At 36.9% G+C, this 144,179-nt stretch overlaps 6 protein-coding genes and 1 long non-coding RNA gene across 10 annotated transcripts; 4 read left to right on the top strand and 3 right to left on the bottom strand.

Annotated features, from left to right (window-relative positions):
- Positions 1 to 27,408: 27,408 nt before the first annotated feature.
- Positions 27,409 to 28,587, bottom strand: LOC101741251 (39S ribosomal protein L27, mitochondrial). The gene is given in 3 exon segments (NM_001309613.1): positions 27,409 to 27,760; positions 28,214 to 28,377; positions 28,447 to 28,587. Coding segments are annotated over 3 exon segments (420 nt in total). The 5' UTR covers positions 28,499 to 28,587; the 3' UTR covers positions 27,409 to 27,556.
- Positions 28,588 to 29,364: 777 nt separating this feature from the next.
- LOC101741391 (transcriptional adapter 1) lies at positions 29,365 to 33,077 on the top strand. The gene is made up of 3 exons (XM_004927890.5): positions 29,365 to 30,256; positions 30,771 to 31,135; positions 31,715 to 33,077. Exons 1-3 carry the CDS (start codon positions 29,861 to 29,863, stop codon positions 31,863 to 31,865), a joined length of 912 nt encoding a protein of 303 aa, XP_004927947.1. The 5' UTR covers positions 29,365 to 29,860; the 3' UTR covers positions 31,866 to 33,077.
- A 1,417-nt stretch (positions 33,078 to 34,494) lies between these two features.
- LOC105841917 (uncharacterized) lies at positions 34,495 to 40,005 on the bottom strand. Of its 2 annotated transcripts, XM_012691747.4 has the most exons (5): positions 39,595 to 40,005; positions 39,377 to 39,518; positions 37,807 to 38,109; positions 36,746 to 36,912; positions 34,495 to 35,178 (listed from the first exon to the last, which is right to left on the bottom strand). In XM_012691747.4, exons 1-5 carry the CDS (start codon positions 39,662 to 39,664, stop codon positions 34,934 to 34,936), a joined length of 927 nt encoding a protein of 308 aa, XP_012547201.1. In that variant the 5' UTR covers positions 39,665 to 40,005; the 3' UTR covers positions 34,495 to 34,933. The 2 variants fall into 2 exon arrangements, with proteins under 2 accessions (XP_012547201.1, XP_012547202.1); XM_012691748.4 differs by lacking the exon at positions 39,595 to 40,005 and having other exon boundaries at positions 37,807 to 38,101; positions 39,377 to 39,521.
- A 2,429-nt stretch (positions 40,006 to 42,434) lies between these two features.
- On the bottom strand, positions 42,435 to 60,193 carry LOC101741772 (ATP-dependent RNA helicase SUV3 homolog, mitochondrial). The gene is made up of 15 exons (XM_038014783.2): positions 59,625 to 60,193; positions 56,087 to 56,207; positions 55,075 to 55,243; positions 54,323 to 54,512; positions 54,079 to 54,156; positions 53,651 to 53,742; positions 53,426 to 53,565; positions 51,327 to 51,461; positions 50,224 to 50,330; positions 48,484 to 48,677; positions 47,352 to 47,531; positions 45,865 to 46,013; positions 44,901 to 44,999; positions 43,471 to 43,615; positions 42,435 to 42,605 (listed from the first exon to the last, which is right to left on the bottom strand). The coding sequence occupies exons 1-15, from the start codon at positions 60,043 to 60,045 to the stop codon at positions 42,507 to 42,509; spliced, it is 2,319 nt and encodes a 772-aa protein (XP_037870711.1). The 5' UTR covers positions 60,046 to 60,193; the 3' UTR covers positions 42,435 to 42,506.
- LOC134199943 (uncharacterized) lies at positions 47,054 to 47,677 on the top strand. Its single transcript, XR_009974637.1, has 2 exons — positions 47,054 to 47,153; positions 47,358 to 47,677. It is a non-coding gene; the product is annotated as an uncharacterized LOC134199943 (long non-coding RNA).
- An 8,449-nt stretch (positions 60,194 to 68,642) lies between the features above and the next one.
- LOC101741532 (eukaryotic translation initiation factor 5B) lies at positions 68,643 to 96,397 on the top strand. Its single transcript, XM_004927891.5, has 18 exons — positions 68,643 to 68,889; positions 68,975 to 69,034; positions 69,269 to 69,426; positions 70,797 to 71,947; positions 72,189 to 72,356; positions 73,049 to 73,186; positions 74,056 to 74,274; positions 75,259 to 75,372; positions 75,922 to 76,149; positions 77,654 to 77,836; positions 78,330 to 78,491; positions 80,151 to 80,281; positions 81,606 to 81,738; positions 82,458 to 82,565; positions 83,130 to 83,294; positions 84,527 to 84,634; positions 84,806 to 84,967; positions 95,187 to 96,397. The coding sequence occupies exons 1-18, from the start codon at positions 68,843 to 68,845 to the stop codon at positions 95,292 to 95,294; spliced, it is 3,543 nt and encodes a 1,180-aa protein (XP_004927948.2). The 5' UTR covers positions 68,643 to 68,842; the 3' UTR covers positions 95,295 to 96,397.
- Positions 96,398 to 100,734: 4,337 nt separating this feature from the next.
- Positions 100,735 to 142,376, top strand: LOC101741873 (protein sprouty). Of its 3 annotated transcripts, none has more exons than XM_004927895.5 (2): positions 100,735 to 101,571; positions 141,206 to 142,376. In XM_004927895.5, the coding sequence occupies exon 2, from the start codon at positions 141,263 to 141,265 to the stop codon at positions 141,902 to 141,904; it is 642 nt and encodes a 213-aa protein (XP_004927952.1). In that variant the 5' UTR covers positions 100,735 to 101,571; positions 141,206 to 141,262; the 3' UTR covers positions 141,905 to 142,376.
- The last annotated feature ends 1,803 nt before the right edge of the window (positions 142,377 to 144,179 follow it).

Genomic DNA, 144,179 nt, shown 5'->3' with positions numbered 1-144,179 from the left:
TTGCGAATTTCGTTTTACGAAGCATTCATTTTAAAATACCTTTTAATTTCATGAGGTTACCAATGATGATGAATGTTTTTAACTAAAATCCTACTATCTATCATTAAATGTAAAGCCACGAATGATTACTGAAACACGTTACGAAACATCCTCTGTTGATTCTACCAGTATCTACATTAGGCTGATTCAAAAAAAATGATTAATTTTTTTTTTCGAAATCCTCATGGAAAAACTTTCGAAAAGGTGTCAAAAAACGCCTGTAAAAATTAGAGCTCTTAATATTAATATTAAGGGGGGTGCGCATCGCAGATTTTTATTGCCCATTTAAATAACAAGGAAAAAAAAATTTTGAATTTCAGAATTTTGTAACTCTTAAACCGCTTTATGAACTGCCAAACCAAAAAGTACTTTTATAGGAAATTTGACGCTCTACAAAAAAGGTCTCCACAACGTTTTCGATAATCCTACCCATTTCGAAGTTATTCGTGGTCAAAGTTATATTTACAAAAAAATTACAGGTTTTTTTTTTTTTTGATAATATTATTAATCTTTTATTCAAAATTTTGCCTTTTAGTGGTCATCTCTTTCAATAATTACTTCAATAAATAGTTTAGTTACATATATAAGATTACGTTAAATTAACTTGATGAGAAAATTAATAGCTAAATAACTCCAATTCGATTAGATTACAATATCCGAAGAAATGTGAAGATAAAGGCTTAAAACAATGAAATACAGTGTGAAGTAAAATCATAACATGTGACTTATTGGTTATGTCGGTAAAAAAGTGCACTTCTCGCACATCATTTGTAAATAGGCTACAGTTGGTTATTTTTTTTTTTATGAAAAGTAATGTCAGTTGATTGTTACGATAAAAAGCGCTTAAACTAAAGTTTTCTGACACAATTACTCATAAAAAAGACATAAAACACTCTTCTAATTGTTAAATCACACTATGAAATAACAAAATTTTGGAAAAAAGATCAATAATATTATCAAAAAAAAAACCTGTAATTTTTTTGTAAATATAACTTTGACCACGAATAACTTCGAAATGGGTAGGATTATCGAAAACGTTGTGGAGACCTTTTTTGTAGAGCGTCAAATTTCCTATAAAAGTATTTATTGGTTTGGCAGTTCATAAAGCGGTTTAAGAGTTACAAAATTCCGAAATTCAAAATTTTTTTTTTCCGTGTTATTTAAATAGGAAATAGAAATCTGCGATGCGCGACCTCTTACTTAATATTAATATTAAGAGCTCTAATTTTTACAGGCGTTTTTTGACACCTTTTCGAAAGTTTTTCCATGAGGATTTCGAAAAAAAATAATTAATCATTTTTTTTGAATCAGCCTAATCTACATCCTCCACCTATATGGTAAAAAAAAATATGTATCTGGATAATAATGCATTATAGAATGCTTAACGACGAAAGGATCTCCCACCGAGCGGGTGGTATTGTTCGGTAGATCGACGGTCCGAATGTTGTTGTTCGGAATTTGTATATAAGCTTATCTTGAAAATGTCGTAAGCGAAATTCAGGCATCTGCAAAAATATCTTGTGTTCCATCCATCTCTATATATAAAAATGAATTGCTGTTCGTTAGTCTCGCTAAAACTCGAGAACGGCTGAACCGATTTGGCTAATTTTGGTCTAGAATTATTTGTGGAAGTTTAGAGAAGGTTTAAAAGGTAGAAAAATATGAAAATGCTCGGAATTAAATAAAAATAACAATTTTGTTTTCCCTTTAATGTGTCCGCCGTCGGACGCATTCCTTTTGTTTGTTTTAAGTTTATTTTATACAAAAGTTTAGGTCTTTTATTTATCAATTGAGGCACTACGAAGTCTGCCGGGTCAGCTAGTACACAATAATTTGGATGCAATGATTAGTCGTGGATTAATATAAACTTAACCTGGCATGTCTGTTTTATTCCTATCCTCACATCTACGATACTCGTGTCATCTCATTTTATCCATCGCGCCGCCTGCCATCAGAGTTCATCCACGCTACCTAGAACCGCGACATTATTGTTCGTTTCTTTTTGTCACGTACCATCCAAATATGGAACTTCCCTCCATATTTCCTAAGCGCTATAAGATATCTCCTTTTTCGAACGTCATTAGGCAGCGGCTCAACTGTCCCTAATATTGTTTGTTTATCCGTTTAAGGTCCTAAGGCCCCCAGGTGTGGAAGAGGGCTTCAACAGTATTGCGCCATCGCCGATAGCCTGATTGTCTTGATGTCCATCCTTGCCATTACTGACGTTCATAATCAACGTTGAGCACTCGCCATCAGGTGGGCCGAGTTCTCAAGGCAATAAAAAACAATACTTTTCTTAACTCGGGAAGCTAGATAACAAACCGATTGTTAATGCTACAAAAGAAGCTCTTTTCCTTCACTCACGATCGAAGTCCATTAAGCAAATTATCAATTTACAAGCAAAATATGAACAATGAACTTCGTAAATCTTAGTTCAGAAACTCAAAGAGCTAGAGCATCCCTCCCTTTTTATTATTTAACACTTAAACATTCGAAGTACAAGCATAATCGTCTTTGTGCTGACTTACGGCCGCGCTGAAAGCTTTTTACAATCTTTTCAGACCGCACTTTTAATATAAAAGCGCAACATTCGAATTATTTATTGTTTCCGTTCGTTTTTTTTTTTTTCGCAATTTTGTTATTGGCCACTAGAAGTTTTACGATGTAGTAGCACCGAGACGTTTTTGATTTTTGAGGCAGAGATAATTTTCGATTCGATATTTAAATTCAAGCGGGAAATATTGCTCCTTCTTTAGATAGGTACATCTTTGCTATTATCGACATAAGGTTTTTATTTGACGGTAATAATGACTGATCAAATAAATTGAACCCTGCAAATTACATGGTTCAAAGATACGAATCGAATGCGAGACCATTGCTTTTGCTGGCAACATTTTATTTAGTCAAGTTCGGCAACAAGCTTGCCATATATCAAGCAGCTAAGAGCGCATAGACAACAAATATTGAAATCTACTGTCCAACGTCAAATGTGTGAATTACGTCACAACGTAGTAGTTAGTTAATGAATCTCGTGGATACATAAAGTCGTAGAAATATTGAGATTCGCGCAATCACCGGTACGTCATAGGTTGGGGAAAAAGTCTTTTCGCATTATAGTCTGTATGAACTTGTAATAAAATCTCTTTGGCTATACTATTTGTATCTGGCTGATTATTTAAATATGTCGCGAACAAGCTGTCGTGAAGATTGGTAAACACTTCAACTACTACAAAAAAACTGAAACATGTTATTAAGCATTCGGCAGCTTTGATCGAAAGTGAAGACACTATAAATACTACATATACCTAGGCGGCACTGAAAATTTCGGAAATTAACGAAGTGACACAACATTACTATTTAAAAATGTAGGTATTTATTGCTTTTCGAAGTATTCTCCGCGAAATTTGACACATTTTTCCGTACGATGGAAGCAATCATTGAAGCAACCATTCCATTCGGAAGTTGGGGTCTCCAAAATGGCCGTTTTGTAGGCGTCCACAGCTTCTTCAGGTGATGAAAATCTCTGTCCACGCAATTTATTCTTTATTTTAGGGAAAGTATAGAAATCATTAGGGCTTAGGTCGGGGCTGTACGGCGGATGGTCTAATAATTCTATGTTTTTTTGCTCTAAAAACTCTTTTGTTCTGTGCGCGGTGTGAGAACTCGCAACAAACAGAAAACAACTTTTTTACACCTAATTGTTCATGCAAGATTATTTGTATTTGACTCATGCCAATGTCTAAAGTTGCCTGAATTTCGCGGTATGTCACATGTCGATCTTCCTCAATCAGCTTACGCACAGCAACACCGTTTTCTTGGGTGACTGCAGTTTTGGACGACCTTGACGGGGATCATCACTGAGCTTGACACGTCCACGTTGAAACTCAGCAAACCAGCGATAAATTGTGGTTTTGGATGGGGCTTCATCACCAAATGCAGAAATCATCCGGTCAACACACTGTTTTTGTGTTAAACCACTTCGAAAGTCATAATAAATCATCGCTCTTGAATTTTCTCGAGTCAATTCCATTTTCTCAACGACTAAACAAGTTTGACAAAACCTCGTGACAAGACCGAGAATCTTTTTTTAAATAAATAAATGGTATTCGATTTTTAAAACCAAGGAGTTTTCAATTAAAAAGATTTTAATATGACAGGAACAGTGGAAATATTCCATTCCCGATACTTTTAGTGCAGCCCTCGTAAGTACAGTCGTCTTTGACCAGGAAATCAGTAATAACCTAATTAAAAAAATAGTTTTAAGACTGTTATTTACTGAAAGATGCGCTCATCACTATTAGATTACAAGTACGTACCTTAAGATAAAAATAAACTATTATGTCGCGTTGCTCAAATTCTTCTGACAGACTGTAGGTACATGCCTCAGCTCCTGATAGAACATCGCTATCCGGAACCAATTTAACGCCACGTCGTGAGGCCGTTTTCACGTAATTCTTTACAGCAAATAAGCCTAACGTGACAATCGAAATTTTATACCTTGCTCCGAGCGGTCATAAAATTAAAAATATCTACCCTCAGCGATCATTTTGAATAAGATTATTTGTTACTATCGTTGTACTAAAATTTATTCAAATCAAATCAAATCAAATCAAAAAATTATTAATACGCTTTTATTAGCTTCAAACGTATGTATGTTAGTATGTAACGGAATCTTTGAACATGATTTTGATCCCCTTCAAAACGTCGGATTAATTCCAAATTTGGTATACAGAGTCTTTTTAATAAACTGGTGGTAGGACCTCTTGTGAACCCGCACAGGTAGGTACCACCACCCTGCCTATTTCTGCCGTAAAACAGTAATGCGTTTCGGTTTGAAGGGTGGGGCAGCCGTTGTAACTATACTGAGACCTTAGAACTTATATCTCAAGGTGGGTGGCGCATTTACGTTGTAGATGTCTATGGGCTCCAATAACCACTTAAAACCAGGTGGGCTGTGAGCTCGTTCACCCGTCTAAGCAATAAATAAATAAAACTTGAAACGAGAATAGCATCACTAAATGTTTATGCACGGATATTGACTTAACTGTTATATGTTGCAGAAATATATTTTTTTACAATTCCCACTAATACTATTATATTATAACAGATGTAGAACATAAACCGAGATAAGGTGCAACCCAACATCGTTAAGCTAACACTAGAGCTGTCCGTAAACTTAAAACTGCCGACAATCTAGTTGCGCGTAGCCGTTTAGCGCTAAAAACATAAAATTTAACAGTTCCACTCCACGTTGCGGTACTCTAAGTCAAATAGATACTTCATTAAAAATACCTTTACGACTTAATCCAGTTTACTTTATTAATTGAATCCTCGAGAACGTTTTAATCAAGTCAGAGACTATCAGATACCACAGGAATAATAAAGTATACTCGTAAGCAGGTTTTGCGATGACACGGATAAGTACCAAAATCGGGCTTATTTCTGCTACGAAGCATCAAGCTCATTTGAAAGGTGAGATAGCCTTTACAATTGAGAATTTGATCTCATGTGTCAAGCTGAATATCACCTTGCGATGATAAACAAAAACTGATAAAATCATTATGTATATGCTTATTGTGCTGGTAATCAGATGGGCAGATTTGAATGGGAGGACATTCGTTGCTACTGTGGACCGCAACTGTCTATAGGCTTCAAAATAAACAACGGTGAAGTAATCTAGGCGTTTCTAAAAAATTGCAATCAATTTATAACAGAGCAGATAGCATAAGGTGCTATTTTGGACTAATATTATTTGTTTTTTGCTATTTTATAGCCTTAACTTATTAGCGCATTAAGTAGGTCCCTTCCGGTTCAGGGCATCTCGAGTTTTCCCGGAAGGAATGGGAAAGTAAGTTCCTACGCTACCGGCTGTAGTTTGTTTATGATTCCAAGACTAACTATTCCCTCGAGTAGCCTTAACTATATCTTCCAAAGCCTTTTCGTGTTAGTCGCCGCTGTTAAGCACACGAATCACAGCTAGTAAGCGGTGAGCCAAGAAAATCCTTCAATAAAATTAGGAATACTGTCATGTGTACACTGAAGGGCTGGGACAAGGTGGAAATAAAGAGACCACGCAGCCGATCACATAGCCGCTGGTGTGACCAAATAACCACGCTGACTGGGCTGCCAATCGCAAACGCCCTACGAGAAGCTGAGGACTGGGCGAGGTCGAAACAGCTCACGAGGTAGGCCACGGTCAAGTTTCAGGGACACGACCTTCAGTAATGAAGAAAGCGACGAAGAAGAAAGAGTAGGTACAATGAAGTGTAAATGAATAATTGTAATAATATCTTTGATTAGAAAATGCGACACCGCCAATCTCCAGCTACAACCTTTTGTTACTTCCACATTTTCCGTCAACTCTTTTTTTTCTTCACCTTATATTTTAATTAGCCAATCCGAGGCCTAACGTGTCTAAGTTCATCGTCCCACTTGTTCGGTTAGTGGCCAAAATGTTGAAGAAACATATCAATATTAGATACGTTATTACAAAACGTATTAAAGTAAAACATTCTATTAATACGCAATTAGCTTACTTTTCCGCTCACGGTACAAGCGTCTCATAAATTAGTCTTGTTAATTTTAGTACTGGAATTTAATCCTCATATTTCGTCTGCCTGAACACGGAGTATCTTTTCAAGTCTGGAATAAATTGCATATGAGTTAGACGCCACAGTGATTTCAACTTTATGCTCGCTCGTTTTGTTTGATTTTTGTACGGCAATCTCTACGAATGTTCTATCGACGATCCGTCCTGTAAAATCTCGTAGTATTTTGAATGCTAACAATGAGAAAATAAGGTCGAAATTTATTGTAGCACATAGATCTTAATGCAGAAGTTAGCCTATACTTAATGGTACTCATTACGTTCTGAATGAAATTAGATTAGGAGACGCATCCAAACTTTGAATACGTATGAAGCTTAAACTTTTATGGCTGTTCATTTAAATTAAATAATGTTCTTGCTATATGATAATGTAATACGGCTGTGAAGTAAGTTTTTTATTGCCGTTTTAGGGGTACTTATTCGGTTGACCACATGGTCAGTAATCACCGTGAGCAATTTACTGACAGACATATTTTGAATGGCAATAGCCATTATCAGTCGACCATTAGATTGTCTTATAAATAGGTTTATTACAAATAACCTATATATAATTCATTTTTATCAACTCGCTTTCACGCATGTCTGTACGAGTGCAATTATATAATGTAATTATTATTTTTCAGATCACAAATTCTTATGAAGCAGTTACTTGACCAAAACTCAGAATTGAACGAAAGTGGTATAAGATGCTAATAAAAAAATGTTTTGCACTTATGGAATGAATTTAAAAAAATCAGTTTATTGAAAAAGCATATCAATACTAACTATAAGGCTCTAACATACAGTTGAAAGAATATTGTAAAAGCCACCAAAATAAAAATTAAAACGATAATTTGTATTAATTCGAAACACTTAAACAATATATTACATATAAGATAAACAAATAAACGATATGTATCTAAAACGCCAACTGTTCCGTAAAATATAATATTTCCTCGATCATTTTACGCCTCACTCGGTATAAACCTTATAATCGCGTCACGTCTATCAAAGGAAAATCCGAGAGCATTCATTTTATTTTATTAAAAATTATTAAACATTGTTTCATTGTTGTTTACGTTATTAACATGTAAGGCCGGAGCTTACAAACAGTATAACGTGAAATAGACGCTTAAAAACAGCGGAGCGTCAGTTCCTCTACCCAAATTGCGATTAAATAAAAACCTCATTAAAAATTATCGAAAGTACTTAAAACAGGGTAGCTTTCAAATATTAGCCTATATTAAGTGTATTGACATACATAAATGAATTAATAAGTGAAGCCAAAAGTTTGTACCCGATTTTACAAAAATTGCGCGGACGCAGGCGTATGAAATTTCACACACTTATAGAGAATATAGAGACGGAGTGCCGAATGCTATTTTTTTTTTTGAATTATGCAGAAAAAATACATTAAATGAATAATAAAACATTACACACACTATCATGTATTTTTAACACACACGTATTTATGCTCTTTTGTTTAATAAAGTCTGCGGTCAAGTTGAGAATAGATTAATAATGTTTGTCTTTAATATTATTTGTCTATAACGTAGCCTTGGCGAAATTTGTGATTATAGAACAATTATTATTATAAAAATTATGATTATAGAAATGTGACAATAGAACCAAAATAAAACTTGTATAAGTTTATAATATATATTTAATTTTGGTCAAATTTCGACCGCTGGGCGACCACTAGTATAAATAATAGACCCTTAATTGAAAACTTCCCCTTTTTTATTTGTTAATAACGCAAAGCATTATATTATTATATATTTATTTTAGAAACAACCGTTAATATAGATGTAAAGCCTAAATAAAGCCTCTTTTGTGCTGTAGTCGTAATTTTCTCGACGACGAGTCCCGCTACAATCCCGACTTATCTTTGTTCCTTGACAACACTTTCCCTTGGGCCTGTACACGTACAATCACCGTAAAGCACTCATCGAATCCCATATTCTCAGTGTTTAAAGCTCAATATCGTACGTTTTTATTAATACCGGTAAATTGGCCGGAACATGCCTAGATTTATAGAGGAACTACAACTTTTGAAGTCGCTCTCATTTCGTCCGTCAGTTGTTAATGTCTGGCACGTAATTGCTAAATTATATTGCACTTACAAACATGAAAGTAAATGGAAATTTCTGTTGTCTACATTACTACAGTTTGATAATATCTTTCTTATTTAGAATTCCAGGAAAGAAACTAATAAAACCAACAATAACCATAGTTAATAAATAAATAGTGTTGTAACAGTGTTATTTTCCTATTGCAACACACAAATAAACTTTCCTGTTATTACAACGAAATGAATCACGAGATACAAACATTAAGCGATAGTAAACTTTATATGGCTTGGTGGGTTTACGGTATTTTTATCTAAGCTCTCCCCGCAACTTCGATTGTCTAATCTATAAATTTAGAGGGCGAATCGCCGGGAAAGTGGTCACGGAATATCTACTAGTGCGCAGCGATAACTTTGTTTTCTAAACCGCTTCACCATGTTGCGATCTGATTATAACTTCAAATACGCTTTTACTCGGCGCTATTGAATTTGTAATCTTATAATAGGTTCAAACCAAATTAAAATCGATTTCGATAAGGAGATTCTTGAGGCGAACGACTTTTAGAAATAGAAAAGAGATTTATTAACAAAACCATATTATACGTTTGTAATCTTTATTTAAATTCACTCAAAAATAATTTTCAACTCTTCATTGGCCACGTAACTGTATTGACGATTGTTATTTCGCTTAAAAAATGTACATTAGTTGAAAATGTAAAAATGCGAATCATCATCAGCCTGTCTCTCCACTGCTGGATGTAGGCCTCTCCTATAGTTAGCCACAATGAACGATCCTCCGCGTTCCGCATCCAATCTTTCCCAGCATATCGCCGCAAGTCATCGGTCCAACGGGCAGGGGGACGCCCAACGCTGCGCTTACCGGTACGCGGTCTCCAGTCCAGAACACGTCTGCTTCATCGGCCATCGGTTCTATGACACGTATGTCCGGCCCATTGCCATTTCAGCTTGCTAATCTTTAGGGCTATGTCGGTTACTTCTTTCTTCAGTTGCTTCTTTGACGGATTTCCTCATTTCTAACTGGATGCATCAAAGAAACTCCGAGCATACACCTTTCCATAGCACGCTGAGCGACTTTAAACTTACAATGTCAAAATGCGAATATAAACCGTAAAAGTAATTTATTTATCTCTGAAACTGTATTATTTTATGTAGCTAAAATGCTGCAATTTATATGTCAAGTTGATACACACTCGTTATCGCGAATCACGGTAATTACACGTTCAATCGTAAACAAAAACCAACACGCTAAGTTTTTCAAACTTAATATAATTCAAAAGGCTTTGAAATCGTGAGTTCCATAAAACTAAAAGACTTAAAAATTAACCAATAACTATTATTACTAATATATATGAATTTATGGAAATTGCCTGTTGATTTGTTCTTTCACGTTACTATGGAAAAAGAGCGTGTTATTTTCATGACGTCGATCTAAACTCAAATATTATTTGTTTGATGAGACTATTTTTAAAAACCGAGAGAATGTGTCCAGAAGCCAATTGAACGAAAAACTTATAGGCTATATGCAATTTGCAAAGGACAGAGGATTCATATCAATAATAAATTCTTTAGATTTCTTTGTAATGCGAACTCTTTAAGCAGATTCAGATTATTTGGACATTGTAAATTAGTACCATTTCAGGGTAGTCGGTTATCGCGGTTCCTCTAATGCCCGTAATGTATGGGCACCCGCTGCAGGAGACGCATAAATTGCATACGAACGTACCTACGTGAGCATTCAGAGCATATCATTGAATCGAAATTGTCAGGAAACGTAGCAACCATAACTAAGAGGATTATTCTTAGGTATTCGACATCTCAATTTACTTGGTATTGAAAGGGTTTATATGATGTTTCGACCAAGCTAAAACTATCAGCTTCTTGTTGGACCTAAATGAGATAAGTTTCCTTAAATCGCGTTAATAGACGTAAACAGAAGGATGAATTCTACCATCCCCTTTGATCCCAAATGGGTAGATACTTAACGATTGAAATATATAATTAATTATATATATTTTTATTGGTGTTAAGTGGTTACTGGAGCCCATAGACATCTACAACGTAAATGCGCCACCCACCTCAAGATATAAGTTCTAAGGTCTCAGTATAGTTACAACAGCTGCCCCTTCAAACCGAAACGCATTACTGCTTCACGGCGGAAATAGGCAAGACCTACCCGTGCGAACTCACAAGAGGTCCTACCGCCAGTAATTACGCAAATTATAATTTTGCGGGTTTGATTTTTATTACACGATGTTATTCCTTCACCGTGGAAGTCAATCGTAAGCACTTGTTAAGTACGTATTTCATTAGAAAAATTGGTACCCGCCCGCGGGATTCGAACACCGTTACATCGCTACATACGAATGCACCGGACGTCTTATCCTTTAGGCCACGACCACGACGGCTTTGCCTGTACCAACTGCTGGGGACTCACAACAGATCCTACTACACCAGTTCTCAAAATAAAAAACAAGAAGCAGGAGAATCTTAGTAAAAAAACTGGTGAAGGCACTAGAAAAGATCGGAGATGGGCACAGCTAACTCGAAGATGCCAACGCGAGTTACTTAACGTCTGAATGATAGTCAATCGAGGCATTAAAGATGTAAGTAAAATCTTTCTTAGTTTCACAGATCTCTCGAAATGTCAACGACGAATGAAAAATGATAAATTTACCACTATCTACACACTACGATAAACAGTTCCAATCTAAGGACGTAACGAGTCTCATAAATCACAGTCTGGCATCATCCCGACTCTGAAACAAAGACATCACGTGCCAAAAGATGATAAAATAAATTTTGAACATCCCCCCATTACGAGGCTAATGGGCCGCATCTCGAAAGCTACGGAATAAAAGATCCGTCGATTAGAAACTTTATGTTTGCAATTTTAGTCAAGACCCCCCCTAAAGCCTTGTTGAGATCGTTCTCTCTACGAGCATATTTAGGAAATATGTTGTCAACTGTCGTCGTTGCGGATTAAACTCAAACTGCAGTATAGGAAGCACTTATTTATTCCACACGCACCTTAAAATCGTATACATTAACAATCAATTGGTTTTTATCCTTTGAACCTTTTAAAAACGTAAAACACAAATTTTTATCTCATGACATTTTTCCCTCAATGTGACAGCCTGTCTTTCTTTTTTTCCGGACGTCTCCCGTTGTTAATCTGTTTGTGAAAAACCATTCACCACACCACACCCCCACGGAGAAAGATACGCCAGTTGAGAGCCCTTAATCAAAATTGTCACTATACTCTTAATATTACGCATAATTAGGTATACGTGCGAATGTATTACAAGAATAATTGTATAAAACGAAGAATTATAAGTGAAAATTACAGGTAACAAGTAACAAGTACAAGGTAACGATAGGTAACAACAGGTAACAAGATACAAGTAGTTCTTATAAATCAGTAATTTTTTTAAATCTGACACGTCTGCCTGAGCGTGTGGTATAAGGCTCTTTTGTTTTCTCACCTTGAATTTTTATTGGAATTGACAGCGGCCTTGTTAGCAGCGGCAACAGCGGCGGATTTTCCAGATCCATTGGTCGTAAGGCTTGATTTTGCTGACAAGACAAAGGCTCGGCTTGCTTCCGTTCATCATCGATGTGATCTATGAAAGCCGGCTTAAGTCTGTCTACACTCACGACAACTTTGTTATTTTTTATGGACAGTGTGAACGTTTTCCCATCCGGGGAGCGTTCTAATACTCTATATGGACCTGTATATGGCGGCTGCAATGCCCTGCGGATGGTATCGTCTCTCAGGAAAACATGAGAAGCGCTTTCCAATTCCTTGAATATAAATGGAGAGTTTTTACAATGTCGAGAAGCAGGCACTGGGCGTATAGATGACATTTTGTTACACAATTGTACCACAAAGTCGGTGGCATCCTCAATTTTTTCTATTGACGAGGAAGTTATTAACAGCTCTCCAGGGAGTCTTAAAGGTTCACCGTACACCGTTTCTGCGACTGTGGCTTCCAAATCTTCTTTAAAGGCTGACCGCATTCCCAGCAAAACCATGGGAAGGGATCTTACCCATGAATCTTGATGGCATATTAATGCCGCCTTGAGCTGTCTATGGACACGTTCAATCATTCCGTTTGCGCAGGGATGATATGAGGTAGTCCTTATACGCTTGGTGGCGAATCGAAGCAGCAGCCGGTTAAACAAATCGGATTCAAATTGGGATCCTTGGTCTGTTGTGATTATTGACGGTACTCCAAAACGGGAAATCCACTCCCTGGTAAAAGTTTCCACCACTTCCTCTGCCGTGATGGTGCGCATAGGCCACACCTCTGGCCACCTGGAAACCCTATCAATTGCCGTCAAACAATATCGGTATTCGTTGCAAACCGGCATGTCTATATGCACGTGCATGAAGCGACCGGATGGTGTGTTAAAGTTTCCAGTAGGAGCTGAGTTGTGTCTTGAAACTTTGCTACGTTGACATGCGTCACAGCTTCGAGACCAAATACGGCAGTCCCTTTTCATCGATGGCCAAACGAAACGTTCTGACACGAGGCGTGTGGTAGCACGGATACCAGGATGACTCAAGTTGTGCAGTTGGTTGAACGCGGTTCTTCGAAAGGAAGGGGTCAAATACGGACGTGGCTTACCTGTAGAAACGTCACAATAAATTGCCGATTTCGCTTCTGGAGGGCTGATTTTAGTTAGGCTCAGGCTAGAGCCATTTTGTAACAGATTTTTCAATTCAGAATCTGTAGCCTGAGACTTCGCGAGTGCATCGTGATCTTGATCCAGCGCGATGGCGTTGATATCGATGCGTGACATTGTGTCAGCAACGATATTGTCCTCGCCCTTAATATACTGTATGTCAGTCGTGAATTGGCTTATAAAAAACAACTGGTTTAACTGAGGAGGTGGCAGCTTCTCGCGTCTCTGTAAGAAAGCATATAAGAGTGGTTTGTGGTCGGTAAAAATTGTGGCATGCTGGACTTCTAAAATATATCGAAAATGTTGAACACTTTCGTATACCGCTAATAATTCTCTGTAGTAAGTCGGCCACTGTCTTTGCTGGGGTGTGAGTTTCTTACTAAAAAAAAATAGCGGAAACCACTTACCATTTACCTTTTGCTGAAGGCAAGACCCAATATGAACACTGGAGGCATCCGTGAACAGACCTAAACTAGAATTACTCACAGGATGTTGTAATAGCGTCGCCGAGGACAAGCTTTGCTTGCAGGCTTCAAATTGCTGAAGTAGCTCTGGGGACCAAGGAAATGGCCTGGCACCCTTGCTCTTTGTTGCTACGAGAGCCTCAATTAGCGGTGCCTGAAACTGAGCAGCATGTGGAACAAAACGCCGATAGTAGTTCAGCATACCGAGAAATCGGCGCATACCTTGTACCGTCTTAGGAGGTGGAAAGTCCAATAAGACTTGGATGCGAGCCTGAGGAGGGCGTGTCCCTTCACTGTTTATGTGATAGCCCAAGAAGTTAACTTCATCTACTCCCAGAGTACATTTGGAGGGGTTAATTACAACTCCGTATTCTTGTAGACGTTCGAAGAGGGTTCGAAGGTGCTTCAGATGAAGATTCTCATCAGCTGAATGAACGAGGATGTCATCAACGTAGGGAAAGCAGAAATCAAGACCCCGTGTGACCTCATCAATAAATCGCTGGAATGTCTGTCCCGCGTTTCGAAGCCCAAAAGTCATGAATGGGAATTCGAAGAGGCCAAACGGTGTAACAATTGCTGTCTTCGGCACGTCCTCCTCAGCGATCGGTATCTGGTGATAAGCTTTTACTAAATCGATGGTGCTGAAAACTTTTGAACCAGAGAGGTTATGAGCAAAATCGTGAATATGGCGCACGGGGTACCTATCTGGAACTGTTCTGGCGTTTAGGGCCCGGTAATCGCCGCATGGACGCCAGGTGTCGTCTTTTTTAATTGTCATATGCAGTGGTGATGACCAGGCACTTTTGGATGGTCGAGCTGTACCAGATTGCACCATATCTTCGAACTCTTTCTTAGCTGCAACTAGTTTCTGAGGGGCTAAGCGGCGGGGACGGCAGGCAATCGGAGGCCCATCCGTTGTTTTGATGAAATGGACCGTATGGTGCTTAACGACTCGAGGCAGCCCTGGTGGTCGTGTAATGTCTGGAAATTCTGCTAATAATTCAGTAAAAATGACCTTTCCAGATGCAACTGCTCGAACACTTGGTTGATCAATATCAGTGGTTGAGGCAATTGATGATAGTCCTGTGGTCCCATCAACTATCCTTTCATTTCTGCAATCCGGTAAAAGATTGTAAAACGCTAAAAAATCAGATCGGATAATTGCAGAGTTAACGTCGGCTATGACAAATTTCCAGACAAAGTTACGGCGTAGCCCGAAGTTTAGATTTAAATTAATTGTGCCGAAAGTCCGAATGCAACTACCATTGGCAGCGCTTAAGTCGTATTTGGTAGCCTTTCGCTTTACTGGTAACCAGTGATGGGGGAAACAACATAGGTCTGATCCAGTGTCGATTAAAAAACGGTGCTTGGTCACTTGGTCAATGACAAACAGGCGGCGGCCAATACTATGGCAATCAGTTGCCGCCATTACTGACTGCTGTTTGGGTTTTCCGCCTTCCAGGTGCAAGGAGTTACACATTTAGTTGCATTATTGCCCCACCTCCGATGATACCAACAAATTTTAGGGCCGCGAGATGATGATCTGTCACGATAAGGGCGGCTCTGTCGCCTAGATAGGGCAGCAACTTGGCTACTGATCTCTTCTAGTTGTTTGGCTAATGAACCAAGGGTTAAACCGTTCGAAGATGTTGCGGTCGAACATACCATAGGAGGAGTTTGGGCCAACTCAAGAATTTTGTCGGCTAGTTCTGACAATTTGTCAAGGCCAAGGTCAGCCTGTGCTGCCAGTATAGCTTGACCCTGATGAGGCAAGCGGCGTAACCAAAGTTGGCGTATAATATTGTCGTCTGTGAGTGTGCTTCCTGCAAGAGAGCGTAGGTGTCGGAGGAACTGTGATGGTTTTCTATCCCCAAGTTCTTCATCACTCAGAAGTTGTCGAACTCTTTTTTCTTGTGATACAGAAAGGCGCTGAATAAGTATGCTTTTTAATTTTTCATATTTTTCTTCAGATGGTGGGTTTGTTATTATGTCTTCAACCTCTCCAGCTATTCTTTGGTCAAGGTGACCTACAACATAATTATATTTAGTAGTATCTGTCACAATATTGGCAATTTGGAATTGAGCTTCAATTTGAGCAAACCAAACAGCTGGTTTGTCAGCCCAAAATGTAGGCAATTTGACTGTAACTCTACAAACTTTTGTTTCTCTCTCATTTCCTTCAAGTTGTTTTTGTAGCGCTGCATTTGCAGCCAAGAGTTGTTGCAGTTGTTCCTGTATTTCTTGACTGGCCATTGTTAAGAAGAAAAATATAAACTTAGTTTAATAATATAAAACTGTATAAATAATGTTAACTATACCACACGCTCAGCAGGAATTATACATATAACCAATTATAGTATTATATTACAATACAAAATGGTACTAAAATTTTTTTTTAACTAAAATTAATATTTGTTAATACATTCACAGAAAAATAAAAAATACAAGGAAATAAATAACATTAAGGTTTTTAATACGAAATTCAATTTTTTATTAGAGTCCCTAATATATAGACTGCAGCACTGATGGTGTTCGTATTAGACGTCACTAATACTTGCGAAATTGATAATTAAATTGTCGAAAAAATGTTCAGGCGTAATAAGGAAATGAACATTTGCGATTAATTTCTGTGGTTCTCCGTGGATTTATTGAAAGCAGGCTTCTATATTGCGTTACTACATCCGTTATTACGTCCGCGGCTTCAACGGGACATCTCAATTTCTCGTGTCGGGGTCACCATTTTAGGAAATATGTTGTCAACTGTCGTCGTTGCGGATTAAACTCAAACTGCAGTATAGGAAGCACTTATTTATTCCACACGCACCTTAAAATCGTATACATTAACAATCAATTGGTTTTTATCCTTTGAACCTTTTAAAAACGTAAAACACAAATTTTTATCTCATGACATTTTTCCCTCAATGTGACAGCCTGTCTTTCTTTTTTTCCGGACGTCTCCCGTTGTTAATCTGTGTGTGAAAAACCATTCACCACACATAATCTAAAATATGTTTATTTACAAACTTTTTAGACATCAATAGGTTCATGTTTTTGAATTCCACTGAGCTCTGATTCTTTGTGAAATACGCCGTTTATAACAGTAGGTATGCAATTAATGACATCCCGGTAATTGTTTAACAAATACGCGGTTACATACAGTTTTTGGAAGGAAGTTATCATACGTATTCACTAACAATATGTAAAGAAAGTGAACTTCCTTTAATGTTAACTTTTTCCACGGTTACGCTGTTTGAAAATCAGTGCGAATTAATGCGGAATGTCAATAAAATAGCGGTGACAGAGATGAAAATCTAAGAAATGATAAAATTCATTTTTATGTTGAATTGTGAACAAATTTACTATTATATAAAATAGACTTTAAATATTGTTCCTTTCTTTTTACGCAACAACCTATTGACGTCTTATTTAAAATTATTACAATCAGTACAATTAGAAGTTTTTAGATCTTGTAAATAAACGAATACGAATAATGTAAAAAAATTACAATTTCAATTACAATTACAAAATCTAAATACGCGCATTCACCTGTGGGTACAGGTAACCACTAAACACTAAGTCGGCCATAAACTAGGCGGCACATTTAATGCATTTGCAAATTTGCAATGCAAAAATCATCAATAAGTCCTGAACTAATACTAAGAATCTTGAACGAAGAGTTCGTTATTTTGCCCAATCATCGACGGAAGCATTAAACATCAAGTTTGTTGCCTAATTAGAGATGTGCACTGCGCTCAGTCAAAGCCATTCAGTGAAACCATTCATTCGTAGATCAAAGGAGCCATTCCACTTGACTTGAGATTATTGCTTGGCGTTTGAACAATACCTCAGTTAATGTAATTGACGGATATCAAGATTAAGGAAACAAGTTTCAATATTGTTGAACCATGTTAATTTTTAATTTTAATCGCGCGTAATGTAATATAATCGCGACAGTTACCAATTAAAGAACCATTACCGAAATTATTTTTGGGCACTGCCCTAAATTCAGATTTCATTCACTATTCCTTGAAGCGTGACAGAGAGAAATAATTAACAGTTGACCTGCTATAGAAAAACGCGGCGTCAATTAATCACAATGAACGCTGAAAACTTTTGTGTGAGATAAAAAAAGAATAAAATTAAAACGACTGCGTTTTTCGGAAGCAGCGTACCGCTCAAATTAAAAATCGTGAAAATTGACGTCGCTCTGAAAACATATAAATCTGAAGGCTAGCGGAAAATTAAAAAGGTCCCCGGGGCCAACGCGGGCCCGTGCCGCTTCGCAACAACATCGACCAGGAATATCATCAAATAACTTATTACTTGAATCGAATGAAACTCATTTTATAAAATGGACTTATTGGGTTATCGATGGTAGGGGCGTATTCTTCGTTTAAAAATTCTAAACAGACTAGAATAGAACCTTAACTGAACGTCATGTCTAATGGTATCCGACTTTTGATCCAATTTTACACTATTTTTTTATGGTTAAATATCACATTACTCTGTTAGATATTGAAAGAATTCGAATGTTATAGTATTATATGTTATAGTTTTAAGCTAATTATCAATTGTCACATTTATTATACAAAAAAGCCGATTTAAGAATCGCTCAACTGCTCGATTATGGTTTTTGATTAGGTTATGTTGTTACACCATGTTAGGAAACAAAACGACCACTTCCATTTCTTTATTATTACTTAATTATATTTGATTTTCTTTACGTTCTACCACATCGAGTATGATTGTTTCTGTTAATGATGCAGTAATGCGTTTGCAGTGTTGCCATTACTGCGTGGAGTGGTTTTCTGAATGGCTCATTAGCTACCCGGGCATGCTTACTCGTACATGTAATTTATCTCGATATTGTTATTTGGCTGTAAGCTTTTGTAACACAAAAGCTGTAAGGCTTTTTTTAGCACGCTAAAATCTCAGGTTGTGTAGATAGTTTCCTTATTTTTTATATCTTTAATATAAATTTTCGTCGATTAATTGTCTGAAAGGTAAATGGATTTACCAATATTTAAACTTAACTAGTGGATTAAAAAAATAACGTAACAGTTCACAAAAAACCCGAATCCACTATAGGCGTATAGATAGATAAATATCTACTAGAATAGGGCAGTTAGGATTCCAGAATATATTTGAGCGTGTTCTAAATTTAATATCATTGAATATTTATTGAAAGCTACTCAAATATCCGATCGAGTCGTCAAATAAATGCCAAGTTTCTATCAAATACAAAATGAAATATCTCTATAATTCGCGAAAGGCCTGTCATTGATCAATTGGCTGATCCCCGGTCGCAATCCGGGAGGAAGGATTATTAGATTTCGCGCAACACTTTAAATTTTGCCGGATATCCCTCGTTGATTCTCGTCTGTCTCTCTCGTGACGCTAATCTCATTTATTTAAAATATTACATATACAATATTTGAGGTTAAGTACAGATTTTGTATCTACTGGTATCTATTAATTATTGAATCTCGAAAACTACTCCCGACACACTTAAAAGGACTTATTCATTTAGTAACAGATTTGCAAACCGATGGTTTATAGATGCTGAATGACAGACACAGCTTTTTACACAATATTACGTTCCACAAATACCGGTCTCGTATTGGGATTTGCTTATGCAATATGGCTGCCGAATACATTCACATACAGAGACAGATAATAATTCGTCCAAAATAAATAAATAAAAAACGTACTAACTACGAGCCGGTATCGAACCCGAACTGAGACGTGAGTAGTCTGGATTATATCAATATTACTAACCATTAGACAATCCAGATGGAGACCGACGAGGAAATTCCATCTATAGTCTTATAAACTTTTTTATTGCCTTTGTAGGCAGACGGGCATACGGCCCGCCTGATGGTCTGTTGTTACTGTCGCCCATGGACTTCAGCAATGCCAGGGGCAGAGCCAAGCTGCTGCCTACCATTAAGAAATCTCCACAAGCCTCGTTTAAAGAAGGACATGTCATAGGTCTTTGGGAAACACCGTGGAGGGGAGCTCATTCCAAAGCCGGATGGTACGTGGTAAAAAAGATCTCTGGAAACGTACTGCGGATGAACGCAGTGGCTCCAGGTAGTATGGATAAACTCTACTCCAGTGTTTCGCGGTGCGATAGTAAAAACGGGATGATGGGTTCATCTCAAACAATTCCTCAGAGCGGGTAGTGCGAGAATTGCTTAGATGGGTGGACGAGCTCACAGCCCACCTGGTGTTAAGTGGTTACTGGAGCCCATAGACATCTACAACGTAAATGCGCCACCCAAAAAATCTCAGTATACTCGTAGTTACAACGGCTGCCCTACCCTTCAGACCGAAACGCATTACTGCTTCACGGCAGAAATAGGCCGAGTGGTGGTACCTACCCGCGCGGACTCACAAGAGTTCCTACCACCAGTAAAAACGTTGTAACTACGTTGACCGATTGTTACTACTAAGAGATTCATGAACACTGAATGTGTACGAAAATTGCTTATTACCAACACAATATGTCAACGTAAGACATAAACGAAGAAATATCAACCTTAAGTCTATAGTTTCATGTTTTTCCTTCATTACGCGTTACCCGAGACAGGAGAGTAATCTTCAGTGGCACAGAATGTCTCGGGAATGAAATTATGTCTCCTTATGAATATTGTACTAGATGTTGCTGTTATTTTGCGTTGTTCCCAACCGTTTTTTCCTTAATATCGCTTTTGAACGTCTCTGGAAACGCGCTTGGATTCATTGCCATAAGTATCAAAACGATTTCACATTGTGGTAAGTAACTATGGTCTTAGGTTAAGCTAGTTTTCTTACTACAGCAGACGAGACCTGCCCAGTTACCGCAGCCGATAAAAACAGCGGATCAGTATCAATAAGGTATGGTAGTAAAATCTGAGTAATTACTAGTGATAGGGCGCGTTAGAAAGCCTGCCATTCGAATTGTCATGTCTACTAGCTCCAGCTACGGGTTAGTACCAGGTGGATTATAAGCACCAATCGCTATATCGATCTAGTGAATTAAAAAAGAGGTCGACATCAACTGTCCTACAAAAGAGGTTTTCTTAATCATTAAACCGAAACATATACGGATATATCCTACTTAAAATATTATTAAAATTTATTTAAATAATATTTAGAATCCCGAATGTTTAACATTTAGTTATGACGAGTCTTAAACGTAATTACAACCTTTTCCTACCAATTCGCTGGTAGCCTAAGAGACTATTCCAACTTCGCCCGGACGGGTGGATGAGCTCAACCTGAGAAAATTTGCTAACACTAGCCCTAGCAAAAGCAGTACTTCGCTGAATCTACCACCGGATCGGAATTGCGACCCACTGAGAAGATCCGGCGAGAAACTCAGTGGGCTGTGTCTCTGGGTTAGTTAATCGTAATCGGCGAATTCGACGGGGACGGTGACTGGTGCTTGAGCGGCCTAAAAGCACCTAGAGTGAACCCGGGGGATCCAACAAGATATCCGGATAAGATGCTTGACCACGAAAACCTAAAGTATTCGTAACCGTCGGTAATATTGTAAAGACAATACCAAAATTCTGTGGACTACATCTTACGTACAAAAGAGAAGCATTCATAAAAAAAACCTAACAAACCTAGTCCTTCAAATAACATCAATAACGGTGAAAGACCAATAATGAAGGTAGCGCATTCGTTAATGCGTACAACGTTTTCAGAGGGCCCGATTCAGTAGTTTTTTATCGTAGAGCCGAGATAAATGTCCGGTTAGCGGGGGTCCAACGTTGATTTATACTGTGCGTCCGTCAGCCAAGGAATTACAGAGGCCTCGATGTAAATCACGTGGCCGCCCTGGATCAATACAGGCTAATGCTTTCTCAATAAATAAAACTGCTCTATTCTTATTAACTACTAGCCGTAGGTACTCGCCCGCTTCGCTGGACATTTAAAATTAACATTATTATTTATTTTCATTATTATTAGGGACTCCAACACTTATATAAATATTAGCCTATTTATTAAGTACATGTATTTTCTACATGGATACCAAGTTTCAAGTCAATCGAATGCATGGTTCAGTAATTATAACGGAACATCCGCAAAAACCCCTGTAGATTTATATATTAGTATAGACGAGTATGTCGCGTTATAAAAAGAATTGTACTTTTTTTTTAATCACTAATAATAATTTATCTTCGACCATTTATAAAAAGAGCACACAAAGTAATATACATTATTGATAAATACATACGAAGTATCTGACTAGCGACCTTCATTTTCGAATTAGCTTGCTCGTAAAACACTATATAGTACTCTTGTAAATACACGACATATTAACATGCATTAGTAACCAGTAATGGAAGTTATTGTACATTAATAACACAAGCCAAATTCAATCGAATTAAAACATAACGAAACAAATGTATATGCGACAAATAGCAAAACCTAATTTAGGTCAAGACCACACTGTAAGCACACCCATAAACGTTGTAAATAGCGTTCCACGAAATACCACGCTTAGTAAATTACATCAGAGCCTAATTAAAAATTTCCCGGTAAACCCGAGCACCTTAATAATTAGAACGAGAGCTTAAAAGATTAAAACAATAAGTGAGTACATAAAAAACAACAAGTGAAAAGGTACATCGTTATAATAACAGTGATGTTTATTACTGGGGACGTTGAAAGTTTTTATATGAAAAAGTTGACAATCTCAAAACACGTGCAGATGGATTAAAAAGGGTGAGTCCTATAGCGGTTCTAGGCTGTGACCCTTGTTTGTGTCAAATTATACAGATTAATCCCGAATAAATATAATTAAAGTTGTGACATTTCATTCTGTTTAATTCATTTTTTTTTTTTTAAGCGTGACCTAGCGCTTGGCAAGCTTTACGAGAACCACATAAATATACGGCTCATTTTACAGTAAAGGAGAAAACAAAGCAGGATTCTGATACTAACCCGTACTGGTCCACAAGACGTACTTGTACAGAAATTGGGAGAAAAATAATTGCCGTCTATTGTTACAATTATACCTATCTGATGTTTTTAATGTTGTGTTTTGGTGATGAAAGTATACTTTATGAATCTTCCAGGGAGTTCTGAGTAATAGTTGAAATGTATGCATAATTACAGACTTTTTTTCTTTTTTTTCGTGTAACATCAAATTAGACCCTGAACTTATAAGAAATATACACCATAAATATACAGTTAAGGTCCCACAAAACGTAATAATTTCGCCGAAACAAAACCAATCCATAAAAGCCGTTCGCACATGACAAGTTTTTCAAGCAAAAAGTTTAATTTAGCCCTTGAGTTATAACCAACAGCGGGTGTTGGGAGTTATTGGGCGAACACTGCAATATGGCTGACGAAAAATTACAAGTGGGAAATCTCGAGCGCCCTGCGTGCGGTGCGACCTTTATAGGGGACTACTATGTGAAAGAAAATCGAAATTAAATTCTATTTTTACATATTATTATGTAAGTAAGCCTGACAGCCATGACATAATTATCCATTATGCCGACATAAAATCGAAGATATTACGGTACCTTTTGAAATGGAATGAAAAGGAATGTTTGAATATGGAATTTGTATTTAATCATCGTCCATGTTTCATCTACGTACAATATCAATAGAATAGGATTAGATAGTAATATTACTAATCATAATAGAGTCAAATTTACAACTGTCGCAACACTTGCAACACTACTGTTATATGTTACCTTTCGCCTATTTTTACTTTCCGTTTACCTATTTTTAAATTAGAAATCTTAAAAGGTACGTTTTACGTATAAACATTTTTCGGTAATAGACCCCAGCGTCTCTCCCACCGCGGCCATCATATCTCCTAATATAAAAAGCGTCGGCAAGAATATTTTTATTCTTTACGGAGCCTGCCGAACGACGGTTGTAAAAATTTCGTTTTTAACACATTTTGAATAAAATTAGGGGCTTTTAAACATTTTAGCTGTATACAATCATGACATGATTTTTTTTAAATAGGTAATTGGGCATGCAAGGGCATCATGGGCCTTGTGGAATATTTATAAATAAATTTTTACGGGAGCCCTCATTTTAAAACTCTTAATATTATCTACGACGGCGACGCGTGCGTCAAAACAAGTTACACCAATTGTGTTGAATCTTTACATGGATTCGGATACAGCAAATACCCGGTGGGCCAAGATCTTGTCTCTCCCCATCAATGGCAATAAAATACATTTACTTTTATAGATATATTAATATAAATCACGAGCATACTACATGTGTACATAAGGTAAAATGGAGGCTAGAATTATTTCGGTCACGTTCTTTTTTTTTTTTTAAATCCTACCTAAGCTGGTAAACTAAGGGGTTATGCCACCGTAACCGGGCGAGTAGGTGAGCTCACGGGGCTCACGATTTAAACTCACTTCCGGGGCACAATACCTTTTTACCGCCGCCCCTTTTTTAATATAATTATTATTCTGGCACTAAATTTAAAATATATTTTCCAGAAATCAATTAAAAAAAAAATATCCAGCATTTTTTTGTTTTGTGGACCATTTGGCGCCTCTTTGTGAGTAGTGCCCGGGATATGATGCCCCCTTGCCGCCCCCGCGCTACGCTACTGAACCTGACGATCGGTCACGTCAACTGTTAGGTCGCTTCTTAGAAACTTACATAACGGTTAAATGTAAAACAATGAACGGTTGTCAGAAAGCATTAACTTTACAATATAACTGCTGTCACCCACCTTAAAACATAAGGTCGAACACTCAATTAAATTGAAGATTTATCTACTCTACCTATGGTATCGTAGCTTGTTCAGAACTAGAATTTCAAATGCTATACAACAAATATTCTTACTGGTGGTAGGACCTCTTGTGAATCCGCCTGCCACCACCCTGCCTATTTCTGCCGTGAAGCAGTAATGCGTTTCGATTTGAAAGGTGGGACAGCCGTTGTAACTATACTTGAGGCCATAGAACTTATATCTCAAGGTGGGTGGCGCATTTACGTTGTAGATGTCTATGAGCTCCAATAACCAATTAACACCAGGCGGGCTGTGAGCTCGTCCACACATTTAAGCAATAAAAAAAAAATAAGTTTCAATACTCAGAAATAAAAGGAAGTAGTTAGGTACTTCAATTATCGAAGTTCATGTCTTGATATAACGATCGGTTGTTTGGTTAAATATAAGTATGTAGTCTAAAAAACGTGTTCTGAATTCAGGATTTTTATTCTTTCGGTTCCCTGGCGTGATTCTGTGAAGTACGACTACCTGCAGCGGTCAACATCCGGACCGGCCGGACGTCATTTCAGAAACGGAAAATCGCCAATCTCCTCTCCCCTGGGACTTTTTATTTTACACGTCCGTGCTACTGACATATGGCGCTAGATTAAACCCAGGCATTTCTTTCGTACTGGTAACAAAATTGTATCTAGTACTTCGATGTATTTTATATGTAAATAAAAAAGTTTGTGAGGGAGGATGAACTGTTTGTTACTCTTTCCCGCTGAAACTACTGGATGAATTTTGATGAAACTTTGCAATGTAATGGATTTTATAACACAATAGCTTAAAGGCAGTAGTTATAATAGCCAGTAGCAAACTTTTTTCATGTATTATTTCGGCCATAGATATTGAACACCTAACCATATCTTTCACTAGTGTTTTTAAAATAATAGAAAAGTAATAAGCAAAAGGATTCTGATTACACATATATGAAACGTATATGAAATATTATTTACATTTTGAAAATACCTCCATAATCTTCTGATACCAATTTTTTATCATCTAAATACGTTGAACTATTTGTGTTTGTTTTATTAATTTTTTACATACATTCTTTTCATACTTTTCAAAACAAAATTTTGTTGATTTAACGAATATAGACTACCAACAAAACAAAAAAAACTAACACAAAAACCCGATTCGCGACATTACTCAAGCTAAACCGAATATTTTCCATTTAAAATCCGACGCTTGCATCGCAGTCGGCAATATGCATGATTTATCACCGTGATATATTTATTAGTCCAATAAAATTTGTCCTTAGCTGGCTGGTTCCCACTTTCTTCATATTTCATTTGGGCTGCTTCACCTGGCACAAGAGTGTAAATTGCATAATATTGTACGCGAGCGTAATATATGGGACATTATAGCCCAGTACTTCGCTCGAATATTAAGTTCGTAACGTGCATACGCTTATTCAACGCTGTTATTTTTCCTTTCCAACTTACATTGAGAGATGAGCAGGCCACTGATATTGTCAATATTCGTACTGTGGATGTTCTCTTTTCTTAAAGTCGGGTATCCAAATTATTAACTATTTTAATGTTCTATAATTTATGCAATAAAGTACCTAATCGTGCGTAGATTTTATTTCCACCTTGAGAATTGAAATCGAAGTCTCAATTGTTTTTGACGTGACAACGTCTTATAATTCGATGGAGCCGGCTGCACGCACGAAAAAACATGACTCGTGCGGCGTTACCTCGCTCTGAGGCGTTCCATTTAAGGCTTGAAGTGCAAGCGAGAGGGCGCAACGAGAGACAAAGAGGCACAATCGGCCTCCGCGTTCGGCAGCGTTGGACATCTGTCTCTCTCCTACTTGAGTGAGCGATGCATCCGCGTGGACAGCTGCTATACAATAATACAGTTTTCGTCAAGTATGAAGTTCAGTGAAAAGTGAGTGTGGTGTCAATTGTTTATAGCAACGATAATTGCGATAATTGAAAAATGAAACCATTCCATCAGTATTTTCTTATGACTTTGTCACGTTCAACTATCGTCAGTAAACCGACTTTACAGACAACCGATTTTTTTTTAATTGCTTGACGATATAATAGAACGGCCGCTCGACCCTTCAAATCTTATGCGCGACAGCTTCGCGACAGAAATACGCCAGACGATGTCACGTCCGTGCGAAACTGGAATAGCCCCATCGAAACCAGCGAAAAGGTAGGGAAAAAGTAAAATAAAAATCAATGCCTCTTTTTTTTAGATGTTCAAATCTAATTTCCATCCATATAAATTCATGACTTCTAGTATCATGTATTTCTTGTATCTATTATATGTACTGTCAATCAGTCTCAATAATTTGTTTCAAATCTATTTTGTTATTTTATTTTTATTGTTTAGCTTATTATTATTACATTGCTTACCTAACTTACTAGCAGCTACCTCTGTACGTAGCCCATAATCTACTCTGTAGGTAACCTATACTCTACCTTTATAGGTAGCGTGTGCTCGACCACTATAGGGAGTCATTACTCTAGGTCTGTAGGTAGACAAAATACCACCACATATACCACGACGAAGTACCAAATCTTAAAATATGCAAATTATTAAATTTTGAAATGTTTTTGTATTATTATACATAATATGTGGTTGCATTGGAAAAATACTGATAAATCCAAAATTTTTAAATAATTATGAATTAAATATTACTACTCATTCAAAATTTATGCTAAATGGTTTTAATTTTACTATGAATTTCACTTAAACGTTATTGAATTATTAACTTATTTTCAAACTTTACAGATTTGACATTGAAAAAGTAAATTTTTTCTACCAAAAATTTACTTTTTAGTCCTACTACTACTACTTTTACTCAATAGCTCCAGACATAAATTGCGACTTAACCATTGTACTATGACACATTTTCCTATAAAAACTACCAACAAACTATAACTCTTAATAACAAGTCTATCTTTATTCAGAACTATTTACACTTCATCAATAAGTTTAAATCTCTGATGTTGGGGCTCTGGTATAACATTGTAATATTTTTTATAGATGGTCTGGTCATAGCGCCCTTTGTACATCCTCTGGACCCAAGTGTGATCCCAGTTTGGATCAAACTTTTCACATGTGACAACTACTTTTCCAGCCTCCATTGCAAACAAAGTACCATTAACACCAAAACCAACCTGAAAGAAACATAGTTTAAGCAAGTCAAACAAAAAAAATTATTAACACAATTTTTACAGTAATTAAAATATAAAAAAAAAAGAAGAAGATACAGTAAATACAGGTCAAGCTAATAAAATAGCGTTAAAAATAAAATTTATTTTTAAAGGCAGTTTTGGAAGAATTTTATCCTAAGCTGTGTATCTTTGTAATATTAAAAGAGAGACAAAATTGGGATATATTTTTTATCTGTGTCTGCATATAAAGTAAATTTACAAGATAGATTTGCGACTTCTAGTTGCAGGTACTTTTCATAAGGGTGGTAAAACTTATTATAACGTAAAATACATTTTTATTGCTTATTACTGTTCCTAGAAAACTAAAAAAATGAACAATTTTAATCCACATCAAATTGAAGTTTAAAGCATGTCATTAAAAAGCTTCATCAGTTAATTACTTGCAAACCAACTCACATTCAATCCTGGATGAAACCGAGTGGTTCTTTGCGTAGCTAACATATGTCCCGCTTGAACAAAATGCCCATCTTGTACTTTCCACCCTCTGTGCTTTGGTTTTACTTTACAATTAGTATTCTGCGTACTACCTCCGGTTTTTTTACTGGCATTCCGGACAAGCTCTACAAGAATAATGTGTTTCAGTTTCGTTCTAAACATAACCTAAAACGTTGGGCCTATCTGATACACACCTTTTAGAAAAATACCTCTTTCTGATGTTTTGAGTAAAATGTTAAATGACATTTTTAATCGGTATATGTTTACTATTATGCAATTATTTATGTATTTATGGTTTATTGAATCTTTTAAATTTATTGGATTAAGGTTTTTGACATTGACATTTTTTATTTGTTTGATTCGTCCATTGAATGTGAATAGGCAAACGAAATATAGTCCATTCTCATATTATAATGGTCTGTCTTTTCTGTAAAAATGTATTTGGAACCACTGGCATCTACCCTAGAACTGTCAAATGTCTTTAGAAACACACTCGGACAGTTGTGAAACAAATTCTACCTCTTCTAGCTGAGCACGCGCTCGCCCAATCACCCTGGCAAAATCAACTTCACTAAACCAAACTTAGAAATAGTTTAGCTAACGAAGCTGTCAATGGAACATTACTGGCAAAGAAAATGTAAGAGCCACTGTAAGCTGCGCCGATTTTAAACCAATTAAGATGATCAAACTTATGAATATGGAAAATTGATACAAAAAAAAAGTGACTTACTATAATATAATATTTACGTACGTACTATCTTCATAGTATTTTTTATTATGAATTTTCTAATAAAAGTGAATAAAATGATGAATAATATTTAAGTGCGAATAATACTTTTTTTGTGCTGTGGTACGATTGCAGCATCTTTTCACCTGGCAGCACTGCATTCAAAGTGTATTTTGAACATGGATATTGCTTTTGATTAATTTCAGAAATTATATAGAACAGAGAAGGCTATATGGGCATAGGTCCCCTTGCCTTTACTAATAAGGAAAAATTGTACCAAAAAAAATGCTTTTGATGATTTACCTAACACATAATTACACTTATTGTTACTTTTTATTAAGTGTATAATCTATGACTTTTATTATGTTTACAGCGCATAAGACTTTTTGGCGGGAACGCGAGGAGTGAAGTTGTGTGATTTGTTTTATTTTGTCTATTTAGTGTTTCTTCAGGTTTAAATGTGTAATAATGGTGGTTTATTAACCGTTTAATATCTGTGAAAGTGCACAAATGTGGGAAAATGAAACAAAGCTGCTGGACGTAACTTCTCGGGTTCCTCCAAAAAGTCCACTGAAAAAATCTCAGTAAATGACCACCATTTTACTGCGATTATATTTCATCCCATATCATTTCATTTCATTAAATTTCATCCCAGTTGATTAATGTCTCAAATTAATCATCTTCATTTCATTTCACTCCATATTATCATTTTTCATAAAATTAAGAATTTAAAGTAAAATAAGACATGACTTAAAGGTCTTAGTTACCAGGTCATAAAATCTCTTAAAAAAAAAAAATACAGCGCTTAATACATATACAAATTTTCTTTGTGAATGAATTTTTAACAACGAAAAGTGAGTGAAATTAAAAACAAACAAAAAATGGCTTCCGATACATTAAATATAGCACGGCGAAAATTAAATGAAGTACTCGGTGAAAAGTCAACAAAGTATTTCAATCAAATGAAATTGTGGTTCCGTATGAAACTGACTAAGGAAGAATTCGACGGAGAAGCAAGGAAACTATTAAGTAACGACCAAGTACATTTCCATAACGAGTTTTTGTTAGCATTATTGAACAAAGTTGAAGGCTTAGCAGAAACTTCGATTACAATAGCCCAAGAGAAAGCTAATTCACACAACAGAAACAGTCGGAGACATAAGAGAAGCTCTAGAACCTCTGAGAAGAGTAACTTTGAACCAGTTGATATACTTGAGTATCTGCCGCCTAATTCACCACCTGGAGCTGGCAGTGACGGTGTCAAATATGCAACACAAGTAATTATTGCTTTTCCCTACCTGTTCTGGTTTAGTGCCTTTTTGTCATACTTCTACTTCATTCAAATTTCATTATCTTATTACTTGAACTGTATGAAATAAAACTGGTGGTAGGACCTCTTGTGAGTCCGCACGGGTAGGTACCACCACCCCACCTATTTCTGCCGTGAAGCAGTAATGCGTTTCGGTTTGAAGGGTGGGGCAGCTGTTGTAACTATACTGAGACCTTAGAACTTATCTCAAGGTGGGTGGCACATTTACGTTATAGATGTCTATGGGCTCCAGTAACCACTTAACACCAGGTGGGCTGTGAGCTCGTCTAAGCATCGAAGCAATAAAAAGATATAATAATAATAATAATAAAGTAATCAACAACTGGTATTGATCAAAACTAATTAGTGTTGAAAGTTGATTCAAATAAAGGGTTCGGAAGCTACTATTATGTAAAATGAAAATGTTATTTTTAATCAATAATAACTTAATGCTGGTAAATAAGTTTTTCAAATAATTCCAGGAAATATTTCTACCTGATCATGCTCTAGTTGTGGGCAGATTCATGTTGGCCGCCTGGGAACTTGGCTTAGAAGGAGCGGATGACGATGCTGCTGACATTGTAGTGGTAGCTGTACAGAATTTCCTCAAAAATGTAATAAGTGCTGTTTTAGCACAAAGGAAAGGCTACAAAACTCATGGGAAGTACTTCATGTACGATATTGGTGGTGACATGCCGAATATGTGGCTGAGAAACTCAGCCAAACTATACGATCCTCAGAGTTGGGGAAGGGTAAATGTAGATGATGGAGTGGATTCCCTCGGTCCCAGATGTCCTCCTACAATTGATGAAATGGAACATTCAGCTGTTTTTGAAATTGCCTGCAGGTAAAAACTTTATATTATAGTTTAAAATAATTATCGAGTGATATTATTAGTATACAAAACAAATCAATACCATACCACTTCTAAAAAAGATATCACATGTATAAACAAAAAAAAATTTGTATGGAGTTAGAATGTTTGGAAAGAGCTCTCTTCCAACTGCATCAAAATTAGAATTAAAAACTACCAAGAATGGAGAATGTTAAAAATCTCACTAAGCACACAGCTCACTATATCCCACTGGAAATTTTCAGGACTATTTAAAATTTAATGTTAATAGCATTGCACTATTGCAGTACTACAGATGTGATGAACTACAATTATTATCTAGAGATTTAGATTGATTTTATTATTTTATATTAAATTAGAATGTAATTAGCACAAATTTTAAATATCAATGAACAACAAGTTAACAGTCTACACCTATGACAACTAAATTATTTGAGCGTCAGAAATAATAATAAGCAAATAAACATTTTTCTTCTTTAATTTAGAGAACATTAATCATTCTAGTTTCTAAAAGTTTTCTTTTACGTCTACTGATAAAAAAATTCTAATTGAGTTCAATTTTCCTTTTTTCAGTGCCCCAAATCCAGAACCAAATGAAGACAGACTAACAATAGATGAATTCTACAATACCTTATTGACACACAGAAATATAATTGCATGTCATTCAATCTATGCAATCAATATGGAGAGGTTATCGGTCATGTTAAATCATCCTAGTTATTAGCAAAAATATATGTAGTAACTTAATGGATGTTGCATAATACTTAAGTTTAATAACACATTTTTATTAGCTTGACACACAGAATGGTCGAAGACAACTTTTTTTTTTCTACCTATGCTGATAGCCTTGAGAGGCTATTTCAGCTTCACCCTAACGTATGGGTGAGCTCACGGGGCTCAGAACGGGAGTGTTGCTAACACTGGCCCTAGCAAGAGCAGTGCTTTGTACTGGTGGTAGGACCTCTTGGGAGTCCGCACGGGTAGGTACCACCACCCCCCCGCCTATTTCCGCCGTGAAGCAGTAATGCGTTTCGGTTCGAAGGGTGGGGTAGCCGTTGTAACTATACTGAGATCTTAGAACTTATATCTCAAGGTGGGTGGCGCATTTACGTTGTAGATGTCTATGGGCTCCAGTAACCACTTAACACTAGGTGGGCTGTGAGCTCGTCCACCCATCTAAGCAATAAAAAATAAAAAAAATCTACCACCGGATCGGAAACGCAACCCACTGAGTAGATCCGGCGAAAAACTCAGTGGGCTGTGTCAATGGGTTAATTCATTCGTCGAGCCCTTCGTCGCAAGCGACGGGTTCGACGAAGACGGTGACCGGTGCTTGTGGTGCCTAAAAGCACTGTTAATGGATCGGGAGGATCTGTAATGACGTGTTTAGGGCGACGTCGGCTGTTTACATTCGGTCCACAGGATCGGGTATGTAATTACCGGCGGCCACGACAAGAGAGTTTTCATGTCGCCTTTTCGAAGTGGCGCAATGATGCCGACTGTATACAACCTTCTCACTGGTGCATGTGTATTATTGATATTGTCTCTCTAGTGTACACTTTACTAGTTTAAATAATATCAAAAATTCATTCAAATTTCAAGCGGAAGAGATCTCATAAAGATGTTGAGACTTAAGACTTTAATTGCACCACTTGTAAGGTTGTTTTATTTAACAAAGATCGAATGTGTTAAATTTTAACTTTTTTCATTACTCTTATTTGGTAGATAGTACTAAATGTTGTTGGATGGTTACCTGAGACCATTACAACATTAATATCGCTACCAAGATTGAGAAAACAGGTCTCAATTATGGAGTATACACATGAAAATATGCTATATCTGTGCATGTACCAGTTATATCTGTAATTTTAAGGGAGTCATTATGTAGACTATGATTACATGTCATATGGTAATAAAATCTTTTATTATTATAGCATCTAGTTGTCTTTATTATCAGCCTAATATATTGCTAAAGTCACGACATGCAACTTAATGTAACTAAAAGATGTATTGGTAGGTCGGTTAGTTCTTTCGTCGTCTATTTTATGTACATACTAGCGACCCGCCCTCGCTTCGCTTCGGAAACACTAAATTTTATTATTGATAGCTGAGTCCCGCGATGTTACGTGCTGTTATTCTCGTACCGGTGAAGCCGCGGGGCGAAGCTAGTCTAAAAAAGTAGCCTAAGTTACTACTTACATCATCAGCTACCTATCAGTGAAAGTCTCGCCAAAATCGGTCCAACCGTTACAGAGATAGGCGGAACAAACTTACAGACAGACAAAAATTGTAAAAAATTCTATTTTGGTGTGTGTACCGTATATATATTCATATGCATGCAATAAAAAGCGATTATTTCAATATTACAAACATACACTCCAATTTTATTTATATGTATAGATGAGAACGGTCAATTCGTTCCTTTGTCGTCTGGTTCGTGTACGTCTTTTGTCGTGGAAGTCAAAAAAGTGCCACCTACCGGTAGTTACGTCCGCCCCACTGAAGTATAGATCATAGATTATACACTTAATATGGTATAGATAGATGGTCTGCCCTCGTTCCATTTTTCTCTCTATTTTCGAATTCTTGTCAAGGTCTGTCTTAGTCTGTGTGTCTAGTCGTTATAAGTCTTATGTCCTGTCAAAGAGGTTGCACGCCACGACATGTATGTTTTCAATTTCTTTATTAAAACGTTAACAACAACAAACAGTATTAAATATTTATTTAAGAAAAAACAAAATGTGTGCAATTCACACGTAGTAGAAGTGAAACCTTCCAAAATTAAAATACAATTATCCTAAACGTCTTATGTATATGTAAAATTTTGTCATTAGTAAATAATTGTAAGGTAGCGCCCTCTGTGAATTGATATTTTAATTTCACGTATAATCCTAAATTAAAATTCACTACAAGAACTTTCATACACACGTTAGTATTAAAAAATCTCACAGATGGCGCTGTATTAAATAGTATGTATATTTCTGTCTCATTCTTTGCTGGCTTCATCCTACACATTTTTGTATTTGTGTCTCTTACCTGTCGTTTTTTCCGTTGCATCCGGTTTGAAATCACAACGATTCTAAAGAAGTTTTCATTTCAAAAAGAAAATCCAAACAACAAAGCTAATAACAACAAAGCAAGCAAAAGTACAATTTTATGAACAAATAATATATTTATGGCATTTAATTGTGAATTAATATAATGTCAACTGTATTAACTTACTACAAATTAAATAAAAAAATATATTGATAACTGTCCTCAAATAAAGTGCCAAGGCTCAAATTAGCTTATTTTAGCTCATTAATTTAAAATCTATGTTGTGGGGGTTTTTTGATTGCTTAGTAAAAGAATAATTAATAAGTACCATTTTTATTTATTTCAATAATGTATAATTTATTTAAAGTACATACATGCAAAACATTGTTCAATCTAATTAATAATATCGCATTTTCATAACCTATTGGATTTAAATTCAGATTAACACTTATGAACGATCTTAACAGTAAACTATAACTAAAATTGTTTTACTCTTCCGCACACCTGCATCAGAATCTATCGCCGACATTTTCTATATGGTTTCAAAAATCTAAGACGTCGTGAAGCGTTACGAAACTATATTAGGTTTTCGTGACAATACGATAATGACTAGTTTTTACTTTTTGTTTTTTTTTTTTTTATTTAGTTATGTGTACTCTTTGATAATCCTTATAGTAGGTGTGGGAGAATTCATATTCCGCCTTGATCTTTTTTTATTGCATTATCTCGATGCACGGCTACATATTCGAGAAACTACTACGTTGACTGTGAAGAACTTGCTTCAGACGGAGGTACGACTCTGACTTCGGGAACATCAACATCGCCTCTCCTCGCCGAGTGGCCCTGTAGGGGTTCCAACTCGTGGGCCGGCTCGGGCGTCGGTCTCGGCGTGCTGCCCAAAAACTCGCGTCTCTTCCAGGCGAGAAATCCGATTAATGCGATTATCACTATGCACACTATCGTGATACCAGCTGCGGCTGCGAACGACATGGTGTAAATTCCTGTGTCAAAGAATAAACGAATAATATTATACTCACTTTTCTAAAAATCCATAAACACGAAAGTGCTTGTAATGAATAATCTGATATTAGTTACATTCTTGATCTGACTAAACTCGCCCGGAAACACTACGAGATAAGTTCAAGTATGCCGAGACTTTAAAAATGGCTGACTCCGATCTGAAATCGAACCTGGATTCCGGGGGGGAAAAGTCAGGATCACTAAGCACTCGACCAACGCCTCATAATGCAAAATAATCAGGTAGGTAGATGCGTTTCGGTTTGAAGGGTGGGGCAGCCGTTGTGACTATACTGAGACCTTAGAACTATATCTCAAGGTGTGTGGCGCATTTACGTTGTAGATGTCTATGGGCTCCAGTAACCACTTAACACCAGGTGGGCTGTGAGCTCGTCCACACATCTAAGCAATAATTGAACAGTGAAACAATTTATTTATTATTTCCCTATCTATTCACTGGTATCCTACGCTCGGACGGATAGATGAGTTCACGGGCTCAACCCGAGAGAACTTGCTAACACTAGTCCTAGCAATAGCAGATCCGGCGAGAAACTCAGTGGGCAAAAAACAATTATACTAGCAGTTGTACGTAACAACAGCTTTCTTCATAGTGATTACTTTTAAAACCACTTACAAATAATAATATGATATTAAGTTTTCATTTATTTTATTGTTTATATATGAAAGTTTTTCAAGTTCATAGTAGTAGGTACAATATGTAACTCCAGCGGGCAGTTTGTGGGGTATCCCTTCAAACTTCAGACTTTAAACAGAGATATCCTATACGCAATGTTTAGTCCGAGGGTAAATCCTGATCACGCAGGAGCCAGTCACCGTCGACGTCCTAGACACGTCCTTACGGATTCATCAGATCCAATAACCTTTGCAGCAGACTCCTTTAGCTCTAACACTAAGAGTAGGGATTCCGGTAACCATACTCTTCGAACTCGACAAAGAGGTCGACGTAACCTAAACATCAGCCCGCTGAGTTTCTCGCCGGATCTTCTCAGCGGGTCGCGATTCCGATCTGGTAGTAGATTCATTCACGAAGCAGCTGCCCTTGAGTTGTTAGGTCTCCTTCGGAGGCGCTCGGGCAGCTGTTAGCAAATCCCATCCCTTCTGGCTGAACCTTTGTTCGCCCACCGGTTCTGGCCACTGGAGAGGCCTCCGGGCCACCAGTTATATCTCAAACATAAATAAATAATAGTTATTATAAATTTACTTTCTATTTTTTAGTTGGATTTTCTATAAAAGCGTATTTTGTTAGTTTTTTTAAACTATTATTTATTTTTCATTTTGTAGTTGAATTTCAATTTTGTCAATTTTTTGTTTTCAATTAATTTTTTTTAATATTGAATTGTCATCAGTCCTTAATAAGTATATCAAATTTCAAGTTAATCCGACGTTTTGAAGGGGGTCAAAATCATGTTCAAAGATTCCGTTACATACTAACATACATACGTCTGAAACTAATAAAAGCGTATTAAAAAGGGTAACGCGGCCAATTAGCATTACTACTTGAAGATAAAAATCATTAAGATTATTTTTTACCTTTTACTTTTACATTTATAGTATCAGTGTGTTCGTTTCCATCGTCGAGTCCTGCACCGCACGTCCACGTGCCGTAATCGTCGTATTTCACATTGTTTATAGTTACGGCACAGTCTCCGCGATCCAAACTCATGTTCGTTGGAAAGTAGAATCTACCTAAGATGGCGCTGAAAGAATTGCAGTTTTTAATTTTTAAGTTCGGTAGTTAGAGAAATTAATTAATGTTACTCTGTGCGCTGTGATGGGTAGGCATGATCACGGCCCTCCTGATATTAAGTAGTGATATTAAGTAGGTACCCGAGTCTACACTGAGACACACTAGCCTATGGGCTAAATTATAACCATTACTGAGACCTTAGAACTCATATCTCAAGGTAGGTGGTGGAATTTACGTTGTAGATGTCTATGGGCTCCGGTAACCACTTAACACCAGGTGGGCCGTGAGCTCATCCGTTTTACTGGTGGTAGGACCTCTTGTGAGTCCGCACGGGCATAACCACCACCCCGCCTATTTCTGCCGTGAAGCAGTACTGCGTTTTGGTTTGAAGGGTGGGGTAGCCATTGTAAATATAATGAGCCCTTAGAATTCAAATCTCAAGGTAGGTGGCGCATTTACGTTGTAGATGTCTATAGACTCCGGTAACCACTTAACCCCAGGTGGGCTGTAAGCTCGTCCATTCAATTAAGCAATAAAAAAAGGATAATTTGTAACAAAAAGAAATATCCAACAAAAATACAAAATATGCTATTTTCAAAGCTAATGATGATCATTCGAACAAAATGATCGAGGACCTAGGAAATTTTTAACTGCATAGTTAAAAAAAAATACGCCAATATTTTCGCAAAAACGCTAGTTGTTTTTTTGAGCTATTGAGGGTACAAGTAGAAGAAGCTAGAACAGACTGCCCAAGACCGATGTAAATAGAAGGATTTGATTCGAGCCCTACACCCCAGCAGAGGGTAATAGGAAAGAATGATGATGAAGGTTCAAGTTGCTTTAACGATCACTGAAGTTCAGTATGTGGAACTTTAATAACAAAAAGAACAGAGTCGTTACTCACTTATCGGGCGTCACGTCTTCGGCTATGTTGAACGGTCTCCCCTTGGGAGGTTCGAAGCGACAGTAGCTGAGCGGCGTCAGTCGTTTTGTAGTTAGACAAACCAACGAGACAGATTTCGCGTGAAGAACCGTAACGTTTTTCCATAAAGCGGTCACTTCGTTGACGACCCTTAATTCGATTGTTTTTATTATTTCGACGCCGGTTTCGTGACCGCCGCTGTGACAGCGCCATTCTCCGTCGTCTTCTGGTGTCACTGTGATGTTTTTGAAGCAGTGACCGGCGCTTAGCGTTGTTCCTGAAAATCTTTTATTTCATTTAGACTTATTTTAAACTAGCTGACCCGGCAAACGTTGTTTTGCCATATATAAAATTTCCAGGGAATTTATAGTGTAGAAAAAAAAAACTAAGTTATTGTAAGTATGTAAGGATGTGATAAATGAGTGAAAGAGGCATGTAGCGCTGTGAACGATGAGGGAATATAAAAATAACAAAACCTTATTCAATCATGCCTCGTTATAACAAAAAAAAAATTGTCCAAAAAATAAAAAATAAATGTTAGGAGTGGACAACCCTTATCATTTAGGGGTATGAAAAATAGATAGTAGCCGATTCTCAGACCTACTGAACATACATATAAATTATCACCAAAAATCGTTCAAACCGTTTCAGAGGAGTATGGTAATTAACATTGTGACACGAGAATTTTATATATTAGATAACGCGCATGGGAAAATATTGAGTAGTAAAATAATAAGGTTTACATAATTAAGGTCATTTTAAGGTGGACAGACCAGCTCAAAAACCACTTGGTTTAATGGTTAGCAGTAATCATATAATTTATAACATGACATGCCATTCAACCAACTTTAGCATCGAAATTGAAGTCTTCATTTAGGTGGAACAGTGAAATCTCATTAATCGAGATTAAAACACTAATCTAATCTAATAGCGGTAGGCAGCGGCTTCGCTCTGCCCCTGGAATTACTGAAGTCCATGGGCGACGGTAACCACTCACCATCAGGTGGGCCGTATCCTCGTCTGCCTACAAGAGCAATAACAAAAAAAATAATCTAATCAATGTTTCATCGCACTGTCTACTCTTAAGTCCCCTCCACGATATTTCCTAACCGCCATCACATATCCTTCCAACAAGTTTGAAACTCAGTGGTGGGTAGCAGCTTTGCTGTGTCACTAGTTTTGCTCATGTTCATTATCTAACCCTCAGGTGGGCCGTATGTTCGACCAATATACATGCAAAAATAACAACATTATTTATTAAAATAATATATGATGTCCTTTTTTTATTGCTTAGATGGGCGGACGAGCTCACAAGCCACCAGGTGTGTTTAATGGTTACTGGTGCCCATGGACATCTACAACGTAAATGCCGCCCACCCACCTTGAGATATGAGTTCTAAGGCCTCACTTTATATTGATGCTTCCATTTTATTTTTGAATCGTGCATTACATGCGTTATAAATAATATTTGTAATCACAAAATGACAAATTTAAATTAATTTGCAATATTTTGCTGGATTTGTTTTGTAGATAATATTGGTCTACTACATACGAGTATCGTTTCCCAGATGGGTGCACGAATCCACAATACGCCATCGGCACATCCGTCTTGCATTCTATGTTAACATTTTCATTTTCAGTCGCAAATATTGTCTCGACACCGTCGGTTTCCAAGTCTATAAAATGTCTGTAGCCTGCAGAAATTCAACATCATATACCTCTTTGTTTATTTAAAAAAGAACTAATTAGAATTAATCGATCGATACATACCTTGAATTGACGCTGGAAAATTAAATAATATAAAGAAACTCAGCAGCACTATACAAATCGGTTTACTCATTTTCAAACAGAAATTAACGAGTGAACCAGCCCGTTACTAAAATTTGACTAACTACCCTCTTACAATTCATCTCATTGATAAATAAGTCAAAGGGTCGTTTTTTTGTTTGTTTGAACTATCGATATCAATAATTTTAGAATTCTTACAAAACTTATTTGTGTTTTACTAAGCACCTTTTATCATTAACAACTTCTAATTTATTACTTTTTGTTATCTTTAATACACAATTCTATTTCGTGTCATGTGTTCAGTCGCACTTATGTACATATTTACATTATTATTGTAATGACTGGTAATGTGTGAAGGTTATGGTATAATGTAGCTATAACAATTGTAATTACCTACTTATATCGGCACACGAGCTCTGGTGCTTATCGATTATAAAACCCTAAGGCATGAAATCGTTGTTTATTCTACCCTATAATTGCAGCAGTCGTCGTGGCCTAAAGGATAAGACATCCAGTGCATTCGTGTTGAGCGATACACTGGTGTTCGAATCCCGCACGCGGGTACCTACCAATTTTTCTAATGAAATACGTACTTAACAAATGTTCACGATTGACTTCCACGGTGAAGAAATAACATCGTGTAATAGAAATCAAACCCGCAAAATTATAATTTGCGTAATTAGGTACTGGTGGTAGGACCTCTTGTGAGTCCGCACGGGTAGGTACCACCACCCTGCCTATATCTATCGTTAAGCAGTAATGCGTTTCGGTTTGAAGGGCGGGGTAGCCGTTGTAACTATACTGAGAACTTAGAACTTATATCTCAAGGTGGGTGGCGCATTAACGTTGTAGATGTCTATGGGCTCCAGTAACCACTTAACACCAGGTGGGTTGTGAGCTCGTCCAAACATATAAGCAATAAATAAAAAATAGCTATTCTAGCAGACCAAAGTATTGTTTCGAAATAGGCAGGTTGTTAAAATCAGCGGGAAGTAGTAAGTAGGTTAGTATCCAATTGAGAGAGGCGAAATCGCATACCCAAAATCCCATAATACCTTTAAACAAAACAATATTCGTTTTCAGCACAAGCGGTCGCGTTTTGAAACAAATTTCCTAGTTCTGTCAACCGGAAACACTCATGAATTAAATGCAAAAAATTTTTTTGCGTTTATATTGAATTTCAGCACATCTAAACTAAAGTGTAGTTTCTGAATAATTGAGTGATTTGATACGGTAAGTCTATGAACTCGCTAATTGAACACGTTATTTCTAATAGCTTACACCTCTCGGTTAAGCAGATAAGCGCGTAGCTCAGAAAATTGTTAGTATGCATTTATAATTTGAACAGTACTTTTTAAAATGAACGCAAGTAAAATTTTCTGGTCGGAAATTACTGGTCTGGCACTACCAGCCTCTCTTCCGCAAAGCAGTCGTGCGTTCCTATTTAGAAAACGGGATAGCCGCTCAGTTTCTCGTCGGATCTTCTCAGTGGGTCGCGATTCCGATCCGATGGTAGATTTTACGAAGCAGCCCTCTTGCTAGGGGTAGTGTTAGCAAATCAATCAATCAAATCAAAAAAAATTTATTCAACATAAATGAGAGTACATATTTGTTGAACGTCAAAAGAACTACCGCCAATTCACAAGAACTAGCCTCCGTCCTGAGAAGAATTGGCAAGAAACTCAGCGGGCATGTCTTTTTTTTTTTTTTAAATATGAAATTATTAATTATTTATTTTTTAATATTAGATTATTATTATTTTTTTTTCTCTCAGGTTGAGTCCGTGAGCTCACCTACCTGTCCAGGCGTTGCTGGAATAGTCTCGTAAGCTACCAGCGAATAGGTAGGAAAAGAAAAAAATGGGATAACCATTATGCATACAGTTCACACATACAATGTCTCTGATACCGACTTAAAACACCGAGGGCGCAAGCTCGTTCGCTTGAATGAAAGAAGCGTTCTACGTCATATACATATGTGGGAATGGTAAATAGTTTCTACTACAATGGAAGGTTTTCCGTGCCCACCTTGAAAAGGCACTTGAACCTGAATTTTGAATTCTTTTAAGTCGTTTCATAGTCAAAAATTATATTTTGTTTCGAGAATCACATGGGCAACCATCAGTATAATCAACAAAACAATTTGAGTTTATTTTTGTTATTTAAAAGGTATTTCAAAACCTCTGATTGATGGACGAACTCATGGCCTACCTGATTTTAAATGGTTACTGGAGACGTCAACTACGTAAATACCTTCACACATCTAGACATATATTTTAATAATTTTGCGGATTTGATTTTTATTACACGAAGTTATTCCTTCACCGTTAAAGTCAATCGTGAATATTTGTCAAATAAGTATTCCATTAGTAAAATTGGTACCCGCCTGCAGGATTCGAACACCGGTGCATCGCTAGATACGAATGCACCGGACGTCTTATCCTTTGGGCCACGACGACTTAACGTGTAAGCGATTTCATATAAATAGATTTAAAACTGATTCCTTTGCAGCTATAATAAAAAAACATATGTAGTATCAAAACATGGGTAACAACACTACATAGTATAAAACAAAATCGATTTCTCTGTCCCTATGTATGCTTAAATCTTTAAAACTACGCAACGGATTTTGATGCGGTTTCTTTTAATAGATAGAGTGATTGAAGAGGAAGGTTTATGTGTATAATAACATCCATTAAATAGCGGAGAAATACTGTTATTTTTGAGGTTTCTAATGTGATGTCGTAAATAATCAATAATAAAATTTCATGTTTCCGAAGCGAAGCGAGGGCGGGTCGCCAGTAAATAATAAAATAGCCAATATTTCGTAAAACGTTTTAATCGCACATTCATTCAACAACATAATTAAAATTATTTACAACGCTATGCCACAATTTATTTCCTTCTGTTCCTATTCTTTTTCGTTCTGTCTATCTTCTTGTCCGTGGAGAGTTCTTGCTGAAGTTTCTTCAGCATCTGCGGCGTTATGAGTCCCTGAGTGAACGAATGATCATGTTTATACGGAGAATTTTATGGCCAGAGAATACCATGTGAAGTTTATGAAATCAGAAAAAAACGGGTCAACGACCTCACGATGTCAATATGACGATCCGTTCCGCTCTGAATAGTTTAGCGCTACCCACAGTTCTTATCTTAAATATTGGTAATGAGAAATGTAAATGGATTTAGTTCATTTTCTTATTTACTTTGAATTTTAAATTTACTTTAACAAACGAAAGAGGTCAACGGATAAGAAAAAAAAACCACAGCGGGAAAATATGAACGAATCAACAAGACTGCAGTGGGTTTTTTTTTAAGTTTTTTTTATATGCATCAGGTAATTAAAAAATGAAAAGTCTTTTATTGGATTTATAGACAGACGTGTATACGTCGTGATCACTAGCACAGACTAGCACTGCTATTTTTATTTTTCATTGAAATGATACGGTTTCGTATACGGAGTATTTTTAATAGACTTATGGTAGGCACTCTTGTGAGTCCGCACGGGTAGGTACCACCGCCCTGCCTATTTCTGCCGTGAAGCAGTAATGCGTTTCGGTTTGAAGGGTGGGGCAGCCGTGGTAGCTATACTTGAGACCTTAGAACTTGTATCTCAAGGTGGGTGGCGGCATTTACGTTGTAGATGTCTCTGGGCTCCAGTAACCACTTAACACCAAGTGGGCTGTGAGCTCGTCCATCCAACTAAGCAATAAAAAAAATCCTTTTGTAAACTTTAAGTTTTACGGAGAAAATCGATGAACTTTTCCTCCCCAAAAAACCATATAAATCGCTTATATCGCATATAATTCGCTTAACAACAAACACCACTTATTGTTTTGGATAGTTAACTTTTATTTACCCTGGCAACTAGTAATTCCGACAATTTTCCCTTCTCCTCGCCCATTGATTGTCCGGCCAGCATCTTATTGACCCTCTTGCTGCCGTGGCCGATCGCAAAGCCGCTGTCCTCATCGCGGATCATCTGTTCAGAATTTCTTAGTAACCTGTAACAAATATTGTCATTTGCGATTGTTAAAGTGAAACTTTTATTCCATCGTCTCAAACTTTTTCGTCTGTGTGTTGCATGTCGCGTGACGGTCGGCCGCGGAGTAGGGATAAAATGAAAGGCGCTCGTCAGAGCAGCCAAGGCCAATATGGCGGCGCCTATAGTTCGCAGCAACTGACCGTGTAGTGTATAGACTATTACTCATTTGTGCCAGTGCTCCACGCTATTTTGTTTTTGTTTTTGTCAATATTTAATGTAAATGTTCTTTGTCAGCATGAAATGTGAAAAAAAGTTTCACTTTTACCGTGGTTTCATAAAACCACACAATCCTTTTTTTTTTACACTTTACTTAGCTTGACCTCTATGTTAATATGTAACGGTATCTTTAAACGTAACTTTCGCCAACTTTAAGATATCCGATTAAGTTTAAAAGTTGGAGACGTAGCTTAAATTACTGTAGTGGTAGCTACCATACAACATAAGATATTTGACTCTCGCTTACGACAATATCAAGATAACGAAGTCTACCGAGAAATTACATTCACTCTGTGGAAGATCTTCCCTTTGTCGTTAACCTTCAAAATACTAACATAACAAGTCATTGGAGAAGTGGATACTTTAATTTTTAGCTCGGTTGATTATGAACGCAAGCTTTTATTTAACAGACTACACGCATTCTTTTTTTTTAAGGGATTTTATGACCTGGTAACTAAGACCTTTAGGTAAAGTCTTATTTTAATTTATATTCTTCATTTTATAAAAAAGTATAATATGGAGTGAAATTAAATGAAATGAGATGAGATTTTATGGGATGAAATATAATCTCAGTAAAATGGTGGTCATTTACTGAGACTTTTTCAGTGGATTTGTTGGAGGACCCCGAGAAGTTACGTCCAGCGGCTTTGTTTCATTTTCCCTGACTTGTGCACTTTCACAGATATTAAACAGTTAATAAACCACCTTAATTACACATTTAAACCTGAAAAAACACTAAATAGACAAAATGAAACAAATCACACTACTTTACTCTTCGCGTTCCCGCCAAAAAGTCCACACGCATCCTTATAATTTGTTCATAACGACTCTGTTATCTATTAAATATATTTTTTAATACTTTATCAAGAAACTTATTTTACTTAATTTTAACTTCTTTTTGTCTTGTGTTTGAAAGCATTTTTCTCAGAAAATAGTAATAAGTACCAATATCTACAATGGCCAAACATGTACCATACATACATCTTCAAGGAATAATAAAATTTCAGCAGTAAGTATTTAAAGCTCACCTAGTTATTTGGAAAATTCCTTGTTGAATGATAGCATCTAATTCAGTCTCCATGTCACGAACTAATTTCACGTCCGGAAACATGTCCGGAAATCGATAGCTGGCAACAAAAGCGTAATGACAATTATGAGCACTATCACAATGTGTTATGACTAATCTAAGTTGGACGCTTCACCAAATAGTTTATTCAATATTGTCCTTTTATTTGCTATAGATGAGTCAAGTATACGTTGCAGAACCGCCTTGGAACATGAGTAACTGCTTCGCGGCAGAAATGGACGGGCTCGTGGTACCCAGACGGGCAGGATACGATGTGCTTTATCTATGCACTAGTGCGACTTTCTTAAAAAACTTATGACATATGGCGCGCGTGTAGTTTTAGCAAATAGGCTTTGTTCTCGCATTTAGTGACAGTGACATATCATCTTTTCGCATTAAAAGTGTAAAATTTCCAAAAATATGAATAAATAAATAAATGTTCCAAAGATGATTAATATTAAAAATATCATATATTATGTTAAACCATTAAAATACTCTCCTACAAAATTTTGTAAGTTTTGAGATTATACAGTTTTAATGCGAGAAGAGGATATGTTCCAGGGTCTCGAGTATAGTTACAACGGCTGCCTCTCCCTTCAAACCGAAACGCATTACTGCTTCACGGCAGAAATAGGCAGGGCGGTGGTACCTACCCGCGCGGACTCACAAGAGGTCTTACCACCAGTAATTACGCAAATTATAATATTGCGGGTTCGATTTTGATTACACGATGTTATTCCTTCACCGTGGAAATCAATCGTGAATATTTGTCGAGTACGTATTTCATTAGAAAAATAGGTACCCCCGCCTGGGATTCGAACACCGGTGCATCGCTCAACACGAATGCACTGGACGTCTTACCCTTTAGGCCACGACGACTTCAAACATGTGTAGAATCGTAGCATAGTTTCAAAATATAAAATTACCTTAACCACAAGTAAAGCTCTAGGACGTCAAAGACAGATTCCAAGTGCACGAGGTCCAGTATGGTCCTAGGAGAGGGCAGCGGCCACTCCACTGTGCCGCTCAGCCAGTTCCGGGTGATGGGCTCGTTGCGACTGTACTGTCTCACCATCTGGAACGACGCGGCGGTTGTAGCGAGCAGCTCCAGGCACTACGTGCGGCTGGCCGCGTGCCACAGACTATACTATACATTGACTCATTCATTATATCAAACAATTGCAAACATATCCGGACACTAAGCCCAGCCAGCCGCGTGACGCGTGCCACAGAATACACTATACATTCACTCGTTCATTATATCAATCAATTGCATGCCAATTGCAAAGATGTCCGGACAAAATGCCCAGTCGGCCGCGTGACGAGTGCCACAGACTACACTATACATTCACTCATGTCAATTGCAAAGACATGCGCGTTTCGGCATATAGAGTTAAAATTTATAGTATTAAAATTGAATTGTAATTTGTTCTGTCGATAGAAACAGATGTATGTATTGGTAACACTAAAAATATCAATTAGATTTATTTATTTATTACAAATTTGATTGCTATAATGAATTCTAGCACTAACTAGCGACCCGCCCTCGCTTCGCTTCGGAAACATTAAATTTTATTATTGATAGCTGAGTCCCGCGATGTTACCCGTGGTTATTGTCGTACCGCGGGTGAAGCCGCGGGGCGAAGCTAGTCTAAAAAAAGTAGCCTAAGTTACTCCTTATATCATCAGCTACCTATCAGTGAAAGTCTCGTTAAAATGGGTATAGCCGTTCCAGAGATTAGCTGGAACAGACAGACAGACGCTATGAGCTATCGCGTTGTATGAGGTCTCGCGTTGTATGAGGTCCCGCGTTGTATGAGGTCTCGCATTGTATGAGGTCCCGCTTTGTATGAGGTCTCGCGTTGTAAGAGGTCTCGCGTTGTATGATGTCACGCGTTGTATGAGGTCTCGCGTTGTATGAGGTCTCGCGTTGTATGAGGTCAATTTTATTATTGTTTTAATATTCAATTATTATGGTCCAATTATAATTGCATAAGTTGATAAAAAAATGCTATGCAATATCTTTACCGCGACACAGCTTTTCCCCGAGGGCGACACATGTTTTTATTTATCTTATATCTTATCTTATCTTATCTTTTATATATATAAAAATTAATTGCTGTTCGTTAGTCTCGCTAAAACTCGAGAACGGCTGGACCGATTTGGCTAATTTTAGTCTTGAATTATTCGTGAAAGTCCAAGGAAGGTTTAAAAGGTGAGAAAATATAAAAAGCTCGGAATTATATAAAAACAAACAATTTTGTTTTTCCTTTGATGTGTACCTTGTCGGACATATTGTTTGCTTTAAGTTTATTTTCTACAAAAGTTTAGGTATTTTATTTATCGATTGAGGCACTACGAAGTCTACGGGGTCAGCTAGTTTTTTAAATATATTGAACTTGAACATACTCACTTTCAGGAAGGTAGCACAAACGAACGGTAGCTTGTTATTGATGGGCGCGCAACAGAACACGTAGCGCGCCCGCAGCGGCAACGGAACGTGCTGTATCATCTCCGCTAAGAACTTGAACCCCTCCGTGTTGCACATGAAGTAAAGCGAATCGTCGACCGTGCACAAGTGAACGAATATGTCCTGAAACATTCAGAGGTATCGGTAATCGTGTCGGGCATTGTCAATCGCATATTTATGTGAAAACTGAACGAATTCAAATTCTGTTCTAGAATGATTATGTCACACCCTGTATATTAATAATAATAATAATAATAGTAAAGTTGTGTGATTTGTTTATTTTGTCTATTTAGTGTTTCTTCAGGTTTAAATGTGTGATAACGGTGGTTTATTAACTGTTTAATATCTGCGAAAGTGTACAAGTGTGGGAAAATGAAATAAGTCCACTGAAAAAATCTCCGTAAATCACCACCATTTTACTGAGATTATATTTCATCTTATTTCATTTAATTTCATCCCAGTTGATAAATGTTTCAAATTAATCATCTTCATTTCATTTCACTCCATACTATCATTTTTCATAAAAATAAGAATATAAATTACTAGGTCATAAAATCCCTTAAAAAATATTAAATATTGTTTGTCTTTATTAATATTTGTCTAAAGTGTAGTCTTAACGAAATCTGTTATTATACAAATAATCAACAATTCGTTGACAATAGAATCATAATAGTATACAAACTTATAATTTCAATTAATTATAGTCGAATTTCGACAACCGGGGGACCACTAGTTATAGTAACAAAAATGTGGTATGCGCGTTTTAATAAGTTTTTTTTTATTGCTTAGATGAGTGGAGTGGGAGGAGCTTACAGTGCACCTGGTGTTAAGTGGTTACTGGAGCCCAAAGACATCTACAACGTAAATGCGCCACCCACCTTGAGATATAAGTTCTAAGGTCTTGGTATAGTTACAACGGCTGCTCCACTCTTCAAACCTAAACGCATTAATGTTTCACGGCAGAAATAGGCAGGGTGGTGGCACCTACCCGTGCGAACTCACAAGAGGTCCTACCACCAGTAAAATTTTAAGTAAGTTTAATGTAACTTTAATATTGATAGAAAAAAGCATTCACCATGAGACTGCTGAGAGTGGCGTGGGGCAGATGGTAGGCGTACAGCTCCATCTGCTCGGAGGTGGGGTGCAGGCCGGCCTGCGTGACCGGCTCGGGCGGCTGGGACAGCAGCGTCTTCAGCGTCGCGAGGTCTTCGGGCCGGTACGAGGTCACGTGGCCGGTCTCCCACGCGCTGCCGTAACGACCGGCCCGACCTGCCGAACAACAACACGTGAACTCCAATCTATCTATACTAATATTATAAAGAAGAAAGTTTTGTTTGTTTGTATTGAATAGACTCCGAAACTACTCAACCGATTTAAAAAATTCTTTCACTGTTTGAAAGCTACACTATTCCCGAGTGACATAGGCTATAATCTTTTTTGAAAAAAATTAGGGATCCTTACTAAAACTCCAATAATGTAACCCAAGGTGTAAAAAAATTACCTAAAATACTATTTACATCGCGTGCCGTGCGAAAACTATTGATGATAGAATAAAATAATGTACTACTATTTTGTAGAACACATTATTAAGTACAAAAAGTGTCGCGACAGCATAATATGTCTAACTATTATAGTTATGCTGCAATAAGTGTTCTTTTATTTAAAAAAATAAAATAACGTCAAGTATGGTTGAAATTTTTGATAAAGACCCGAGCGGAGCCGGAGTGGGCCGCTAGTACTAATATATAAATCTACAGTGGTTTTTACGGATGTTCCGTTATAACTACTGAGCCGTGCATCCGATTGACTTGAAACTTGGTATCCATGTAGAAAATACATGTACTTAATGGATAGGCTAATATTTATATGAGTGTTGGACTCCCTACACCAGTTGCAGGGGCGTTAATGATGAGAATCTTTGTGGGGTGAGAAATAATAATGTAAATTTTAAATGCCCAGCGAAGCGGACGGGTACAGCTAGTAGCGTATATATTTACTTATTTATATACGGTCCTAAGCACGTCATTACGGATCCTCCCGATCCATTATCGGTGATTTTAGGTACCTCAGGCATTGTCCTCGCCGAACCCATCGCTTGCGACGAAGGGCTTGACGAGTAAATTAACCCATAGACACAGCCCACTGAGTTTCTCGCCGGATGTTCTCAGGGGGTCGCGTTACCGATCCGGTGGTAGATTTTTTTTTATTGCTTAGATGGGTGGACGATCTCACAGCCCACCTGGTGTTTAGTGGTTACTGAAGCCCATACACATCTACAATGTAAATCCGCCACCCACCTTGAGATATAAGTTCTAAGGTCTCAGTATAGTTACAACGGCTACCCCGCCCTTCAAACCGAAACGCATTACTGCAGAAATAGGCAGGGTGGTGGTACCTACCCGTGCGGACTCACAAGAGGTCCTACCACCAGTGCGGATTCTGCGAAGCACTGCTCTTGCTAGGGCCAGTGTTAACAACACTCTGGTTTGAGCCCCGTGAGCTTACATACACGTCAAGAAGCTGAAATAGCCTCTCAAGGCTATCAGCATAGGTAGGAAAATAATAATTATATACGTGATTTTGTATTCCTATCTGTTTGTACAGTGCAGCAAATACATGTTCGGAACGAGAAACTTCATTGAATACGACAAAATTATAAAATGAATTTTAGAAAATCACATCAACCGCATTGAAATTGTTATTGTTATATTTTATAACAGTTTTAACAGGTTTAAAACGAAGATAACATAACAATTGGGTCAAACCGAAAATTAAATAAGCAGATTCCATAATATTTCTTGGCAGTACTACTCACCTGCAATCTGCAACGCTTGTGATATACTAATAACGTCCATCTCTTTCTCACCGTCTTCATTAATTACCGGTTTGATTAATGAGTAAAAGATTATCCGCCGGATGCTCCTGTAAAATAAAGATGTTTACACAATAATATACATATACATATGTATATTTAAAGAAAATGTTTGTTATTCAAAATCTACACATTCTTCTTTTGTTTCTTTCATTTCAGTCACGAATACGATTGCAAAATCATAATGATGATGATGATGATTATATATGCGTCACTACATTTAAAACGGGCGCGGTGAGAGAGAGAAAGATACCACGGTGTTCCTACACAATAGCTACTATGATATAAGATACTGTATATTTAGCCCACTGAGTTTTTTTATTGACCTTGTAGGCAGACGAGAGGCCCACCTGATGATGAGTGGTTACCGTCGCCCATGGACTTCAGCAATGCCAGGGGCAGAGCCAAGCCGCTCTCTACCGTTAAGTACTCTCCACAAGCCTCGTTTGAAGAAGGATATGTCATGGCGCTCGGGAAACACCGTGGAGGGGAGCTCATTCCAAAGCCGGATGGTACGTGACAAAAAAGATCTCTGGAAACGCACTGTGGATGAACCCAGTGGCTCCAGCTAGTACGGTTGAACTCTACTGCGGTGGCGGGCGGTTCTAGCCGGATCTTCTCAGTGGGTCGCGATTCCGATCCGGTGGTAGATTCTGCGAAGCACTGCTCTTGCTAGGGCTAGTGTTAGCAAATTCTCTCAGGTTAAGCCCGTGAGCTTATCTACCCTTCCGAGGGTAGCTGGAAAAGCCTCTTAAGCTACCAGCGAATAGGTAGGGAAAAAAATAATGCTGTTTACTGCATTCAAATAGTGATTTAAGAAGACCAATGTGTTTCATTAAGCCTTTTTATTGTTTGAAACTTGAAAATCTTATAAAAACAGACAGTAAATAAACTTGACTTCAAATTCGAATAACAAATGTCTTAAATTTGCATAGCTTTATTCACTTCGCTAACATTAACGCTCCTGTTTATGTACGTTTACATACAAATTTATGCAAATACTTACAAATTTATACATGTACTAACAAATTTACAAAAATACTCACAAATTTATACCGAGTCCAATGGCGTCTGTCGCAACCATAACTTTACACGAACTCTCCGGATCGTTGAACTTGTTTGCCTGAGCTAGCTTAGTACCAGGTGGTAAACTGCCATAGATAACTGCTACCTCATGTCCTCTGAAATATATCTTTCAATCAAGTCTTTTTTTTTACTTTATCCAACCTTCATTAACTTCTATATTTTCAATATATTACTTGAGTCTTTTGAAATGAATATTCTAATGGCTATTTGACCAAAAGGAAATTTTATTATGGAAGGGAGATTCATTTTGAATATAATTTGCTTTGTTTTAAGAAATTTTCGACTTATACTGAATAAAACCTAATGCAGCTTTATAAATATTGTACATAAGTAATAAATTCATTTCACATAGATGAAGAATTAACAGAGATGAAGGAAAATAAATTGAGATATATTAACACAGACACACACAAATATGGAAGTGCTTCTAAACAGATCACAATTTCATTTCAGTCTACACAGAATGGTACAAAAGAAATTACAAGTGGCTTTCATTCCTATTTGTGTATCTGAAATCATATGGAAAAAAAACAATTAGAATAAAAGCCACATATATTGAACAAATCATAAATTATTTCAATTTGAAAAATTTACTTGGTTGTAGTGTGGCAATATCTGTCGCTTAAACTAAATATAATAGAATTATTTTGTCTGTGCAGTTTGGGTCATAAAAAATCGGAGCGATGCAGCGAGTATTTCGCTCTCCCTTCCACTCACGAGTCTTATGGACGGGCATAGTGATGCGCATTATTGTTGTCGATAAGCGTTATCGATAGTGTTTTTTTTTTTTATTTAGGCCCGGAGGCCTTTCCAGCTTCACCAGGATAGGTGGGCGAGCAAAGGCTCAGCCAGGAGCCCTTATCGATAGTGTATTTAGCTTTGTCATTTTGTGGGTTAGTGATAAAAATGAAAGAAAAAATAACAAAATCACTAATCGAACACACCACATATCGCCGCAGCAAGTTAACGAGAACGGCAGAAATTAACACTTTGTAACTTTTCGGGATCTATTCTTATTTCAGTGAAAAATTTTAACACATTGTTGATAACAACTCGTGCACATATTATTTAGAATAAATTCTTCCGTTTTGATACAAAACAAAGGAGTAGCCATTGTGTCACTAAAGAAATTCAGAGAACGAATGCATAAAAACACATTACTCTTCGACATAATGTACTATAATTTGCAGGTAAGTACAAATGACTCTTAACATAACAATATCTCACCACCCTTCGTATACCGCCCCGCCGCCGTATACCTGACTTTGATGACTCATTTGTTTTTATCGATAATGGCATTGCGCCCGCGCAACATGGTCACCGCCCTAGCCGGGCTATGTTTTATGACCCAAACTGCACGGACAAAATAATTCTACTATAGTTAGGGAATAGTTCAAACTATAGAATTAGCAAAGACTGTCACTAGTAAAACAGCTCATATTGCGATTTTACTTTTACTACTTTAAATAATCTTAAGAAGAAAGATCCCTAACCTGGATTCTTTTAAATTACAGAAATATGCCATGCCAAATATATAATTATTTAAACTTTTGAACAATTTCCAACATTTAAGTTAAATTTCTTTTTTTTTATTGGAAAAAAATGAATGATTGCATTGCATCTTACAAATGGGAATACATCAGATACTCTTACCACAATAACATTGATAGCTGCATCAGAAACATTTCATCAATATGTTAAAATTCAACAACAATAGAACTAGCCCAGCAATTTTGCTGAACAATATTTTATGAACACTTGAAATAACAAAAAAGTTGTCTAGAAATATTGACATTTTTAGTATCATAATACAACTAATACTAACAATATCATAAGTAATGGCAGGACTATGAACAGATTAGAATGAAAATGTGGTCCATGTCGAAATACTAACATTCATTTAATTATATGTATGTATCATGTATTCAACACACATTCTCACTATGGTCATGATATGGCAACATTCCTTATTATAATGTTGAAGAAAACTTAAATTTCTATCCTGTAATCTAAAATTATATTTTATCTAATGGGATACCTGCCTCAATATAGGACTGACCTCTGTTCAATGGCTCGACTTACACTGTAAATGTCGTTTTTATTGAAACACACAATACAGTCTCCGGGCTGAACATTGTCTAATGATCCTAAAGCGGTATCTTCGACTTTTAGCTGTGTTAATCTTTTGTACGAACGAACCTGAAAATCAAAACCTTTAATATTAGACTACCTTAAAAATAACAATACCCTATTTTCCTAAGAATATACCTTTTGACATTTTTACCTCCATTACTTCACCGGTTGTGTTACAAATTTCTTCAATGAGATTTATTGCACCTGCCTCCCCACATAAATGTATTTCATCTGCTTGTAAACCTACAAAAGGTGAAATATTTTTTACAAACCATTTTTCACTTTACATGAAAAAAAGCTTTACTGGTGGTAGGAAATCTTGTGAGTCCGCACAGGTAGGTAACAAACACCCTGCCTATTTTTCCCGTGAAGCAGTAATGCGTTTCGGTTCGAAGGGTGGAGCAGCCATTGTACTATACTGAAACCTTAGAACTCATATCTCAAGGTGGCAGCAATTACGTTGTAGATGTCTATAGGCTCCGGTGAATACTTAACACCAGGTGGGCTGTGAGCTCGTCCACCCATCTATGCAATTAAAAAATAAAAAAGCTGCTATCTCTTATTAACAAAATACTTTACCTAATATAGCTCGAGTCCATGCCCACCCTCTTCCTCTATCTCCTATCATTTGTATTTCATCTATGATTGCCACTTCATCTGTGAAAGAATAATGTTATGAAATCTTGTTTAACTAGCAAACACCATTGCGAGAGTCATTACAAATACAAATCTATATCATCAATAGTTCGTCTTAGATGTGATAACTCATGGCCAGGATTACATTTCATTCAACATCATAAGATCAACAACCTGAACAACTTACATTTATTATTTAGAGAAGTCATTTCAACTGTACATGCAACATGACCAGACGGTGTTAATTCGGTTTCTTCTAACAAATAAGGTTCGACATCTGATGTTTCTATGTCATTATCATCTGTACCATTTATTAAGGTGTTGTATAATGAAGCGTGCCTTCTTTCTTCTCCTGTTACTAGATCGCAGGGTGTGCCCTGGAAATGCAAGTGTATATTGCAGCCCACAATTCAAATTCATTCACATTAATTTCAGTTTTAATCCCCAATAATGAACATTGTATTAATTTTTTTTTGTTGCCGGAATCAATGTACTTTACAATGCTTTAAGAATTACAGTAAAAGCTTATTAGCGATTTTTTTCATTCGCGGATTTAATAATGCTACCCAATTCCTATATTCGCAGTTAGAGATTTTTTTATTTGCAGATCTAATCGGTACATTGGTAAAACACAAAGGAGTTAATTGAAAAAAAAATTTTTACGTTAAATTAACGCTTGGGCCGATTGTGCCTCTCTATCGCTTGTTCCGTGCTCTTGCTTGCATGCTCATGTGAAACGTGACACTTTTTCGTGCGTGCAATCGGTGTTCATCGATTTATAAGACGCTATCATGTCGAAACGAAAATGTATATGTACATACTATAAACCCACATTTTTAATATCTGATAGTCAAATATATAGTAGTAATACCTAATAGCTATCCCTAAATTACCTAGGTTTTAAAAGTATTCAATTTATGATATACATATTACACTTACACTTTTATTCGATTTATGATATATCTCAGTTGCTAGTAACTTTAAGGGACCACAGTACACACCAGATTTCGATTTTAAGAATCTCTCCATTGCATGATAAGTTTTTCCTGAATTTGTGGGACCTGCATGAAATATAATTTTGCGATCCATACTTCGAGCTTCAGGATACCTGGAATTTTATCTGAATTATTAGTGTTAGTTGAAATTAGCATTCATGCTCATCATAGTCTAGGAATAGCCCATTCAAAACAATGGAGTGGGGAAAATATAAAAAAACCTAAATATCCAAGGCACAAAAATTTAAGCAATTACAAACACTCTTCTAGGTCAGGTTCTGTGCAAAACTGATTATCCCACCAGTGCATTATTCCAGCTCTCTGACACCATATTCAACCAGATTACCAACGCTGTTTTACAATATGCCAGTAAAAGGTACAGTACACTGGGATAATACTTAATGAATGCTGCTGCCTATTCTCAGCTGAATCCCTTAGAACATTTATTATGAAAAAGAAAAGTGCTTTTTTAGATTAATGCTACACTATGTAATTCACTTTCTTTTTTTCCCTGCCTATGCTGATAGCCTTGAGAGGCTATTTCAGCTTCTCCTTGACATTTAGGTGAGCTCATGGGGCTGAAACCGGAGTGCTGCTAACACTGGCCCTTTTTCAAGGGCAGTGCTTCGCAGAATCTACCACTGGACCGCAAACGCGACCCACTGAGAAGATCCGGCGAGAAATTCAGTGGGCTGTGTCTATGGGTTAATCTACTCGTCAAGCCCTTCATTGCAAGTGTCAAGTTCCATGAAGACGGTGTCAGGTGCTTGCAGTACGTAAAACCATTAATGGATTGGGGAGATCCGTAATGACACATTTCTACTGATTTTGACAGTCAAATTATTATTCAGGTAATTCACTATTTAAGCTATTTACTTTAGTTAGAAATCTTTAACTTTTACATTTTAGGATTAGAGGGGGAAGGGTGAATTTTATTAGCACTAGAATATATTTACCAGTTTGCTGGTGTTCTCAAATCTGATATCTTTTTCAAGTCTTCCAAGCAGTCAAGGTGCGGAAATGCTCGTCTTGCATGCCTCAAGAAGTATGGAAACAAATCATCAACATGTCCTGCACCTAAAATGGATATTTAAAACATTTATTGCCCTTGTAGGTAGACAAGCATACCCACCTGATGGTGAATGGTTACCGCCGCCCATGGACTTCAGTAATGTCAACCAATGAGGTTGGTCCCTAGGCATGGTAGAACCAAAATAACCCATCAAGCAATTGGCAAATAGAAGGGCAACAATGAAATGAGAATGAACTGCTTTGATTCATTCACAGAGTAAGAGACTCATACTAATTGGACTAAATAAGCACATTTAGGATGTCATGCATAATCAAAGTAACAAAATGTGTAACAATAATGCTCAGAGACTGCAACCATATTTTGGTTTCCAGGAATCCATTCTTCATCCTTGCCAGTCCTCACTTATTAAAAACCGTTAATAGCACAAAAACATTACACTGTTTACAACTATTATGTTAATATTCTTCTATTCAGTTTTAAAAGTAATCTTTTTTTTTTTTTTATGATTGAAGGATTACTGGTGGCCCGGAGGCCTTTCCAGTTTCACCAGGACAGGTGGGCGAGCAAAGGCTCAGCCAGGAGGGGTGGGATTTGCTAACAGCTACCCGAGCGCCTCCGAAGGAGACCTAACAGCTCAAGAGCAGCTGCTTCGCGAATGAATCTACTACCGGATCGGAATCGCGACCCGCTGAGAAGATCCGGCGAGAAACTCAGCGAGCTTATTCATGGGTTAGGTTGCACGGCGAACTCTTTGTCGAGTTCGACGAGTACGGTTACCGAGGTCCCTAAGCCTGCTCCTAGAGCTGAAGGCGTCTAGTGCGAAGGTTATTGGATCTGATGGATCCGTAAGGACGTGTCTAGGGCGTCGACGGTGACTGGCTCCTGCATGATCAGGATTCGGGGAGTAGTCAGCGGCGGCTACGATAAGGCGATTATCATGACGCATAGCCTTATCGAAGTACCGTTCCGACGCTGACTTCATGTATTTCTGTATAGATTCGAGGCCCAGGTCGTCGTGTAGGTCAACGTTCCTCACGAACCACGGAGCTCCGACGGCTAACCTGCAAAAGCGGGATTGTAGAGATTGAAGGGTGTCTATGTGCGTGCGGGCCGCGTGAGCGAACACCACACTCGCGTAAGTCATGACGGGCCTTATGCAAGTTTTGTAAAGTGTCACCTTGTTCCGAAGGGACATTTTACTCCGCTTACAAATCATGGGGTAGAGTCTACCGAGAATAAACGCGGCACGGTCACGGACTGATTTTATATGCGGGCGGAATGTCATCGATGCATCCAGGGTAACGCCCAGGTACTTGACCTTCCTGGCCCAGGGTATGGATTGACTAAAGAGAGTAATCGGGGGTGTGAGATTCCTCCTCCTAATACGGGAGGAAATCCGTGTGGAGCTTCCCCTCTGAAAGAGCACCGCAGTACTTTTCGCTGGGTTGATGTCTATGCGCCATTTTCGGAACCACTGTCCTAGGGCTAGGGCTGCGCTCTGAAGCTTCTTCGCGATTAGGGACTTGTTTCTACTGGAATAGTAAACAGTCGTGTCGTCGGCGAATAAAGCTAAATGGGTCGGCGGCGACCGGGGAATATCGTTAACGAATAAGCTAAATAGGAGGGGTGAGAGGACAGAGCCTTGCGGGACTCCAGCTGTGAGAGGTCGTGGGGAGGAGCGGGTTCCCTCGACTCGATATCGAAAAGAGCGGTTCGACAAGAAGTCCCGTATGATGAGCACGAGACTATCCGGCACACCCATGTTGAATAGTTTGAAAATCAAACCGTTGTGCCAGATTTTGTCGAACGCTTTTGCGACGTCGAAGAAGAGAGCTCCCGTGTATAACGGTTTTGGTCGATTAAGCCCCACAAGAATGTGCTCCGTGAGGCGGTGCACCTGTTGAACGCATGAGTGATTTGTACGGAATCCGAATTGTTCATCGATGAGAATGCCCTTGGATGAGACGAAGTCTCTGAGGCGTTTGTAGAGCAGACGCTCATACAGTTTGCCTAGAGACATGAGGAGGCTAATCGGGCGGTAGCTCGTCGGATGATTTTTTGGTTTACCGGGTTTATGTATGCCGATAACGTCCGCTTCTTTCCACACCGCGGGAAAGATACAGTTCGCCATAGCGGCATTGAAAATAGATGCCAACATCACGATGAGTTGGACGGGTAGAAGTTTAATAACGCGGTTGGATATACCGTCGGAACCGGGAGCCTTGCGAGGACGTAGGTCTTCGATCAAGTCTTTAACTTCCATCGGGGTGACGGGTGGTAACACATCAGAGGGTGGCAAGGAGGCTCTGCGTTCTACCTCACTGTCTACTAATTCTACATGCACAGGGTCCACGGATTGAGTGCTGGGCGTGCACTGGGTTTGCAATGTATCGGCCAGCAGCTCTGCTTTTTCGTCATCATCGAACGCCGTGAGTCGGCCTGAGGGGCCTACGAGGGGGGGCATAGTTACTACCGTATCCGATTTGAGAGTACGAGCTAAGCGGTAGTAAGACCTTTGGGAGGGCGCGAGTCCTTCTAAGAAATCAGACCATCTGTCATCTCGGGCTTCGGCGATGCGAGACTTTACGTCGCGTTGTAGGGCACGCATTCGAATACGATTTTCCGCGGTAGGATACCTGTCGTAGGCGCGTATCGAGGCGTTCTTAGCTCTAAGGAGTTCCCTAATATCGTCGGACAATTTGAAGCGGTGAAGGAAGTCCTCCGCTACAACTTGTTTCGATGACCTATCTAATGTCGAGGTGATGTGTGACGTTAAGATGTCTATGGCTTCAGCGGTATCCTGGGGAGACGGGGTAGAGTCCGGGCTAAGCGGTAGCGATGGTGGATCAGATTCAGCCAGGCTGATGCCCAGCGTGTGCCAATCCACCACAGTCCTCGTGACGGGAACGGAATCGGGAGCGCGACCGAGCTTCATAACGACGGGACGGTGGTCTGAATCTAACTCTGAAACTACTTCGATCGAGTGTAAGCGCAGAGTTACGTTTTTTAATAACGCTATGTCGAGTATATCCGGGCGATGCGCGATATTTAGCGGGTAGTGAGTCGGGATTAGCGGAGCGACGATATCGAAGGCGAGATTATCGACTAACGCGTCAAGCCGCCTGCCATTCGGGGTTGTGGTGTGTGAGTTCCACCTAATGTGTTTACAATTTAGGTCGCCCGCCAGAATGACAGAGCTCCCCATGCCGAGCAGCGCCTCGATATCACTGCTTAGAACGATCTTATCCGGTGGAAGATAAACGGACGCGATAACGATCGGCGCGTGTCCCGTCAGTGAGATTCGGCACACTAAAAGTAATCTAAGTTAAGCATAGACATATTGAGATATTTTTTTACTGAGGTTTGCTATAGATATCTAGATTTATTTATTAAGCAGTATCTAATAGCAAAATAAAATCAACGAATGGGAGTTTACACTATATAAATTCAGTTAACCTTACCTTGAAGTATATCACTGATCGTAATATGTAAGTCTGGTGGTAAATCATGTTCTAAACAATGCCGTCTGAATGAAAGGAAAGCTTGATGTAACAATTGATCATCCAATCCATTTTCTGAAGCAAGCACTCTGATTTCAGGTTTTTGGTAAAATTTGTTAAGAATTTTTAACAAGTCTTGTTTTTTTAGACGTCCTGTAAATTCTTCACCAATGTTTATGTCATCGGAGTTTGGTTTCACTGGCACTGGCACAAATAAAGCAGAAGGATTCCGATCATGTTTTTTAGTTCTTACCAAAATATAACCTATACCGGCGGGTTTGAGTTTACGGGCGCACAAGATATTACATCTGAGATTTGATACATTAAGTTGTAATTTTTCTACATTATGAAGGGCTAATATTCTGGAAAACCCTTTATACATTTTGAAATAAATAAAAGTAAATTGACTAAGAATTTATGTCGTTTTTGTCACATTCCGATAGCCCAGTGCTGCCAAATTTCAGTCGTTTTTTTTTTAAGAGATTTTATGACCTGGTAACTAAGACCTTTAAGTCATGTCTTATTTTACTTTATATTCTTAATTTTATGAAAAATGATAATATGGAGTGAAATGAAATGAAGATGATTAATTTGAGACATTAATCAACTGGGATGAAATTTAATGAAATGAGATGATATGGGATGAAATATAATCGCAGTAAAATGGTGGTCATTTACTGAGATTTTTTCAGTGGACTTTTTGGAGGAACCCGAGAAGTTACGTCCAGCAGCTTTGTTTCATTTTCCCACATTTGTGCACTTTCACAGATATTAAACAGTTAATAAACCACCGTTATTACACATTTAAACCTGAAGAAACACGAAATAGACAAAATAAGACAAATCACACAACTTCACTCCTCGCGTTCCCGCCAAAAAGTCCCAATTTCAGTGGTTTTTTTTTTTTTTTTTTTTTAATTTTATGACCTGGTGACAGAGACCTTTAGGTCATATCTTATTTGGAAAATGTTCATTACTTTGGGGTCACTACACTTCACTTCACTAAATTTTGTCATTTAAATTGTTTGAATTGTCTTTTTTATGTAATTATAAATAGGTTTATAGGATGTTGGATCTTTTAGTAAAAAGTTAAGTGGCGGCGGGCGGGAGGAAGAGACACACTTAAATGCATTGGTATCACTAAGTTCACTAGCCAGCACAAGTCTTTGAATTAGGAAACTTTGGCAATCGAAAATAATGTGATGGATCGTCCCTTCTTCTGCTTGACAGTGTATACATTGGCTATTTGAAACAATGCCAAGTCTTGCTAGGTGTGACGGCGCAGTATTATGGCCAAATCTCAATCTGTTTATTGTTGTGATGAAAACTCGACTTTCACTAGTTTTCAATTTTTCATACCATGGTTTAACAGGCAGGTTATCTTGGATACTTCCATACCACTTTCCCTTGTTTTCCTGATCTTTCTTCCACAATTCCCTCCACAGAGTGTAAATGTTTTCTTTAATATTTAGAAAATAGTCAGTGAAAGGTACGAGTAATGAGTCTGTAACGTCAATACTGTTTATAGCCTCACGTGCAGCTTTGTCAGCTTTTTCGTTGCCCGTTATGCCTCTATGTGAAGGAACCCACATAAATGCTATATTTACATTCTTATGATGACATTTATACAAAAGCTCTTTTATAATATACAAGACGTAATTAGTTTTATAATTTACAGATATATTACTTAAACTCTCTAGCAGGCTTAAAGAATCAGTTATTATTAAAAAGTTTGTACAGCTATTAACCACAGTAATTCGCAGTAAGGCTTGATAAACAGCATAAGCCTCTGCAGTAAAAATGGAACAATATTCATTCAAAACAAAGCTTTGAGAAAACCTAGCCTTTGAATCATAAAATGCTGCATGCACATAGTTATTCCCTTTGCTGCCATCAGTATATATAGTGTAATATGTATAGTTTTGTGACAAGAACTGAATCATATCAGAATTGCTATTAATTGTACTTGAGATTATATTTACTGGATATGAAATGGAGTGATAACTATTAGAGTAACATGGCCAAAGGGACTGTTTACTGATCTTTTTATACTTATTATCTATTTCCAGATATATTATGGACAAAGGTGGTGTATATTTGTTAAGGGTTATTCCAGTTAATAATGAAGGAGGAGTGATGTCTAGGTATGGTGCAATTTTTTGAACTATTTGCATATTATTAGAAGATAGTAATTTGAGACAGTATCTGTGTGCAAGTAAGAGACGTCTCAAGATTAATGGCATAACTTTTGTCTCAACTTCCATGGCCCTTATGGGAGTTGAGCACATTGCACCAGATATTATTCTCAAAGCTCTGTTCTGTAATATATCAAGTTTACTTGCATGTGGACTATTCAAATAAGCAAGAGAGCTATAATCAAAATGGCTTCTGACAATCGATTTGTATATTAAAGACAGTATTTTGGGATCTGCACCCCATGATACTCCAGCAAGACATTTCATAACATTAAGACCTCTTAAAGCATTTTTGGAAATATGATTAATATGTGATTCAAAAGTTAATTTCTGATCTATTATTATTCCCAAAAATTTTTTGCTGGTAACCTTGTTTATAATTTCACCATTATAAATGACATTATAGATTGGTGTATCCTTGCTGAATATCATTACGTTGCTCTTGGATGGATTAATTTTTAAATGTAGAATGTCATTGTAATAATAGAACAGTTGGGATAAAGCTACATTAATACTGTCTATTGTTACTTGTAAATTATAGTCACTGCTATACAAAACGATGTCATCAGCAAATTGTAGAATATTTACATTATTATTTACATTATCTATAAAGTTGCAGATTTCACTTGTGTATATATTATACAATAACGGAGATAAAGTAGCACCTTGCATTGTGCCTTTCGAGGCAGATTTTGGACCATATAGGATATTATTGTATTTTACATACACTGTCCTTTCATTCAAGAAGTTATATATCCATTTGCAGAGTTGTCCGGGTATTCCTAGCCCTGACATAACTTTCACAAGTATACCAGGATCTATACTGTCAAAGGCACCTTGAACATCAAGGAATATACAAACAGTATGTAAATTTTTTTCCTTCCCATGTTTCAGATCAGATATTAAAGAGATAAAACTATCAGCACAGCTTCGCCCTCGCCTAAAGCCATATTGGACATCAGGAATGATATGATTAGCTTCCACATACCAGTCAAGACGGACTTTTAACATTGTTTCAAAAATTTTGCCAAGACATGAAGATAAAGAAATTGGTCTATATGAGCTAGCAAGTTCTGGTGCCTTGTCTGGTTTGAGTATCGGAATAACACACTGTGTTTTCCATGCCTGTGGAATATAGTTGTTAAGCCAAAGTAAATTGAGGATATCTAGAAATAATTTTTGAGCTGATTCATCCAGATTTTTAATCAATAGGTAAGGGTAGTCATCCATACCTGGTGTTGTATTGCGTCTAGATTGTAAACTTATTGTAAATTCTGACCATGTAAAGGGTTCAACCAAAAATTTTGAATTATGATTGTCATTGTTTAAATTAAAATAAATATTCAAGTTACTGGTCTGAATTAAATTACTATTGTCTGTTAAGTTATCCAAAAATGAGGGAATGAATTCATCTCTATATGACCTATTGCCAGTTTTAACACCTTTAAACATTTTAAGTAAATTCCAAATCTTACTAATGGGTGTTGTTCTACTGAAAGTATTAGTTAGATTATTCCAACCAATTTTTTTCTGCTCTGCTATTGTTCTTTTTTTCTGTGCATCCTTTCTTTTATAGTTAATATAATTCTCTATGGATGGCACATTTCTATATAATTTGAGAGCATTATAAGATGCAATGACACTTTGTTCACAAATATCATTCCACCAGGGTGTTGGCAAACGGCTTTTGAAACTATTTGATTTTGTAAGTTTAGGAATTGTCATAGTTTTTAATGTATCCAAACAAGAACAGAAAGCACTATAAGTTAATATAGGGTCATTTGAATTTAGGATAAAATTATTGAAAACTGTTCTGGAAAGAGTGTTGTATTTAGTCCAATCTGCCTTATTATATAAAAATCTGTCTACTGGCGAACCAATGTGATATTTATCAATAGTTAAGGAAATTTCTGTTATTGTAGGGTAATGATAACTTCCCATGGCATTGTGATGGACAGACCACTCACACATAGATGCAAGACTAGCACTGACGAAGCTAACATCAATAGCAGAAGGATTTCGTCTAGGATAGTTGACAGTTGTAAATCTACCATCATTCAAAATGCATAAATCTAAGTCGTCAATAATATTAAATAAGCTGTGACCTCGACTCTTACTAGATAAACAACCAAAAGCTATATGATGAGCATTAAAGTCACCACTTACAAATATTGGTTTTGGAAGATTATAAATTATACTCTGTAATCTATTTAGTCTGATATGACGACTAGTAGGTGGACAATAAACACAAAGAACAGTCAAACTACCACTTACTGTTGATAAAGACAGGGCAGCAGTTTGAATGTCCTCATAGAATGTAGTGTTAATAATATTGTATTTGAGGTATGGTTTAATTAATATTGCCACACCATTATGACTATTGTTTGAATTTCTGTTATAAATATTGTAACCTGGTATTTTAAATTTGTTATCTTTGAACCAGGTTTCATTAAGTAGACATATATCAATGTTTTGTTGTTTCAAGAATTGAATGAGCAAGGGTTTTTTACTATTGGCACTTTGAATATTATACTGAGCAATACGTATCTTAGACTGTGAAGGACCTAGATCCATTATTTTAGATTTTTAATTAAGATATCCTTAATTGTTTTCACTGTAGTAGGTGAATTATCACCCTTATTGCCTAGCTCCACCAATGTCTGTACAAGGGCCATAAGTACATCATTGTTGGAGACAATTTGATTTTTAATATTTTCTAAAGGCAATAAATCTTGTTGTTTATTTACATTATCTACATGTGTATTTACAGGCTTATTTACAGAATTATATAGAGGCTTATTTACAGAGTTATATACAGATTTATTTACAGTATTATATACAGGTGTTTTTGATGTTGGAAGTGGAGGAAAGTCATTGTTATTTACTTGCTTGGTTGAGGTAGCACTTGCATAAGTAATTTTGGATTTTTTTTCCATAATTTTCTTTATTTTAATTGGACATACTTTTGAAATGGCAAGATGAGGTCCGCTGCAATTTGTACAACAAATTTCAGTGGGCTTGTCACATTCCTTGTATAAGTGCTCACCTCCACAAATAGAACATTTTTGTTTACTGTTACATATTTTAGCTGAGTGGTTAAACTTGAAACATTTGAAACATTGTTGCAATGGTGGTATATATTCAAAAACTCTATAAGAGAATAAGTCGTATTGAACATTGTCTGGTAGAATATTAGATAAGAAAGTAATGCTTACAGTTTGTAAAGGAACATGCTCATGTCCTACTTTCTTTGTAAATCTTCTGATAGCAATAATTTCATATATTGACGATAGCCTACTGTACAACTCTTTATTAGAAATGTTAGCTGGAACGAATCTTATTATTCCAGTCTTTTCAATCTGCGCAGCAGGAATGAAAGCTCTCATGTCATATTTTTCTAAGAAAGACGAATTCTTAATAAAGTTATTTGCTGTGTTATATTGTTTAAAAATAACTGCTATTTTATTGGCATTCACTCTTTGAATTGCCGTCACACCTTTAATTTCCGTTGCAAAAACGTGGTTTAAGTAAATAGGGCTCTTGTTGCCCAGTCTGTCCTTATTAGTTGCTTCGACAAATACTTTAAACTCAGTATTAGCAGAGTTCTCCGGATAAAGTCTTTTATAGTTTGGTTTAAAAAAAGGCAAGTAAGAGTCATTACGCTCACCGCCTCCGCCAACGCCAAAGTCCACCTTGGGGTCACCACCACGATCCTCAACGCGAGGACGTTTATTTGAGGTGGGCGGGTTATCCCCGCCCCCCTCGTTACCCTCCATTTCTAAGGGTCACCACTAATAAATTCAACTATTTACACAGTATTTTTATGAAAAAATAACAAATTTGAAATATAAATGAAAAAATTTTCAAATTGTACGCGCGCTCTTTTTGGAGTTCCCGCCAAAAGTCCCAATTTCAGTGGTAGGTAATTTAAGCCATAGATTATACACATAATATATTTAAGCAATGTCAAAATGTCATAGTACCTACGTGACGATATTAATGATAATAATCACTGAAGTACTTTAAAGGACAAACCCGAAATCCATACAAACTTGGGCCTGGCGTTACAGTGCTAGAATTTGGGCATAAGTTACAATACCTAAGAAGGTTTCATGAGCCCAATTTTCAGGTCTCCCAGCAATGGCCAAATTGGTAAAATCAGACAATGTTTACATTTTAGGTTATGTTTATTGTTCGAGATATTTTAATAAAAACGATATTTTTGAGGCTATTTCCTACTAAAGATAAGTAATTTTTTACGAAACCTGTTGCAGCAACAGGCTGCTTTAAAATAAAAATGGAACCTGTTACGAGAAATCGCGCGTTAGGTTGTTTACGAAAACGAACGAAAGCCAAAAATTAAAAGCAACGTAATGCGAAACGCGCTGCGCACGAAATGATTTTTTTAAGGGATTTTATGACCTGGTAACTAAGACCTTTAGGTCAGTCTTATTTTAATTTTAATGAAAACTTTTTTATATGAAAAACTATATTTATATGATAACTTTTTTATATAAAATATAAATCATTACGTGCTCCCATATTATCTCATCACATTTCATTTCATTTTATTTCATGCCTTTTTTATTTTAATTTTTTATTGCTTAGATACCCTTCGACGAGCTCACAGCCCACCTGATGTTAAGTGGTTACTGGAGCTCATAGACATCTACGACGTAAATGCGCCACCCACCTTGAGATATAAGTTCTAAGGTCTTAGTATAGTTACAACGGCTGCCCCGCCCTTCAAACTGAAACGCATTACTGCTTTACGGCAAAAATAGGCGGGTGGGAGGCGCGGACTCACAAGAGATCCTACCACCAGTAAAATTATTAATATAACTACACCATAGAAAAACTCAAAGTACCAAATCGACCTTTTCATGTTATATTTAAGATTGCCAGTTGAAAATATTTTGAATTGCCGCAGTTGCCGACATGATTTCGTGTCATAACTAAATGGCACAGTTATTTATTTCTTTTAATTATTTTTGTTAGTAGATTTTGGTGCTTTACGTTACGTTATTCAATGAGATTAAGTTTATAGTCTGGCCAGCGAATCATGGCATAACTAAATAGCGGCAATCCAAAATATCTTCAGTTGGCAACATTAAAGATAACATAACACGATTTGATACATTTGTGTTTTTCTATGGCATAGTCACAATAATATAAAAATGCAAAACTACCCTTTCATGCTATATTTGATGTTGTCAGTTGTAGATATTTTGAATTGCCGCCATTGTAAGTAGTTGTGTCACGATTCGATGGCCATACTCTATTTACATTGATTAAAATACCTATAAAAACAGTCATTTATCCTAAAGCAAAAGAGTATTAATAATTTTTTACACTCGATTTCCACTAAATCGATCCTATTTTATGGATGCTCTAATTCTAATCCGCGCGTTTGTGGAGCTAGTTACGTATATTGAAATAAGTATTGTAGATGTTTACAAAGATTGTTTAAAACAAAAAATTGAATATAACTTATTTTCTACACTTGGCCATTGTCAATGAAGCTAAGATTTCAATAGGTTAATCAAGCAAAATAGACGAATTTTTTGGTACATATCCCATTCGTGTAACGCTTAGGCCCAAAATGGGGTTTCTCCTTTCAAATATATACGAAAATATATAATACCAAAATACCAAATTTAGATTTAGAACTCATTATTTTATCCCGTCGTACAAACCGATATTAAATTAACTCACTTTTTGATACTGGTGGTAGGACCTCTTGTGAGTCCGCGCGGGTGGGTACCACCACCCTGCCTATTTCTGCCGTGAAGCAGTAATGCGTTTCGGTTTGAAGGGTGGGGCAGCCGTTGTAACTATACTTGAGACCTTAGAACTTGTATCTCAAGGTGGGTGGCGCATTTACGTTGTGGATGTCTATGGGCTCCAGTAACCACTTAACACCAGGTGGGATGTGAGCTCGTCCACCCAACTAAGCAATAAAAAAAAAAAAAAAAAAAACGTAAAAAACCATTTAATTTGATTAATGCTATGTACCTAGTCGTGTAGCGTTCTATTAAAATTTATAGTACTATCGACTTATAATTCTACGGAGATCAAATAAGTTAACGATTATACGCCACCGCATTCCTACCAGAGCAAAAGGTAGTGATTATATAGGTACTCTTTGAGAGCTAATAAAATTATTGTCCGAAAATTGACAAACCGTACAACGGAATTTCAAGTTTCGTATCTATGTATATATCTATAAACGGAACAGTTTTAGCTTTGTAGAACTTGAGACAACGAATGAAGATAAATTTTGTGAAATACAATACCAGTGCTTCCAAATGCGGGTTTTAATGAAAAACTACACGCTCGCTGGAAAAAAGTCCTTACGTTTTTGGCTGAAACGTTAGAAGTGAAGGGTTATTTTATTTTTATCATGCAAACATGAAATGGTGTCATATCAAATTCTTAACCGCTTAGCTCAAGTAAAAATGTAGGATAGTAAGAAATAGCTGAAGTTCATTTTTGAAATTGATCAAAATAGTCGTACTTCTCAGGTTGTCGTAGTTGTATTTCTAAAAAAATACTTCCATTATTTAATATATTTTTACTATATTTTTTTATCTCACAATTCATGTTAGATGAATTAATTTAAATTTATTTTTAATATCATAGAAATGGCAGTGGCTTTTTAACTTTTCACTGCCATTTTTTTCATCCTTTAAAAAGGACACATTAAATAAAATTTGGCTTTAATGACAAGAAACCACGCCGTAAGGTTAGAAAGATTAAAAAAACTCACAAAATAATTTGACATGAGAATTGTTAGTGCCAGTGACATATGACATATTAGTGGAACGGACACGAAGGCGAATAGTCGGAAATTACATTTTTTCAAGAATAAATTGTAGTGCTGAGTGCGCTTATTTCAATTCACATGATAGAAATCGCAAAATACGCAATAACGGAACATTATAACACTGGGATTGTGACTTAATAAAGATATTGAATATCAATATGGGTAAAGCAAAAAAGGGCAAGAAGAATCAAACCACTGAAGAGGGGTGAGCGAAATCTATCTTGGCATATGTTTTCTATGAAGTTTGCCAAGCACTGCGATGATATCTAACGAATTTGTGTGTGTTTTAGCGACAGCGATATTGAAACGACAAATATCAGCAATGCGAAGCCGGTTCAGAAAGTAAAAAAGTGAGTCGATTAGTATTTTGTAGGTTAGAGTGCTGGTCATTGCCACACATAACAGCTGTTTTCGGTAATTCATCTTGAAACATGTATAACTTCGTTAGTTTACTGAACTTTTATTTCTTTCTTTTTTTAACATTAACATGACCATGGTATATTTTGCAAATAATTGTATTTTGAATTGTTCCTTTCTTATAAAAAAGTTAGAACTACAGTTACGAAAACATAATGTTATTTTAGAATTGTTGATTCTGATGAAAGTGAAGAAGAAAAACCTAAGGCAAAAACAAAATCGAAAAAGTCAATTGATGAAGATGTAAAGGAAGTCACAAAGAATTTAAAAAATGTATCCGTAACAAACAAGTCTCAAAAGAAAAAAGCTGATGTAACTAGTGAAGGTGAGTCTTATCCTAAATCAAACAAATGTAATTAATGCAAAATTGGGGAACTTGTTCTTAAGTATGTTATTATTCTTTGATCCAAATAAAATGTCATATTATTACTTAGCTATCATCTTACCTATTTTATGCAAATGATACTATACCAATAATCTTTCCAATTTTCGTGTCTTATCTAAGCTTGCTGTAAATTTCAGTCTTATTTGGTTGTGATAATTATCATTATGAGTTAAAACTTTAGTTTCAAGCTCTCAGAAAATGTCTGAAGTTAAATAAATTAAAAAAATGTGGAGGAATGGGTGGATCTCATCTGCACCCTTCTGTTATAAATTGATTGTGACATGAATGCTGAAACCTGAGGTCAAAGTTTCAATTGCATTGTATAATACCTGACTTACTCTGCAAACTGAATGTATATTTGCTTCATGGCAGAATCAGTTATGATGGTGGAGAATACCACTGCAGGTAGATTAAGACTTGCTTAATCATAATATTATCTATTATTAGTTCATTAAACTTGACTGTTATATACTATTAGAACTTATATGTACAACATATCTGTAATCTTATACCTTTAAACGAGAAATTCTTGTATATATATATATATATATAATCTGAATCTCGGAAACGGCTCCAACGATTTTCATAAAATTTAGTATACAGGGGATTTCGGGGGCGATAAATCGATCTAGCTACGATTTATTTTCAGAAAATGTTGTTTTATTCGTGTTTTCAATTATTGATAATCAACTTTATGACTCTTCCCGACATCTATTGGCGAATAATAATACTATTTTTACTGCTTAAAAGACACAACAAGATGACGTTATAAAAAAAAAAACCCAGCGAAGCTCGGTCATCATCTAGTATTAATAAAACTAGAAGATAAAATAAACTCCAGAAGCATTGTTTCAGTGATATAGAATTTCAACAAACTTATAAGCAAAGTTTTAATTGTTTCTTCAAGTAAAGGTCTTTATTAATTATAATAAGTTGCTGTGTTTTAATTTAATTAGAGATGAAACAGCAAATCTAATCAATTCCCTAATTTAACTAATAGGCACAATAAGTCAGTGGAACAGTGGTATGAACAGTGGTATTAAATCTTGCACAATTATAGCTATATGTTACTTGACAAGTTTGTGTACTAATTTGCAAATCCTAATTACCACAAATACTAATACCAATTTGTAGTATTTGTGGCTTCTTATAAAGAAATTCAAATTTATTTCCACTTTCACTTATCTTCCAAATATAAACTGACCCTTTTGGAAAATGGGAATTTTTTATTCACTAAATCAGTTTGATTTTCCTGTTTCAATAAAGTAATGAAAATGATTGTTTACTCAATAATGTTTGTATTGATGCAGATGAGTCAGATAGTGAACTAGAAGTGAAACCTAAAAAGGGAAAGAAAAAAGATGAAAAGAAAAGTGTCTTTTCTTTATTAGAAATAGAGAATGACGTCTCCCCACCTGAAGCACCTATGTCGTCTGAAGATGAAAAACCGGTCCAGAAGAAAGCTGCACCAGAAAAGAAAGAAACCACCGGAAAAAAAGGCAAGAAAGCCAAAAGAAAGAAGGATGATAGTGATGATGATATTGAAAAAGTCCTTGCTGAATTAGAAATGGAATATGCTGGTGTTAAAAAGGAACCTACTCCTGCTCCAGAATCTGCCCCAAAACCTCAAGAACCTGTTGAAGAAAAACTTAAAACAAAAAAGAAAGGTAAAAAGGATGAACCCAAAGAAGAAATTGTAGAGGTAAAGGAGGCTGATGATAATAAAAACGATAGTGAAAATGAAATTGATGTTAAAGTTAAAACAGCTGCTCAAAAGAAAAAGGAAAAAAAAGAAAGAGAAAAGTTGAAGAAACAAGAAGCCAAAAAGAAAGAAAAAGATCATGAAGACCGAAAAGAAGTTGGTGAAGGAAAACAAAAGGCAACTGAAAAAATAGAACCTAAGCCCATTGAAGAACCTAAAGAAGAACTTATACCTCCTTCAGAAGATAAAGAGGAAGGTGATACTCCTGCCGCTGAAGGAAAGAAAAAGAAAAAAGGTGAAAAAGAGAAAGAAGATAAGGGCAAGAAGGGGCCAACAAAAAAAACTATTGCTGCTATGCAAGAAGCATTGAAGAAAGTTAAAGAAGAAGAGGAACGTTTACAAAAAGAGGAAGAAGAAAGATTAAAGCAGGAGGAAGAGCGTGAGCAGCAGAGGTTAGAAGCCATTCGATTAGAGAAAGAGAAGAAAGAAAGAAAAAAGCAAAAGGAGAAGGAGAGAAAAGAAAGACTTAAAGCTGAGGGTAAACTACTTACTCCTAAACAAAAGGCTGAGAAAGCTAGAGCTCAAGCTTTGTTAGAATCATTAAAAGCTCGTGGTGTTGAAATCGGATCAACTGAAAAGAAACCACCTAGACCTGGAACAAGGGTTAAACCTGGAAAACTTAAAAGTCAAATGTCGCAAGATGCCCCACTGACTCCCATGGAAGAGAAAAAAGTTGAACTTGAGATTGTTGATGCTAAGGTAAATTTTAATTAAAACATTTCATTTCGATTTTCTTAACTCAAATAATACTATGCAAATTTAATTTTTTGGAAAACCGAGATGAGCTTTATTCAAAGAAAATTGAATTTTAATTACACACATATATGTGTACATATATACTACTCAAATTTCAGTAAAACACATTAAACAAAGACATTGAAAGTCATACCTAGAAAAAAAAAAAACCTACTAAGTAACCTAATTAAAATTTCTTATACAGCAGGAAGAACTCCAAAAAGTTGATTCAGAAAAAAAAGAGTCAGAAGTAGATTTAGTGAAAGATTCTTGGGATGCTGAATCTTCTGAAGATGAGACAGAGCCCGAAACAAAACAAGAATCTGTGACTCCAGTCAATGCAAAGAAGCCAGGCACGCCCGAACCTAAATTGGTTAGATTTTTTATTTTTATTTTTTATTGCTTAGATGGATGGACGAGCTCTCAGCCCACCTGGTGTAAAGTGGTTACTGGAGCCCATAGACATCTACAGCGTAAATGCGCCACCCACCTCGAGATATAAGTTCTAAGATCTCAGTATAGTTACAACGGCTATCCCACCCTTCGAACCGAAACGCATTACTGCTTCACAGCGGAAATAGGCGGGGTGGTGGTACCTACCCATGCGGACTCCCAAGAGATCCTACCACCAGTAAATTTATAGAATAGTATAGTTATAAACGGTTCCTCCGATCTTATAATAATATAGAGCACCAGAAGTATCAGAGCATAACAGATAAGATGTCCAGTGTACTCATATCGAGTAACGCAATTATATCGGTATTCAAATCCCATGGCCATACTTTTCTAATGAAATATGTTTATACCTCATGTCCATAAATAACTTAATAATATGGTACCAGGGTACCAGGTACCAAGTACTTAAATAACATTGTTTAATAAAAATTTGTACTACAAAAATATTACAAAACAAATCACACATGTTATGATGTCTATAAGCTCTGGTGACCATTTGGTGGATACTGAGTTCATTCACCCATCTAAGCAATTAAACTATAATATTATCAAAATTATAAATATAATTAGTGAAATATAATCTCAAAGAAATCTCAAACTTCTATACAGAAGGATGATGATGAAGAGGAAAGTTCTAAAGATGAAGATGAAAGTTCAGACGAAGAGACCAGCTCAGATGAAGATGATGAAGACACAAAAAGGACTGATGCAGAAAAGAAAAGAGAAATAGTATTAAAGAGATTAGAGGTGGGTTTTTTATTACTTGTGAGGATCTGAAGTTGATTTTTTTTGTACAATTCGTAAATTGAAATACTCCATTTAGCTTAATGCAAATATTTTGATCCAGGGTTCTCTAACTGTAGATAGTTATAGATTTGTAGAAACATGCGAGAATAGTAGATCTCACAAAACTCGACAGCAGAAGAATAAATTCGACTTTTTTTGGGATTTATAAATTACATTCAATCAATTATTGTAAGAAACCTTACACAAATACACTAGAACTGATTATAAATTAAATTTAAGATTTACGATTTGGAAAGCCGACATCAATAGTATGTAGCCTTCGACTCGTCATTTTAAATTATATAGGTCGTATATCACAATAAACTTTAAATTGTTTTCAACATCATTTTCATTTTTTTTAATCAATCTAATCCTAGGAGTGTCTATCTGCCAACTGTATAACGTGTTAAACTTTGATAAACAATACTAGCGGACCCGACATACGTTGTCCTGCAAAAATTCATTCAAGTCGAGCCGTTTTTTTTTTACTGCTTTGATGGGTGGACGAGCTCACAGCCCACCTGGTGTTAAGTGGTTACCTATAGACATCTACAACGTAAATGCGCCACCCACCTAGTCTCACCCATCGTTTAGTTGTAGTATAGATAAATAACCTAGATACCGACTGCAGCGCGATCTGCCGGGCTGATTTGTGAATCTAAACCATCCAGGGTGCCACCTAAACGCATAAAAAAATCATTCAAATCGGTACAGCCGTTTAGGAGGAGTTCAGTGACAAACACACGCACAGAAGAAATTATATATATATATATATATATATATATATATATATATATATATAAAGATTTGGTAACCATTTGTTTTAACAGAAACGTCGTCAAGATAACGAAGCAAACAGAGTCAACAACCCATTACGTGCGGCCGTAGTATGTGTCCTCGGTCACGTAGATACAGGAAAAACCAAGATTTTGGACAAACTTCGAAGGACTAACGTACAAGACGGCGAGGCTGGTGGCATCACTCAACAAATCGGTGCAACTAATGTTCCCATTGAGAATATTAAGGAACAAACAAAACACGTCAAAGGGGTAAGACGATTTTTACAATTGTTTTTTTAAGTTATATACCCAATTTTGGTTTCATTTATATAAATTAAATTTTATATTGCACTAGTGAAATTCGCTTACGCTCCGGACTGCTCTCCAAATGTATGAAATACACACATTTGATGAACTGCACATGCGCCACCTATCGTGCATAAACCGGCTATATTTTTTTCTTACAATGCGATGAATAGCTTTGAAGTCCATATTACAAACACATTATGCAAAAAAAAAGTATAGTAATGTTTATAATTGTTAATTATTTTTCTATTTTTCTTTGTCGGGATGGTTGGACGAGCTCACAACCCACTTGGTGTTAAGTGGTCACCGGAGCCCATAGACATTAATTAGATAAATGCCGCCACGTCGTCGTGGCCTAAAGGATAAGACGTCTGGTCCATTCGTATCTAGCGATGAACCGGTGTTCGAATCCCGCAGGCGGCGGGTACCAATTTTTCTAATGAAATACGTACTTAACAAATGTTCACGATTGACTTCTACGGTGAAGGAATAACATCGTGTAATAAAAATCAAACCCCCAAAATTATAATTTTCGTAATTACTGGTGGTAGGAACTCTTGTGAGTCCGCACGGGTAGGTACCTCCACCCTGCCTATTTCTGCCGCGAAACAGTAATGCGTTTCGGTTTGAAGGGTGAGGCAGCCGTTGTGACTATACTGAGACTTATTAGAACTTATATCTCAAGGTGGATAGCGCATTTTCGCTGTAGATGTCTCTATAGGTTCCAGTAACCACTTAACACCAAGTGGTCTGTGAGCTCGTCCACCCATTTAAGCAATTAAAACCAAACTCACCTTGAGACATGATTTCTAAGTCTCAACTTTTTGCAGTACCGCAGTTGCTACACCCTTCAAACCGAAATGCATTACTGCTTCACAGCAGAACTAATTCAGCTTATTTACTAAGCAAACATCTTTTTTTGCAGTAATATTTTTGTGTTATTTTTAGGTAAGTGAAATAGCCTTCAAGTTGCCAGGACTACTCATCATCGACACACCAGGCCACGAGTCTTTCAGTAACTTAAGAAGCAGAGGATCATCACTCTGTGATATTGCTATCCTTGTAAGTATGAATTTTGCTATAATTTCTACAAAATATTGGCATTTCATTTATTCCGACATGTTAGAGAAATTTACTGTAGTTGAATAGTGTTGGTCTTTAGGAGTAATAATAATAGAAACTATAATCAAGTCGAAAACTTATCAAAATTTGAGAGGTTTCTTTTTAAACTTATTCATAAACATTTTAAAGTTCATAATATATAAAAATGAATTGCTGTTCGTTAGTGTCGCTAAAACTCGAGAACGGCTGGACCGATTTGGCTAATTTTGGTCTTGAATTATTTGTGGAAATCCAGAGAAGGTTTAAAAGGTAGATAAATATTGAAAATGCTCGGTATTAAATAAAAATAACAATTTTGTTTTTCCATGTGTCCCCCATCGGACGGATTCCTTTTGTTTGTTTTAAGTTTATTTTTTACAAAAGTTTAGGTCTTTTATTTATCGATTGAGGCGCTACGAAGTCTGCCGGGTCAGCTAGTAATTCATAATTATTAATAATATTAAAAAAAATATATTGCACGAATACTAAAATATTGTTTTCAATCCTCAGGTAGTTGACATAATGCACGGATTGGAACAGCAAACTATTGAGTCTATCAATTTACTGAAACAGAAGAAGACACCGTTCCTAGTGGCCCTGAATAAGATAGATCGTTTGTACGATTGGCAGAGTGCTCAACGTAAAGATATAAGGGATATATTGAAACTGCAGCAGCCAAATACTCAGCTGGAGTTTGAAAAACGCAGCAAAGATGTAATGTTGCAATTCGCTGAACAGGTAAGTTGATAATAGAACTAGACAATGTAAAATTATCTTTCATCTGCAGTAATTTGAAACGCTTCCGGAATTCAAACGGTAACAAATATAATATATCCGTTAAGTTAGTTAAGTTGGATTAGTCAGTAAATTTTTAGCAGTACCTAACTCAGCCCAACTAAACAACGGGCTGGTAATATGACGAAATGAGTCTAAGTACTTCGGTTGTAACTCCGAGGTTTTTATTTCTTTTTTATTGCCTATGTAGGCAGATGAGCATACCTGATGGTAAGTGGTTACCTTTGCTCATGGACTTCAGTAATGCCAGGGGCAGAGCCAAGCCGCTGCCTATCATAAACACATCATGTCACGGACTTCACATCCGATCACAATGCATATTACTTGTAATATTATCAATATACTGGGAGTTAGGAGACCACTTCCGAAAACGAAGACAGACGATAGTACTAATGACACCTTTGATGATGGGACGGAATAAAATCAATCCTGACTTTAAAAAAACATTTAAAACGTTTTATTAGCATTATTTATGCTCCATTATGTTAGTATGGCTAAATAAAACGATAGTTTCATAAAAAAATCATTACCTTACAAAAAAAAAACCAGCAATGAAACACAAAATCAAAAACAGCTGATGCTCGGATCAACGAACGCACGGGTGCGGCGCGGTGCAGACTCGCGCGATCGCACAAATACTTATTTACAACATTCGTCTAAACAACTCCATCTTCAAAGGTGTCATTAGTACTATCGTCTTTTTTTCTCTTTCGGAAGCGGTCTCCTAACACTCAGTATAGAATACATTGATTGATAATATTACAAGAACTATATAGTTCAATATTTATTTGTTTTGTTGTGTTGAGTTAAAAAAAAACTGTCATCATTGTGATTGTATGGAAGCTAGCCCAAAACACGACATTACGGATCTTCTCGATCCATTAACGGTGCTTTTAGGTACCACTAGCACCGATCACCGCTCTCGTCGAACCCGTCGCTTGCGACAAAGGGCTCGACGAGCGAATTAACCCATAGACACTGCTCACTGAGTTTCTCGCCGAATCTTCTCAGTGGGTCGTGTTTCCGATCCGGTGGTAGATTCTGCGAAGCGCTGCTCTTGCTAGAGCCAGTGTTAGCAACACTCCGGTTTGAGCCCCGTGAGTTTACCTACACGTTAGGGTGAAGCTGAAATAGCCTCTCAAGGCTATCAGGATAGGTAGGAAAATAAAATGAACCAATATGTCCCTCCTATATGTATTATCTATGCCTCCTGTTACAAGGTACTGATTTAACATATACCATTATATTAGTATATCAGTTACATAATATATTAGTAGGAAAAAAATATTGAAGCTACAGTTTCATCAACGGAAATAGATGGCATGCAAATCGCTTTAACTGACAAGTGTATTATAAATCGAAATTATAATACCCACGGGTAATACGCGTCCACATATTTCTAATTACAATTTAAATTTTGTAATTATTATGAAAAATATTTTTGCAGGGCTTAAACGCAGCTCTGTTCTACGATAACCCGGATCCGCGTACGTACGTGTCTCTGGTGCCGACATCGGCTGTGACCGGCGAAGGTATGGGCAACCTGTTGGCGATGATAATCCAGGCTTGCGAGGGACCGCTGCACAAGCGACTCATCTTCTCGCAGCAGCTGCTCGCAACTGTACTCGAGGTAGCTTTTAAATTGATTTATGTGTATAAATAAATATGTGTATGTATCTATCTATCATTGGGTTCAATTTGATTTTATTTATGACTGAAATAAATACGGTGCTATCAACAAGCTTCGGAATAAAAAAAACAAAAAGAGGTTCTAAAAATCATTGAGGCCATTAAAAAAAATTGCTACAGAAAAATATATTTTTAATGCTCTCTAAATTGATACTAATTTTGTTAAATAATTTGCACCCGGTAAAAAAAACACTATAGTCGGAATGTTTGTTTTTGAAATACATACTTCGATGCTATACAACATACCTAACATCGTATTCCATTTTATGTTATATGTACTATGGATTACTTACGGCTAACGGTAGGCAGCGGCTTGTCTCTGCCCCTGGCATTGCTGAAGTCCATGGGCGACGGTAACCACTCACCATCATGTGGGCCGTATGCTCGTCTGCCTACAAGGGAAACAAAAAAAATAATAAAAAAATTGTGTCCAGGTGAAAGCGATCCCCGGCCTAGGAACAACCATAGACGCGATCCTTATTAACGGTACTCTGCACGAGGGCGACACGATGGTGCTGGCCGGCACCGACGGGCCCATCGTCACACAGATCCGGTCCCTCCTCATGCCGCAACCAATGAAGGAGCTGCGAGTTAAGGTATGTCTAGACTCTTCTATGCTCTTTACGCCTTACGAATCGATTTCATTTAGAGCTCGAGGGGCGTTACGATAATTGTATCGATGGACAGTAAAATCGATTATAAAAATTGTGTTATGTTTATCGCCTTACTTTTAGATATCAAAGTGTATTCAATTGTCAATCGTAAAGGTATATACTTGCTTTGAAATGGGGATGCGTTTTATTTACCCCCTTTGTATGTTAAATGACAATCGGAGTTGACACGCAGATTTTTCTCAGTGCGTTAATCGATTTTAACTACTGACAGAGGTTCAAATTATTAAAATTTTAATGCCAGATTTATTTCACAAAAATCAGAGATTCGATGTGGTCTTTTTGCGGAGTGGCTTTCTAAACGCCAACGTTTAAAGTTAAATATATAAAATATTTAAGTGAAATGGAGGGTAGTATTTTTTTGACTAAAACTTTCGAAAATTATGGACGGTAGAGAACGTGAAAGGAGAAAGTGTTGAAAAAACCTCGGAGAAAAATACCCACCAATCCCACCAAAATAGCGCTAACGTACCAAGCGGTTTGATATAAATGTAGCAGTTGCAAAAATAGAGAAGTGTGCTTTGTTAAAAAAATTAACCGAATATTTTTGTTAATTAATTGTAAATTGATTAGATTGTATTCTTCTACCCACTCATTTAAAGCTTTCCTTCGTTAAGAACGGTTAGCTGGTAGAAAACTCAATTGTTGAGTTAAGCTCGCCATTTTTTATATCTTACGCAATTACTGTAATATTAACTGTGTGTACAATAAAGAATAAATTAAATTAAATTAAAGAATAAATTAAATTTTTTAGCACCATCTTTGAAAATACACCACTCGTTACGGTATCGCCACCCTAATTGGTCGATTTTAGTCAAATACTTTTTTCGAACACAGAGTAGGTATGTTCTCCTTACCTACCTACCTTATATACCAATAATATGGACCTGACTAAATCGGATAATCTTTACACAAAGCAAACACTTTGCACCAATTTTTACGAAAATGCGTGGAGGAGTATGAAATTTGCCAAACTTATAGAGAATATAGAGAGGGAGTGCAGAATGTTAATATTTTTTTAATTATGCGTGAAAAATACATTAAATCAATAAATAAAAAAACATTACACACACTACCATGTATTTGATACAACACCTAAATATACTCTTTGTTTATTGTCAAACTTTTGTTATTGTTTAAAGTCTGTGGTCAAATTCAGATTAGATTAATATTATTTGTCTATAGTGTAGTCTTGGCGATATCTGTGATAATAGGAGTACAATAATAATCTTTTACAATAGAACCATAATAATTTTCAAACTTATAACTTCAATTAATTATGATCGAATCTTGACTACTTAGGTACTATACTTCTTTATTTATTTATTAGATTGGTGGATGAGGTCACGGCCCTCCTGGTGTTATATAGTTACCGGAGCCCATAGACATCTACCACGTAAATGCGCCACCCACCTTGAGATATAAGTTCTAAAGTCTCAAGTATAGTTACAACGGTTGCTCCACCCTTCAAACCGAAACGCATTACTGCTTCGCGCCAGAAATAGGCAGGGTGGTGGTACCTACCCGCGCGGACTCACAAGAGGTCCTACCACCAATAATATAAATACGTATTTATGAATACAGAACGCATACATCGAGCACAAAGAAGTCGTAGGAGCACAGGGTGTTAAGATCGCAGCGAAGGAACTCGAAAAGGCTATCGCTGGATTGAACTTGCTTGTCGCTCAGAAACCGGATGAAGTTGATGTTCTGAAGTAAGTTTTAACTGATACTTTTATTGCGTAGACAGGTAGGTGAACGACTCACCTGCCGGCCTTTTTAAATGCATTACTGTTGCGAAATTCTGCATAGCAGCAATGGACAGGGTGGTGGTACCTACCCGCGTGAGCTCGCAAAACGCCCTAACTCTAGTCATCATAATTCTCCTGCCCTTCTCCCAATCACCTGGGGTTGGCGCAACATGTTTTCTCCTTCCATACTCCTCTATCATATACCATTTCTTCGCTCACTCCCCTCTTACACATATCGTCTTTAAGGCAATCCATCCATTTCTTCTTAGATCTACCTCTTCCTCTAAAGCCTTCCACACTCATAATTAACACTAGTAATTTCGTGATTCTCATTATTTGTACTCGCCGTTAATCATTAATCATAGAAGCTATTTGTGAGTTTGAGTTTAGTATATATCTCATTAGAAAAATGTTTCTGCCTTACTGCTCCGCATTACTGCTCCACGGCAGAAATAGGCGGGGTGTGGTACCTACCCATGCGGACTCACAAGAGGTCCTACCACCAGTAATTACGCAAATTATAATTTTGCGGGTTTGATTTTTATTACGAAGTATGTGCTTGTAAACCATATTAGACCTTAAATCTCTGGGTTTAAAGGCTATTTTTAGAAACAGCATGTGTTGAAGGAGTTACGTACGAAGAAAAAGTACAAGTAACCAAAGTTTGTTGCCCGTTTTCTTAAAATTAACAAATTGTATCATATCCCCTTCATCCACTCATGTCTTCAATTCACGCTCAACAAAATATCCTCGGACGATGTTGTCGAATTTAAATCAATTTAAATTCAATGTATAATATTTTCGGAGTTCAAAAACCCTGAATTCTAAATTATTTCGGCGAATCACTATGTTTTTCATTGTAGAAATAGTAATTTTTTTTTATTGCTTAGATGGGTGGACGACCTCACAGCCTGCCTGGTATTAAAAGGTTACTGGAGCCCATAGACAACGTAAATGCGCCACCCACCTTGAGATATAAGTTCTAAGGTCTCAATTATAGTTACAACGGCTGCTCCACCCTTCAAACCGAAACGCATTACTACTTCACGGCAGAGATAGGCAGGGTGGTGGTACTTATCCGCGCGGACTCACAAGAGATCCTACCACTAGTAATTACGCAAATTATAATTACGCGGGTTTGATTTTTATTACACGATGTTATTCTTTCATCGTGGAAGTCAATCGTGAGATTCGAACACCGGTGCATCGCTCAATACGAATGCACCGGACGCCTTATCCTTTAGGTCACGACGACTTCGTTAAAATTTGGTATTCATATTTAATTCAGGGAGGAGGTGGCTAAAGAATTGAAATCAGCCCTGTCGTCTATAAAATTATCCGAACGAGGTGTTTACGTCCAAGCTTCGACTCTGGGTTCGCTTGAAGCTCTTCTGGAGTTCCTCAAAGCTAGCAAAATTCCGGTAAGTAATTTAATTTTTATTGCCTTCACGAGTCTACTGCATTAGAGGAGATGTGGATTTGACCCAAAATCAATATCACGAATTCCTTTTTCATTACATTTTTTTTAACTACAATTATTTTTTTATTTATGTACACACAAAAAAGAAGACATAGTACAGAGTAATAGGAAAACTGTACAAAGGCACTACTTATTTCTTTAAGAAATCTCTTCCAGCAGACCTGCGAGAGAATTATGAGAATAATGATTAAAAGTGATGAGTTTAATTTTTTAATTGATGAGTTTAATTTTTGATGTAGAAATTGCATTAATTTTTCCAATTATTATTAAATTATTTAAATAAGTAAATATATTAACTTGAATTAAAACAAGTTTTATGATGACAGAAAACGTCTATTTTTTCATGTAGTAATGTAATTTATGATAATAACTGGGAACTAATCAGGCATGGTCATCCGGCCTCAATTAAGAATTCTCCGTGTTATGAGTAACAGGGATTGATAAACATACTTATATACGTTTAAATATATACATACATATATAGATATCAAACACCCACACATAGAGCAATAATATCTGTTCATCACACAATGTTTTCCCGATGTGGGAATCGAACCCGCGACCCTCAGCACAGCAGTCCGAGGCGATAACTGTTGCACTACCGAAACAGTCATATTACAATTTAATTAATAATTAGACTATTCCTCATATTTTTTTCAGTACTCAGCCATTAGGATAGGACCGGTAGTAAAACGTGACGTCATGAAGGCTTCCGCCATGTTGGAACATGACTCTCAATACGCGACTATACTGGCTTTTGACGTCAAGGTGAGCTCTTTCATTTATTATTATCTCATACTCACGTTGACACTTCGCATTTTCGCATTAAAAGTGAAAAATATTAGAAATTGAGTTAATATGCGTAAACATTTGGTATCACCAGTATTTTTCTCATAAATACTGCCAAAAGAGCGTAGTTTATATATATATATTTTTTTTTTGTGTCCGCACGGGTAGGTACCACTACTCTGTCTTTTTCTACCATGAAGCAGTAATGCGTTTCGGTTTGAAAGGTGGGGCAGCCGTTATAACAATACTGAGACCTTAGAACTTATATCTCAAGGTGGGTGGCGCATTTACGTTGTAGATGTCTATGGGCTCGAGCAACCACTTAACACCAGGTGGGCTGTGAGCTCGTCCACCCATCTAAGCAATAAAAAAATAAAAAACCACTCACCATCAGGTAGGCCGTATGATCGTCTGCCTACAAGGGCAATACTTCAAAATCGGTCCAGCCGCTTAAGAGAGGAGTTCACCAACATACACACCCATAGAAGAAAATTTTTTTCACGCTACGATTTTTAATCTCCTACTAATTACTTTGTTGAACAGATCGAACGCGACGCCCAAGAGCTAGCCGACCAGCTCGGCGTGAAGATATTCGCGGCCGACATCATATATCACTTGTTCGACAAGTTCACGGCGTACCGGGAGGAACTCAAGCAAAAGAAACGAGAGGAGTTCAAACATATCGCGGTGTTTCCTTGCAAACTCAAGGTGTGATAAATGTTTTCATTATTGTCCGATCGAAAATAAACAGTAAGCGCGCGAGTTCATGTCCATCCTAAGGAATGCGGTAGTGCTGTGACCTAGTTAATTATGGTAATGTCGATAATAACTACCTATTTAGTCAACAGCTGTCAATTTGGTTTAATGTAACTTAAGTTAATTTTGCAAATTTAGAAATAAAATAAATGTGATAAGTAATTACTTATTTATGTCTAATAGAGATTTTTTTTATTCCAATTTAATCACTTATTCTGATAAGTGATTAAATTCGAATCTTTAGTAATCTTTAGTAGTCTTTTAACCTGTAAAAAGACTACCGACAGATCAGAGTCGGAAACAGTATATTTTTTCAGTAGGTTTTTTCTACCTGAACTTGTTGGAAGTGGAGCAGTCATGGTTTACATGAAATAACACAATAGGGTTAGCGTAAATTTTCGATATCGATAAGCGCGCGTCACAACCGTCAAGGACAACACTCGACGTCAGACAAATGCGGGGAGGCGGGCGGGGGCGGGGCGAGTTGTCCCCCGCGTCGCCTCTGGCCCCGATGGACATGAACTCGCGTGCATACTATATCTTTTTTCTTGGCCTTGTCCCACACTGTATAAGGTCGGTGTAGCATACCTTCTGATCACGTTGCATGTCGTCGTCGTGGCCTAAAGGATAAGACGTCCGGTGCATTTCTATCTAGCGATGCTCCGGTGTTCGAATCCCGCAGGCGAGTACCAATTTTTCTAATGAAATAAGTAATTAACAAATGTTCACGATTGACTTCCACGGTGAGGGAATAACATCGTGTAGTAAAAATCAAACCCGCAAAATTATAATGTGCGTAATTACTGGTAGTAGGACCTCTTGTGAATCCGCACGGGTAGGCACTACCACCCTGCCTTTTTCTGCCGTGAAGCAGTAATGTCTTTCGGATTGAAGGGTGGGACTGCCGTTGTAACTATACTGAGACCTTAGAACTTATATCTCAAGGTGGGTGGCGGCATTTACGTTGTTGATGTCTATGGGCTCCCGTAACCACTTAACACCAGGTGGGCTGAAAACTCGTCCTCTGACCTAAGCCATAAAAACACTTGGATTTGATATGAGTGTTTATATACATATTACAGTTTGCAGCACGCAATGTATAACGTTTTTTTCGCCGATTAATGTATTTTTTTTTCTATGAGACCCTTTATTTATTTTGTTAAATGTATTTGTTGTTTTTGTAGATCCTGCCGCAGTTCGTTTTCAATTCCCGTGACCCCATCGTTGCCGGCATCATGGTCGAGGCTGGCGTAGTCAAAGAGGGAACCCCTATTTGTGTTCCTAGTAAAGAGGTAAGCTTATTACTCATTCATTCATTCCTTCATTCATTCATTCATTCATTCATTCATTCATTCAATCATTCGGGTCACGGCCCGTCTAGTCCAACCGTTGATCGTTTACATTTCGTTCAATCGAAAAAGTACCTTAATGCTTGTTACATTAGAATAACAATTTGATCGCAGTTCGTGGAGTTGGGCATCGTTACGTCGATAGAGGTGAACCACAAACAAGTGGAAACCGCCAGGAAGGGTCAGGAGGTCTGCATCAAGATCGAGCCCATACCCGGGGAGTCGCCCAAGATGTTCGGACGACACTTCGACGAGACCGATATGCTAGTCAGCAAGGTAAGTTCTTTTTTTATTGCTTAGATGGGTGGACGAGCTCACAGCCCACCTGGTGTTAAGTGGTTACTGAAGCCCATAGACATCTACAACGTAAATGCGCCACCCACCCTGAGACATAAGTTCTAAGGTCTCAGTATAGTTACAACGACTGCCCCACCCTTCAAACCGAAACGCATTACTACTTCACGGCAGAGATAGGCAGGGTGGTGGTACCTACCCCTAACCGTCTCTAAAGATTTGTGATAGACTTTATATATATAGATAGGCAAGTTACACGTTGCACCTGTGAACTTGAGTAGCCGTTTGGAACTAGGTGGGCTTTGAGTCAGTCCAATTATTCAAGTGAGAAAATGTTTTGGCCCGACCATTTTAAATCATCATCTTCTTAGTCATTAACCACGTTCTAGTTCAGTTCTTCAGAGATTATAATATACAGTGTAAAGAGGTAATTCCCCGTGCCGAATCAAGAAATAAGCTGCAATCTTCAACAAAGCTGCTTATATCGAAATAAACACAAATGTATACTGTACTTGTGTGCTGGGTAGGTTTAGTAAAATGAAAGAATATTTCGTGAACCCGCAATGTAAACCAAACTGTAGTTCCGTCCTTCGTTTGTCTACGTTTGCCGCTAGGGGCGCTGTTCCAATTACATACAAATGTGAGTTAACTTTTACGCTATCGAGAGTGTTAAAAAACTCGCACTAAGCAGACTGACACCACAGATTCTTCATGTGCAATATCTCCTATGATTACTTAGTAAATGTTGAGTCTGTTATCATGTCAGGAATACCGCCTTTCTAAGCAACGGGAACTCTCTCCTCATTGTGTCGATAATCCTCAATGCTGAGGGTCGCGGTCTGATTGATTCTGATTGTATTATCCTGATTCTCCCTCATATACAAAAAAAATACAAATGATAATTTTTTTTCATTAAATGAATTTAAATCTTGATGCGTCAGTCATTAAGTGCGAAATTCGATCACTACGCGATCGCTGGGATCCAAGATGTTATTAGAGATAAATTTTGCACTTTAACTCAAAATAAACAACAATCTTCCTTCTCTTTTTTATCGCCCATATAGCTAGATGAGCATACGGCTCACTTGATGGTGAGTGGTTACCGTCGCTCATGGACATCAGCAATGCCAGGGGCAGAGCCAAGCCGCTGTCCACCGTTCGACGCATTTATAACATAATTTAATTGAAAACCCTACGTCAAAACGGTTATCGTACTGTGTTTCAGAACACGAAACTATGTCATAACAATGAGTGGCGCATTAGAATGTTTAATTAATAAGTTTATCAGTACGTGGCGCACAAAGAACGACACTGTCCATCACGAGAGCCAATTGAAGTCGGCGATTGATTAATCCGTTGGTAGCAGCCCGGGGGGCAGTGCAGACGGGCAGTTTCGAACGGCTTTAGTAGTGGGGAGCATTGCATTTATCAATCAGGTTGTTATAATTCTATTCTGTTGTCGGAATGATGTATCGGTGTCTTGCCGGTGGTCATTCCCGATCCTGCGGAAAGAATGGAAAGCAGTCGACGTCGCCCCATACACGTCATTTCGGATCCTCCCGATCCACTAACGGTGCTTTTAGGTACCTCAAGCACCGGTCATCGTTCTCGTCGAACCCGTCACTTGCGACGAAGGGCTCGACGAGTAAATTAACCCTCAGACATAGCCCACTGAGTTTCTCGCCGGATCTTCTCAGTGGGTCGCGTTTCCGATCCCGGTGGTAGATTCTGCGAAGCACGGCTCTTGCTAGGGTTCGTGTTAGCAACGTCGTCAGGTTTGAGCTTCGTGAGCTCACCTACTAGTTAAGGTTACGCTGAAATAGCCTCTCAAGGCTCTCAGCTTAGGTAGGAAAAAAAAGGTGGTCATATTCTGCTAGCAATATTCCTAATTTGTGCCTAAATACGCCAACGAATGACCACCACGAAAAAAAATTTGCTAATTTATTATATCAAAATCTCACTTGCATTAGAATAATCCCTATCCAGCTGTATTAAATTACTAAATGCCTTCGTGAAATTTGCTGGATTGTGGTTTACGCGGTTTCATAACACGTCGTTCCACGAATTCATGAGAGACTTCCAGTATGAAAGAATAACATCAGGTAATATAAATTAAACGCGAAAACTTTTTAATTTCTGTAACAATTGGTGATAGAGCGTCTTATAAGCTCGCATGGATTGGTACCATCACCCTGTCTAATTCAGCCACGTTGCATTAGGGCGTTTCAGTTTGAAGGATGAAACAGTCTTTGTACTTTACAATTAAGACTTAGATCCACGGGCTCAAGGTGGATAGCGGAATTCAGGTTGTGATGCGTATAGGCTCCGGTAACCACTTAACACGGGAGAAATGTTATCTTTGTACCCATAACTATATCATTCCTTTCCAATGTATATAAAAAAAAATGCTTAGATGAATGGACGAGCTCACAGCACACCTGGTGTTAAGTGGTTACTGGAGCCCATAGACATCTACAATGTAAATGCCGCCGCCCACCTTATGAGTTCTAAGGTCTCAGTATAGTTACAACGGCTGCCCCACCCTTCAAACTTCAGTTCTGCCGTGAAGCAGTAATGCGTTTCAACGCATTACTGCTTCACTTAAATAGGCAAGGTGGTGGTACCTACCTACCCGTGCCTACTCACAAGAGGTCCTACCACCAGTAATGACGCAAATTATAATTTTGTGGGTTTGATTTTTATTACACGATGTTATTCCTTCACCCTGGAAGTCAATCGTGAACATTTGTTAAGTACGTATTTCGTTAGAAAAATTGGTACCCGACTGCGAGATTCGAACACTGAGACAGTCGCATCGCTAGATACGAATGCACCAGACGTCTTATTCTTTAGGTCACGACGAACAACCTTATTATTAATATGTTAAAGCAAAATCCTCTTAGAATGCTTGTACGCTTTTGTTCTTAAAGGAAACAGCAAATTTTGTGTTTTAGCAAAAATGTTTCTCATTGTTGTTTGCTACTTATTAAAAAAAATACGTACCTATATTATTAATATATGAGCGTCTAAAAAGAACCTCGCGTTAAAATTTGATTAAAACCGCCGGTCTGCTACTCCGGCCGTATGTCATCGGTGACGTTGTAATGAATGGACTGCACATTGCACACGATATCGGTACGCTTTTAGCTCACTAGACAAATGACACCGATTGATACCGACTAAATTTAGAACTGTCGTGGTCGAACGACAATCCAGAACATCGATGGCTATTTCGAATCGTTCTATTTATGTTTACAAACAATGCACGTTTGTATTAACGTAAACGATATAGATAAGGAAAAATATACTTACATTAATTCGTATTTCATTCATTCGTTCGGCTTAAAACGTATCTGCGTGAATTTATTATTCAATGGATTTCCCCGACTTCGTGTGGAATAAGCAAATCAAATGTAACCGCGTGAAATGAATAATTGAATAATTTTAGAAAACTCAAACAAATATTACTGGTGGTAGGACTTCTTGTGAGTCCGCGCGGGTAGGTACCACCGCCCTGCCTATTTCAACCGTGAAGCAGTAATGCGTTTCGGTTTGAAGGGTGGAGCAGCCGTTGTAACTATACTGAGACCTTAGAATTTATATCTCAAGGTGGGTGGCGCATTTACATTGTTGATGTCTATGGGCTCCAGTAACCACTTAAAAAAAAAAAGTTGAACATCGGAATAGAGTAGAAAATTTAAGGACAAAAATTTGATTCGAACACCGGTGCATCGCTTCATACGAATGCACCGGACGTCTTATCCTTTAGGCCACGACGACTAGATATCTCCAGTTTGCCAATGCTTTCCCTAAATAATACGAATCCGTTTTATCTCCCGAATGTGTTTATTACACTCTTCTAGAAATAATACTATGTTTATCGAAACAGTAAGACTGATAAAAACAAAAAGAGCATTATCACTAACATTTAACCAAAAATAGTAGGTAGTACTTATTTTATCGAATCATCTGTGCGTGTGGGTGTCGAGAAAAACATTTATGGCTGTTGTTGTACAAAATTCCGGTAACACACAGTGTACCGTGTATCTAATGTAGGTTTTTAAAAGGAACGCGAGATGTGTGATAAATTTGATTGTTTTTTTTTGTCAAATTAATGCATAACAGTTCCATATTGAGAAATTATTCATATATGGCCGACTGCGGCTGCTCCTGTGACCTCAAAGTGATCATTAGTCACTACTAGATTTATACAATAAATATAAAAAAAAATTCAGTACTATTTGAAATTCTCTGATAAGAAGGTAATTTAGAATTAAAAGAACGAATGAATTGTGAACGAACAATCTCTAAAATTTAGTCTATATGATAAAATTTACTATAATTATCCCGTAATATTTTTTGAATTACAAAAATACTTCAGCTACGGTTTAATTTGTGATAGTGCCTCGATGATGAACTTCGAAAATGGAACGAAGACAATAAATAAATAATTACTAACGATCACGCCACGTAAACCAGTCCCGTGATAAGTTCGTAAAGATCTTGTGTTACAGGTACCAGATAACGGAAATAAATATAAGATTTTTATTATACACATACATATATTTAATATACATCCATAACCCTGGAAAAGACATATTTATATTTATCATACAAATATCTTCCCTTGGCGGGATTCGAACCCGCGACCCCCTTATAGTGACCCCGTAGTGACCATGTCACTTACCACTACACCAGACGGCCGTTATGAACACGGCTTCTTGATTACTACGAGAAAATATTCATAAATCGTTAAAATTGTTGCTTATTTTATTTCATCTCATATCACTTTTGGCCTTTACGAAATACCTTCAACCTTTCTAGGTTATGTTATCTTTAAATGAAAATAATAAAATTCTAATACTTATTCTAGATGAGATGATGAGCGGACGCTCACATGCTTGTTGGTAAAATTTCAATAACGCGCCTCTGAGCGGAATTTGTCGTTTTCGAAGTCTTGACCAACTGGTTTTTTTATTACTGTTGTCGATGTGACATCGGCCCTGCAAAATCTTACGAAGTCTATGAAGCTCCTGGTAATTGATAAGCACCTGGTACAAGCCCATCGGAGCACTAGGTGATGAATACATAAATTATAACTATACTTGAGACCTTAGAACTTGTATCTCAAGGTGGGTGGCGCATTTACGTTGTGAATGTCTATGGGCTCCAGTAACCACTTAACACCAGGTGGGCTGTGAGCTCGTACACTCATCTAAGCAATAAAACAAAAAAACAAAAACATTTTACGTTAATTGTAAAACAAAATGACAAAGCCCTTGCTTTAAATTATATTCTTCGACATCAGTTCTATCGACATCTACCGTTTATAAATGGCCGATCTATTTCTGAACTTACATTACAGTACATTTTACAATGTAACACCTGTTTGTTCATCACATCGACGTGTCTGTACCAATATGATAATAAGATTTTGTAGCTTAACGTATAGGGGGTTTTATATATATTAATAAGAAATTAAATAGCTGTGAAAAATATTTTTATATCTATAAGGAAATTATTAAATAAAAAATAAATTTTTTTCGTGTCACTAGAGAGATAAGAAGATATTCTAACTATGCGACTCTTTCTAACATTTATTGAAAGATTAATAATAATTTAGATTGCATATCAATTGAATAGTTACGGGTCACGTATCGAGCTGCTGAGATTCGATCTCTGTGAAAGATATTGGATCGTTCATTGTTGCAAAAAGTATGAATGCAAGCGGGGTGGCGGACGGGTGAATGGACGACCCCCTCCCCTCTCCCCTCTCTCCTTCTGGGGATTCATTGATCGCTGCAGCTAGGGGTGAGGCACGCAGGCGGACGTCCCGGCCAGGTCACTAGGTCGAGGGGAAACTGGCGCCGATCACGCCACTGCGGGTGCACTCATATCGCACAGACGATAATTGCGGCTACCAACCTACACGCCTACACGAAATTTATTTATTTATTTATATCTTCATATACTAGAAAGTATAAAGGCGGACTTAATGCCATAGGCATTCTCTAACAGTCTACCTTAAGGGAGTGCAGAGATGAACCTTGATAGGTGTAGTGTGAAGGTGATATTACTTAAACATATGTGTATATCTAACAAATATAATATTTATAGATACAAATACTCGTACTTAAATAAATACATATACATATCATAAATATATACATATCGACGCTTGAAAGGCAAACGTGATTAAGCGACAATAACTGCTTTGTACATCAATGATAGGCAATAACCATATTCGATGCGCAAAAAAAATATATTTCTAGGTCTATTAAAATCATTTCAATCCTACAACTACTAGTTAGATTCTACTACAGCTAGATTCGTTAAAATAAATTTTGTTTTCAGGTATTTCAACTTTAAATTAGTCTACTGTAAAGTTCACGCATTGTCGCTTAGTCGCGTTTGCCTTGCAAGCATCGATATAAAATATAATATTTCATTGTTTACAGTAAAAAAATTCACGCTCCTATATTTTTCGTGTTTTTTTTTTTTTTTTTTGAGATCTAAATTATACGACGTGCGAGAAAACGCGTTCATGACACGAAACACAGCTTTTAAAAATGTTTCACGTAAATCTTGATCGTCAGCGCAGATTAATTATATTTTCATAATAACCTATTTTCGAGGGGTCACCTTGAACCATCTGGGGCCTGCGGTGGCGCGCGTCATAAAGGACGGTTTAGTTTTTTGATTTTATTTTATTGACCTTAACTCTAACTTTCAAGGGATTTTCAGTCGTAAATATTACGACAATACTCACATATCTCATTGAACATGATTCAGGAAACGTTTTAATCGAAAAGTATCGAAAACGAATGCAAGCAGACCGATATGATAGAATAAATGGGTCTTAAAAACCCACATTTCTGTACAAATCAATCGCAGAATCTGATGTTTTAAATCGATAGACGTGTTAGACATAGCTTTGTTTACGCGCCACAATAAATCTGACGTATTTAGCATCTCATAGAGAAACAATATTTGTGTACTTAACAGTCAATTCCGAAAAGACGAATAGCATACATTTGAAAAAGATAATAATATAAACACGAACATTGTTTTCGATTCGCCGTAAACATCAAATCTTATTTTTTTGCTGTACGAAAACCACTCAGAACTTGCTTCCCGTCCGCGTCGTGGGCCGGTGTATTTTCGGACGTCGGTGACGTCACCGCTTTCGTTAAGCTAGCCGTGTCCACTACCACAGGGACATGAACATTCCGTTGAACTTTTAATCGAAAGATTTCGAAAAAAAATATACGCATAGTTATTATTATAACAAATTTATATTACTCTAGCTGCGCCCGCGGCTTTGTCGATAAGGAAATTCAATTTCAGAAAGCTAACTACGTAAGATAATTTTAGATGAATTTACATACACATATACATACGTTCTCTTTTATATATGAGTCGTCTATTATCAAAGGTGGCAATCTGTGCATTTGGACAAAAAAAATTTATTGATATGTCAATACAGATTGATTTGAATATAATGGTCTCCTTCAAAGAATACGGTTCAAAACCTGCATTAAATAAAGGTTAATAGTTAACCTGTTATTTATCTAAGATGTCGTTCCGAAGAGTTTTGTGACTGCCAATGGAATACAAAGTCAATAATTCGTTTTTCTGATTTACCAATCATTGTCCAAAAGTCAGATTGCCGGCTTTGATAATAGTCGACTCATATATAGATTCCATATCAATTCGACCTATGGTTCAAAAGATATAAATTACTGCCACGGGCGCCCCCTATCCGGCACTAACGTAACTGTCAGAGTGATCATGTCGGCTGTCGATTTTCATATATGTATGTGCAAAGTTTAATATCAATTGGGCTAGCGGTTCTCGAGTCTTACACACACATACATATAGATTTTTTTCTGGTGGTAGGTCCTCTTGAGTCCGCACGGGTAGGTACCACCACCTCGCCTATTTCTGCCGTGAAGCAGTAATGCGTTTCGGTTTGAAGGGGTAGCCGTTGTAACTATACTGAGACCTTAAAAATTATATCTCAAGGTGGGTGGCGCATTTACGTTGTAGATGTAACACCAGGTGGACTGTGAGTTCGTCCACCTATCTAAGCAATAAAATAAAAAGATTATTTTTTTATTTATTTATAGATTAAATAACTACTAGTATCTACTTTTAATACGCCAATAAATGGAACTGAAATAAAATGTCTATGCCGTTGAAACACGCAAGCAAAACGTTTCTCATTGTCATTCACAAGTTCCGCGAGGTCAATTCGTGCAGCTTTATTCACAACGACATTTGGGCCATCTCAGTTCCCCCTAACGAATTTTGAGGTATTCTTTCTTCGACTTTATTGCTATAGCATAAGGTTCCCATTTGCCAGTCGTGAATTGGCAAAAGCGGCACACATTGTATCCCCTATACCAGACGAACACGCGCCGACCGGGTCGGACCCCCATTCTAGAGCTCCATTGATATTTCGCAGAGATGCAGTTTCATTGATATAACATTACAATGTTCTGTTTCAAGTGAACAAAAAACAACTTTATATAAGTTATTCGTGACAAGAATCACACTACATTCTTTTTTTTTTTCTCGGACGACGTTCGTATCTAAATGACAGTTTGCGAATAAATAATACTCGTAATAAAAAAAAAAACATTTAACTGATAAAACATTCGTCTGTATTTATATAATATAACATTACGTTGATATTAATGAAACGGACTAGTATCATTTTTAACACGTTGAATGCTATGTAGGTCACTGGCGCCCTGCGTGGTGCTCTGAGGTGATTATGTCGATTTCTCTCTGCTATCTTCTTACTAAGGCCTATTCACGGCCTAATTACCTTTAAAATTAACATTATTTATAGTCATTATTATTAGGGAGTCCATCACTTATATAAATATTAGCCTATCCATAAAGTACATGTATTTTCTATATGGATACCTACCAAGTTTCAAGTCAATCGGATGCATGGTTCCGTAGTTATAATGGAACATCCGTAAAAACCACTGTAGATTCATATACTGGTATAGATTATATTGTTTCCGATGCTTCGAATACTCTACAATCTTCATGGTCACTCTGACACGACAATGTAGTCTCGGAATGAGGTTGTAAAAATAATTTTCATTAGTTCTACAACTTTTATTTTATTGCCCTCGCGAGAGTCGATAAGAATACCAATATAATTTCTGTTTAGAAGTATAAAATATTTAGCTTCAATATTTATTTATTCAATAAGAGATTAATTGTAAGGAGATTAAATCAAACGAATTCTTCCTAAGCCTATTAACTAAGTACTCACCTTGAGCCTATTAACTTCTGGTCCTTTTGTCTAAAAATAAACATAGTTTCCCTGAATCGAAACGCCATTTGTTACCCATCTCTTCGTTGCTAACAAGGCCACGAGGGATGAGCCTGCACAGTTACGGGTCACGGAGGGTTCGCGACCCAGTTTTGGACCTGCACTCTGACGTCAACCCTCCATTCACCTCGTTCTGCTGAATCGATGCGAGCAAAACTAGGTCAATCTGAATGAAATCCCCTCCTACATTTATTATATTCTATTTATAGATTGAAAGATATCCCTTTTTTTTATTGCTTAGATGGGTGGACGAGATCATAGCCCACCTGGTGTTTAGTGGTTACTGGAGCCCATAGACATCTACAACGTAAATGTGCCACCCACCTAGAGATATAATTTCTAAGGTCTCAGTATAGTTACAACGGCTGCCCCACCCATCAAACCGAAATACATTTATGCTTCATGGCAGAAATAGGCAGGGCGGTTTTACCTACCCGTGCGGACTCAAGAGGTACTACCATCTACCTTATTGACGATCATATCCCAATTTCAATTGCACCTGTTTTTTTATTTATTTCATGTATAAATACGATGTGCACTTATGATATTACATTTGAAGGTTCCATTTGATAACTTGCTGCCTCGTGATTGCGTTATATATCTATACCGGCCCACAGACACAGCCCACTGAGTTTCTCGCCGGACCTTCTGAGTGGGTCGTGTTTCCGATCCGGTGATAGATTCCGCGAAGCACGGCTCTTGCTAGAGTTCGTGTTAGCCACGTCATCAGGCTTGAGCCTCGCGAGCTCACGTACTAATTCGGCGAATCTAGAGTAACCCCTCGAGGTTACTAGGATAGAAAATCTCTATACCGGATTGGTGATCGACAAAAGCGTTTTGTTTCAGATATCGCGTGCCAGTATCGACGCGTGCAAGGATTACTTCCGGGACGACCTCATCAAGACCGACTGGCAGTTGATGGTTGAACTGAAAAAACTCTTCCAGATCCTCTAAGAGGTCCCTTCGCGCCGTTGGATCTCATGTAACGCTCTCCGCGCCGCCACGCCACGTGGCCTCTCCACAAGAAACCTTGTCTATTCCATCTACCAGCAGACCTTAATCCGTTGTAATATAGAATCTCAAGTTTTATAAACATCATAATCCCTAATTCAGTTACCGTTTTGTACATTTTAATAACGAGAGAATGCTATTGAGTGTCGGCACTCCCGTACCCCGCGAGAGATATCTTCACAACAATTCATTTGTATCTCTAATAATTTGTAAATATCAAATACAAACAAGTTTTATCGGTTTATGAAAAGTCATCTTTTAAATTTAGTGAAGGTTTTTTTTAAATGTTTAATTCGTGTTTTGTTCGATCGATTTTGATGGAAAACTCTTTTGAATACGATACAACCACGTCTCCCAGCATCATTAATATAAATTATTATATCGTTTGTAAATACGACTCGAATGAATTTACAATAAATTTGACTAATGTAAATATATTAAAAGATTCTCTGTCTCTGTGTGTTTGAATAAAAAAAATGTCATTGTGCAATAAACGATCTCGCCTGAATTGCGTTGTGACGTAATTTGAAAAGTTTATTTATTAGGGGTGTATATTGAAGAATATCTAACTTGGATATATCGTCAATCAGTTGACGACTAGTGATGTGTTCGGATGAGGTTAGCTTCGTTCGGTGTTTTCGTCTTCGGCGTGTGGAGGTCGTGTATTGTACAGGAACGGTGTAATTTAGTTGAGATCTGTGTGCTTAGTGTGAGTTTTTTAACGTTCTCGATAGCGTAAAAGTTAATTTAAATTTGTATGGAGTTGGAACGTTTGCCTATGTTTGCCGCTACGGGCACTGTTCCAGCTCCATACAAATTTGACTTAACTTTTACGCTATCGAGAACGTTTAAAAACTCGCACTAAAAATATCTTTCTCGGGATTCAACGTCCGGCCAGCCTGACGTGAGCGCGTGCGGCGTCAATAGCAATGGGAGGTTGTAATTTTGTATCGTAGATATTTCCTTTTTCGAAAAGCTTTGTATTATATAGATGGAATCAGACATATTCTTATAATGAAGAAGTTTTATTAAATTATAAAATTCAATTATGTGTTTCATTTGCCGTTAAGTAGCTTATTGAGGTGTGAAAGTGTAAGTTAAAGACATTTGGGTGATTTGTACAATTTTTAATTATTAATTTGGTACAATGGCATAAGAAAAGAGGAGTCCAAAATAAAAGCGTGTTTTATTTAAAAAAGGTACTAGAGGAGAGGCATTGCTCGGTATTTTTTTTGTTGATAAATTGTGTTTTTTATAAATTATATTCAAATACGAATTACTTGTTGATATTATATTATATTAATTGTTATTTTCTTTCAATAAAAAAAGTTTATGTTTAAGTTGATTATCGATAAAGTTGATTATTGGAAACACGAATAAAATAACACTTTCTGAAAATAAATCGGAGCTAGATCGATTTATCGCCCCCGAAATCTAAATATACTAATATTTATTAAAATCGTTGGAGGATATAAGATATTATTATGCATGTAATGGTACCTAAGACTATTGGGGGAAAACCTTATCCAGCGGTGGACCTCTGTGGGCTGATGGTAGTAGAATAATTTTACGCGATTCTCTGTACAAGTTCATTATTAATGAAATCAGCGTCGGAGCACTATTTCGCGACATGGTAACCTTATCTTACCTTAGCAGCAGCCAGCAACTGTCGACACCCTAGACACGTTCTAAGGGAGCCAGCCACCTGGGATGGATGTAATATGCTCTGCGTCAACCCTTTCCCGCCGTCTCAATAGCCCCAACTGGGCTCCGGCGCCCAGGTACGGCGCCGGCTGTGAGCGGCAGGAGTTTTTAGTGAGGTTTAACTCCCACTTACCTCACCTGCCGCGCGGGTGGGGATCCGGCGATTTTCTGCTATGGAATAAAAAAAGGGAGCCACCTGATCCACTCTCATTGCTGTTAGACGAACGAGTCGGCACATAACAAGAGGCCACTGTGTTTCTCGTCGAATCTTGTCAACGGGTCCCCGATTCCAAATCCATTGAATTATTCATTTTTTTTACTTTTCACTTCGGCTTGCTATTAAATCGTGCTTTTCAGTTGTAAAACTTATGATATTCCGTCGTTTTCTGAAATTTAGCCAACTTTTCATGGGTGCTTATTATAAAATGAGACTAACAGTCATTAAGGCTTACAGTCAAGCTCTGATTAAGAAAGATCATGTTATTTTGGAGAAAGTATTCGTCCAGTTTTGTTGGATGTGGTTTGAGAAAACAAAATGTTACTGGATATTAATCCAAGTTATAGTTGCCCCTTTTAAATCTCGTAATTTGCGTAATTACTGGTGGTTGGACCTCTTGTGAGTTCGCACGGATAGGTACCACCACCCTGCGTATTTCTGCCGTGAAACAGTAGTGCTTTTCAATTTGAAGGGTGGCGCAGCCGTTGCACCTTCTGTAAAATCTGAGACTTTAGAACTCATGTCTCAAGGTGGGTATCCGATTTACGTTGTAGATGTGTATGTGCTCCGATAACTATATAACACCAGGTGGGTCGTGACGTCATCAACCCATTATTAATAAAAGAAAATGTAATAAAAAAATATTTATTCTTCCTAATTCCTTGCTTCGCATGTTTCCTCTTCACGCAAATACTTATTAGGTTGAGCGAGTACTTGTGAACAGAATTCAATATTATGACTACCATAAAAAAAGGAATAGTTCCTATATGCATCGGATCTCTTTCACGAGTACCAAGTCTACCTCTACACTATAATGTGTGACATGAAGCTCGTTTGAGAAGCGTTCCGGATATAACTAGTCTGGCCATAAATACTGTTACATACATTACATATTGGAAACAGTGCGTAAATGCATAGATTCGTGGTATAAAGTAAAATAGAAACACAATTCTATATTCTACTGATAATGGGAAACTAATACTTATTTACAAACTATTTATCGGTAGACGGTTAGAGGTATCGAAGCTTTTCTTTTGTTTTTGGCCGGCGAAATGCCCATCGCAACCAATCCTTAGGTCTTTTCCTTATTGTCACTAAGCAGCCAACCATACGGCTCACCTAATGGTGGCACCGTCATCTGGGAACGTCGTTAATTGACATAGTCCATTCCGTTTATCCCATGAGATAGCTCCGAAGAGATGAAGAAATTTACATTTTATATAGCACCGCAGCACACGTACTTTTAGAATGTGATCACACGAGGCTTCTTGCTGTAGATAACTGCTTCTTTGTGCTCCTAGAATATCCAATAAGAAGGCAGGCATGTTCACAAATACCTTCAAAACAATAATATCGTGTAAGAAAAATAAAAACCCGCAAAAAATTTAATTTGCATAGGTAATACCAATAGGTAGGGCGTCTTTTACAGCCGCACGGATAGGTGCCACCACCCTGCCTATTTCTGCCGTGAAGCAGTCATGCGTTTCGGCTTGAGAAGTGGGGCAGCCGTTGTACCGTAAATTGGGATTTAGAATTCATGTGTCAAGACGGATCAACATTTAGGCGGTTGAAAGCTATCGCCTCCGGCAATTACTTTGAGTCTGATGGGCCGTGAGCTCGTCCACCCTTCTAAGAAATAAAAAAAAGAATTTTAATTTATTTAACTATAATATTGAGGAATAACAGATGCACAGAAAAAACGCGCATTCACAATTTATGAAAGGTAAGTGATGCATTTAGCTATGATCCATTGAAAATGACAATAATTTAGCTTTTTTAAGTTACACAAATACTCATATTTGCCACGTACCATCCGGCTTTGGAACGAGCTCCCCTCCACGGTGTTTTTCGAGAGCTATGACAAGTCCTTCTTCAAACGAGATTTGTGGAGAGTATTTAACGGTAGGCAGTGGCTTGGCTCTGTCCCAGGCATTGCTGACGTCCATGAGCGACGGTAACCACTCACCATCAGGTGGGTCGTATGCTCGTCTGCCTATACGGCAATAAAAATAGGAAATAAAAATAAAAAATAAAATCATTTTATCAAATATATTCACTCACATTATACGATAATGTGTAAAGCCCATCTATGTCTTGTTTATCATCAATAAGCTGTTATGAAGGTCACAATATCTCACACCATGCCTTAGGAACACCAATGCGGAGTAGGCTCTGTCGTTGATTGGATGAGGCCGTTCAGTACCTACCGCTCCTCTTTCTTCAAATGCGATTCCGTATGACACAGACAAATTAACAAAACTTCCGCGAACAAAACATTTTTTTTTATTTTTCTGGCAACAAAAAGCGGTAAAGATTTGTTTGTTGGAGATTTTTCATGTAATTCAATTCTCATTTCCGGGCTTTAGAAAGGTTTGCGAGTGCATCCTCAGTTCGTAACCATGGAAACGCTGTAAGCGTGGGCGCGGGGGTGTTGTTTTCAGGGTCTAGGTCACGCCCCGGGACGAGGGGCGCGTGCGCGGACCGCGAGGAGCCTCGTTCAGGAAATAGTCCCCGTTCAGAGCCCGTCGGAACCTTCCTCAAGTTAAGAAACTGCAGCCGTGCGCGTGAAACATGTGCTTAAACCGTCCAAATCTCAACAGTGGGTTTTAAAAGTGATCGTGTTTTGTGGTAACAACGTGAGTGTTGTTTCTGAGTTAATACTTCGGAGATAGTCGCAAAGGTAGTCGCGAAAATCTGAAGAATTCGTAAGTACTTCCGGATATCATATTTATAAATGTGTCTATTAAATATTAACTAGTAAATTTCCGAGCGAATGGTCATTTCATACAGGATAGGCTTACGTGACGTTTCCCGTCGCTTTCTTTGCCGCGGATACGGTGAATCAGCTATTTGCCGGAAGTTTTAATGTTTAATTTCTAACTAGAAATGATATTAACCGTCGGTTGCGGCCGTCGTTATTATATATTTTGTCGGTGAAATATTATTTGTGCTCTGTAAAGTGTAATTTTAACTTCTTAAGAATACTAGTAATATTCAGATTATATACACTTAATTGTGAAAAAAATCTGCTAAACTTCTATGGTATATTTTTTTAATCTAACAGGGATGCAAAAAAAAAAACAATAATAATGACTTACGTATTGGTAAATTACTCATTCAAATCTTACTTTGTTCTACATTTCAATTATAAGCTGATAATAAATTCATTAAAAGAGTCACGACTCCATGTAGGTACATCATAACATATCATATGTATATAGCAATGTAGATACACATTTTTGTCATTTTTGTAAATAGCAGATAGGCCTTACTTAGATAACTTACTCAAATTCTTAATCTAAAGTCACCATAACATTTGAATCGCGTTTAAATTTTTATCGAAATAATTATCTCATTAATTTTACATAACCGATCTTTTGACCATCTTCAAGTTTTGAAGAATATTGCCAAATGCAAATAATAATTGAAGAATTACGAATTAAAATGAATATATTATTTAAAAAAAGAGATAATTTATTAAACTTTATTTATATAAGATTATATAATAATATCTGAATATAATATTATTAGTTAATAAATCTGTTTTAACAAGTAAATATATGTGGACGACTAAAACAAACTTACATGTCGTAAAAATCAGGATAAATAAATATTACATGTTTTAAATTATTAAATACTTATTTACATTTTAATAAGGTTGACTATAACCATGCTAAAACGGAAATTTTATTTTAAATTGTCTAATTATCTTTGCTTGTGACACGAGGAAAACAGAATAATTATTAGCTAGTAAATTATTAGGAAGTTTTAGGAAGACGACAACTAACTGATTCGATGTTGAGTATAATTTTTTTTATTTACTTGTAATCAGTTATATTCCTAAGTCATAATTTCTTTTCGAATACATTTTGATTTTGAAATAACATCTAGACTTATGATCTATCTACTAAAAGAAAAATACCAATATGTATATAGCACAAGACTTTTTTTTGTATCTGGCTAAAATGTGTCATAAATAAGGCTTAATAGTTATTCCTCGCGAACAGATGTACAATCTATAGATTAAATAGGTAATGTGAATGTAATGCCGTCAAAGTCTGTACGCAGTCTAGACGCGTAGATGCGGAAGTTTAGGTTTTCCTCTGGCCGCGGTGTTCGAGGATAGTTTCAGTATAATTTTCGGGCGCGCTGTGCGCGTGGTTCATTGATGAGCGCGAATGAATGAGGCGGGAATCGGCCACTGAAACAGTCGGTGGTCGCTCGCGCCCCGCCTAGCGCGCGCGACTCAGCCGCCGCGTCCGACCTCTACGACACATCACACCACCGGATCTTCACTCGGTGCGTCATCTATTTATAATCACTATTTAAAAATCTCTCGAACGCCGCCGACCTTGAATAGATATGCTGCGGTTTCATTCATTAAAATATTATTATCGCTTTCAAACCGATCGCAATCTCCCGGCTAAATGCACGACGAAGGACGTTACGTTGATTGAAGATAATTCATTAGATCTATAACGGTTGTTAAGACGATATTAATTGGGTGACTAGCACCCAATTCTGCCGTTGAACATCTGTCGTTTCTTTTGCGTGCCAAACTAATATACCTAATTTGTATGTTGTAATTGAGCAAATGACAATGAGAAAACAATCCGAACTACATAGCATTCAATGTACAGTGTCACACGAATGTGATCGGACGGGTATCAAATAGACAGGAAGTCGTTTGTCGTCGAGCGGAGTCAGTGAGCTAGCAATAGTGGTGTCCCGTTGCAATCTCCGACGCTAGTGGCCAAGTTTCATGCCGCCATTCCAAATATCAGGTTATTTTCCTCTTTGATTTATTCAAAATTGATTGTAAAAACGACTCACCTATTAATTATATTAAATTACAATTAATTAAGTAGCTAAATAATGAGTAATCTATTTAAAAAACAAATCCCAGACGAATACAGGAAAAGTTGGCCATCCGGATACAGTTGCAAACGATAAGAATCATTTTAAGAGCTTCCAGTAAGACATGAATGCGTTAAAAACGTTTGTTATCTTCTTAAAACCAATATGACGGGCTTTTAACGTTTAAAACAGATATCGACGTGGCGCCGGTTTTTTTCCCGCTAAGATAATTCAGTGCAGCCTCAAAAATATTCCAATGTATCAGACAAAGGACTAGTCTCTAAAGCGGAACAAAACCTTTTAAGAGTAACATATATATTTATTTTTACAAATTTATCTATAGATTAAAAGATTCAAACAGTTCGTCGTTAACATTTATCACAAAATTAAATTATGCATTTTAATTGGTGTCGGAACGCGTAATTAATTATTTATTTTGCGACCATTAAAAATCTTGATAAGAATTAAAAAACGATGTAATCGCCTGTATTAATAAACGAAATTAATGTGGTGTTCTCTGATTTCGAAGTAAAGGCAATTTAAACCTATAATTCGGTTGATCAAAATGTCGTTCTTATTTCCATCTGTTTGTCCGGGTAATGTTCGTCTCGAAGAATTATATATAAAACACCCGATTTTATTAAATAGCTTGCCATTCCCGATTCTGCGGACAGAATGGAAAGCAGTCGACATCGCCCAAAACACGTCATCTCGGATCCTCCCGATCCACTAACGGCGCTTTTAGGTACTTCAAGCACCGGTCACCGTTCTCGTCGAACCCGTCGCTTGCGACGAAGGGCTCGCTGAGTAAATTAACTCTCAGACACAGCCCACTGAGTTTCTCGCCGGATCTTCTTAGTGGGTCGCGTTTCCGATCCGGTGGTAGATTCTGCGAAGCACGGCTCTTGCTAGGGTTCGTGTTAGCATCGTCGTCAGGTTTGAGGCCCGTGAGCTCACCTACTAGCCACGGTTACGCTGAAATAGCCTCTCAAGGCTATCAGCTTAGAAAGGAAAAAAAAAAAAAACTTGCATTGTTACACAGAGAAAGAAAGTTTACATAAATTAAATTATACAGTACAGTTTATTTTCTTTAGTGGAAATATTATTCTATTAACGTTCGTGTATTCTTGTTGCGAACCTTAATTTTTTCTTATTTTTTTTCCTACTTAATTTTTTTTTCTTTCTTTCTCACAAATTCTTCTCAAACTATTCCTCAAATGGGGAGTCCATGGAACATACGGTACAAAATACAGAGGGAACCGAAGTCCCTCCGCAGACCCAGAGGTTTCAAACTATCCGTGAGAATGGGATTATCGAAAACCCGAACAGCTCTCTTCGGTATGGAGTCAAATGGAAGTAGTGGTATTTGGGAGCCCCGGCCCAGAGGTGGGAGCCGTACCGTAACTGTGTTTTGTAAAGCAAAAGTCTTTGTCGCGGACTACCAGCATTTTGGACGCTAACTTGGCTTTGTACTCCAAATGACTTCGAAATTGGAAATCGCTCGAAATGTCGAAAAATGCAGGGATACTCCTTGGAATTGCGGCACCATGACAAAGGGGTCCTTCTTCGCAATGAACGCGCAAACTTGTGTCTTCAACTCGACTAGTTCTCCACTTCAGACACAAGTTTAGATCGTCTCTCCTACACCACGCTCCGAGAAAGATTGATGGTCGATATATCGCGCATTCCCCGTACATCCGCATAGCATTGCATGCCATCAATAGATAGCATGTCATTGATGATGAAAAGCACAGGATGGGGGAGGAGCGCTCCTAACCTTGTGGAATGCCAGCGTTAATGGTCATAATATCGGAGCAACAACCGTCTACAACGACATTGATGCTCCGCCCATCCAAAAAGCTAGCGATCCACTTGCAGAGTCTCTCGGGGATTTTGTAAGATGGTAATTTCGAAAGAAGTGCCCTATGCCAGACCATGTTGAAAGCCTTCACGACATTAAGGCTTACAGCGTGAGTCTCGCCCTTGTTCTCCAAGGCTTCAGCCCGCCTGTGAGTAAGGTAAGATAGGTAAGAAGATCGCCACCTGAGCGACCATGACGGAAACCGTACTGTTGGTCACTGATCAGCTGGCGATCCTAGAGATACTTCAGGATTTGCGTATTTATTATTCGCTCTATCACCTTGGAAAGCAAGGAATCTAGCGGGATAGACCTATAACTCGATGGGTGCAACCGATCACCCTTTTTGGGGCTAGGGTGAATATGGGCAGTCTTCCATGAAGACGGAACCCTATTAGTACTATACGAGAGGTGATAAAAACGCGTTAGCGCAGGTGTCAGCTTAGAGGCGCATGTTTACAAAACCACTGCAGGGAAGCAATCTGCATTTGCATACGCGTCAAGGACTGATGATAATACAATATTTTTTTGACCTCGCTCTAATATATTTACGAGTATCAACAGGCTAAAAAATGATGAAATTAATTATTAGTTCGGTTTGCTGTCTAAGCGTCTTTTTTTTTAGTTTTTAAACCACATATATTTATGTTTCATAATGTCCGTTATGGCCAGGACGAGATTTATATTAAAGAAAACAGCATTTAGAAAATTCACAGCAAAATTTTCGAACAATTATCGATTGACATCAACAATTAAATTTCACAAAAAATTAAATACATTTTTTTTACATAGCCCAATCTATTTGGCTTACAATATCGAATCAATGAATTCGAATAAAAACCGTTATATGTATTATAATATTATATATACAAAATGTTACATGTAACACGATTTAAAATAGGACAGGTATGTTTAAAGATGTAACGGACGTGAGTTTTGGCGCGGAGACGCTCGTAACTAGTGCGGAGTCGACCTCGTTCGTCTAGATAAATCTATCAATGAAGCTGATAAGGGGAGCGCGTGTCGGACAAGCACAGGAAGCACCTCCTGCACTCTGGCCTCGACCGGCGACTCTGCCAACCATCCATATATCGTTCGCAATACATCTTTGAGGCTTTGGCTTTGACGTCGATCGCGCGGAACATGTCGTCTTCTCGCATTAAAACTATAATATAATCTCAAAACTTACTAATTTCACAGGAGAGTGTTTTAAAAGTTTAACATTTGATATTTTTAATATTAATCATCTTTGCAACATTTATTTTTTACCAGTTAACACCAGATGGGCTGTGAGCTCGTCCACCCGTCTAAGCAATAAAAAAAAAAAAACATTATCTATCTTTTGAACTAAGATAAAATTATGTATTAATTTTGTTAATAGTCGTCAAAACATAGGTAAACTAAAACTAAACTACGCTATTTTGACAGTATTGATGAGAAAAATACTGGTGATACTAAATGATTCCGCATATTAACTCAATTTCGAATATTTTTGGAAATTGTACACTTTAAATGCGAAAAGACGATGTGTCCCGTCCAAATTTCATGTTGCAGCTATTTGACTCGCATAGTTAAACTAAAATTTGACTTTGCACATGTATACTCTATGTGATTAATTGTGGTGAATGTTCAAGGTTAAATTCAATTTTTTTGTAATTTAATTCCATACAGCATTTAGCTAATATTTAAGATAAATATTCAATATACCTATCTTTAACCGGCTCGAACTAATTTTCAATGTAAATTTTGTATGCTTAGTATTTCGGATTTTGTTCATTTAACTTGAAGTAAGTTACAAACAACGTATTCATATAATTTTCCAAACTTGAGTTACCTTTACAAGACACGTTTATTGGTATGCGAATCTCTTAATCTCAAGGTTACATATCATTATGCTCTGTGTGGGCATCACTCCTAATCATTGTTTTGGATATAATTTTGATTCAATCAAGGTTTACACCGTTTGCCTATTTGCTGTGATTTCTGATTTGGAGGGTTCCTTATATAAATATATTCTTAGAAAAACACGCTTGAATTAAGCCCAACTTACAATTGATTTTAGCTTTTTCTTAATAGTGCTCAGGATATTAGAGCGAAGTTACAAATTTATTGTACCTTCAATTATGTTTGAGCAAATTTTCAAGTTAATCGGATTTCTTGAAGTCGGTGAAAATGAAGTTCAAAGATTCCGTTACACATATTCATTCATATATACATAATCACGGAGCTAATAAAAGCGTGTTAAATTAAAATGAAGATTATTCATCAGGATGGGTGACGGTATTAATGTTGTGATATCTATGGATTCCGGTAACCACTAAACACTGAAAGGACTGTGATTTGAATCACCTATGTAATCATTTTTTTATGATAGCTGTCTTTAAACGTCTCTGTTATTTGGTAAAAAAAAAACCGCTTAAAATCGGTATCGAAATTCCTCGAATTCGCTCTAATATGTCCGTGATAAATATGGTTTGATGTTAAAAGTGGTTCAAATAATGTATCTACGTATAATACTCAAACGTGACTTGTCACCTTTGCCTTGCTGAAAATTGAATGTAAATTATCCATATAAGGCTGTGTGTAGGTCGTCTATCTATTTACCGAAACATACAAGGATAACAAAAATCGTTAGCAGTTTTAAATCTATACTAATCTATACTAATATTATAAAGCTGAAGAGTTTGTTAGTTTGTTTGAACGCGCTAATCTCAGGAACTACTGGTCCGATTTGAAACATTATTTCAGTGTCAGATAGCTCATTTATTGAGGAAGACTATAGGCTATATAACATCACGCTAAGACTAATACAAGCGGAGCACCAATAAAGAATGTTTCAAAATCGGGGTATTTTTCCCTTTTGAGATTTTTCGCTGCGTACGCTGCGGAAACGGTTAAAGTTTTGCTAAAATAATGTATAACATTCTCCTTTAAAAGTTTTAAAAAAAGTCCACGACAGCATATGTCTGACCTATATTTAAAGGTTGGCTTACTATAACGTTTTTTATGCTAACCAAATTTGTTCTAAAATAAAACATTATTTGTGAAGGTGTTTTTATAAAGATGATATTAATCCCTATCCAAATAAATACGTTAATCATTACAGCATTGAAACACTCAAATCACTTCAAGATAGGCTTTGACAATTATAGATTTTTGTGGATTTCTCCAGGATCCCATCATCAGATCTTGATGATTACAGGACCATTCGGGAAGTCTACCCTTTCGAACAAAAAAGAAGAAAAAAGAATTATGAGAATCGCTTCAAGCATTCTTGAGAAATCGGTGAACATACATAGATAAAACATTATAGTCGAATTGATAACTTCCTCTTTTGGAGTCGGTTAAAAAGCATGATTTTGGTACCTTAAATAGCTCCTTAACATTCTATTATTCAAAAATATTTTCACTTTCTACGTAAATGAAGAGGCGGGTAAAATTTAGCGTTTTGCCACCAAAGTAACTATTCCACGCGGACGAAGTCGCGGGTAAAAGCTAGTGTAATAATATAACAAATGCCGGCACACATGCCGGTACGTAGGTGTCGGCATATGGTTCCTCCAAAGACATCGTTCTCTGCAACCGGTGGACCGATTAAATACAAATTGTAAACTTAAAAAGATGCATTTATATTCGACGTACTAATTATAACTAGAGGTCCTGCAGTAGTCGAAATTCGACTATAATTAATTGGAGTTGTGAGTTTGTACACTATTATGATTGTATTTTATACTTCTATAATCACAAATTTGGCCAAGGCTACACTATAAAAAAATATTAATAAAGACAAACAATATTTAATCTATTCTCAATTTGACCACAGACGTCAGAACAAAAGTTTGACAATAAAATATAGTATGCATGCGTGTGTGCGTCAAATACATGGTATGTAGTGTGTGTAATGTTTTCTTTATTGAATTAATGTATCATTTATGCATTATTTTAAATAAAATATATTAGCATTGTGCACTTCTTCTCTATATTCTCTATAAGTGTGGAAAATGTCATACTCCTCCATCCGCGCAATTTTCGTAAAAAGGGATACAAATTTTTTACTTCACGTATTAATATATAGATTCATTCGAGCACCGTAACACAAGTAGACTAAGGAAATTCGAATGGAGTATTGAGCTTGTCAAGTTTTTAACTACAATAAATATGTAACTTTTCGATTTCGAAACATTTTCAAATCTTTTCAATGTAGTTACTCTGTCCGATTTCATTTCGTTTGATCGTAGTGCGATCGTGAAGTCGCCGAAGAAAACTATAAACTACATATTCTCGAAACATCGGAAATAATAAAATGAAAATAATAAAAGCTAGGTTAAATTGAAAAAGTATTTTTAATTATATCTACGTGTGGTGGGTAGCCATCACACAACGCAAGATATTCGACAGATACCTGAATCTCGCTTACGACATTTTCAAGATAATTTCGCATATAATATACAAGTTCCGAACAACAACGTTCGGACCGTCGGTCTACCGAGCAATATCACCCGCTCAGTGGAAGATCTTCCCTTTGTCTTATATACCTACAACTACCTAACATACCTACGTTCGAAACTTGTATATATGCGAACTTATCTTGAAAATGTCGTAAGCGAGATTCAGGTATCTGTCAAATATCTTGCGTTGTATGATGGCTACCCGCCACACCACGACTCGAAAAAAAGAACATATTAAGCTCGCACATACTTTATTGTATTGAAAACTCTTTATAACTGTAGCTACTGTTTATGTTTTAACTGTACATATTTGCTTTAGAAAATAATGATATTATTTATATATTTTATGATAAGGCAATAATAAGCTATTTTGAATTAAATTTCATTGAAAATGATTTTTTTATATTAATGTGTGTTAATTAATTAATTACTAGAAACTGTTCGCGGGAAACGAGAGATGACTGGAGTAAAAGATTGTACTTCAATTAAAAATTACATTTAAAAATTTTTCGGTAGGTACCTACAAATACAGCACGCAATGTAAAGCAGCTAATGCGCGGTATTCGCGACCTTGAGCGGCCCTGAATTCATTTACATTACACATTTCCTACTAACATTACTCGCTTATGTTAGATTTAATACCTATACATGTCCGTTCCAACTTTGGGAACGGTTTCCTTAATATTACAGACGCTGACCATGCGCTTACATTCGCACGAATGATATCCGTAGCTTCATATAACAAAATTCAAACGTGTAAATTGAACATGTGCGTTCCCCAATATAGTAGTCGTAACTCACTATCTATAATCATCAGTTAGCGCTATTTTAGTTTGAACTTTAACGATAAGGCTACGAACAATCGCCTTAGTATGGAGGACAACGCCAGCTTTCGCATCAAATAAGGTGCATACCATATAGAGTGGTTGCATAATCACCAGTTATTAGTCCACTTTCCACCTGCCCACGGGCTAAGGTGTCTGTGGGTTAAGAATTTGGTACCAATCAAGTTGCGAAACAATGCGACCAAATTGGAGGCACTGTGGTACGTAGGTGCCGCGACCAGCCCGCACCCACGGCTTGTTTAATAATCAATCCGTGCTATTGCTAGTCTGTTCATTGGCGCTTAAGAAATGTTAATCCGTGTCTTGTGAAACTGTACGACGATCTAAATGAGGATTTACGTTAAATAGTTGCAAAGTTCAAGTGTACGCAAATGTGTAAACTTAGTTAATGTAGTTTTCTGAGTTGACTCACATTACATTAAGGGGGTAGTACGAAGTAAAAAAACAAGATTTTCAGATTTATCTACTAAGTAATGTTCAACGTAAAAGTTTATTTCATGAACAATAATAGTTCGTAGTTCATTCTTAATTTTATAGTTTATATAGGAACAGTGTTGAATTTCAAAAATAAAGAAATCGATATTCGTATGTTAATTAAGTAGTGCCGCATCCATTTAAAAAAGGACTTTTTGTAATATCTCTAAAGAAAAATTGCCCTGTCGTTCTATTATGCGTATTTTTAACTGGAAGCAATCTTATGTTTCCGTTTGACTGGTAAGATATTCCAATTAGTCCGAGAACTCCGCCAGAGCTGCCTCCCCAGTCTGAGGTCGTCTTTGGTAACCGCTTAGCACCAAGTGGCCCGTAACTTGTCTGCTCAATATAGTACTATTAATAAAACGTTAACATGTTTTTGTTAATTATCTCTGTACACGACAAAAGTCGATTTATATATGTATGTATGTTCTTCCATAGACTTCGATAACGCATGTCCGATTTCGATGAAATTTTGAGAATATGTGCAGCTTGGCCTTGTTTGGTAGGGATTGGATCAAAGTTAAAGTTCGGCCAGCAAAGCGAGCCTGCTTTGACTAATCTAATTTAAAAATATAACTATCTTATCTTCATGAACAAGTAAACGACGTAGTAAAATATCATTGACAGTAAATAAATAACATGCATTAACTTGTTTTATGAAACCCACAACTACGAGAGCGGTGTAGTTCCTTCATAAATATTCAGAAATCTACCTACGGCCCTGTAAACAAAACGTTCGAGCTAAGCCTCAACATTCCGCTCTATAATGGACAATATACAAACTATGTATAATAATATGTAAAGAAACTATACCTCTTTAGAGTACATTTGTACAGCACTCTATGGCTGTTAAATAATCATATAGATGACGCTGTCGGTAATGGCGACACATGTTCGTGCATATCTTATATCTATAAACGAGCAATTCTTGTATATAAATATGTATATATAATCTGAATCTAGAAAACGGCTCCAACGATTTTCATAAAATTTAGTATACAGGGGATTTCGGGGGCGATAAATCGATCTAGCTACGATTTATTTTCAGAAAATTTTGTTTTATTCGTGTTTTCAATAATCAACTTTATCAATGATTTTGATTTTTTCTTTATTTTTTTTTTTAATAATAATTTATTTATTAACCTTGAAACATTTACACATAACAGTTTGCTAAAAAAATTAAATTAGCTAAAAATTATTTATACAGTTAATATTTTTTCATTATTCTGTCGGTAAGATCCAAAAATATAATATTCATATTTCACCATTTTATCAATATGTAATTTGTATATAAATATAATTTCTAAAAAACACAATTTATAAAAAAAAACAGAAATACTGAGCTGCTAGTTGAGCTAAATTAAATAAGATAGGAGAGTTATTATAAAAAGGAATTGAATAGACTTTAAATGTCGTTTCTTTGTTTTCAGGTGAGATACCTATTTTAAGTTTACAGTGTAATTGTACAATTACTCTTGTGTACGTTTTACGTTACTAAAATAATAAATCTTTGTTTTCAGAACAACGCCATTGTTTATTTAAAACTTACAATTCCTAGTACAAAAATAGAAAAAGGTCTTATATAATATATAAAATAGCTATGATAGTAATTTACCTGTGAATTGAATATCGATGCTTGTGCAACTCGTTGTCGTAGGTGGAGTCACATTCTCTGAATAGGGATAAGTTAACAGTACTCGGTAGGTGGGTAAAGACATGTGGGTGCGCCCCCATCAATACCAGGACCGTAATTGAGTATCTTTTCGATATTTCATACTCCATACCAGGAAACGTGTACCTGATAAAATGGATGTCGAATTAAAGAGTGTGCAATAGCAATCTAGGTTTTTTTTATGTTTGAAGTATTACTGGTGGCCCTGAGACCTTTCCAGTTTCACCAGAACAAGTGGGCGAGCAAAGGCTCAGCCTGGAGGGGTGGGATTTGCTAACAGCTGCCCGAGCACATCCGAAGGAGACCTAACAACTCAAGAGCAGTTGCTTCGCGAATGAATCTACTACCGGATCGGAATCGCGACCCGCTGAGAAGACCCGGCGAGAAACTCAGCAGACTGATGCATGGGTTAGGTTAGGGAACTCTTTGTCGAGTTCGACGAGTACGGTTACCGGGGTCCCTAAGCCTGCTCCCCTAGTGTTAGAGCTGAAAGCGTCTAATGCAAAGGTTATTGGATCTGATGGATCCGTAAGAACGTGTCTAGGGCGTCGACGGTGACTGGCACCTGCGTGATCAGGATTCGGGGAGTAGTCAGCGGTGGGAACAATAAGGCGATTATCATGACGCATAGCTTTATCGAAGTACCATTCCGACGCTGACTTCATATATTTTCGGATCGATTCAAAGCCCAGGTCATCGTAGCAATCTAGGTCTTAAAGCTTTGAAGTTATCGTAGTTTAATTCTATCGGATTGAATTCGTTATATGAATACAATAGGTAGTTAAGCTAATTATGGGTACGCACTCGATATGACTAGTGCGTGTGACTAATCTCGCGCGATACTTTTGTTTTGTTTTGTTACAACTGCGCTGTTGTGATGATACACGTTTGTACCGATTTATTATATATCTATTAGGAAAATATGTAGACTTGATTCAATGAACGCGATTAGTTACATAAGTTCGAATTTGAGATGTTATTCGTTTATCTACGAGAACACCACGTTCGATTTACTGTTTGTTCTGTAACCGTACCAAAGCAAATAACTCGTTATCGGTATTGACAAGAGTTTGCGGGTACAATGAAATAAATAGAGAGAATCCTTAACCGACTCTGTTAAGACTCGCTTTCGAAGTTGTGAGACCATGTGTTCCGCGTGCACTAAAACATCGATACAATGATGACATCGTATGATAATGTGTGTCATGTCGTCAATCGTGCATCGGCATACTATCAGACAGAGTTCTGTATAATAATGTATAGTAAATATTTCATTATCGCATCTACAATAGCTTTATATACAGTTTAAAATGTGATGGACCTAAAATTGTACGAAATATACCACCTAATGTGTTATATGCTGTTATAGACATCACATGTGGGTACTTATAACAAACAGTTGTATTGTTTTCATCAATTGTTTTAATAAAAGGTGATTGTGACCCTCGTGACCATCGTGCCTAGATCCGCCACGATAGATATTCAGGTTTGCCAGGTGGGACAGCCCTAACACAGTATGATACGATATTGAAGGTGGGTGACCCTAGGTCATGTCTATGGTCTGCGGTAACGACTAAATATCAGGAGTGCCGGAGCTCGCCTACCCATTTCAAAGTAATAAAAGAAAGCAAAGAAAATTTACGGCTATCACCCCCCAACGGGTATAGTAGGGTAAAAAATAGGTCCTAAATTGTCATTATGACTAATAAAATGTAATTGATTATCCGATTATAAAGTTCAATCGCACGTATAATAAGTATTACTATACTATTTTTCCTATTGGTCTGCTAGTAACCTTGAGGGGTTGTTTTACCTTGACCATGAATGGTGTGCGTCCTCACGGGGCTCAAGAATTTGCTAACCTCTGCCTTAGCAAAAGCTAATTTTCGCTTTATCTACCACCGGATCTAAATCGCGGCCCGCTGAGATCTGGCGAGAAGTTCGATGAGATTGAAATTACTTGAACAATAAATATCATGAAAACATTAATTAATTAAAAAATAAAAATAGATTAAAATGCTATAAGAAAGTATTTCGTTCAGAAATGAAATCGTCAATCGCTTTGTAACTGTTCTATAAGTTTTTTTATCCAAAACGATTATCTTATTTTAAATTAAATTAATATCTCTATCTCAAAACTGTCACTAATTGCTTAGTTGTTATTATAATTAATAGTTCTCTGGAAACATAAAATTGGATAGAGCACTAACTAAAATTTAATACTTAAAACATATTATGAATTCTAAATAAAATTCGAAGCAAATCCACTAGTTTTTCACTTATTAATATAGTGTATGAAAAATTTTGCGAAGCAGAAACGGTACAAAATATTCGCAAATTGCTTATTATGAGATCGCTTCCTCAGAATGTACTAGCATAACAAAAACGGGAAATGTATGTAAATCAAGCATACCGTATTGTCTTTATATTTGGTGAACCCGCAACCTACAGCAAAAACAGCTGAAGGACGCAGACCGCGTCCCACAAGACTGTTGAGTGTCAGCTAATTTATTTGTGCTACATTACGTGCAATGCAATAACACTTAAATAGTAAAATACCTCTACATAATTATTCAGATCGTGATTTCTTTTATACAATAAATAAATTAGCCCATTGTCATTTATTTGTTTTATTTGTCTTTGATTGCCTGCCACTTGATGCGAAATATGCAGGTACAATTTATGATCGAAGAGATGAACATTATTGTTCTCGGTTAAACGACATATTTTTAGCCATTTAGTTTATTATTTGGCATAAAATGAAACTAATAACTGCTCGTTTTTTTATCCTCATTGTACTTCCGGAAGTTGTTGTTTGTTGCCCACCTGGTGTTAAGTGGTTACTGGAGGTTAAATAGACAGGATGGTGGTACCTACTCGTGCGGACTCACAAGACGTTCTACCACCACTAATAACATTTTTTCTTCTATTCCATTTTATGTTTAAATCGTTTATTAGAAGCAATCAATATAAAATCTTAATGCGCAGGTTAAAAAATAATGAAAATATTAAGAAAATTGATTTTATAAAATATCATTTGCTTTTATTAGGCAGAGCCCACCCAACATATCATAATTCGTTACAAGCTCGATTAATCGCGACATTATAAAATATTGTTATGACTACAACTCTGCGTATATCAAAAAGGAAGCGAGTGTGGAAGCATTAATGACCTGTATCATATCAAAGAAAGGATTGAATCAGAGTAAAGTTCCAATATTTCGGTGTGGCAGGGCGCAGGGTCGTCGACCGAACTGTTGGATGTCGGTGTCGCGCTATTTCGAGTCAGCGAGCGCCGAAAGGCAACGAGCGCGTCCGACGTGTCCCGATCTCCCGCGTACGCGTAAACAAACAACATGGCCGAACTGTCATTCACTAATTCATTCATAAGCGATTATTGTATTTGACAAAGTGACCTAAACTCATTATCTCGGCAGTCGTTACATCCTATAACTACATTGACGTTTTAAAGAAACGGTTTCGTAGACCGTATATTATGTTATTAAACATGACAAACCGGCTGACGTCACTACGAGGATCGTAATGATTGTACAGCTAAATTAAGAATACTGAGAACCGTATCAGCTATCTAATTTACCCACGTTATGGTAGCTTTCTTCAGCTGATAAAAACACAAGAAACATAGGCGTGTATCGTTTTTAATAAAAGAAAATATGTGTATAAATTCTCGGGAAACCATCATAAGTAGGTAGTAGTAATAAAAATATAAGGCTTTATGCTCAGACTGATTGGAACCTTCTATTATCACTTTCAAGTTGATACATAGGTACGTGCCCACACGACAGATTTAAAAGTCGTTTATGATCAATTGATCACAGCCAACGAAAACTTCTCTTACATAAAACATATTCAACTTAATTCGAGTGATAAACTTCTAACCTTATAAATAAATACGAGTAAGTATATATATAAAATGTATTGGAGGTACACATTTACGAGCGATGATAAACGCCTATATTAATGATACGTCCAGGAATAACATTATAAATAGCCGTTAGATTTTATATAATAAGGCAAAATGAGCCATTAGTGGTTGAGAGCGGTGATGTCTCGCGGACGGTGAAGGCACCCATTGTTCGCGACATGTGGACCACATAACACATCTGTACAGCATATTCAGATGCGCCTTTTGTTCGAACCCTGACCATGTGTCTTGCGAGCGAAACTAACACGTTTTTGTCGCGGTTTTTTAACACAAAATATATGTATGAAACATTCCGATACCAGATCACGTCAAATAGTAATTAATGTTTGGTACATTTAAAAAAAGTGATGTAGTTTTTGTAGATTTTAACGCGTAAAAGATTTGGTTTGGTATTTTGTTATCTATTGGTATTTGGGGATTTTGAATCAAACTATTCTTGGAAAATCTTATCTCGATTCAAATACTATCAAGTAGGTACTGTTTTTTTTTTTTGAATGAAATAATAAGTCCGAACTTAGGTTGTTTGCGCTATTTTCCTATAGGTGGCACCATTGATTCGCTCATCGCGAGCACGTGGTGAGCAATTGAGGAGTTGCCAGCGCTTGCTTCACTTCCTGTTTACCCCGCTGTCTGCCAACAGAGGAGGCCATCCGAATAACAAAAACTATTTACACGCGTAATACCATATGTGGAACGTTTCAAAATGTTTCCACTGTGGTGCAATATTATATATCAATTTTGGTTTTTAACGATTGAAAAAAATAAGCAAATGTAAACAAAGTTGATTGAAATCATCGACTACTTTTTTTGGGATACCATATTACGTAACACGTGCTTACAAAATTATTTATTCAAATAAAATTTGGATCATTGATACGAATTAATTTTAAGAATCTTAATGTAAATCACATAACAGTAGGTAATCTATACTTTGTATAACAGACAAGTTAGACAGTTATGACGACGCTTGCAGCTGAAAGTAAGTAGGTATTGTACTTTTTGACGAAGCATGTTGCTGATAACTCTGTTTCTATAATCTGACAAAGCATGTTGCGGATAATAATATGTACATTTTATTAAACTACCTTGCATTTTTAGTTTAAATTATAAAATTATAAGGTATTAGACAGGTGTATGTCAAATCAAGTCCAAAAGATTAATAAGCCTCACGGTTTCTTTAAAGTTCTGCTACATACCTCGTATTATTCAGAATTTTTCGTACCGTCTTTGAACTTAACAAAAGTCATTCTAAAGCCTCTATCCGTTCTCGAAGACATATCTAGATACGCAATTATGTGCAGTGCATTTTATGATCACACCGTTACCTACATAGTGTTATGTCTAATTTTTTTTACGTGAATTCAATAGTATTCACTAGTCGTTTTCAAAATGTCATTTGTAAATAACTGGACTGGGCCGATTTGCGAGATTTTTGTTATTCAGTAACTTTACCTTAAAAAAGAGAATTCCAAAATTCCAAATTGTAATTCATGGGAAACCCGAAACGCAGCTGGAAATAACACGAACAGTATTAAGTCGTGACTAGCCCTCGTAGTCCGACATCCTGAGCACGAGTTTTTACCAGACTATTCCTTATCAAGTGAATAATGAACAATGGTTGATGTGAACGGTAGAATCTAATAATTTTCCAGTGGTAACCTTTGAATTCAAAGTGAAAAATCCTTTAAAGGTGTCAATTCTTTAACAAATCCGAGGCTTGCCCTGAAAAAAATCAAGAAAAAACAAACTAAAAAACGAAGCCGTTTTTTTTGTTCTAGAATGTTTTTTATATGTTTAAACTTTCATTTAATATTTTTTTATCGTGTTATGTTTAGAATATTTTTAACCAATTGACAAGGTTAATATTATACCAATAACAATGTAAACGTTTCACAAAGAGCTTTTCTTTTTTCGAACATTTTACTAATTGAGTTACTTTTCATTCTGAAAAAAAAAAAAAAATTAAAGTCAGTGTCCGGTCAACGTAGGAGATATTAAAAACGCGAACCCTTTTGGAATGTTTTATCGATACGTCAAATAAGGTGTCAAATATTATTCAAATGTCCTTTGTGACTCTTTTGACATTGCTCAGTCCTCTTGCCTTCGAATTTGTATTTCAAAAAACGTTATTGTCGAATTGAGAGTTCCGTATGGCCTTGAAGTATTTAGTATGACTTTTTTTTTTCTCCTCGTACACCAGACAGATAACGCATTGTCATCTTATCTTAACTACCAACAACGTGTCGATTATATTTGAAAATGTGATACAATTTTTAATTACCTATATTTTGTGACATAATAATATTGGACAAACGACATTATTACAGTGTGATTACTGATTATAACGTCTTTGTGATTATTTTCTTATTGGAAAATAAGTTGAGCCGTTTCATGGAAAGAGGTAGTTATACTTTAAATCTGGTTGTTCAGAGATTGAATTTTAATGAATAAATTTAGTCAACACATACCAAATATTATTGGATTCAGAAGCATATAAAATAATCAAATTTAAAATTGTGTGTTTGTATAATAATATCTTTACTATTACAAGTTTCAATATTTTTATTGACCATATCTATATATTAATACGTGAAGCAAAAACTTTGTATCCCTTTTTACGAAAATTGCGCGGAGGAGTGTGAAATTTTCCACACTTATAGAGAATATAGAGAAGAAATGCACAATGCTAATATTTTTTTTAAATAATGCTTAAAAGATACATTAAATCAATAAAGAAAACATTACACACACTACATACCATGTATTTGACGCACACACGCATGCATACTATTTATTGTCAAACTTTTGTTCTTGACGTCTGTTGTCAAATTGAGAATACATTAAATATTGTTTGTCTTTGTTAAAATTTTATTATAGTGTGGTCTTGGCGAAATTTGTGATTATAGAAGAAAAAATACAATCATAATAGTGTACAAACTTACAATTCCAATTAATTATAGTCGAATTTCGACTACTGCGGGACCTCTAGTACATATAAAAAGTCATTAATTTTGTAGTACAAAGTGTACGTTTAAGTGTGCTTTCTACATACACGGGATAGGTTTAACGGAGGACGCAATTATGATGATTAAATGAAACTGGTTCTCCACCGTCCGCCTGTCGGGATGTCGATGTACCCACATTCACTTGATCAAACATCGAATGTCTTCTAACTCTGGCGGCTTAGAGTTGAAAATCCTATGAATACTCAGTTCAGAATCCGTTGTAAAGGTAATATTGTTAGAAAGAATATAGCGACAACACGGATGGGCTGCGTGCTGCCCACATTCGAATGTAACTCACTCGATAATCTTTCTAATCTCACTATGTAATAAAATGTAATTTTGTTATCTCATCATTTAGATACAACGAATGTTTTCTTTTATTGTTTAATGTAAAGAAAATACGGATTAAATATGTTTTATTATCGTTACTAAAAAGGACGGATTTATTTGTTTTTTTTTTTCTTAAAGTAAAATATCTTTTCTTTCGTAAAATATTCTTGCTCTAATTATTGTTTTAACGAGATCCGGTAAAAGTTAAAAGGCAGGAGTCAATATTTTCACGAAATTAGCCTCAGTATCAAGGCTGATTCGCACGATTATGAACAATGAGTATACTGTGTTTAATACAAAACAAGGTTTTCATTTGCCACATTATCATATATCCTTGAAGCTTTTTTTTTTCTGTTTGAAGTCAGCTGTTCATACAAGATGTACGTTGTTTGCTGCCTTCTGTAAATAAAGGTTTGGTCCGTCTTCCAGGAACTCAACAATAGGACAATTTTGTGTTCGCCTCAGAAACGAGCTTCACATGCATATCCCTACTAATATATAAATGTGAATGTAAGTTTGTTTGTTACGCTTTCACGCGAAAACTACTCAACCGATCATCATGAAACTTTGTACACGTATTCTTGGAGGTATTAGTAATATAGGATACTTTTTATTAAGAAAAAAAAAAATTTTTTTTTTTTTCGAAAAATTAAGAAATTGTTTGTCAATAAATCTCAAAATCTAGCTTCTTCAACGCCATCTACCGGTTCAGTAATGAAGTTCCAATCCTGAGTACTGTAAATGAAGTCGCGGGTAAAATTTATCGTTATGCCAAAGTAACTATTCCACGCGGACGATGTCGCGGGCAAACGCTAGTTTTCAAATAAAAAATGTCAATTACATTTAGTAGTAAACAACAATATGATTATTTATTAAGAAATATTAGCGTCCACATAACATTTAATTACTCTATGAAAGTAATCATCAACATCATTTTACGAGTTCTTAATCTGTAGAGCAGACCGTAATAAATTAATTTCATAGCGCAGTCTGTGTTATGAACATTTAGTTTTTGTATAGATTACTTATTACTAAATTTTCTGGTTAATGTCTGTATAGAAAAATAGTTGAGGATTATGACGGATGAAAATTGTTATAACCTAAAAAAAAACTTTTGAAGAATTTCTTCCAATTACTATATTTAAAAATTGAGATACATATTTAATGTCTACGTTTAATGTATTTTACATTATTTCTTCCTTTATAATATTTATAATAATATATAAAATAATTATGAGATCTATCGTGATACTAATTTAAAAAAACAAACATGCTTATTGATTGGAATACTTGCATAATTCAGATAAAAAAATCTTCCTTGATGATCAAATGCATTCATTATTGACTCCGTTGTAGATGCGAATACATAGACGGGTTTCAATATAAGTTGTTTTGTCATTCAGTATAATTTAATCCAGTTACTTAAATATTTTTATTTGTGTATGTAGAAAAACATTCTGGTAGCAAGTGTGGGTGTACAGAGCGTGGATATTTCGGAATATTATCACGCACACACGCCACGCTATTGGCAGAAAAATGTTACAAAAATACATTGTCGTAAATTATACTACTTTTTGGTCGGGATTAGACCCTGACATTGATCGTGTGATTTTGTTGAGAAAGTGGACACTTCAGTATCTCAATATTCTGACGTGATTGTTTTCAGACTCTCTCCTATATCCAATGATTCGATTGTTTCATTAGTGACGCCTTCAGCTCTAACCCTAGGAGCAGGCTTAGGGACCCCAGTAACCGTACTCGTCGAACTCGACAAAGAGTTTGATGTACAACCTAACCCATGCATCAGCTCGCTGAGTTTCTCACCGGATCTTCTCAGCGGGTCGCGATTTGGATCCGGTAGTAGATTCATTCGCGAAGCAGCTGCTCTTGAGTTGTTGAGCTGGCTTGTTGAGTGGCTGAGCCTTTGCTCGCCCACCAGCTGTTCTGGTGAAATTGGAAAAGCCTCCGGGCCACCAATAATCCTTCAATCCTAAAAAAAAATTTTCATTAGCACAACCAACTGATTGGTAGATGAAAGCGATAACTCAGGAAATGCGACACTCAAATTTCCTTTTAAATTAAAACGAACCCTCTTGTAATCCTTTTAACAATAAACGTTATCTGGCTCCGTTATCATCTACCACGTACCAAGAGACAGACGTAATGGAATATGTGTGTTCCAGAGCAGTACGTTTTCTGGCTCGTTTCCGGTGGTTGTTTACAAAAAAAAAAAAAGAAAAGAAAAAAAACATATTTATATATTTTAAACTCGATGTCCAAAGCGGCCATACGAACCGGCCGACCGAGATACTTGCTACGATTAAAAATCGTTACAACTTCCGTTCGAGTCCGAGTCTCGGAGCGAAGCCCCAGATAAAAAAGATAAATAAGAAAAATAACATAAAAATCGATACGGCGGGACGGCGCTACCTGTTTTTTCGTCGTACTTAGAGCTCCAGTGGCCAGCGCGCTTCTCTGCTCTGTCCTCGTATAATAAATATACTACGGCTTTATTTATGTCAAGACTCTACTTAGATATAACTAGTTTAGTTAAATTGCTCGAAGACGACGTACTTAAATAAATAAACTTGAAATATTCCTGTATGTGGTCGAAATTTAAATTTAATCATTGGATTGGATGATAATGTATAAATTGCATAAATCTTTATTCAAAAAGCTCGCTATGTTTGCTTGTTGTAGAAAATAATAATTACATCGATGTAGCTAAACGTACATGCATATAGGTGAATTGTCATGTATCCGGCTGCATCCAGCCGGATACATGTCATCAGTCATGTATCCGGCTGCATCCATAAGGGGGGGCTATAAATCGAACCAGTTAGATATTTTACCTTAGCGCAACCGGTAATGGAAGATATCAGATTAATAAAAGATGTCGATGAGAGCGGCCGAGGTGCACGGCAATTTCACGAGTGGTGCGCCACGATAATTAAGTATTGGAACGTGATGTTGTGGTGTGCGTGGGCCCGCGCAGTGCGGCGTGGAGCAGGCATATCGAGTCTGTAACTATGCGGCGTAACTCCGGTAGCGGCGCAACAGGTCTGCGGCGGGCGGCACGAGCGCGGGCGCGGGGCGGTAGGAAATCCTTTGCGCACGCACACAGACGCGCATCGGCCGCGGCGAGTGTGTGCCATCCGGTTCTGTGCGCGTGTGAGCTCGCCGCGCCCGCGTGCGCACACAGCGAGACGTGGCTGTGTGTATTCTATCGAGCCGATCGATCAATGAGCTCGACATCGGCTCGACTCTTTCCTGCATGCAACTCATTGATTAACGCTATGAACGTGGGATTGTTTATTCATTCATAATGAATAATTTTATTTTAAAACTCAAGTATTAATATTAGATATAATTAAGGAAAAAAAAACACATTGATCTTCACTATAGTATAGATCTGAGCGAACTGTATAGGTATAACAGGGAAGAATGATATGATGAAATTGAATGTATCAATCAATCTCTTACTATTGTACTATTAGAGAATAATTGCTTTACAATTTTAGGCGTTTTAAGTATGTACGTGACGTCTGTTCTTATCATGAAATATCTTTTTTCCTTTCTTTTTAATTTAAGAATTCAACTACGTGCTATACCTACATACATAGTTCATTAATGTAACGGCATTAGGCACTGCTCAATATTAAACGTTAGTAATTAACATTTTAAAATTTAATTATTTTCATTCACAGATACAGATATTACCAAATTCCACATGTAATGTTGGTGCATTTTACAATACCTATAATATCTTAGGTCTAAGCCACAATACATCAAAAACTCATCGTATAATCACACTAAATAAAAACGAAGTTTTGAGTGTTGGGAAAATTCTACAATGCACACTACAGAACCACGTAGGTAAAGCTATTTCAAAAATAATATTTTAAAAAGCTGTTATGCTTTAATTAGTCTCCATGTATAAATTCCGAGATATGTATTCGAATTAAGATGATAAACGTAACCGAGTATTAAAAATACAGAAACACAATTAATTAATTATGTTACATAACATGGGTATTATCTTGGATGCATTTAATATTATGTTTAAAAGCAAAATTCGGTTATTGTCGGGTTTCGGTATTCTTTTTATGATCATGTCAGTAAATTATCAAGGAATGTTTGATTTCAAAAAAAAAAATTATGTCGATCGACAGGCTTATTTCGGTTTTCATATTATTTTGCACAACATCAAAACATAGTGTATTTTTATTAAATAGATAGTGTAAGACCATATTGTAAGGACCTTTTTCAAAACAACGACTAATAAACTGGTCTCGTAATGTGAATAGAAAATATAATTCGTTCATTAAATGAAGCATCTGATTATATATATACTAGTAGTTTTTAACGTGAATAAGAAATACGTAGGTAAATCTGCGTGCAATGTAAAAAGCAGCACTAAAACAATATTTTGATCGTAACTTTTTAGTTTTTAGTGTCATTGTTTGAGGAATCACACGTATTCTATCGTCGACACAATTTGTTTTCGGATACACCCTGTATGTGAGTGAACTACTGGAGTTGGATACAGGGTGTAAAATAAAGTTCTCGAAAAAGACACTCAATTATTTTAAATCGTTATTAAGAATTTTTGTTCAACTAATTATAGTATAGGTATTCACAAATTAATTAAGTATATAATCATTTCAAAATCTTAAAACATTATTAATTAAATTAAATAATACGAAATAATAATGTTGCCATTGCAATAAAAATAAATCACTTAAGTATACGCGGCCAATCTAAAGTACTACGTTAAGTTAATATTGATAGCTTTGACATAAACAGAAAGCAGTATTTATTTGCTAACCTAACCTACTTATGCTGAATGAAGAAATTATATTTGTATGCCAGCAGTTCTATTCACTTTTTTGGAATAATTAGAAATGAGAGCTCACCTAACATGAATGAGAAATGTAGTTTTATTGTTACTGCTGTCGGCCAATGCAGCAGTGGTCGAAATTCGACCATAATCACTACTACCAGAAGATTTAGATTCGTTTTATATTTTATAATTTCTCTTTTGTTTAGTTATATTTTTTTCTTGATAAAAAAGTAACTGTTTCGGTTTTGTTTAATGATAACACTAAAGCCCTTATTGTAAGGACAAAAAAAGGGAACTGTAAGCTGTAAAATGAACAAATTATACCCAATTAGATTTCCCCTCGACCACCTTCTTCAGTCAATAAACTCCCTGGTCTAGGAACGTAAAGTATCTAGGAGTCATCCTAGATAATTTCTTCCATGCTCACATCAAGTCAATACGTGACCGAGCCCCGTTGATCCTAAACAAGCTCTGTTTGATTATTTACAGGCGGAACCTACCCCTTCGTAGCTAGTTAGCCAACTTTACAAAACTTACATACTGCCCCTTGATATGCGACTGTGGCGTTCAGGGGGTCGCGATTCCGATCCGGTAGTAGATTCATTCGCGAAGCAATTGCTCTTGAGTTCTTAGGTCTCCTTCGGAGGCGCTCGGACAGTTGTTAGCAAATCCCACCCCTCCTGGCTGAGCATTTGCTCGCCCACTTGTCCTGGTGAAACTGGAAAGGCCTTCGAGCCACCAGTAATCTTTCAATCATAAAAAAAAGACTGGCGTTCCAACAAGCGATAGACAAACCAATATACTATATTATTCCAACCTATACCCTAGACATAATACATTAAAATAAATAATTTGTATAGAAGATAAACGTTTCAACTTGTCAGTATTTCCGTCATTACCATTATAATTTTCACGGTCCCCCCATCGGGACCCCGCATATCCCAGGCGTAGGCGTGTCACAAACTGCGAATCGCTGTTTTAATAATATTAAATGTATAGTCATTTCAAAATTAAGTAAATAAAATCTTTTACTGTCTCTTTATTATTTATTCAAATAAACCTCATGGTTACAGCCACCGACGTGTTGAGAAGTGCAATTATGTTAATTTTGACTAGCTATTGTTTTATTTTTTAGCTAGTTTCCATCATATTATTTAAATTATTTATCAAGAATACGGCTGAATTTAATTTATTTTGTTACGTAAATGGCACAAAATGTCCTCATTGAGAATTTTTAGAAATACTTCATATTAAAGTTAAGGTATCGATGCAGACGCATCGCCAGCGCGGTGGTAATTTTTCAATGCCCTTTTTGAAGAAGTCAGGTGTATGGGAGCCAGCAAATTCTTCGAAAGCATTTCATGCTGCCTCTCAGGTATTTAATCTGTCATAAAGTTGTCCAAGCTTTGGAAAAAGTAGAAGACTGTCATCGCAAGGTCTGTCTGGCGAGTACAGTGGACGATGCAAAACTTCCAACCCTAGCTTTCGTAGTGTCGAACCTGTCTGTTGTGTGGTATGAGGTCGAGCGTTCTCGTGCTGAAGCAGTGGGGACGGGCGATTAACCAAGGCTCGCCGGAGATTCCCGAGCTCTTCGGAGCCCCGCAATGGAACTCGTATTACCAATTACTCGTATCTTTGTCGTGTCTATTTTGATGAAAAAGACACAAATGTAGTAAAACAAAACACTAATCAATAAACAAATTATTAAATTTGAAAATTGAATTCCATATCTGTTAATAGTAAAATTCCTTGAAATTTAAAATTTATTACGAGCCATGCATAAATTACGTTTCAAATGGCCAGTATTGTAAAACGGCAACTTCATAGGTAAATACCTAATATGTATGTATATTTAAAAGTACAAATTAGAAAGAATATGAGTCTCTGGTCTCTGTAGTGATAGTAGCAGGCATCATATTTTTGTATTTATTATTATTGAACTTCTATTTACCACTATTTGATGCCGAATTTCGGTATTGGTTGTTTTTATTTATTTTTATTAATGGAAGCTAAGTTTCGAAGCATTTTTAAGTAGTCAAATTAAAGTAGTTTAATGTAATTCAAACAGTTTTGGCACACAAATAATTCATCGCAGTTCGTTCCTTTTTAACACGTATATACTAAATACTATTATTAATACCTATGATCTTTACACGCTTGAAGTATGATCTAATGACAATTTTACTCGATATCATATCGATACTGAATATCGATTATTCAATCAGACAATTTACGTTAAATACGTGTATTAAATGAAGACGAAAGCGAGTTAGCGTCGATACCCGAGCTGTTATGTTCTCAGGTGAGTTGACAAGGCGGTTCTAGTGGGCTCGGAATTCGCGTCAATGCGTGGTCACAAGCGTGGGCGAGGACAGTTCGTTCGCCCACGGCGCCGCACCTAGCCACATCGCCGCCGATAGTGTAAATCAAAACTTCTATTGTCACTAGTTACCACTAGCTGCCAGCTGCGACAATCAGATTATACTCGTTCATTATGACGGCCACAGAATATTTTTATTTCTGACTTGAGAATACACATGAGCGCGTATCGTTTTACAACACAGGAGAGCTATTTGATTTTACGAATTGCTTTAAACTTTTGCGGCTATCTACGTAATAAACAGTATTATTTAGTGAGTTCTTACTAAAATTATTAGGTTTAATGAAGAACCGATATATCCGGACCGTTGCAAGCGTCACGATAATATTATGACATTTTCACGGCATCCAATACTAATAGACGATAAAGTGCTATGGAATGTCATTAAAAAAAAACTTTTAAAGGATATTTTCGGTAGGCAGCGGCTTGGCTCCATGCATTTGACGTCCATGAGCGACGGTAACCATTTACCATCAGGGGGGCCGTATGCTCGTTAGTCTACAAAAGCAATATAAAAAATGATGCTCTAAAAAGAGCACTTAAAATTTTTAGTATCGGATAACTCTATTTTGTGATGCACTTGACAATAAAACGGTTATCACTAAAAGCAGATTGTTTGTGAAAAGTGCACGATAAATATTATTCTAAATTTCACGATGTGTAAATGTTTTTTGAATATATTTTACTAAACGACACTCCGAAATATACTACTAAAAACCTTTAAGGATCCGTCCGTCAACAACAAATCTTATCAGTACTATCGAAAGTATTTCTTTTTGGAACTTTTTATTTTAAACATTGTACGTAATAGGATTACAAAAATAATAGAAAACCGTTGATGCAAGCAATGTTGTTGAACTGTACGTAGTTTTGATTTTAATTCTGTTGCTTAAGCTTTAAAGTTCATTTTAGAACGACAAAGCGAGGACTGTTAAGACTTAATCAAGGCGAGGAGGTGTCATTGGCCTGCCAGTGGACGGTGGACGCTCCACTAGCTCTCTGTCGCAGCTACTTTTGCTTTTTGAGTGAACATCGTACATCCTGGAGGCGCACGTCATTACTTTGGTATTTTCTAATCACTAACAACGTACCTGGAACTTGAAAATTGGAGTCTCGACACGTTTATTACGACCAATAATTTTGTCAAACACAATTCGTTTTATGATTGAAATAAAAACTAGGCATTCGTCAAGAATTATCTTGACAAAAATACTTTTGAATATGTACAGTTCTAATCCACACAAATCTTCAAAACATATCATTTAAATCTCGCTTCCTAAACAATATTCAATATGAAATATTTATTCGTATTTTATTAAAATTTGTCAAATGTATTTCTCAGCGTGGTTGGATACCTACTCTTTGATGGAAGTATTAATTTAACAAACGGTTGACGAATCAAGTTTTTCGATTGTAGGTGAGCAGTAGTGATGTTGTAACAGTCGAGTAGTGAGAGGGAGATGTAATGGTCGTGACGGTTGGCATTAGAGTGCCACGATCGCACGAAGTAGGGAGGGCCGCGGTTGCCTCCGGACGGACGACCTCACGGAAGGTCGACTGCCTCGCTCGCCCCGCCGCCCGCACCCCGTGCTCGCCCTCAACCAACCGCTATGTGGAATTTATATAATTGCCTTCAATTAAAACAAGAATACACGAATATATGAGTCGACTATTATCAAAGGCGGCAATCTGACTTTTGGACAATGATTAGTAAATCAGAAAAACGAATTATTGACTTTGTATTCCATTGGCAGTCACAAAACTCTTCGGAACGACATCTTAGATAAATAACAGGTTAACTATTAACCTTTATTTAATGCAGGTTTTGAACCGTATTCTTTGAAGGAGACGATTATATTCAAATAAATCTGTATTGACATATTAATAAAAAATTTTTGTCCAAATGTACAGATTGCCACCTTTGATAATAGACGACTCATATATTCTTTGTTTATAAACGAATGCCGTTGTAAAACAATTTTTAAATGGCAGCGCATGTCGAATTAGCAGCTTAATGTTTCTTATTGCGCGTGGACAAATATTCGCTACTACACACATCGGCCGCGCTTGTACTGAACTGAATTGGAATCCACATGGTTTACACGACTAAGGTCATCGTCGATGAGTGAGTGCCATGAATGGACCCAATCGTACACGGTCACCGGCTCGCTCATCCTTGATTATAGCGTTGTTATTACGTAACGCTTAATTCATATTTTTTTTTTATTAATTAAAAATAATAATGTTGTTTCATCTTCTGACGGCGACTGTGTTCGTAGTTATGACGCCGGTTGTAGTGTGCGTGTAGTCATACGATGATTTAAGTGTCATTCACGATACTTTGCTATTGTATTTAGATTGGCTCGAATAATGAATGCGAAAAACAAAAAAACGATGCATTATTCGTCGTGTTAACAACGCCTCACTCGGCCCCACATGGCAGTTTGAACAACTGCGAACAAAATTAAAGATACTACATACTTTGAAACTCTTTATTTGCTAGCTGAGTTCGAGTTCATCGCTTTTTTTTAACTAGCCATATGGCTAGTTCATAGCTATTTTTTAACTACGGATAGTCCATATACCACTGTAACGAGTGAATGCAGCCGTTAACTTTGGAAAATCAGTTGCATTGAAATAACTATCCAGTGCGCTTAGTGCGAGTTTTTTAACGTTCTCGATAGCGTAAAAGTTAAGTCAAATTTGTAGGGAGTTGGAACGTTTGCCTATGTTTGCCGTTAGAGGCGCTGTTCCAACAAATATATTAAGTGTTTAATCTATGGTTCCAACTGCATTTCAATGCAACCGATTTTCCAAAGTTAGCGGCTGCATTCACTCGTTATAGTGGTATATGGACTAGGATCGTTTCGTGGTAGAAATAAGGAGGACGGTGGTTCAATTGCGTTAACTCACAACCGCCTACCAGTGTGTGTTGACGAAGGACTTCCACGTTCAAAGACATCCAATAGCTGAGAAACTGAAACACGCAATTACTAATGGTGGGCCGTAATGTAGGTATGCCCGCAGCAGTCGTGTACTCTGGTTCCAAAGGTGAAACAGCCGATTTACGATACAAATGAGACTTCGACCTCATACCTCGTGTTAGATAGAGGTAACCGCGTTTTAATGTCTATGGCCTTTTTTGACCACTTAACAATAAACCATGAGATGGTCCACGGATCTATGGTATTACAAAATATTAGCAATTACCCGGAGATAAGTCATGATGGTGGAAATAGAATCAATAAATAACTCGAAACAGAGAGAACTTGATACATTATTATCATGGAAACTTCTATGACATATTAATATATGTAAAGGCTCTTTGGACCATGTTTTACTGGTGGTAGGACCTCTTGTGAGTCCGCGCGGGTAGGTACCACCACCCCGCCTGTTTCTGCCGTGAAGCAGTAATGCGTTTCGGTTTGAAGGGTGGGGAAGCCGTTGTAACTATACTTGAGACCTTAGAACTTATATCTCAAGATGGGTGGCGCATTTACGTTGTAGATGTCTATGGGCTAGGCTGTATGGGCTTAGATCCCCTTGCCTTTCCTAACAAGGAAAAATTGTACCAAAAAAAAAAAACTATGGGCTCCAGTAACCACTTAACCACCCATCTAAGCAATAAAAAAATAAAATGTTGTTTTGTCATAAGCACATCGACGCGCCATCGAATGTGCGCGAAATATACGCACGTCTCTTCACAATCACGACGTATTCGTTCACGTTTCTTTTATCTGTAGCAAACATCCGGTATTATTAGTAGACGCGTCCGCCCCGTACGCCAGTATCAAACGAATATATCAAATTCAAACGACTATTATATTAAAAGATAAGAATTTTAGACAAACAGCACTCTTAAATGAACTGTTTATCGGCCGTTAAAGCTCGCGAAAGATAATATTAATGTTCAAAACAATATAGTTTATCGTTGTTGGGTAACTAGACGCTTTATTTCGTAATATCAACGTGTAACAGTAGCTTAATAAACGAGTTCAAGATGTACCGTTTGCCTAAAATGCGACAAGAGATTTCACTGTTTGATTTTTACTGGGAGGTATCATTTGAACAGTGATTCGTTTTGTTCGATCATAGTGAATATAATATGTATTCCCAGATTCTTGAGAGACATGGTTAATTATGTGCCAATAAAGTAGGGGAGCGAGGGGCTTGTTGTAACAGTTTTCATGAAAACTAATATATCTTGAGATTCATTGATTAAATTGCTACTAAATAATGACGAATGGATACTGTAACTCTTCCTCTACCAAATCAAGTAAAAATAGTAACATTTATCATTGGTCATTATTGTACAATTAATTATTTTCTAGAAGAAGTGCGGTGTTACAACTTACCTCGTGCTTGGGGCAAGTTGTAACGTCTACCGGGGCAAGTAGTAACGACAATTCTTTGTTTATTTTTAGCAAAATTTACACCTTTCTAAAGTAGGTATTATATAATTGTTATCAAAAATCAACTTAAATACATTTTTTAAGTAATCTAAACGTAAAAATTAAGTAATTAACAGTTTTATTTAGTTAAGCACTACTTTTAATCATCATGGCACTTTTAAGTTACAGTAAGTATATAATTAAATTATTTATATCTAAGCTATGCTTCGTAATTATCTCTTTTTAATATTTATCTAACAAATTGCACTTATATCAACATTTGGTGGGTTTTATTATAATTGAATTCAGTCTTCATCTGCGCTACAATTAATACAAATAAAAGATATAGTGTCTCCTGTACACATCCTACAAGTGCCCCCATCTTACAAATGATACAATCTTCTTTATTTGAATCTGTTTAAGCTTCACCACATACCAGAGCACTCTTCTGATTCAGATTCTGAATCTGAACATAAAATCTTTTTTTTAACTCTGTCCACTCCGGTTTATTTTTTTGTTGATTTACCTTTGCCTTTCCCCTTCCTTTTCCTTTACCTATTTCTTTAATTTTATCATCTTTTTTCTGTTATTTCTTTATCTTTTCCTCATATTCCTTTTGTAAGGCTTGTTTTCCGGGAGTTTCTGTCAATACTGGTCGTCAATTCACGTCAATTCTTGGTGGCGCCTTTCGTAGAGGTCTAATGTTCGATAGCGAAAAAGTTTTTTGTAGACTGTTTTAGCATGTTACAACAAGCCCCGGGATTTTGTTACAACTAACCCCATGGTATGATTTTTAAAATTTATCAAGATAACTATTTAAACAATTTAGCGATCTTAAAAACTGTTACACATTAACAGAGATAAATAAATTTAAATGTAAATAAGATATAGAAATTTTGAAATTGGTCGATAATAATAACGTAAACCAAAATTTTACGACAGTACAATTTTATATTACCTGGCAAAAATGAGGCGCATGCACATTTTCGCTCATTGCGCTGGCCGGCGGGACATTGGCTATGACAACATGATGCGGTGCGATTTATAGGTCAAATCGAGTCAAAGAAATACGCTAATATTGTTTAAGATCCTAGTGAAAAGAGCCTGTTACTACTTACCCCTGTTACAACAAGCCCCTCGCTCCCCTAATGTTTTTTTTTAAATAGTGTAAGTATATTTATTATTCGTAATACGCGTCTTTTTTTAATACATAAGATTTCAAAATGGCGTCATAACACGTAATCTAAACAGAAATAGTAGGAAATGTTACCAGCCAACAAAAAAATTGATTCTTCATAAATTAATTTAAATATTGGTCTAGCAGTATCTTATTTTGTCTACTAGGTCAACTAAAATGCAGATTTAAATTCGATGCGTATAATCGTATATCGTATTACTGAATCAAATTCTTTATTTAATCTAAGCGAATTTACAAAACAATTTGCTTAAACGGTAATATTTAAATACTAACTTACAAAATGGAAACTCGTCTTATTAATAGTGTAATTTTATAAGAGATGGGACCAATTTAGCTACGTAGATGCAGTGCTGGCGATAGCGGATGGAAAGTGCGGGCGGCGGAGACTTCCGGCCTGGCTAGCCTTGCGCCGCCTCCAGAATAACAAACGGAACCTGATTTCTATCGAGTGGGCTATCGTTTAAAACGCCTACTCGACTATGAGAAGTCTTCTACGCATAATTACAGGAATAGGATTTAACAAAGACACAGGAGTGGGATTTTAATTGTGATAGGAAGTGGTGTAGTCCCGCACGTGTAGGTGCTACCATCTCATCTACCATGTTCCGAAATAGAAAACACTTTAGCAAAGTAGGGCAGCCGATACACAGTAAAAAATTCGATCTCTTGTCTCAAAGTACCTGCCCATGTTTCGTTGTGAAGTCTATGAGCACAGGTGCGATTAGTAGCTCCTGTTAGGCCAATAAGTGATTTTTGTTTCAAATTCATATCTTTTCGTAACAATCTAACCGTTACCGAAGATATAATGCACTAAAATTTTATTCTGTGGTCACTCAACTTGATTCACGTTACCTGTATTTACAGAAGCATCAATTTACGATTTCACGAAAGTTAGGTAGACACGAACCAACAATAGACAATGGGATATGCAGTACGTGATAACTTGAGTCTTGTATATTCTTCGAAGTTGTACGTACTGTATCTCAGTGTATTGTTTAGTTAATAACGGAGACAATCATTCGAACATCTTTTTCTTTAAATAAAAAAATTAAATAAAAAAGTAGCCACTTATTTAACTACTACGGATTTCTTAAAAAAAATTATCTTCTGTAAAACTACGATGTTTTTGTATTAGGTATACCGGGCTTGATCACATTTATCGCTTCATGAAATGACAATTTAGTTATTAATCTACTATCCAGTTTTTTTACAAATCATTAATTGAAATTGTATTTAATTGAATTATTATGTAAGTTATATCTTGGTTGGTACGAGTAATTATTATTTATTAGATTATTCGATCTCAAAATCGTAAAAAATCTCAAAACGATTAAATCGAAAAAAAAAAAATTTAAAATCAAAATGTCATAAAACAAGGAGAAATGATGACTTTAATAAATAAGGTTATAAACAACATGATTAATTTGTTTAAATTCAGATTATTCAGATCATTCGGACTATTCAGATTAGAAAAAAGCGTAGTTATGATGACTGTGTGAGCCTGCAGAGTAGATAATAATACGTAGATACCAACATCTGCGGCGAAGTATTATTATATTCAGAATTCAATAGTTGTATCTACTACGACATTACCGTCACCAACTTAAAAAAGCAATAATGTATGTACAACATTTCTACAAAACAAAGTTATGTACCTAAATAAAATTGTTATTCAAAGGCTAATTTCAAAACTTGCTTTTGACAAACTTTATTCATTTGCTAATTAGACTCCTTCTTGCGAAAGAAAACTAAAATGCATATCAATTATATTAACAACATTTATAACAACATTTTGTTTTTACTTACTTTGAGAATAGTTTGATAACTAGGCGGACATGTTTTATAGAATTTGTGATGCCTGCTTCGATGGGTATAGTAACCGGCAAACATCGTGAGCAAATGACCTTGACTGCGCAGAACCGAATTTTAGATCACTTTGGTGGTGAGGGTGAGGCGCGACGGCAGGGGAAATCGTATCGAGCGCGTTATTGGTAGATCAGTCGAACCCTGCGTCCCGCACCGCGCCTTCGTTCCGCTTGCTCCCAAAAGTACGCTTGCGTACAGTGAAAAGTCTATCGTTATTAATCGTTAAGTTATTTGTTATAATTGCTTGTTGACTTTGTTGCCATTGCTATTTGTTGAGTGTTTGTTGATTTTTTATAAAAAATACACTATGCCGCGACAAACTGGTATAGTATTCAAAAGAAAGGGTAGAAAAATTGTGTACGACGTATATTGCTTCATTATAAAACAGGGGAAGAATAATATTATGGAAAAAGTAAAACAAACTTCGGAAGCAACAAAAACATCAGTGAGTACTGTTAGGTGCATTATTAACGAAGCTAAAGGCTCTGGCTTGCTCGCCGTGCTTGGGACTCCGGGTAAGAAAAGATCAGGGAAGAAGAAAGTTACCGGGATGGATAGTTTCGTTCAATCTGTAATAAAAAGATGTAATCATAATAACTACATAACAAGCAGCGAAACTCCGTACCGTAGAAAGGCTTCGAAAATTTTAAAGAAGATATACATTTTAATGGCTCGGAATGAAGCTTACGACGAATTATGAAAGAGCTAGGCTTCAGATGGAAAAAAAAAAACAGAAAATAATCGGAAGCTGGTAATTGAAAAAAGTAACATTCGATTACTACGAATCGAATATCTTCAAAAAATAATTAATTATAGACAAAAAAGAAGATCGAACCGACCGAGTCGTAAACTACACCGATGAGCCCTATGTCGACTTATCACGATGATGGCGACTCGGGTGATGAAAACAGTGATGATGATAATAGTCAAGATTATGATAACGAAAAAAAAATTACAAATACCAGCTTCGCTTCAACTGAACGAAGACCTGGCAACAGCTCTAGTTTTGACTTAATAGAAGGAATATCTATTTTACCCCAAGATTAAATTATTACAATTATTAACCTATATTTTTTGTTGATGTTCTAATAAATATATAAATAAATACATATGTTGATTTTAATAATTTAATTGCATTATGACGCAGAGTAAATAATGTTTTTGCACGTGAGTGTACCATGCGCAAACTTATCCCCACTACGTCGACAAATGCTCAAGAAGTTTGCCGGCTATTATACTGTAATGCTGGGACCACACTGCGTTATGCGCTATTCGTTATGTGACTACGCCGTATTCGCCAAAATATCTGTGAAGCGCGCAAACAACAAACATGCCATCCACACTTCGAACTTGTGCGCTGAATTATGCCAAATAAGGCAAATATGTGTCTTGTTTGCGTGGAGCGATGGACGTGTTGAGAGTTGCCGCAATTTATTATTTCCTAAATGTTTCTTACCAATACTTGTTGTAAAAAGTTACTGAAAGACCGAAAAGAAAACGCTGGTGGATGATTACAAGTCATAAGACACGTCGATACACGACCGCTACAACTCACAAGCGAGCGAATGACATACCGAAGTGTGGGCAGTCGATGCGCATATTCGGCTTATTCGTGTCCTTTGAAGTGTGTCAAAAAACCGACAAGTCGACGGATACGCGTATTTGCTATTCGTCCTTATGTGTTATGCGTACGAATAAAGCGAATATTGGCGAATATACTCTCCACACTTCGCCGTATGCGCGTGAATAGCTCGCATAACGAATAGCGAATAGCGCAGTGTGGTTCCGGCATGACATTTAATTTTGTCATCGTATGGTTGCGTTATCGCTTGTCCTTGACACAGAGACGCCGCGTGCACAACGCTTTTATTGTCGCTGCAACCTTGCGAAAATTACCGCTACCGATAACAAACGCCATAGTTGTCGACTAATCAGTACAGCACACCCTTCGGCTGTTGCGTACTTACTTTAAATGTTTGTTTTCAGATTTTTACTAATTATTGTAAAATAATTTATTTAATTGATTCATTTTTACGAGTACATATGCCTTTAAGGATTATATTTTTTGTACAGTTTTTAAAGACGCATGTGGATGGCAGCCTCACGGCACGACTCTCGCCAACCGGAAACCTAATTCCCGGATGTGGTTGCGCGGGGGGATCTCACCGGAAGCTTGGTAAACGAGCACATCCGCTACTGCCGCCCGCGCCGCAAAATTTGGCACCGTGAGCGCTCGCAGCCCGCTTCCGGCCTCCGTCCCCCGGACCCCTAACGTCGCTCTCGCCCGCGAAAATAGCGGCCAACCGCTCTGTGTACGCGGTTCATTCAGTATGGCCGCCTTCCATTCATAAAAAGGCGAGGTGCGGGCGGTGTGGTGTGCGGCGGTGAGGGCGCAGCGTCTCCCGCCGACCCGCACCCGCACCCGAAGCCAGTGCGGAATGTGCCAGCGAACGGAACGGTCGTTTCGTTGGAGCGTAGCGCTAGCGCTCCCGGTTTTCCATTAAAATGTGTATAAGAATAAGTGCAGTGAATCCGCACGAGTTCGGAACGGTCACAAAAAACGCCGTCGTCGAGATCAGAAGTAGAAATCAACGAAGAACTTCAGCGAGGAAGTGAGTAGCGGCCATATTGCAGTGATAACCGCGCGGCGGGCGGACGAGAATCGAGGCCGGTGCGTGGGCCGTCCCCCGCCCGCACCAGGTGCCGCTCCGGACCGCGCCGGTCTCATGAACCTTCCCGTGGATTTGCGCGACCGAAAATCGGTGATTCCACCGTATTTTTGTGGGGAAGTGAGTCTTCCGGCGTGGATTCGTAGCGGCACGATCGGCAATTAGATCCGATCATAAATCCTCTGTAGATCAGTGTTGTGTGTGGGACCGCCTGGTCCGAGTGTCCTTGTGTAGAGATGTGACCGTGGAACGTTTGTTTCGTAAGTACATAAACGACGTCCCACAGCGAAAATCTGTAGTCTTGTCAGGGAAACCAAACTTACGAGAAGCTAGGACTAGGCGGGTCACTAAATTATTTACGAAAGGGTTAACATTATTTACAAAGAAGTCACGTTAAGATGAATGACGAGAAACGACGCCTCGCCTCGCCGCTTGGCGACGGGCACACGTGCAGCGAACAGCGCAACGCGAGAACGTTCTAAACTAACTCGTTAATAATACTACCACATCTCTCATTTATTTTTGTAAACAATACAGATTCCAAAACACTTTCAATTGTAATGTTGATATCATAAAGGTTACAAAAGAATGAAACTATTCATTTGAATTTAACTAACACGGTTCGTAAATAAATTTACAAAACGTGAATAATATACAATGTTACAATAAGTAAATAATAAATAACAGGAGAAATTTAAACGTTATGAGTTTATTATAGCAACAGTGGAACGAATTTCGACAATAATTCTTGATAACAAACAGTCAACGCAGATAAAGAATATTTTTTTAAACAATGCTTCAACATAAACTCGTAATATTTTAACGAACTTTCAAAGATAACACGAAAAAATCGGAATGAAAAATAAATACGTATATCTAAATACTTCATTTTTAATTTATATTATAAAATGTGGTTATATTTCTCTAATTACTTAAAACTTAACCAAAATACTTTAAAACTTAATGAACTGCTCTTTTTATCAATGTTTCCGTAGCCAAGTAGCAAAAAAGAAAATCCTTTTAATTCCATACTGACCATACTATGCCGCAGATCTATTTACAACATTTGGAAGGTATGCGTGAAACTAATTCACGCAACGATACATGTATCGTAATTATTTGTGCGTTAACATCTTTTCAGATTGGATTTAATGAGTCTACAAAACTTCTTTAATTTTATTCAATAATCGCTAATAATAATATAAACTTTTCAAGTCGTGAGTCCTTATTTGACAATTGATTTTAAGAACAACTTCTGATGAAAAGTACTTAGTTTAAATGAGATATAGTTGATTAATTTTGAAAACTAGTATAACTTACAAGCTTTCAAGTAGTTAATAATTATGCATGAAGAGGTGAATATAAGGGAAACTAAATATGAACGAAACCTTTTTTCTATATCGTCAAACTCAATCAGATAACGACTGATTGACAGAATGACTGAAATTTGGATGGTGTATCTCTTGCATGACTAGTAAATAGATCGTGTTTGGGCACATTGAATTTGTCTCTGCGAATACTATCCAGAAAGCGGTTTCTCTTTTTTTTACCCAACTTTTTGTCATTAACAGCACAATTTTTTTCTGTGAATGCCTGTTAAACCTACAGAATCTTCTTACACAGTGCGTAATGATTTGCATGTTTGTTTTCCAAAAGTATTTACCCCAATTAGAATTCTTTATATGTTCATAATCTTGGGTTCATTAGTACAGGTGTAGCATTAAAAGAAGCCTGTCTGATTAAAGCTTCGTAGCGTTTGAGTGTAGCTACCACGATTCTACCGATTTTGCCGCGAAGCACCGTGCGCGTATTGGTTTGAACGGTACAAAAGCCGTAAACTTCGACTTCTTTCAAGATAGGTGACGTCAATCACGTTTCTGATGTCAATACGCACCGGTAACCGCAGTGGTTATCGGCCAAATATGCCGTGAGCTGCTATACTAAACTTATATCTATGGAATTACAAAAAGTAGCACTAATCATTGAGTTAACTTTATGGATAAATCGATTCGTAATGTTTTGCGTCAATAAAAAATTATGGATTTTATCATTAGAAAAGCTGGTGACAGACATGCTGTGGCGTTAATCGACCCTCGATAACCTTTGAATCCGAAGAACTCAACGGATTTTTATCGTAAGAGGAAATAAGTAATTACTAATAAGAAAAATACTATACTACTCGCAATGGTAGTAGATTTAGATTAGGACATATAAGTTGGTTCCTTAAACAGACACCATTAATTTTAACACAATCATTGAGAAGAACTGAAAAGGATGGCATATTAAAAAAAAGTTATGGATCTCAAATTTGATGGTCTTTTGAAGAAAAAGTTTGAAGGCTATGTAAAGTACACGAGAATTTACGATGCAAAATGGAAAGTTTCTGATCTTTAAGAATTTTTTCACTACCTTCAATAGATAGAGGAATTCACGGCCTACTTGATTAATCTCTAACTGGCGTAACACATAACATATCACTATTAAACAGTGAAAGTTTCAACTAGGTATATTAATCCGTTCTTCACATAAAGAGGCGTGAATAATTTACTGCCAAAACATGAAAGAATGAGTTGCGTTAGGTAGGAAATTAAAGAATGGTTCCGTTTGCAACATGAGATCCGATGAGTTCAAATTGTTTGCCTATACTAGGTGGTATTGGGACAACTGGAATCGATTTGGTAGTTAGACATGACTTTCGGTTTTATCAACGACCTTCTTGAGAATAATACGATTTAAGCCCACAGTTTAGATGACTGCATAAACTGGGTTAAGTTTGAGTTAAGTAAGAAAATTCGATGAAATACAGTAGTTTCTCGGAAACGAATGATAGCTTAGTATGAGCATACTGAAAAAAGGACTGAGGACATTTACTCATTTGTTTTGTTAATACCCGAACTTACTACCATTGTATTTAGCGAATAATTAAAGCAGGAATGTAATCTTAACTGTATTGTTGATATAGAATTAACCAAAAACTAGTATATTTCACTAAATTCTTTAAAACACGCGTAAAAATATGACATCCACGTTTTTAAGAATTTTATCGTATTTTTACAGAAAATAATAAATCCAGTCATTGTTATAACCATGATGAAAACTTAATATATCGATAGTACTTTTGAATAAAATTATCACAGCATTGTTTTAATATAAACGCCACAACTATGTTATTAACTTCGAAATAAACGGAAACTTTCAAAACATTTTACCGACAAAACTTAGTACCACAGGAATAGTTAAACCCAGCCATTGTAGTGGCAGTTATCATAAAATGGATGATATTTGATACCTGAGTTGCGTAATAACATTTACAAGATTAGCACATACATGTCCACATATACAAGTTCCTAAGAAAAACATTCCGGCCATTGCGCTAGTAACGACACAGTTCGGTTGCCGTTTTCTTGTATCTATTATAATAATCGTAACTGTTGAGTAATGAAACAAACATTATTTTATACATCGCCCTACGCTAGCAATCCACTACAAAAAATTATAAAAAACGTAAGCCTATGCTATCACTTGAAATCTCATAAACGAGCGGTAATTTACTGGTGGTAGGACCGTAAGTCCGCGCGGGTAGGTACCACCACCCCGCCTATTTCTGCCGTGAAACAGTAATGCGTTTCGGTTTGAAGGGTGGGGCAGCCGTTATAACTATACTTGAGACCTTAGAACTTATATCTCAAAGTGGGTGGCGCATTTACGTTGTAGATTGTAGATCTATGTTGGGCTGTGAGCTAGTCCTGCGATCTAAAAAAAAAAAATTATCATTTAAACAATACACCGTAGCTATTAACGGGTGAGACCACAAAAAATGTGTTAATATCATGTTTTGCCTTATGCATATAAAACCTAGACTTCTAAATTGAAAAACTCAACGCGATTGTCTTTTACATGGAAGACAAATATTTAATTAGTTTAATGGGAATAATTTTGAATACATTTCAGACGTGAGCAGGTTAAACCAGTACGTTTAGTGTCTGCTATCATCTTAAATAAGAGATAAAACATATTTAAATTTGTAATGACTATTGACCTGACTGAATTTATAGACGAGATTTTTAAAGTAACGTAAATAAATAGATCCAGACTCTATTTTGCAAAGGCGTTCGACTTAGACGGTACGTGTTTACTGAGTGAACGACTTTGTTACAATTATCGTAAGCTAGACACGTATTTACAAAATAGTGGGAAGAAAGCGTACTGAAGGGTTTTTGTTTAAATAATTTGTCAATGATAAGATTAAACATTGTATTCATCTTTTACTGTTTTTTGGAATTATAGAGACTCGTTGTATAAAATAAAATATACATTCTCGTAATGCTCAATATTTGTGTTTTATGAGAACATTAAATTGAGTTCCAATATAAATTCTTATTTACAAGGACTACAAAAGTACTACTATCTATTTAAACACATTGAAATAAAAAGCGTTCCTGTGAGATGTTTTCGTATTGCTTAAAAGTACAAACCTAAGTCCAGATTTTTAAATCGGTAAGGTCAACAAATGTAATGGAGAGTGCATTTTACTATTAAACCCGTCTGTCACGGTGTTCACAACGTCACTACCCTTTACCCATACGCTTAACTTCCATAATTAGCACCTCGCTCACGCTCGGCATGTCGTAAAAACATAAGACCACTGTAACCAGTACATTTGATTTCGATTTTTTTTAAATATTGTGTGAATTAATATTAGGAACGGTAATTATATATTACAATACAGTGTATGGGTAAACATTGTAATAAGTTGTTCTAAGTGCACAATAAGCAAAGTTCATATGTTTTTGCTAGATCATAGTACTCACGTTTCAGCCAAGCATACGTGTTTGTATCACTTTATGCAAACATCGTGTTTTTTGTAATTTCCGGTGAAATTTTAGGATAATAATACAGACGGATTATTATTATTTTAATTAGATGACCCCAGTAAACAGAGAACTGGTTTAAAGCAATCGTCGCTAATGTCACTATGTGAACCTCGAGCATTTATTAAAATAATAACATTTCGTGTTGTTTTCAAAAAGCGAAAACTAGTCATGTTAATATTTTAAATTCAATATTTTGAGGGTAGACTAAACATTTTTTTATGTGGATTTTATGAACAAATTTCATTATTTTCATGTTTTTTATTTTACTTGGCAGGTGGGGACGATGAGGGAACAGGAAGGCGACGGCCCGGAGAGCCGTTAGCCGGACTCGATGGATGAGTATGGCGGGCCGGCGGCGCCGCCCCGGCCGCCCAAGCCGGCGGCGCGCGTCCACAGGCCGTCGGGCGCGCGCCAGCCCACCGTATCATTGCTGCGGCCGCGCCCTGAAGCCGAGCGCGAGCGCAACGCCTACGTGGAGGCTCCTCGGCGAACTCACGTGTCACCCGCAGCGGCACACGCGGGCGCGCACCAACCTCTCAAGCCGGTGACGACGCAGCCGGCCGCCGCGGCCGACAAGCGGCGCGCCGGCGCCCTCCAGGCCGATTCTATAGTGTGCGAAACGTGCGGGCGATGTCGCTGCGAGCAGTGCGCTCGACCTCGGCCGCTACCCTCGCGCTGGCTGTGCGGCTCCTGTCTATGCAGCGCGGAAGCATGCGTTGACTACGCGTCGTGCATGTGCTGCGTGAAGGCGCTGTTCTACCACTGCGGGAGCGGCGAGGAGGAAGCCGGCGAGCCGTGTGCGTGCGGACCGCGACTCGCATGTGTGGGTGCGCTGGCGGTGCCGCTGCCGTGCCTGTGGCTGTATTGGCCGCTGCGTGGATGTGCAGCGGCGGGAGCGGCGCTGTACGCGCGGTGTCGCCGCTCCGGCTGTCGTTGTCCGGACCCTCAGCCGCGGCTCTCCAGTATTATCTAGTCCCGCCGCGCGCCGCCCGCGCCCTCCGAAGCGCCGAGTCGAGCGGCGCGACCGCGTTGTACAAATATTTATTGGCGAGCGGCAGGCTTCGGACCGCGCGGGGGTGGACTCAGTGATCGCTGTGCCTGTCCGTGGAGTGTGGTGGCGCGGGGCCGGCGTCGGACGTGCGCCCCGCGCTCGCTGTGTGAATCGTCTACGAGTACCTTGTAAATATAGTTTTATAGTGTGAATGTATGTGAACGTGTCGCCCGAACGTCGAAAGTCTCAAATTTTCTTGAGACCGTAACGTGTCATAAAAAAAACGTTAACGTTAGTATTTTGGATTCTACGCAAATCCAGAGAAGATTAAGAAATGAGATATAAAGCATACTTATTAAGATGTAGATAATTTACCATTTATTTATTAACTGAATTTGTATTTATTTGTAAATAAAACGACAACATTATATTATAAATACGAATGTTTACTACATTGTTCTTGTTTTCTTTTTCCTTGACCATTAATTATATCATATATAATACGCAGTTTTATCAGTCTTATCTGAATATGGAAAAAACATGATTTTCGTACAAAAACAGGCATTGTTCAAGTCAAGATAAAGACAATCATTCATCGCTAGGTACATACCTACGTGAAGTAATTCACAACTGTCTATAAATGTGTAGAATTAACAATTCCAAACTTGTCAATGAATTATTACAATTATGAAATTTTAAGAGTATACAGCACATGTCCATTTACTACGTTATGGAAATTAAGTTGAAGTTAAATGTTCGACATTCAATGGCACCAAACTAGTTCTGAGATTATCAACTGTGTTGCGGGTGCCAGATTCATAGACATTTGTATTACAACATTTCGGATTTGAAATAAGATTGAAAATATTTTAAACGTAGACATTTATTCCGATCAAGAATCAAACCCGGACTGTCTTGTGCAAGTCGACTGATTAGAAATATTCCAAAAATCGTAACCGTCATCTGTTAGGGTAAGTGTGCTTAGTGCGCTTGATAGCGTAAAAGTTAGCTTATGTTTGTATGGAATGCGATCGTTTGCCTTTGCCGTTAGGGGTGCTGTTCCAACTGCATACAAAATTGGGTTAACTTTTACGCTATCGAGAACGTTAAGAAACTCGCACTAAGCACAAAGGTAGCTAGTAGTAAAAGATAACCTAATACATACACAAATAGAAAATATATTTTCAATTAAGAAATATCATTTCCAAACAATGCATACTTAAAATCGTCTATTATAATCTGCTCCGTAAAATACCCAAGAGTATACAAGAGGATGTACTCAGAACTAATTGTTCAAAATAAATCTAACAACTTCCTGTGAATAAAACACAATCGTTAATTTGTTTCACTATTTCATCTGTCATTCGCCATGACATAAAAAGAACGCAGTCGCACCACAAAAAACACATTTTTTAATCGATCTTTTGAACTCTTACAACGAAAACCTACCACGTTTTTGAAATACATTTTATTATTTGAAAACCACGAATTCATATTGCGACAATCTCCACAAATTTTCACAAAACGTAATGATCTTGTAATGAAAAATTAATTTATAAATACGCTTACTTCAGAAACCATACCTACCCACGTTGTTCGTAAGATTACATACCTTTACTGCCTTACCGTATATAAACTGAAATCACCTCACGGCTAAGTAGGTAATTAATATCACAATTATCTTGGCAATGATAACCATTTGTTAACAGCCACGCAACATTAGTTGACATTTCAAATTTTACCACATCAAACTAGAAAGATAACAAACATTCCACCTTAAAGCAAACACATTGCATATAATTTTACTTATATTCAGAAGTAATTATCACCATTAAATAATAATCAAAAGAACAATAATTCAGAGGAAATAACTATCGATGCGCGCCGTGGAGTCGTCAGTGAGCCTCGCGCTTGTTTCCTTTCGCCTACATCCGGGATGTACTACGCATGGCTGACAACAAAAATTACTGCGGCCGTTTATCGTTGACTGGAAATATCAACCTTATGGCTTAAATTTTAAGATATTTTTTCGATAACTGATGATCTTTAGTTGATTTAAGTTTCCTGAATTCTTGCGCTCGGTATCTTGTTCTCAGGGAAGCTTAATATTCTTCTATGATTCTATTTATGGTTTTAAACCAGTACAGTAATTCAGTTATAATGTTTTTAAACACCAGAAAGTCGTTTTTTGAGTTATGTATCTATCAATAAAATGTAATTTTAAATATAGTGACATGAGGCAAATAATTAGTATGTA

Source organism: Bombyx mori, chromosome 13 (assembly GCF_030269925.1).
Source record: "Bombyx mori chromosome 13, ASM3026992v2".
Lineage (NCBI taxonomy): Eukaryota > Metazoa > Arthropoda > Insecta > Lepidoptera > Bombycidae > Bombyx > Bombyx mori.
The sequence above is the reverse complement of the archived record's forward strand: the minus strand, read 5'-3'. Positions and strand labels throughout refer to the sequence as shown.

Excerpts from the sequence above, each read along its gene's own strand:
- LOC101741772 (XM_038014783.2), bottom strand. The coding sequence starts at position 60,045 with ATGTATAAAGGGTTTTCCAGAATATTAGCCCTTCATAATGTAGAAAAA. Across the intron at positions 53,743-54,078 it reads ATGGACTCGAGCTATATTAG|GTTTACAAGCAGATGAAATA; the intron begins GTAAAGTATTTT and ends CACCTTTTGTAG. Across the intron at positions 47,532-48,483 it reads CCACTCTCAGCAGTCTCATG|GACATATTCGTTCACTTGTG; the intron begins GTGAATGCTTTT and ends TGAATGTTTCAG.
- LOC105841917 (XM_012691747.4), bottom strand. The coding sequence starts at position 39,664 with ATGAGTAAACCGATTTGTATAGTGCTGCTGAGTTTCTTTATATTATTT. Across the intron at positions 38,110-39,376 it reads CCATCTGGGAAACGATACTC|ATTTTCAGGAACAACGCTAA; the intron begins GTATGTAGTAGA and ends ATGAAATAAAAG. Across the intron at positions 35,179-36,745 it reads TATAAATGTAAAAGTAAAAG|GAATTTACACCATGTCGTTC; the intron begins GTAAAAAATAAT and ends TCTTTGACACAG.
- LOC101741532 (XM_004927891.5), top strand. The coding sequence starts at position 68,843 with ATGGGTAAAGCAAAAAAGGGCAAGAAGAATCAAACCACTGAAGAGGG. Across the intron at positions 78,492-80,150 it reads TGAAGGAGCTGCGAGTTAAG|AACGCATACATCGAGCACAA; the intron begins GTATGTCTAGAC and ends TTATGAATACAG. Across the intron at positions 84,635-84,805 it reads TTTGTGTTCCTAGTAAAGAG|TTCGTGGAGTTGGGCATCGT; the intron begins GTAAGCTTATTA and ends ATTTGATCGCAG.
- LOC101741391 (XM_004927890.5), top strand. The coding sequence starts at position 29,861 with ATGGCTTCCGATACATTAAATATAGCACGGCGAAAATTAAATGAAGTA. Across the intron at positions 30,257-30,770 it reads GTGTCAAATATGCAACACAA|GAAATATTTCTACCTGATCA; the intron begins GTAATTATTGCT and ends AAATAATTCCAG. Across the intron at positions 31,136-31,714 it reads GTTTTTGAAATTGCCTGCAG|TGCCCCAAATCCAGAACCAA; the intron begins GTAAAAACTTTA and ends TCCTTTTTTCAG.
- LOC101741873 (XM_004927895.5), top strand. The coding sequence starts at position 141,263 with ATGGATGAGTATGGCGGGCCGGCGGCGCCGCCCCGGCCGCCCAAGCCG.